Genomic DNA, 141577 nt, shown 5'->3' with positions numbered 1-141577 from the left:
GTAATGTATAGCTCTACTTACGGCTGTACATTGGCCTACCCGATCAAACGATTATAACAAACGGATAACACAAACATATCTGAACTTGATAGAAATAACAAAGCCTGTAATATTTTTGATATGCCAGAATGGTAAAAAGTAGGAGGGTGGTATTCAAGACACGACCGCATGACGTTGACTACCGTATTCTTAAAAAAAAAAATATTCCATTGAAGCAAATAGTAGAGGGAATTGCAACGCTTCTTTTACAAAACTTCTGTAACAAAATTTCGAGGCTCCAAAAGGTACCAGTTTCCGATTATTCTCGTCCAGAATTCCAGCCATTTTAGTATTTTGCAGTAGCCATTTATTACTAACAGCCACCAGCATAACGGGTGAAACCGGCACGAGATGACCGGTACTATTTTTTTAAGAATACGGTAGTCAACGTCATGCGGTCGTGTCTTGAATACCACCCTCCTACTTTTTTTGCTTTCTGGATGTTAATATTTCAATAAATTTTGACCCTGTTGATTCAATAATTTATAATGCTCTAACACATTTCGAAAGTTTTGTGTGTTACTTACTCTACCTTACTTTATTGGCCGACGTTACCGGTCTAAAGCAGAACGAATTAGGAATGTCTAGCTACTTCTGTCAGACGTTCTCCAGTCACCTCGTACAACAGCAGATTGTGCATCTTCTTCCACCGCACACATCCACCGCGAGGCCTACCACGGAGTCGACGGCATATAAAAGTTGCAACTTCTAGCATGTTTGTTTATTTTGTACAACTCATAATTCATGCGTCTGCGCCACATGTCATCTTCCAATTCATCGCCAAGTATCGATAGTAGAACTTTACGCTAAAATACTCCGAGTACTCATCGATCAGCTTCTTTCAGTGTTCATGCTTCATGTCCGTAGAGGGCAACCGGCAGGATCAGCGTCCTATACAGTGCTAGTTTAGTGCGATGATTTCGATCCTTCCAGCGTCGTACGATTCAACTTGATTAGTTTCGCCGGCGAACCGTGTTCCAGCATAGTCTGCCACAGATCGTTCATATTCCACCTCGAAATCCACGTACAAGTTGTGAGTCTGCAAGTTATACTGCCAGAACTCATCGGGGATCTGTCGCCCATGTCGAAAACCAGCCTGGTTTTCGCCGACGAAGGATTCCGTAACGGTCTCAACCTGGGGAACAGGATACGGGAAAGCACTTTGTATGCGGAAGTGAGCCACGTAATACCTCGATAGTTGCATTAATCCAGTCGATAACCCTTCTAGTTTAGGGCATTTGAGACCTTCCAATCGACTGATGGATCGCGCTTTTGGAAGTTTGGTTGGGATATCATCCTTCCCAGGGGCCTTGTCGGTTTTCAGCTCACGCTGAAAAGTTTTCTTCTACACTGCTGAGCACCAGCTCCTCGTGCGTGCGCTTTTTCCAACGGTAGATTCTATTTTCGGCAGCTCTTGCCTTCCTGTATCTCTCTCTGTTCTGACGTGTAGCACAGTGAGTATGCGGCTCGTGGCACACTTTTTCTCGTCCGTCGCTCTCTAGCACAAACCAGCGTTTACGCTGTCTTCCACGTGTCGTACCTACCACCTCTCTCACAGTCGTTTCAATGACTCTACAGCACAGCCCATTTATGTTTTCCACTCGTTCCTCCTGCTGTTCTGCAATCCGCTGATCCAGCTCTCTGCCGTATTCTTTTGCCACGCCATCAGCTTTCCACCGCTGTATTTTGAAACGCATTGTCCTCTCTGTGCGAGATTTCAGCACGTTCGACAACCGTGCGCGGATCTTAAAAAGGACGAGATGTTGGTCAGAGTCAATGTTTGGTCCCCGAAAACACCTAACATCCCATCCCCCGTTCCGCCACCACTGTAGTACATGTGGTATTTGAAAGAGGTGTGTGCAATAGGGTGTACTGCACGAAATTCCTTTTCTCCGCAATTTGGCCACTGAACATCCTGAATCGCTGAACAGCAGTTCATGATTCAACCGCCCGCTCCGGGTCAGACGCTGTTTTACGCCGCCCCTCACATGGAGACACAGTAGCGTACGACCCCTCTTCCCAGTCAGAATACGACCTAAGTTTTCACCGGGGGTTGGTTACCCGATCTCCGCTAAGGTTACTCGTATCCCGGTCGGTACCACGTGGAGGTTGAGATAGGAGTTGATGGACAAAGGTGAGTGACCACACTAGGGTCTCAAGTTATACGCGACTAACCGTTCTGTGTGTTAATACCCTGAAAGTTTGTTTATGGATCAAAAACTGACCGCATAGACGGAGATTTCTGGTTGGTAATTATTATTAAATCCGATTAATAATTGAATATTTCTGTACGGGCGAAATGCTGGTTCTCCGGATGGTGGTTAAAGTTGGATGCAGGACCGATCGTGATATCACAGAGTCAAAAATTCGACACTATCTTGTTCCACTGAACAACGTGGTCACTTCCTGCTCTAATCTTTATTGATCGCGATAGAGAATTAGATGTATGGTGTTGTGTCTATAACGTACTTTATTCGAGTGAGGATGAAATATTCTTTCGATCTAGCTTACAGCAAAGAGAGCGAATAAAAAAAATGAGTTTCTCTTTGTGTGGTGTGGAGTTGTGTAGAGTTACATTCGATGTTCCCTTTTAGGGTGATAGTCCTAATATAGCGTTAACATTCCGCCCACCATTGAAATTTAATTTAAATTTACAATTATAATAATGTTTGAATCAGTAGTATAGGAATAATTGTCGGTTTCTGCCTGAGTTGAGGTATGCGTTCTCGGTTTTCTTCGCCGGTTGTATCGGATTGCGGTACAGGTCCTCTCAGGGCCCACTGATCGAAATGTCCTTCTGCATCGATGTTCCTCGACCAACGGTTGTGGGTTGACAGGTTGGATCTCGTTACCAAGCCGGTTGGTCAATCCCCAAGGTATCTGTCAAAAACGCGGTGACTTTAGATGGAGAAACCATAGTCTGGAATAAATTGATGGAAACTAGCTACTTAACTTGTGAGAGGACCATAAGGCCCTCTCCCATCCAACATTGCCTTGTTAGTTATCTGGAACCTCGAACTACTGGAACGTCGCTGGGGGGTTGTCCGGTATAGGCAAAACACATACTCGAGTGATTGCTCGTTGATAGATGCCGTCCTTGGTCTGAACTTTGATGACTCTAATGTGGCCGTCCCGTCCAGGAAAAACTTCTAGCACTCGACCGAATCTCCACTTCATGGGTGGCATATTGTCTTCTCGCAGTAACACCATCGTTCCAATTCGGATATTATCTCGTTCATGGGTCCACCGCGTTCTTTGTTGAAGACCAGAGAGATATTCGGTGGACCAACGTTTCCACAGGCGACGCAGATATTCTTGAATGGTTTACCACTGTGACAATCGATTAGCTGGTATTTCCTCATATGATGGTTCCGGGATGGCTGTTAGAGGGCGGTGTACCAAAAAGTGGCCAGGTGTCAAAACGTCCATATCATCGGGATGATTACTCATAGGCGTCAACGGTCTGGAGTTTAAACAAGCTTCCACTTGACTCAGAAGCGTCAGCATTTGCTCGGTTGTTACGAGTGCAGTCTTGAGGGTTCGGTAGAGATGGGTTTTGAGAGACTTTACAGCAGCCTCCCACAGTCCTCCGAAATGAGGTGATCTTGGTGGTATGAACTGGAACTGAATGCCCTGATTCGAGCACTGGTTAGCTAAATGCACTCAAATTTGTTGTGAACGGAACAGTTGGGCAAATTCGTTCAAAATGCGATGAGTACCGACAAAGTTGGTGGCGTTGTCGCTGAAAATGGATTTTGGAATCCCACGCCTTGCCGTAAATCGTTTCAGTGATGCGAGAAACGAATCAGCCGAAAGATCGCTAACGAGCTCTAAATGTACGACCTTCGTTGACATGCAGACGAATACTGCTACATAGCATTTTTGTGGGGCAGCCTTTCGATGAGGTGGCTTCACATGGAAGGGGCCACAGAAATCCACACCTGCATTTAGGAATGGAAGTGTAGGAGACACACGAGCTGGCGGAAGATCTGCCATAAGTTGGTTCGATACGGTGGGTTTGCATCGAAAGCAAGTGATGCATTGATGCACTACATTTCGAGCAAGATTGCGAAGTCGAATTGGCCAAAATCTTTGACGCAGTGCTGACATTAAGAGCTGCGGCCCAGCATGTAACAAATTGATGTGATAATGTCTCGCAATGAGAAGTGTTAAAGGATGCTTACTGTCTAAAATCATCGGTTGTTTCTGATCATACGAAACTAAGGCGCTGCGCAAGCGACCGCGCACACGTAGAATATCATTCACGAGGATTGGTGATAGTGCCTTTATCTTAGACGTAGATTTTACTTGGCCATTTGTTTGAATTGACCGTATTTCTTCCGGAAAGGATTCCTGCTGTGATAATCGAACAAGGTTCCGTAAAGATGCTTCGAGTTCGCTTGTGGATAAGGGTCCAGTTATTCTTATGTTTCTGTTCCCCTTTTTCGAATTGTAAGAGAATCTTCGTATGTAGGCAACTATGCGTATGAGTTCAGTAAAGGACGATTTAATACCGAAAATATTACTGGTGTCAACAACAGGTAACGAAGTAACGACCTTTTCCTCCAAGTGGTCTGCTTCGAAGAGATCATCGGTAGTTCTGAGTAGAGAAGGCCAAAACCTGCAGGATTGGCTTAACCAAGCAGGCCCATGCCACCAGGGATTGTATTCGACGAGTTGAGAGGCTGGCATTCCGCGTGAAATCGCATCTGCTGGGTTTTCGGTTCCCGCTACGTGTCCCCATGTGCCAGCTGCCGTGATATGCTGGATTTCTGCAACCTGGTTTGCTACAAATTTCTTCCATCGACTTGGTGTTGCCGCCAGCCAATGGACGACAATCATTGAATCTGTCCAAAAATACGATCGACCGGACACTTGTAATGCTTCTTGTACCCTTTCGTATAAGTGGCTTGATAAAAGAGCTGCTGCTAATTCCAGTCTTGGTAAGGAGATTTGTCGTTTCTTCCCAGAGTTTAAGGGAGCTACCTTTGATTTAGCGGTCAGGAGGTGAACGGTAATCGTTCCGGTGGCAGTTACTGTACGTAAGAAGAGACACGCACCGTATGCGCGTTCCGATGCGTCACAGAACCCATGTAGTTCTAAGTTTGTTTCACTGATACAAGGAGCTGCCCATCGTGGTACGGAAAAGGTACGTAGAATCTCTAGGTCCTCGCAGAACTCTTTCCAGGACCTTTGTAAGGGTTCATCCAATGGAACATCCCACGCAAGTTTCAAAGCCCATAATCGTTGCATAAAAAGTTTCGATATCAACACAGTTGGGCCCAACAACCCTAACGGGTCGAACAATCTGGCAGCATCCGACAGTACTGAGCGCTTTGTGATTGCGCTCCTTTCCGGCCACTCTGGTACCTTAAAACGAAAGACATCTTCGAACGGTTGCCACAAAAGACCAAGGGTTTTTACTGGAGATGACGAAGAATCAATTTCTAATACGTCGCGGTTTTCTCGGAGCTCAGCAGGAATATTTTTAATTATGTTTGGGTTATTGGAAGCCCATTTGTGCAAGTTGAATCCTGCCGATTGCAGAAGTGAAATAAGTTGACTGCAAAGCTCCGTTCCTTCTTCCTCTGTATCGGTACCGCCAAGTAGATCGTCTATATAGAAATTCTTCAACAAAGCTTTAGCAGCCCTTGAGTGGGTCGATTTCCCTTCTGTTGCTAACTGTTGCAGACAACGCGTTGCCAGAAATGGCGCTGACGCGGTGCCGTATGTAACGGTTAAAAGTTCGTAACACTGAATTGGGTCGGTAGGAGAATCACGCCAGAGGATACGTTGCAGGTGACGGTCTGAAGGATGTACTAACACCTGCCGGTACATTTTTTCTAAATCGGCTACGACGGCATACCGATGGCGACGAAAGCGAAGAATGATGCTGTATAGATCGTCTTGTTCGTTGTGACCAACCATTAGAGCATCATTTAGTGATAATCCTGTGTCAGTAGCGCAAGATGCGTCGAAAACCACTCGAAGTTTCGTGGTTGCACTGTCTGGCCTTTCAATACAGTGGTGGGGCATGTAGTATGGATTGGTTTGGAGAAGACTATCCTTGGTTGGATCTACAGGCGACATATGTCCAAGCAGTTCATACTCCCTGATAAATGATGCATATGCCTTTTTCAGTAATGGTTTTGCTTGCAAACGACGTTCCAAAGACAAGTATCGGCGAAGTGCTGTTGCATACGAGTCACCGAGCTGAGCGAGAATTGTTTCCTTTTTCGGGAGTGAAACAACAAAACGTCCAGACGAATCACGAAAAGTTGTGTTAGAGAAATGCGCTTCACATAAACGTTCCTCTATCGAAAGAGCATTTTCAGAATGGCAAGATTCGAGCTCCCAAAAGCGAGTAAGTTGGTGTTCGAGTTCGGCGTTGCTGCAAACCATTGTCAACGCGGTTTGCTGATCCGGAGTGGTGTCACATTTTCCCGACACAATCCAGCCAAAAACGGTCTCTTTCAGAATCGGCATACTCACTCCTAGTGTCACAAAACCGCCTAGCAATAAATGGTAATACACCTCAGCTCCAATGATTGCATCAATTCGATGTGGCTCATAAAAGTGCGGATCGGCTAAGCACAGAGATGATGGTATTTTCCAGGTCGAGACTGGAACACGGTTCGATGGGATGATTGGTTTAAATTCAGGAAGGATGTGGAATCGTAAATCAGTACAGTAATCAGAGCAGCGAGATAACACCTTAACCATTGCAGACTGTTTGGATTTGGCAGGAGTTGAACTAACACCTTGAAACGAAAGTGGATCGTCCTGTCTACGAAGCATCAATTTTTGAGCGAGTTGTTCACTTATCAAATTTCGTTCTGAACAGCAATCTAAGAGAATTCGAGCCAAAAGAGTGTTTCCCTTGTAGTCTGCCAATTTAACAACTGCCGTCGAAAGAAATACAGAGCTGCGGCTTAGGGATAATTTGGGTTGCATAGGCTTCAACAACATTTGCGACGTAGCGAAAGTTTGCGATTGTGGTGGAGACTCGATATAGTTTGTAGCGTCATTGGCACGATTCGGGGGTGTAACGGTTGTCTGCGTCTGGTTTGACTCATGCCTTTGAGCTTGAGAATTATTCGACGGTCGAATGTGTAGCATGGTGTGATGCTTGTTACCACACACGCGACATGCTGAGCTAGAACACGCCCGTACCATGTGGGAAGAGGAGAGGCAATTTATGCAAAGACCCATTCGCTTAACTGTTTCAAGCCTTTGGGTGGGATTCAATTTTTGAAAGGAATCGCATTTAAAGGGAGAATGGGACGGTTTTTGGCAGAAAGGGCATGGCTTATTTGTTACTGCAGTTGTTGTAAGAGTTGATTCAATTCTCGGTCTCGACGGAGGTTTCACCGTTTCATGACGATGATCGCGATTGCGCTGTTTCGATTCGGAAAGTGGTTGAAGGGTAGCGAGATGTTCACGTAAAAATTTTAACAACTCTTCATACCTCGGCACCTCACGGCTCTTGTGTGTGCGTTCCCAATGTCGCTGAGTGTCTGAGTCAAGTCGTCTGTATAACAAATGAGCGAGAAGATGAGACCATTCTTCAGGTTGCAAACCAAGCTTTTTCAACTGAAGTAAATTGCGTTCAAAAGAGTCGATGAGGTGAACTAAGGCGTCGAAAGACTCTTTTCTCATCGGTTCCGCTTCCAGAAAACCGTCAATCAATGTGCGGGCGATTATCTTTTTGTTTTCAAACCGCTCCTGCAGCATCGACCAAGCCACTTCGTAATTCGCGGCGGTTACCTCTATCGATTCTACTAACGTCCTGGCATCCTTAGTAAGCACGGTTAACAGATAATTAAACTTGTCGAAAGCGGTTAGCAACGGTTCCTTATCGATCATGCTCTGGAAAGCATCACGAAAACTAAGCCAATCCTTTACACTGCCATCAAAAGAAGGGATTTTGAAAACTGGGAGGTGGATTCGAGATGCTAACGGTTGGCAGGGCAAGGATACGGGAGAGGGAGCAGCTATAGCAGTCGGTTTGGCTAGGTGTGACAGCAGAAAGTCTTTTAAGTCGAAATACCTATTCTCAAAACTCAAACGGTTGGATTTATTCGCAGCATCGACGTCCAGTTTCACTTGCTTCTCTTTTGGATCGGATGCATCACTCTTTAAATCCAAGTCTTGCTCTTGCCGCGATTCTATTTTAGCTCGCTTGGTTCGAAACTCGCTAAATAAACCTTCCAACCGATCCAGACGCGAACTGATTTTCGCTTGATCTCGGTTTTTGTCGAAGCCGCTAACAAATTGTTCGAGGTTAGACAACGAATCTTCAAGCCCTCGTTCGATTTTGGTCATTTCTCGTAAAGATGTCATTACAATATTTTTATACTCCCCTACAATTCGCAAATTTATAATTTGATAGCGAAAAACACCTTACATCTAAGTGAAACTAGCATGCAGCAATTTATTTCGTGCACCTTCTATTGAGCTATTGTACTCACGCTACCAGCCTATTGTTCTCAACCCAAGCCACGCCGATGTGTGTCCCAGCGAATTGGAGGATGAATAATCGAAAACTTCACAAATAACTCCACTCTGCGGACCTGATATCGTGGTTGTAGATTGAGCACGTTGGTAGAATGTCGAGATGAGCAGTAATCGTCGAAACTGATTGAATGTCGAAATATCACCGGGTCGCATGTGCTCATACGACGGTACCCTTGTTGGCGCTAATTTACCACAATCCGGTTTCTCGAAGGACCATTAATGTACGGGCGAAATGCTTGTTCTCCGGATGGTGGTTAAAGTTGGATGCAGGACCGATCGTGATATCACAGAGTCAAAAATTCGACACTATCTTGTTCCACTGAACAACGTGGTCACTTCCTGCTCTAATCTTTATTGATCGCGATAGAGAATTAGATGTATGGTGTTGTGTCTATAACGTACTTTATTCGAGTGAGGATGAAATATTTTTTCGATCTAGCTTACAGTAAAGAGAGCGAATAAAAAAAATGAGTTTCTCTTTGTGTGGTGTGGAGTTGTGTAGAGTTACATTCGATGTTCCCTTTTAGGGTGATATTCCTAATATAGCGTTAACAATTTCAATGATAGTGTCGTGATGAATTTTCATAGTTATTCTATTTTTTAAGTAATTTGACCTTCATACTGTTATACTGTTCATTATAAGCAATTCCCTACTACTGGTTTTCTGATAACGAGAATAAAATTCAATACTACATTAAACAAAAAAAATGTATTGGGGTATCGGCTCTATTTTCGTCAGGTATTACCTGTTATCGTCCGGGGGTAAATGATGTCCTAGAGCGTTAGTTTCTTGCATGATGGTTCTTCATAATGCAGAGTATCTCTCTGCAAAATATTAGTTCTCTATGACTTCATTAACCCCCGAATGATAATAGGTAAAACCTGACGATAATAGAGCCAATACCCTAGATAAATTTTAACGCCACAGAAGTTTACAAGCTTCTAATTACAAACGTTCTGTCTATCTGGATTTTTTTTTCCATCAAATTAGAATAAAAAAATTCTGAATAAAACCCGAATTAGTTACGAAAAGTTTTGTGAATTTATGGGTTTGAACACCTCATACGGGTGAACTATTTTTTTTTCCGTGTTGGGTATTTTCGTCACTGCGACCAATTTTTTGATATTTTGTGACATATTCCCCCTTTTTAATTTTGCTTAGTCAGGATAACGTATCACTATTGGAAGTGGTCGTTATAGTCTGGCCAATAGCATTAGTCCAGTCCGGTATTATACTTCGTATGAAGCGCACAACCGTACTGGGATTTGTTCTCCAGATTTCAGAGGGTTCCAGAAGACCTCTCTCGAAGAACTTATATCTTTTGATAAAAATTGCCGGACATCGGCATAACAGATGTTCCGAGTCTTCTTTTTCCATGCCACATACTCGACATGTATCATCTTGAAGTTTTTTCATAACCTTCAAATGATAACGGCTCGGACAATGCCCTGTTATTAAACCAGTATACGTGCTTAGATCTTTTTTTGAAAGATCCAGTATTTTACGAGTCATAGAAACGTTCGGAGTGATGAACCGTTTCGACTGCCTACCGATGAAGGTGTTTGTCCAGTTGGATTCCACTTTCAGAGTTTCCCATGCTTTTAGTTCCATTCTAAGGGAACAAGCGGATAGACCACAGAAGGGTTCTGGTCCTATGAACTGATGAGACGATCCAAGTCTTGCCAATTCATCGGCCCTTTCGTTCCCATCTATTCCACAGTGACCAGGAACCCAGTATAAGTCTACTTGATTATTACAACCCAGTGTTTGGAGTGATTGAACACACTCCCAAACTAGTTTTGATGTGCATGTCGCAGACTTCAAAGCCTTCAACGCTGCTTGACTGTCGGACATCATGCAAATGTTTGAGTGTCTGTATTTCCTGCGTAGGCATATTTCAGAACATTCTAGTATTGCTTGGACTTCAGCTTGGAAGACAGTTGGCCATTGGCCCATTGGAACTGGCAGGTCTATTCCTGGGCCAGTTACTCCTGCTCCCACTCGATTGTTCATTTTTGAACCATCTGTGTAGAAAATGATTGATCCTGGGCGGAGATCAGGACCACCGCGTTCCCAAACATCACGCTCAGGTTCAAACATTCGAAATCGTCTTTCAAAATTGTATCTTTTCTCCATCCGGTCTTCATTGTTTATCACTAGGGGATTGATACGAATAGTTTTTAGAATACCTAGATGACCCGTTAAATCACCCTCAAAGAGTCTTAATGATCTTTTGATCCGTAAGGCACTCTTTTCGGCTTCTAATTGTATGAATTGATGCAGTGGAAACATAAACAGTAGAGCTTCCAATGCCTTGGTGGGTGTGCTTCTCATTGCACCCGTTATTGAGAGAGTGGCTAGCCGTTGAAGTTTTTCCAACTTATCTTGAGCACCTTTCTCCCTTGTTTTTGTCATAGGTAATTCTGGGTCTCACTATAGCCGAATATATCCAATGGATCATTTTCGGTTTGAGTCCCCATTGTTTACCAAAAGTTTTATTACATATCCATAGAGTATTTGTAGCTTTTTTTATTGCCTGCTCTAGATGTGTATTCCAGTTAAGTTTTTTGTCAAGAGTTACTCCAAGGTATTTGACGTTATCTGAGAGTTTAAGAAGCTCACCTTTTAGCATAATATCATTAAGCCTAGTCTTTTTTCTACGTGTAAATGGGACGATAGTGGTTTTTGAAGGATTTACATTTAAGCCTTCCCTATTACGGGTAAACTAGCTCAAACTCTTACCCTCTAGGCCTCTACGAGTAATGGTCATGAATAAAATTACCTCAAACTATGACATATATTGAAATGCTGTCATGCTCTTACAGTTATAAGAAAATTTCAGATATTTATATATTGAAACTCTGATATATTTGAAAAAAGTCGACTCTATCCTATAGCTTAAAATTCTGTTTTTAGGCGTCTTGATTAATTCGAAATTATTTGTTATTACCGCCCTGGCGAATTTATTCATACATATTTGGATTGTTAACTCCTTGTTAATTCTGCTTTCTAACTTGGATGCACTGCGATCTACTTCAAATATCATTCAAATATTCTATCTCGTTTCTTTTTTCCATCACCGTTTCAAATCGGTCTTAAAAATCACCTATTGGACAAAATAACTATATTTGAGCGAGTGCACTTGTTTTATTACCATTTTCTCTCATATATTCATGGAGAACAAAATGGAGATTATTTTGATGGTTATTATGTGAAAATGCTTGACCTGCCGTTAATTTTTCGGAAATTACTCTAGAACAAAAATCACAGGAGGGTTGTGTGCAAATCCACGACCGCGAGATTGAAGTAGAATACTTTTACACAGCTCTACTTACGGCTGCACATTAACCTACGGCCGGGCGAAACGGTTCACGCCGCTTTTCGCGTTTAGCCTGGCCTAATGTGCACGGCCAACACAATAGAAAGGTGTTTTCACATTGAAAATTAGACACGGCTCTACTGGAGTAAGTGTTGGCAAATGCATCTACCGCTAATACCGCCGCTATCGTACGAAAGCGCTTCGTTTCATGTGGGGAATAATATCAACAACGAAAAATGACGCGCGTCTAAGCACCCCCGAACTGTTTCGCCATGCCGCTTCCATTTACTTCCTTATAACATTCGCCTCATGGAAGTACCGGCTGCACCTACCGCCGAGGCTGTTACCATACTGCTACTGGTACCCAAAACTATTAACTCTTCAAATTAAGTGTTTTATTTGTCCTCAAAAGAACAATTGTATATAATTGGATATAATGCAATCGCTGCTCTGTAATATTACCGACAGTAATATTCTTCTGAACAAAATGATCCAACTTTTCCACTAGAGGAAGTGCCGGCTGATGTACGGCAAAAATCTCGCCCGATCGCTCGCGTTGGCGTTCGTTCTCAGGCAGAGGCCTGAGACGTGATGACCAACCACAGGGCAAGTGATTTGTTTAATTTGAAGGCAGCCATAGGCGCAACCCGCTGATATATTCTGTTACCGCTGAGTGCTGATATCTGCTGCTGCTGCTGTCAACGTTGCGGACGGTCCATCCAGCTCACCTTCCGACTAATGCATGTAGCTAGTTTGATGATGATGATGATGATGAATTGTCTTTTATTTTTGAAATTGTTTACAGAGGTATAATTTATGACAGGATAATTGGTCAGCCCTAAAGGCTCGTCATCTTTGTTCGTAGTAGTGCATTTAGATTAGTTTTTTAAATTATCTTGAAGATTAATTTTACATCTTTGCCCTAATGGCATGGTATGTTTATGAATTTAAATAAAATTGAATAACCTACCTAACTAATACTAACCTACAACTAAATTGGCAAGGATCGAATTGCCTCGTGAATTGACCTCTGGCAAGCATCCCTGAATCTAGACAGAATTGCCTGTTTGCGCACCAAAAGTGTATCTAGACCGTCTAGTTGGTGGATCTCAGAATTACGCGTTCTTGGAGGACTGTTAAGGATCATCCTTAGGATCTTATTTTGGATAACCTGTAATTTATCAAGGTGATACTTGGCACAACTCTCCCAGATTGGCAAACCGTATTCTAATACTGGCAGGATTATCATTTTATGAACAGCAAGCTTGTTCTTCAGGGACAGTTTGGATTTTCTGTTTATCAGTGGATACAGAGATTTAATGAGGATGTTGCCTTTGATTGATGTTTTTTCCACGTGTGATCTGAATATAAGCTTGCTGTCCAGAACAAGACCGAGGTATCCCACCTCTCTCGACCATTCGATGGGTGAATTATTAATTTTAAGCCTGACGTCGTCAGGCGGAACAAGTAGACGTGATTTCGAGTGGGGAAATAAGATGGCCTGTGTTTTAGCCGCATTGATACAAATCTTCCAGTTGTTGAAGTAGACGGATAGAACATCCAGGCCTACTTGAAGTTTTCTAGTCAGCGAACGGATCATTCGCCCTTTGTACATGATGGCAGTGTCGTCCGCGAACATGGACAGAACACCACCATCCGGAAGGGGGGGAACGTCTGACGTAAAGATGTTGAAGAGGTTAGGACCCAAGAGGCTACCCTGGGGGACCCCAGCATCAACATTAAATGTATCAGACTGGGAGTTGTTCAAGCAGACCCTAAATGATCTACCCGACAGGTAATTTTTGATGATTTTCACAAGGAAGATTGGGAAGTTGCACCGATGCAGCTTATAAACAAGACCATCGTGCCAGACGTTGTCAAACGCTTTCTCAACGTCCAACAACGCCATGGCAGTTGTTTTGGAAACAGACTTGTTCCGCTTGATAATGTTCGTTACCCAGGTGAGCTGGTGCACAGTGGAGTGTTGTTCTGGTCAGCAAACTCTAGTATACGTCTCAGAATCAGTTTTTCGAATAATTTCGAAATAGATGAAAGGAGGCTAATGGGCCGGTAGCTTTTAGCGTCAGTGGGATCCTTCCCAGGTTTATGGATGGGGATAACTTTGGCGAGCTTCCAACGGGACGAGAAGTAGCCAAGTTCCAAGCACTTATTGAAGATCTTTGCGAGGTGATGAAAGAAGTCAACGCTCAAATTTTTCAACTCGAGATTGACCACCCCATCGACACCCGCGGCCTTCATATTTTTACATGATTTGATGGCTGCCATTACCTCATCTGCAGAAATTATAGATTCCTCTGGGACAACTAGAGGGGTCACAGCGATTCTGGACATTGTAGCTGCCACATCGGGCTCAAAGGGGCTCACCAGGGAACGACCAAGATTGTGAGAATTTACGAAATGCTGGCCAAGTGCATTAGCTTTTTCAGCTGGTGTTATTAGCTGAACTTCTCGGCTCGTTTTTCAGAAGTTTAGTTAATTTCCAGAAGGGGTTTGCACAATCTGGGAGAGAGCGAATATGACTCTCCAAGCTTTTGTTTCTGAGATCCACCAACCGGGCCTTAATGATTTTATTAAGACGATTGCAGTAAGACTTTAAGTGAGGCAGGCCAGTACGTTGATAATGGCGCCTAGTTGTGTTACGAAGTCTTATATGAGATTTAGTTATGCTGTCTAGATTCAGAATGTTACTCACCAGGTCAGAAGCAGGGATGTGTTGGTCACGGGCCAAGGATAGAGCCTCGTCGATGAACTGCAAGCACTGATCGATGTCGTCCGTCGATTCAAGCTCGATGTTGTAGCGGATGTTGGCGTCGATGAACTGCTGGAACCGTGGCCAGTCAGCACGATGGTAGTTGGGACGACGATCACAAAACCGATTGGCGGAGTAGCCCACTTCGGCCACCACTGGAAAGTGGTCGGAGCTCAGTTCCTGATAGACGATCGGATTCGAAAGGTTCGCCATGTTGGTGATAAAAAAATCGATGGTCGAGTGAACACCAGAGCGGCTCAACCGGGTGGGGGAGTCTGGGCTCAGGATGATGTACGAAGACGCTTGTAGGTCATTGTGGACGACTTTGCCATTTGGATTGCTTCGAGTGTTGCCCCAGGCTTGATGTTTGGCATTGAGGTCACCAGCCAAGATGAAGTTTTGCCGATGTCTGGTAAGCTTGACGAGATCTTGTTTCAGATTAGAGGATGAATCGTTCCTTGAGCTGACTTGCGACGGACAGTAGGCGGCTATGATAATAATAGGGCCGACAGGGGTAGAAACCTCGACCCCAACCGCTTCGATGACTTTTAAGTTGAAACTGGGTAGCAGCTTACAGCAGATGTTCTTCCTCAACGCGATGGCTACGCCTCCACCCGCTGAGTGGGTACGATCGAGCTGAACAACTCGAAAGTCGGGGAGGTAGATGTTGACACCAGGTTTCAGATGTGTCTCGGTGATGATTGCTACGTCGATATTCCGCTCGTTGAGGAAATCAGCGAATTCGATGGCTTTGCTCTTTAACGAGCAAGCGTTCCAGTTAGCGATGTTGATGCATTCACGGGCCATATTTGGTGAGAATGGAAACTGCTGCTTGCAGCTGTTTAGCTCTGGTTTTACAGGTGCGAAGGGCAAAGAATGCTTCGGCCTTGTTTTCTTCGGCGTCTGTGCGGGCAAACTTTATTCCAGTGGCAGGAGTTGAAAGCCCTGGGAGCCCCGGGGGAGGCGAGGAACGGCTCGATGCTGCGACATCGGCAAACGAGGTTGTAAGCCGATTATTCAGTGGGAGAGGTGGAAGCACTGGGATTGCACGTCGCGATGCGATGACTGGAAAATTTTGTTCGTTATTCACTGGCACTGGGACTTTTCTCCGACCGGGTTGGTTGTTTGTTGAGGCTCTTTTGCGGATCTCAATGAATTCCACCCGCTTCGGGCAGGTACGACTGGTGGCCTTATGATCAGCTCCACAATTTCCGCAGACAGGATCGGCAGTTTCCATCAATTGGCAGGCGTCGGGTACGTGCGTTTGTCCGCATTTGATGCAGCGGGAGGCCATATGGCAGTTTTTAGTCCCATGTCCAAGCAACAGGCAATTGGAACATTGGGTCACATCTCGATGAACTAGTTTGTAGCACTCCCAGGCTACAATGATGTGGAAAAGGGCACGAATGGACTGCAAATCCGCCAAACATGTTGAATTTTTCTCCAGGCTGATAGGGTACAATTGGTCACGGTACTTCCGACTCTTGTTGTGGCGTGACCTCTTATGGATCTGTATTGGCTTGAGTCCATTTGCCTTCAGTTCCTCTAATCGAGTGTCAATTTCCATGTCTGGAAGACCACGGAGAACAACCTTGAGCGGTTTTTCTGCTTCAATGTCATGGGAGAAATATTCCACCTTACGCTGCTGCAGTATTACTTGTACCGCCTTGTAAAGATTCAATGCAGGAACCATCAGTTTGTAGCCGTCAGTGCACATACGGATAGTGCATTTCAGTCCTTTCTCGATGTAAAAAACAATTGCTTCATGAAGACCTTCTGGAAATCCTTTCACATAGAAGGGTGGAATTTTCTCTTTTTTCACTATTTCGGGGTCCGTGGAGTTTTCCAAGACAGCAAATCTGTTGTTGGCCAAAAGCTTCCTAGCCGCTGAATCGGGGGCATTTCCAGGTCGAGGCCGTTTACCCGTACTAGAACTGGTTTTCGATTTACCCATGTCAGGGTTCACCGTAGCGTCGGTTTCCAACGCGAAAATAAAAACTTACGAACGAACGTACAAAGCGAACGGAGCGAAAATAAACAACTGTACTGCTCAACACGCTAGCAGAGAATGTGATTTTGATGAATGTAGCTAGTTTTCCCAGAAACACTCTTTTATAGCCGAAGGGTGCTATGTAATAGGCCACGCCCTGTCCGTTCAGTTGTTCCATTCCAATGTTCTTCAGACAAATTATTCCACAATTCGCATTTGATTTTTGTATCCAGCGAATAAACACCGATGGTGCTCTCACACACGCAACGGTTTCAACCCGTATCTTATTGCGGTTTGTAAAATCAAGCGATTTCGTTTGCTCGCTGTTGCGTGTTGCATCATGTGACAAATTGGCAGCTGGGAGACGACGAAATTCTGTTTACGCTGATTGATTGATTCGTCTTCATATTAGCTCTGCATAGTCGAACTAACTGCTTTTGTGAATGCGTAGTAACAGGGCAGTTTATTATTCAACGTCGGTTATGCTGATCGCAGCCTTTGCGCTGCCCCTACAGTGGGGGGTTTACTAAATAAAGTAAAAATTAGACAACTACTAAAGAATTTGATTGCATCCCGCACAGAATGTCTGCTTGTGTTGATGTCAGGAAATTTTAAACCTTCAATTATTTTTTTATTTGCCTTGAAAAAAAGCATTTTGCGGTTCAAAATCGGTTGCTAATTACAACCTTTGAGTTGCCCTAACATTTACATTATTTTACATTCAGTAAATTCGACGGGTGCGACAGATTTAAATTGCTAGGATGCAACACAGAATGCTTGCTTGCGTTGACAAAAATTATTAACTTTCAATGACTTGTTTATTTGCCTTGAAAAAGGCATTTTGATTTCCAAAATTGGATTTCCTGATGGCAATCTTCATGCAGCCCTAACACGAGGGGAATAATGGCTGTCTGGCGACACACGCTGAGAAAAACCGCGCTGCTCCTGAGACGTGGTGGCCAACCACAGGGCTAGTGCTGCTGCTAAGGAAGGACGACTGCTGTTGTCGCTGTCTAGAACTATTATGAGCGGCTCCGGCTGAAACAGGCTCTTATATAGGCCAAATAGCATGTTTTCAATTGCAAGGTATATGATTCTGTCGACCGTGCTTGGGAAGCAAGCATATAACGACCAATCAGAGGTCGAATTTTTCGTTTTGACAAGGCTTGACTATTTTCAATAGTACAATAGTTTGAATAATAAAATTACAATTATCTTATTTTGGGAAGAATCTTAGAAGATTTTCCAATCTATTGCTGCAAGAACGAAGGAAATCCATCGAATACTAACCGATTTATTAGCATTTGAAATTGGACATATTTTTCTCTTTTTTCGGTTTTAGATTTTCATTTCACATCCCTATGTAGCCGAACTTCCTGAGAGAAGTATTCTACTTCAAAAAAAATTTAACCTTAAAAAGCTTATAATAAACAAACTAGCGATATACGTTATGGTTATTCTTGAAACTTTAGTTATAGTTTTTTCTGGCCAAACGTATTCATGCAATATTGAGACCCATCGTACCACTTTTACCTTACCGTTAGCCAACAAAGTAGAAGTAAGTAAGTACCATTTTTAGGATAAAAATAAAAATCACCGAGAAAAAATCCCGTTTATTTAAATTACAAAAAAAAAAAGATTGAGCATCAATTTAATCGTTTTAGCTCCTGATTAAAATATGCACCAATAAGTATCCTTCATACTTTCAATAAACTATGTTCAAGACGTTTCACAAGAAGCAAAACTAGTCAGACAGCAGAACTTAACCGTAATGAGAAGCAAATGGCATCGCAGCGCAGAAGCCACATTCAAATCCATCGTTCTTAACAGTGATAAGCGAGTGAGACTCACACCGCATCTGTGCATTTAACTGTGCTGTTCTATTATTCATTTTTTTTTCTCGTTTCAGATAAAATTGTTATCACCAAAGTCTACCCGTTGACGTCGCGCATATGTGGCCATTTTCTTTACTGGCTACAGCGGTTCAAAGTATGTGGTGCGATTTTTATCAGAAAAGAATTTCCTGTAACGGAGGAGATCTTAACGTTCATTTTTTTTTTTTTGTTTCATTTGTGGTCAGTGCAGGGCAAAAATTACCATAACTAATCAGTTCCCCAGTGACCACGGCAGCAGAAGGCCGTCGAACCAAAAAACCCGTAACCATTTGGAAGGAAATTTAATATAAGACGATCTGCAGTGGTTCGATTTCTGTCAGTATCCTATTGATCATCGTTCGGAAGCAGTGCCTCGTAACGTTTCTAATAATACCGGAATCGGAACTCGGCGAACACATGGCGTACTGGAACCCACAATTCGGCCATTCATTGGGTCACCTAGCTAATGTTTGAAATTGCTAGCTGCCTAGTGAAGGGCAATATTGTGGCGATAATTCATCGAAAGGATTTTCCCCTAGTTGCGTTCGTTCTAAGTGAAGTTGTTGTATTATGTGTTTCTGATTCCATAATTTTAATTATTTTTTTTGTGTCTCAGAATTGTACAAAAAACCGCTGAAACAGTAGGTTACTCTTTAAGATTGCATCGGTGCTTTTTTTGCTATTTTGAGTGATTCATGAGTAAAAACAGTTTTAGTGGCTTGTTTAACACGTACTAAAGCTAGCATACTGAACAGTAAAATCAGCGATCCCATTTTGTGAAGACCGTTGTGATTAATTCTTTAATAAAAATGAGCATTAAATTCGAGCAATATAGAAAAAGTTTTTTGCTAAGTTGAACAGAAAGCCTCATGTAAGAACTCGTAACTCAAAAGTTAAGATTCAAGGGTCAAAATTACAATTTAGTTCAATCACTAATTATGGAAACCGAGTAGAATACGCTGCACCCGTTTTCGAAATAGTTTGCTAGTCTCATGAATTACCGTAGCGTCGAAGTCTGAATACTTGTAGAGATGCGAGTCGACACTTTTAATGATGAAACCTTATCAAACTTATTTATAAAGGGCGTGGCATCTGATATATTAGAGAGCATTTTAAGCGAAAATTGTTCATTTTGGAAACAAAATAACTCTGTTTCACTGTTTTCATCAAGTGTTTTATGTTTAGCATGATTGAAAGGATTAAACAACAACAAAAAAACCACTTTATTGTTATAATATTTGTTGTTAAAGCAACACACAGGTTCAACGTTAGTGCAGTTTCAAAAAAAAACTATAAAAAATGATTCGCGAAAAAGTTCAGAAATAATTTTTTTATTTGTGTTTTAATATTACTTTCCTTAAATATAATATACACCAGAAAACCCCATTTTCATGCCGCTTCGTAATAGAGAGAATTATAATACATTTCAGCTGCCGTAGCTGCTGTCATTCGGCTACACTTGAGCTGTTAAAACGCTCTGTTTCTGTTGAAGTCGATTCAACTGGATTTTTTATAGTTTTGTAAAATGTTAGCCAGTATTCTTCCATTATCGGATAGATAAAAAAAAAATTAGTCAGTATAGTTCGACAACTGTTAAAACGTATAGCTTAGGGGTAACATTTGTGTAAAAAACACAGCATCTTGCAGCTGCTAACAAGAAACATGAGTCATTAATTGTACTGTTGAAAGTTCAAAATCATTTAACATGTTAGATTAGAAAAAAATAAGACAAAGATTTAATTTTCTTTCTGTTCTTCTATAGCCATTTTTTTACCGACTAGCATCCTTTGCACTCCGACCTGATCCCTCTCGTTGTTAACTGTGGTTTAAGCTCCGAAGTTTTTGTGTTATGTCGGTTTAATGATGCATAGTTAGAAGTTACTTACAAATTTTGCTTCGTTTGATGAAATTTTATGTCATATTTGGCATTGGATTTTGCTATTTTCTTCTGGCTAATTTGTACAACAGAAATAAATTAAAGAAATATCACACACCAGAATCAGCAATTTAATTAAGCAATTAAAAGAGCCTTCGAGTGGGTTCAAAAACGGAACTTATAGGGAGATTGGGTTCTGAAAAAATGTTTATTAAAATTCAAATGAAACCATCATTCATTGCTTTGATGAATCTACCTCATTCTGTTCAAAGAAATATTCAGCTGATAATGAAATTTTTCGCGGTAGATTTTGATATTTGAAAAAATCATCATCATGGTTCTCAACAGTTCACAAACCGTTAACCATAAAGAATACCATTTTCACTAGTGGTAGTACCGCGCTACTGTTGGCAGAATAATGGGATAGTTAAAAATAGTAAAATAATTATACTGTCTTCTCTACTGTAGAATATATATCTGTAATGAAACATTTCTTCCAGCTAAAATATTATGCACACTTTGGAGAGTTGAGCGCATAACTTTTTAAAATTTTCAAACATACGAATTATGCAGCTTTCTAGAATTCACTAACTTCTGGAAAATTTCGTAGGAATTTACTATGGCTGTTCTACTCAAGCCGTGTTCAGTATGAAAAATGAAAAAAATGTGCAAAACCATAACAAAAAATTATAATTGTGACAAACAAAAATCATCATTTTTCGTATTTCTGAATTATCGGATATAATTGATTAATGACAGTTGTTTCGGTCTTCAACTCCTTCAAAACGGTAGATTATTTCATAAACAGACTTTTATGAGGAATATGTAGACGAATTTAGGGAATCCGATTTATTCGATCCTCCGTCCATCATTAATATTGAAAGTTGTTAAAATGAAGAAGGATAGTTAATAGGATTTGACGTGGATGCAGTGTGCAACCTGAAATTATAGTGAGATTTGAAAAATTTGAAAACAAATCACTTCAAGTAATACTTATAAGACAGACGCTTCATTAGTATTTATTACAAAAAAAAAAAACAACAGTTTCCTATTTCCCGCAACATCCGTCTTCTCCGATTGTAAAAGCTTTCAAATCCGGTTTCCTTTTAATTTACTCCAGATCCCGTTATCCTTTCGACATGGTTGACGTTTTGCCTGCACATGTGTGCATGCCCTGCTCGGCAGCCGCACGAATGAACCACATTGGTATGAATGAACATCAACACTTGGCGTGAGTGTGTGTGCGTGCCAGAAGGCAGCATTGATTTGTCAAGAAAACGCTGCGAACGGAACCCAACCATTGATACTTTGTGAGGCGAGCAAGGTGATTATAGCACCGAATTCTCATTAATAGGGCCGACTGCGTGACGTCACGAAATTTTTACAGGGAAAAACTCATACTTTTCCAGACCAAATTCACAGCGGTTTACTAATTTTCCTACAAAGAAGCGGTCTTGATTTAAGTTCCACTTTTACGTTGTTCACTAGATCAAGCAAAACTATCGAAATGGATGTAGAATCTTAACCTTGTGACGTCACAGAACTGCAGCACCACTCGCCCACCCGTAGGCCGAAAACTTCCAACACTTCTACATGTGTGTATCCGTCTCCTATTCGTCTTCTCACCTTCCGTACGGATGAACCTTGCAAAAATCGATACTAGCGTCGGCCATCGCAAAGAGTGCTCGGGAGGTGAAAATTTCAGTCTTTACGGCAAAACGTCGAATTTACTGTGAAATTGTGCAAGAAACGGTAAGTACTAGTGATAATCGGCGAATTGTTGTCACCGTGCCCCACTGGCGACTGGTTTCTATTTTTGTAAACTTCACGCAGGTGCGTAACGCGAAAATTTAACTGGGCTTGCTCAGGAATAATGTTGTGTTTTGCAGGAAAAGGGCAAACTCGGAACATTTTTCTGATAATGCGCTCAATCGCTCACGACGGCCGCGCGCTCCGACTCCGTAATGACTCCGTCGGGTCTTAGTTTGTAAACAATCGCGAGTGTTTGGAGATTACTGTCGGTTCCGTCCCGGTGTGGTCCGGTTTTTTTTTTTCGTTCGAATTTTCCTCATAGTGCGCCCCAGCGATGGCCTCAAATGGGCAGCGTGAAAATTTTCCTACCCCATCCGTGCAATGGTGGAAAACTAAGCGGCGGCCCCCCGTTTGGGCTTGCGGCTAGCATATTGTTTCATGGAAAGGTACAATCGCGGGTTTGACAACATGTCCGGCCACCGAAACGAAGCCCCCCGGGGTTTTCGAAGTGAGATTTTCTTCCTAAGTTTATTTGTGAATGGCCAAGATGGAAGGTTTTTTTTACATCGTATTTTTTTCTCAATCAAGGCACTCTCTGCTGTCAACCATATGTGCATGTGTGTTAGTGTACCTAATTTTCAATCAAAAATTTCGTGAATACGACGGAAATATTGTATTTATTTGTTGAAATTTGTACGCTTTTCATAGTTTTGGATCTTTTAATAGTTTTCCATAATCATGAAAAGTCAACGATCCGTAAAATTGAAGCAAGCTTGTAGGGTCGCGTGTAGTTTACCTCCCACTACCACTAGAAGGCAGGAGACTTCTTGCGATAGAAGTAGTGCACGGATGAACGTGTGTGGTATTTAAACGTGTATGGTATAGGGAACAGCAGAATGGTAGCACAAAAGAGACAGGTTAAAATTTAAAGAGCCTGGCACTTGGCAGCTCGCTCTTTCGTATCGTAGCAGTCGAGCAAAACATAAAAAGCATAAACCAAATGTGCCATGCTGCCATGCTCTGCAGACTGGCGTGTGTTCGCTTTTGATAACAAAGGGGGAAAGCCGTCGCTCGGCCTGGTGGTAAGCACCAGAACTAGCGAAGGCAAGTGTTCCCCTAATATTTTCCTACGCGTAAATCCTGTTTGTGTTCCTGCGTTAGCAGGGGTAAAATAAGTTGCGCATATTAATTGTGTCACGCAGCTAGGCTTACACATCGTACACCCTTCATTTCGCACAGGACCGTCTCTGAAGAGCGCACGCAGTCACGATGGCCAGCATAAGCATCATGAACTCGGTGGAGGAAATGGATCTGATCGAGGACGATAACATCACTGGCGCGTCGGATGACGACGATGACGGGGATCCGAGTAGTCCGGGCAGTGCATACGACGATGGAACCAACCTGCTTAACGTGGCCATGGAAAATGAAGTCACCGCACAGCTGGTAGCCGCCGGTGTGGTCGGAGTGGCAGCCGCTGCCGCCATTACATCATCCAAGAAAAAGAAACGTCCGCATTCGTTTGAGACAAATCCGTCGATCCGAAAACGGCAGCAAAATCGATTGTTACGAAAATTGAGGGTGAGTAGGATATAATTGAAAAGGGTTTCGAAAAATTAACGTCATTCTACCGAACAGCAAACCATCTTCGAGTACGCCACCCGCGTCGGACAGCAGGCGGTCGTTCTGGTAGCCACTCCCGGCAAGCCAAACAACATTTTCAAAGTATTCGGAGCCAAACCTCTCGAGGATGTACTGAAAAATCTGCGCTCCAATGTAATGGACAAACTGGACGAAGCACTGGCAGCACAGGCTCCGCCGCGCGTCCAAGACGATCCGTCTCTGTTCGAACTTCCCCCACTAATTATAGACGGTATCCCGACGCCAGTTGAAAAAATGACCCAGGCACAGCTGCGAGCATTTATCCCGCTGATGTTGAAGTATTCCACCGGGCGGGGCAAACCCGGCTGGGGACGAGACTCGACACGTCCGGCCTGGTGGCCGAAAGAATTACCCTGGGCCAATGTACGCATGGATGCAAGAACGGAGGAGGAAAAACAGAAGGTAATGTGATCCTCTAGAAAAACCATTTCCTTACATTACCAACAAAAATTACAGATAAGTTGGACCCATGCGTTGCGGAAAATCGTAATCAATTGTTACAAATACCACGGACGGGAAGATTTGCTGCCCGCATTCAGCGAGGAGGACGAGAAGGCCAACGCTATTGCAACTGCTAACTCAAACGTAAGTATTTTCGATTGTCCACCGTTGTACTCATCTTCCCTTCATGTTTCGTCCCAACACTAACCCATTCCGCGGTAATGGTATTCTAACTAAACTGGGAACTTATTTTACAAATTAAACCATGCACTACGGTACAGGTTGAGCAAATAAAGATTCAAAACACAAATGTTATCACAACGACCACAACCAGTGGCAACTCGCTGGCCAGCAGCAGCAGCAGCAACAGCAACGGCCAACAGCAGCAGCAGCAGATCATCATTCAGCATCAGCCGAACGGCACTATCACCACCACCACGAGCAATGCACCCCAGACGCAGACCCATCAGATCATCAAGGAGGTCTCCGACGGGACGATTCAGATTCAAACGCAATCGTCCCCGACGCAGACCCTGAATGCGCAGGTTTGCCTCGACTCGATGGCGCTAAGCGATGTGGATGTTCGTACTAATCCTTTTTGCTACAGACTATTGATGTTGTGCCCTTTTGCGTTCCGTCGGTTTACTTGCTATTTTATATAGTTGAGTGTTGAGTTTTTTTTTTGGCTTTTCAGTTGTTTTTTTTTTCTGTCGAGTTTATCGACATTTAAGAAGTTTCAGTTCAACGTTTGAGGTGTTTACCATTTGTTTTTGGCATGATTTGAGAAAGTTTTAATTAGCTGTTCGAATGTACGGCGATTAAATGGTGTTGTTTTCTGCTTTTACAGTACACGCATACAGTGCTGCAAACTATTCAGAACGCCGATGGTACGATGTCCATCATCCAGGTCGATCCCAACAATCCAATCATCACACTTCCAGATGGAACAACCGCACAAGTACAAGGAATCGCAACGGTGAGTATTTACGTTCTTAAGCCGTCTAAAATGTTGGTAGATTTTTTGAACACAGCTTAGTTTTTGTTCAACAGTTTATGCTTTTCGACTAACACAAGCTTACTAAAATTGTTTATGAAAGCTCGAATTAAATGTTTCTTTCTCTTATTTTCACAGCTACAAGCCCAGGGTGACAATGGTGTACACACAATACAGACTATATCGGACGGACAGGGTGAAAGTATGTCCGTAGACCTGACGGAAGCTACCCTCGGCCAGGATGGACAGTTAATCATTACCGGGGAGGATGGTCAAGGTAAGCCCGAGAAACCTATCTTCACCAATGAGTACCTCCGGAAGCTGATACAACGCTCGTTACAGAATATTCCTACTCTGGCTTCCCGGTGAATGTGAGCGGCATGATCACCCTGCCGGTATCGGCCCAGATGTACCAAACCATGGTAGCCAACATCCAGCAGCTGCCGAACGGGGACGGAACGGTGTGCATAACTCCGATGCAGGTACATAGTCAAAGCACGAAGCCCGAGAATTTTAGTAATGCTAGGCCGACCGCACCGACACAGAACGTGACACTTTCTGCCAACAACAGTAATCAGCTGGGCAGCAACAGCCACCAGCTCCCGAACAGTAGCATTAATGTAAACAGTCTCAAGAGGCCCCGTAGTGTACAAAATAGTGCCAGTTTAGTCAATCCTAGAAACGCTACAGATGAGCAAATTTTGAACCAACTGCTAGCATCAAGCCAAAGCAAGAAACTTAGTGTGATAGCGAATAATAATAATAATAATAATAATAGTAATAACTCCACCAACAATAACACTATAAAAATAAATCTCTCCAAAGACGTGACCGACGGCCAACAGCGGCCTATAGTGCCCCAGATCGTCATTCAGTTGAACAGTAACATGCTCAATGCCAAAGATCTTCTGAGCGAAAACCTCCCAGCCGCAATCGAGAAACAGGTCCAGCTTGTCAAGCAGGAACTGGAAACGCAAGCGGCGGTCGACAGTATAACACCTGAAACATCGCCGACGGCGTCTCCTCCGCCTCTTTCCTGTCGGAATCCTTCCGAAGGCAAAATCTAAAACCCATTTCCCGCTCGCGTAACAGCTGATTGCTATGACTGACTGACGACGCAGACTTATGGCGCAACTGCTCCCAAAACTAACCCTGACAGGCCCCTTTTGACACAAACACACACACACTTGACAAAAACCAGTGGAGTATTGTTGAGTTTTTGTAGGTTTATACGTTGGTTATGCCATACTTTAAAGATTTCGTTTTCAAAGTTTTTTTTTGTTAATTTCATTTTTATGTTTTTTTCTACATCTAAGTTCCGAGTGTAAGAAGTTAGGGGGATATGATTCGCAACAACGACGCGACAACAGCGGAAAAGTTTGCCAAAAAGTCTACAAATTTGCCAAACATTAGAAAAAAAGATCTGCATGAATCTAGTCAGTGTAGTTTCTCTGCTTGCCGTAAAAATTGTATAGTTTCGTGTACTGCTTAAAGTACCCAAGAAAAACCAAAACCATTTTAATTTTTCGATCAGATTTATAAATCGGAAAAAGAAAATATTTTTCCAATGCCCAAAAAAAAATTTTTAGCGAGCAGAAATAATACCAAAGCTTTGGAAGCTTCTCTGTTCGGAGGATAAATTTCCACACTCGGTGCAATGTGCCAGTATTACAGCTAGTGTAATAAAAAAAGGGCTAGCATCGAACACAGAGGCCAGAAAAAAGTTCTACTTTGAAATGACTTAACTATCTTGAGACGTGGAAAAAACGCGCGTGAATGCAATTTAACGTAGTCAAACTATTAGTCAATCTCTACACCAGCTTATTTACGATAAGTTTTATTATGCGTACGGTATTTCTCTAGTTAGACCAAGGTTTAGCTCTTACCCTTACTTTACGATTATCATCACACTTGAGTTTTTTGTGCCATTTCTCTTAGTTATATTATGTGTTCGTATATGGATGTGTGTGCGTGGTTTGCATTATTTATTTTTGTCTATCTCTTATTTCGAGTGTTTATTAGTCGTTTAATTTGTAAGTTGTCAGTCCGTTTATCAACAATATTATTTATGAAAGAATAAACTACGGATCCTTTTTTTAATGCGTTGTTTTTTTTTACTTGGATTAGTTTTAGTTTGGTAAGTTTCTTAAAATAAATTATTTGTTTCACAGCACATTGACCAGAGAATATGAACTAGCAACTTTTAAGCAGATTGTAAGCAGATTGTAAGCCCGGAAGCTAATCGATCTTTTCTTATTTTCTTTGCAGATGTGTGATCTTGTGAGTAGAATTGTGGTAGCAATTGCGTACTTAGCTCACTTAGCTTGAAGTTTGATATTGTTTCTAGCTTGTGTAATAACTGATTTTTTTAAAACATTTTCCTGTTTCCTCACACCAGGTCGAGAACGGTGAAACCATGGAAACAATAACGGTCGGCCCTGGGATGCACCAGATGATGATCCAGGGAGCGGCTGGATCGGAACCACAAGTGCTGCAGGTACTTAGCTTGAAAGATGCGTCGGTTCTGACCAAAGCGATGGCGGCCATCGGAGATGTGAAAACAGACGAAGCAACCATTATTGAGCACTAAAACCATAGCAGTAGGCGCAAGTCGGCTTACGGCGGCTCTTTCTTACCGAAGTGTTTGGAAACTTTTTTTCGATCGATTTTACCGATAGTCCAAACCGTTTCCCGCGCAAGTATCGCGCATCAACTTACCGGCCAGGAAGAGCACAAACCCACTGCATTCATATCTAGTCATAAATGGGTAAATGTTTTGAGATTTGACTATCGCGGAATACTGAGTACAACTCTCCACGGGCTCACTATTAGTCCCAATTCATCTATTTTCTAGTCCAATGTCATGTACTAATCATTTCGTCTAAGTCATTGCGATAAGTTAATAAGAGGAAACTGTTCTTCGCTGTACATAAATGGTTTTCCCCCCTGTGTGCAATTTTCCCCTACAACAATCACTAACCATGCAATCCATTTAAGCTTACATTATTACAAGATGTTTGTGAACTTGTAACGAAGAAGAAACTTAGAAAACTTTACAAGCCCTTCGCTGTAATTCCTGAATTATCTGCTAGTCTTAGTCTTAATTGAACCCTTCTGAGTTTAGTTCCGTTTTTTTGTTCCCTTTTCTAAGTGTGTCAGTTTACCAGCTTGAATACCATCATTCCCGTAATAAGAATGTTAGGAACTCCTCTAGTCAAACCTTTGTGTGCGCTTTGGGTTTCGAGCAAACAACCGAACTTCCGATTCCAGTGTTAACACCATAAAACCGTACGTAGCCTAATTCCTCGGACACACTAACAAAAACAAACGAACAGCACCGCAAAAAATCCCACCCATCCCCTTCTATCCCTGTCCCGGTGAAAACCAGGTAAAATGCTCTCTTTTGTAGTAGAAATATTAAAGCTTGGTAAAAAACATTATGAACACTAGAGGAAAAGACTGATCCATCCTGTGAGGGATTAGACGAGAGATGATGTCAACACTCCAATAAGAAGCATCTGTGATTAATGGATTGTACTTTTAACTGTGTCTCACCTAATTATTTATTTATTTTTTCTGCATTCGTTGGTTTTATTTATATGTTTAGTAATTTATTTCGGACAGCATACTACACCAGATTAGAATTTATTTATCAATTTATTTATTCTAAACCCTATTTATTAAATTCAATCGAACGCTAGCCAAACGCGTGCAAATGACGATTAGATCTATTCTAGTCCCAATCGACGAACTTCGCGGTTCACAGGCCGAACCCGGATTCGTTGCGATACGGTTGCAATACACGACGAGAGTGGTACGAGAGCTGATTTGCCCACCAACAACCAACAACAGTGTCTGTACCAGTACTTGTATAGATATTTCACACACACATACACGCCCATGAAAATATTTGTAACGAAAACAAACCAAAAAAAAAGTAAGGAAAATTTCAGAAAGAACTATTTTTGTCTCTGCAATCAATGTGAATAATTCAAAATCTATATTAGCTGTAAATGTAAAACTAAAAACTGGAAGTCACGGAGAAATACAAATATAACGAGTACGCATTTATGTTTCTTTTTTTATGTGAGAAATGTTCTCGAGTGTTGATCGAATTCAGGTAGGGTGGGCGTATCACAAATCTTTTGAGAGCGGATTATTTAGAAAACTTGTATCTTTTGGCGTTAAAAATTTCTCTTTGATCCGATATTTGGATTTAAGACTGAACTGTATGATGGCTGAAATGTTGTTCGAATGTATCAGAGGACGCGTCGTAGTGGAACTTACAATCGGAAGCTGAGGTTGAAGGTATTAAGAGCAATAAGGCCAATCCTCGAAATATACCACTCATGCAAGATTTTGAAAAAGTACGAAGGATGTACGAAAGCTTGAAATTCTGCAAGGTAACTAACAGAGGAGATGTCCCCAGCAAATTTGAGCTAATTAAATTTGACAAAACCAAGCTTCTCGTTAGCAACACGACAATGAATTCATGAATGTACCTATAGAGAAAAGAGCCTGCAGAAAAGTCTATCTCCATTTACTAGGGCTCACGAAGGTGCGGTGAAATTTTGTCTAGATTTGGTAAGCTAACTCTACAGTAGGCCATCCCTTATTTTAGAAAAATGGGCGCAATCATGAATTCAACCTCTCAAAATGTTCGTCTCGACAAGCTGAAGAAAATGATATCTTGTTGAGGTCCCTACGATTACGCTAAGTGGTTCCCCAACGGACCTAAAGATATGATAGTATGAGCGACCCTCACGCGGTGGCGAGCACGCTACTATAAGCGCTATACAGATACCAGGAAGCAAGTAGATCGGTTATCACATGTGTCGGTTTACCGAAAAAAAAACTGTTTTTGAATAAAAACCAATATAGTCATTTTGTTTTATGATCCAACAAAGTTCTGCAGGGTTGTCTTTTGCTTTTCCATACAAAAGTATCAATCTTTATTTTTTCCAGAAAATATGATAACAATTAAGTCGATTCCCGATGATAACTCAAAAGTGACCAAAATCAGTATGGGATAGTTATGCGGGTAGCGGCAGTGCATCAACTTAATAGCTCTTTCAGCATGATCGTTTACTACTGTGAGACTATTGACAATTTCTACTCCCCTTTGATACGCAAAATTGGAATCCCAGTTCTTTGCCGGTAGTTCGAAGAAATTCGTTTCAATTCCTAATACTTTGAAAAATTTCATAGTATTGGTCGTAACCAATTCTTGCAGCGGTGCATTCAATTCAGTGAGGCTTCGTTTTTTAGCTGGATTATCATCACCTTGTCTAATGGTAATAGAAAAAAAACCTTGACAACACTCTCTCGCACCTCAAACGATAGACCTGTATCAAATACAGCCAAGCCAAGTAGTTCCTCGCTCAAATACCACAAATGGCCCAGGAATTTTCGCTGAGCAGCAGCAGATGCTTCCGGATGGAAAGATTCAAATTTTTTCAGATCAGCCACGAACTTGAGGTCACTGCGTGGTGCAGAAGCAGCCCCATTTTTCCTTCCTGTGTTGAATATTCATGTTGAGATTAGTTATCACATTGTTGTTATGTTATTTGAATGGCATAGAATTACCTGTATTCACACTGGTGGTATCAAAGGACATTGCTTTGATACGATCAGAAATGTTCCAGTTTTTTGACAGTTCAACGACAGATTCGGCATTGGCTTTGCTTGTGCCTTTTTCAAGAAAAGGAACGCCAAGTAGCTAGGTAGTGTTTCTGCCCGTCTCAAGTACAGCTTGTCGGTCAACTAGACCTCGTCCTGTCAACGAATTTACCACTTCACCATCCCAGTGAACCGTTAGATTATCGTCTGGATCGAAATAGTTAATCAAATGTTGAGCTAAGTCGGATCGGTGTTTGTCACGCTCACGATGAATAGTCGATTCCAAATTATTTGCTCGCTGCTGCCAAAATTACTGTGGCAGAATCCGCACTGACCTTTGCAGCATCAAGAGCTTGTAGCAATTCAGTTGTCATAACGTTTCGTGTTCCTCTGATTCTCTGTGAGATGCGCTGCGATGGTTGATATTCCTCGTCTTTATCTGTATCCTCAAAATCTTCACCGGGTAAGCCGAATTTTACGGCGTTGACTATATATGTGCAAAAAAAAACTATTGGTTTTAAATATTTTATGAAACTAAAACGAATATTACCGATTTTCGACTGAAATTCACTCTTTTTCCGGCGATCCTCCAATAGCTTTTGCTTCTCTTTCTTACGCCGGTCTGCTTTCAGTTTTTTCTGGATTCTGCCAGACAGAACTCCATCGATACCTGCGAAGGTGCTTACTCGGGTTCCTTTTTAGTCCTTGAAAAATTGTATTTCTTCCAAAAGAGCTTTCATCACTATCGGATCCCTTTCCTTCGCCATACTTTTAGACACATCGAAAAGGTTATCAAGCTTATTACAGAAGAGAGCTTTCTTTTTCATTTGCGCTTTGCTATTTTTCCGTGATAAATGTTTACAAATTGCAGATAGTTCAGCATGGAGTAATTCGACTTTCGTAATGCAATGTATTTCCTGGATTATGGGTATTTTTGTTTTCCGCTAGTAGCACAACACTTGTTCAACGATATTCCTTGCACTAGTTCTAATAGAAAGCTTTGCTGATCGAAGCAGATAATAAAACGCAGCCAATACTTGGCGTATCGTTGGGAGGCGTGCTCCAGTTATGAATTCACATTCTGGTCCCACAAATTTAACAATACTTACACTTCTTAGCTTATGCGCCATTTCCACTATTTGCAGTTGTTAGAATTGAAGTAAGACTAAGCGTTGTTACTTGTATTAGTGAACGCGTTGTCGAATCTTCGAAAATATTTTGATTAATTTACACATACAATGAAACCATTCATACTTATGAATGAACTCAGGGACCATTCAAATATTACGTAAAGCTTGAATTGGCAATTATTAGCCTCTTCCTCAGTATTCCTCTTCGTAAAAAAATTTAATATGAGTTATCTAAAAAACTTCCATGGTAAACCTCCCCCTCTCCCCTTAAATCGTTACCTACACTCAAAGTATTATTCACGTTTTTGTTACGTGAAATTTCCTGTACTTATTCATTTTCTGTCAGTTTTCATGATTTATGTGACAAACTTAACATCTACGTGAAAATCACATGCATACTATGTTTTATCACGTAGTATCTACGTGAACTTGGCAACGTCAAACAGAATGAACTCTCCGTGCGAAAATATACAAGAATTAAAATGGCGAAGCTGTTGTGTAATTCGGTCTCTGAACATAAAATTGATTTCATCGATGGCTTGCCAATGAGTGAGATTTAGAAAAACCATAATTCGACATGGAATCTTTAGCTTACAGATTTTGTACGGATTCAGTTCAAAGATCCAGGAGTTACCTGAACATAAATAGTAGCAGCTAACAGTAATTATCGACGGTGAACGTCTTAATATTTGTCAGTTTTTATGTCGTTCAATCCATTTGCGAATTGGAAATTTTGCATGCCCGTGCGATTTATCTAGCAACATATTTCAAAAAATTCTGAAATCTAATTTCTCTCTTAAGAATTTGGGAAACCACAATCGAAATTAATACGTTTTATAAAACGTAGAAACTATCCGTTAATCAAATGCTTTTCACTTTACCGGAAGTTAAATTCTACGTGAAAATCACATGAAACGCATATGTCTACTGAATAATATTCACAGGATAAATCATCTCACCAGATCATGATGAACTCAAATGAAAATCACGTAAAATCTACGTGAAAATGACAGTGGAAAATATTCACATAACTTTTCCGGTAATCATAACGTGAAAAATATTTTGAGTGTAATATGTGAATGAACTCTTATATATAAAAATAGCACTATCTGTGTTACATACAACATCGATTGACAGATTGGCACTTAGCGGCTTGTTGGTAATTTTAGCTGGTACACTATAGTAGCTCGCTTACCACCACGTGGGGGTCGCTCATACTACCATATCTTTAGGTCCGTTGGGGAACCACTTAGCGTTATCGTAGGGACCTAAACAAGATATCATTTTCTTCAGCTTGTCAAGACGAACATTTTGAGAGGTTGAATTCATGATTTCGCCCGTTTTTCTAAAATAAGGGATGGTCTACTCTACAGTCGGGAGATGCTTTATTTGTTCCTTAACTATGGGGTCGAAAACATTGAAATGTCCTCGATCCTCCCAATTATTGCCCCAACTTCACCGAAACAACATTTGGCAATTGTCATTCCATTTTCATTTTTTGGAACATGGTGGAGCAGTTAGAGACTATAGAGCGTATAGTCCGCATTGCCATTGGAATGGGTTAGGTAAAGTTTGGGAAGACGATTGCGAATTCGAATGCGAAAGAATAAAAGTTTTAAAGTTCTACATACTTGTTTGTGGTGATACTTATTTCCTTCCTGTTGTCCAGATGTACATGAGACCCGCTACATGTCTGTCCTGATGTCGATGTTCGATTTTTGGAAGAAACTCCTCATTAAAACTAGTTATGATGAACGATAAAACTGTTACTTCTCACCGATATCATATTCATGTTATCGTGTTAGAAATCAAAAAAAAAAGACGAAAAGAAAAAAAAACTGTTAGTATACATTTGCACACATACACATTCATATAGACATACATATACACACACATACACAAAAATAAAAGTTTCAAAATTTCGATAACTAGTTATGAGTATTCATATCGAGTAGAAATATCCAGTCGTAAAAATATCCATCTCCATTGACGAATGATGGAAAATACACAGTTTACGGCTGGGTATTTGTATACTTAGAGCAGTAGTTGTTCAGTGCGTCTTGAACTGTCCTACAGATCAGACGTTTTTTCGGTTGCTTGTGGACTGGTCTTTGACTGCCTATAGCTTCAAAGTTTGTGTTTTGTCAGTGTGTCTTTTAAAGACTACCTGAAAGTTATTTCCCATCAGTCTTTCTCAAGACTACCTACTTTTGAATTTAACATTTATTTTAACTTTTTTCGTATCACCTGAAATGGCAGGACGAAAAAAGAAACCTCGCATCGCTGCGGGGAGGAAAAGAGAGGCATCTCTTTCTGACACATCGAGTGTCTGTAGTGACAATCCTTTTGATATTTTGCCTGAGCAAGAAGCTGGTGAAATGGAAGTTACCAATAATGAAACTATACAAAATATAAAATCTTTAAAAAAGGAGAAAGTTACACCTATTGTGGTAACTATTTCTTCTGAATTTAATATATTCAAAAAGGAACTTTCAACGTTTGTTTCTGACGTTAAAGTTACCTATCAAATTGGCCGTAGAGGTGAATGCCGCTTATTAGCCGACTCAGTAAAGGGTCGTGATCGTCTTGTTCAGTATTTAACTGACAAGATGTACAAATTTTTTACATATGACACCAAGAACGCCAAGCCGTTCAAGGTTGTCTTGAAAGGTCTCACCAACGATCAAACCGTTGATGAGATCAAACTTACTTTAACAGAATTACTTGGCATAGCCCCTACCCAAGTAATTCTAATGAAACAAAAATCACGAGGCGAAAACAGTCAGAGAACTGGAATTTCCCTTGTTAATTATTTAATTCATTTTAACCGCAATGAGGTTAACAACTTAAAATTTTTTGAAAAAGCACATGCTTTGTATAATGTGCGTGTAAAGTGGGAAACTTATAGGAAGTATGGCGGAGGTGAAAAGCATATCACCCAATGCCGTACTTGCCAACGTTATGGCCATGGTTCCAACTTCTGTAACATGGACCAAAAATGTCTTAATTGTGGAGACTCTTCTCACAAAAAGGACACATGTCCTGTGAAAGAGAGTAAACATTTTCGCTGTGCGAATTGTAACGGCAACCATATGTCAAATTTTTATCAATGCCCAGTCCGTTTAGCAATTGTTAAGGCAAGGCAAGGTTAACAAAATTCAATTTCTCAATTAAAACCAACTTCAAAACAAAATTCTCCAAGCGTACCAGTGACGCATAGTTTACCTACTCCTTTGCATACCCGTTTAACTTATGCACAGGTTACAGGTAGTTCGAACATTATACCGCCTAGTGCTGGTAGTTCGAAAATGACCGTTAATATGGGTAAGCAAAACACGCTAGAAAATAATTGTACACCTATTACTCCAGCTAATATTGCTGCCGAAAATATTTTTTCGAATGTCAACTGCCTGGGGCCTACTACGGCAGGTAAACTTTCTTTTTTGCAACAGGCAATGTTCGATCTTATGAACGCCATGTTGCAGGCAAAATCAATGTTTGAAGCCATTCAAATAGGCACAAATTTTACTATTAAAATTGTTTCTAATTTAAAATTTAGCAATGATTTTAAATAAAACAATTAAAATATTAAATTGGAATGCTCGCTCATTGAAGGCCAATGAGAATGAGCTTTTTAATTTTTTAACAGTAAATAATGTGCATATTGCAATTATTACTGAAACATTTTTGAAACCTAACATAAAATTAAAATATGATCCCAATTACGTGGTTCATAGATATGATAGGATTCAGGGTTCCGGCGGTGGAGTTGCAATTGTTATTCATCGCCGAATCAAACATCGTGCTCTTCCCCATCTTGAGACGAAAGTTATTGAAACTTTGGGGATTGAAGTTCAAACTGAACTTGGGATTTTATTTATTGCCGCAGCATATTTACCATTTCAATGCACACGCGAGCTCAAAAATTATTTTAAAGGTGATTTACAAAAACTCACCAGAAATCGTTCGAAATTTTTCATAATCGGCGATTTTAACGCTAAACATCGTTCATGGAATAATTCTCAAAGTAATTCCAATGGCAAAATTTTATTCAATGATTGTTCTTCAGGATACTATTCTATTTTGTCTCCGAATAGTCCTACATGCTTTTCTTCTGTAAGAAACCCTTCAACAATTGATTTGGTGCTTACAGATCAAAGTCATGTATGTAGTGATTTGATCACACATGCTGACTTTGATTCTGACCATCTTCCAATAACTTTTTCTTTATCACATGAATCAGTTTTAAACCCTATGAGCTCTGTTTTTAATTATAACAAAGCTAATTGGGAAAGATACAAAAATTATATTGAGAGAAATTTCAATAATGAGCTTGATTTGCAAAACGAAGTGAATATTGATTCCGCTTTGGAAGCATTAAAATGTGCAATTGTTGATGCCAGGAATTATTCTGTTCCAAAGGCTCAAGTGAAATTTGATTCACCAATAATTGACGAAAATCTTCAACTTCTAATTCGTTTGAAAAATGTCCGCAGACGTCAATATCAACGTTCTCGTGACCCTGTTTTTAAAACTATTTATAAAGATTTACAGAAAGAGATTAAACATAGATTTACTCTTCTGAGAAATCAAAATTTTGAGACTAAAGTTGAAAAATTGAAACCATATTCAAAACCATTTTGGAAGCTGTCGAAGATTCTTAAGAAACCTTCAAAGCCTATTCCAGTTTTAAAAGATGGTGAACGTTTTCTTGTATCCAATGAACAAAAGGCTCAAAGACTTGCTCAGCAGTTTGAGAGTGTTCATAACTCAAATTTGAATTTTGTGAGTCCAATTGAAAATGAAGTCACACGTCAATTTGATTTAATTTCTTCCCAGAATTTTTTACCTGCAGAAATAATTGAAACTAACTTGAATGAGATTAAATCAATTATTAAAAATTTCAAAAATATGAAAGCACCTGGTGACGATGGAATCTTTAATATACTAATCAAACATCTCCCTGAGAGCACAATGGATTTTTTAGTGAAAATTTTCAATTGCTGCTTCAAAATTGCATATTTTCCCAAATTATGGAAAAATGCAAAAATTACTCCCATTTTAAAACCGGATAAGAACCCAGCTGAAGTTTCAAGTTATCGACCAATCAGTTTGCTTTCTTCAATAAGTAAACTGTTTGAGAGAGTTATTCTTAACAGAGTGATGTCACACATCAACGAAAATTCAATTTTTGCAAATGAACAGTTTGGATTTCGCCATGGGCATTCCACAACTCATCAATTGCTCAGAGTTACTAATATGATACGAGCTAACAAATCTGAAGGTTATTCCACTGGAGCTGCTCTTTTAGACATAGAAAAAGCATTCGACAGTGTTTGGCATAAAGGTTTGATTGCGAAATTGCAAACTTTTAATTTTCCAATTTTCCTTATCAAAATTTTAAAAAATTATCTTACTGATCGAACTCTGCAGGTTGTCTATCAGAATTCAAAATCTGATAGATTTCCTGTCAGAGCAGGTGTACCTCAAGGTTCAGTCTTGGGTCCAGTCCTGTACAACATATTCACTTCAGATCTTCCTGATTTGCCTCCAGGATGCACAAAGTCATTGTTCTGCGATGACACAAGCATTTCCGTAAAAGGAAAAAGTCTTCGTGTCATATGCAGTCGATTGCAGAAAAGTTTAGATATTTTTTCTTCCTACTTGCAAAAGTGGAAAATCTCTCCCAATGCTTCTAAAACTCAAATGATAATTTTTCCGCATAAGCCTAGGGCTTCTTTCCTCAAGCCAAACAATAATCACGTTGTCAAGATGAATGGGGTTATTTTAAGTTGGTCCGACAAGGCTAAGTACTTGGGACTAATTTATGATAAAAAACTTATTTTCAAAGAGCACATTGAGAGTATACAAGCCAAGTGCATCAAATATACGAGATGTTTATATCCTCTCATTAACAGGAATTCTAAACTTTGTTTGAAGAACAAACTTTTGATTTACAAACAAATTTTTAGACCAGCAATGCTTTATGCTGTACCGATCTGGTCAAGTTGCTGTTCAACAAGGAAGAAAACGCTCCAAAGGATTCAGAATAAAATTCTGAAAATGATTTTGAAGCGTCCTCCTTGGTTTGGTACACTCGAATTACATAGACTTACTGGTGTTGAACCATTAGAAGCTATGTCAAATAAAATTATTTATAATTTTCGACAAAAATCGTTGCAATCCTCAATTGCTACGATAAGCTCCCTTTATAGCCAATAAGTTAGCAATTAAGTTAGTTGTAAGTTTACTTCCCCTTTTCTGACAAGTAGGTTTAAATCCCTACGAATGATAAGTCCTAATTGCGAAAGCAAACAAATCCTAACAATTAAAATTACAAATTTCTAACAGTGTTGAGAAGTCACCATTTGTGATTGGACACACATACTCATTATTTACTAATATTTATCATAAATACTTAAGCTACTAACTAGAAAAAAAAAAAAAAAAAAAAAAAAAAAAAAGAGCAGTAGTTGTTGAAGCCATGGATGTGAGATCGTATCGGACTGTTGTGCGGTGACGACACTGGCCGAGTCAGTGAATATAGCGAGTGGTCGTTCAGCCGGGGTTCGGCTGAAAACATCGTGTAGGCACTGGCCCTAGAGACTGAGACTGGTTTTCAAATCGGGTCCTGAAACGCCTATACCAACTTTCCCTCGCACTTATGAGCCGTCCGAATACTGGATGATGCTTTTGAAGCTCGTCCTGAGGAGCTTAGTGACTGCCTGGCAACGGTACGAGCCGGGTTAGAACCTGCTCTGAATTGGTTTTTGATTGAGGTCTATTCTAAATTAGTGCTGGGACTATCCAGATTAAAATATCCGGTTATCCGACCTCGGATATCGGACAAATATCCAAAATCCGGATCAATCGGATTGTACCTTCTTTCGAAGCGTGGACTGTATTTTAATTTGATTCGATTAAAAACGCGTCTGGTTATTACGAATTTTTAACAAAGAATGAATTTATTTTCAAGGTATGAGTGTATGTGTGTTTTAATACAAAGTTGCCAAATAATATTTGAAACAGGGTTGCCAATAAATTGAATAAAAGAATTTCCTCTCAACATCCTCCCGCCGTTGGCACTCTGTTTCAATCCTTCTCGCCATCTAGGGGGAGTAGACATATCTCCGTTATCGCTCGCTTATACTCGCCCTTATCCGTTTTCAAAGTTACAACACCGGGTTACTCCGTCCTTCCCAGGGTGTAGTGCTGTGACTCTTCCAAGCGGCCACTGAAAGGGTGGAGCGTTTTATCGACTACTAAAACAAGAGCTCCTTCCGAAATTGTAATGGCTTTCGTCCACTTCGACCGGTTTTGCAACTCCGGTAAGTATTCCGATAACCACCTTTTCCAAAAGTGTTGGAACATTGTTTGAACAAGTTGCCACCGTGACGATGTAGATTGCTTCAAATGCAAATATTAAGGTTCGGGCACCGCTTGCATTTCTCGCCCAATAAAAAAATGGGCAGGAGTAATCGCCGTTAAATCATTCGGGTCGTTGGAACACGGCGCCAAAGGCCGCGAGTTTAAAACAGCTTCAATTTGAGTTAACGTAGTGTACAGTTCTTCGTAAGACAACAAACAGCCTCCCACTTTTCTAGTTAAGTGGTGTTTCACCTGCTTTACTCCTGCCTCCCAAATCCCACCGAAGTGGGGACTTCGTGGTGGTATGAATGACCAATTTATTCCGTGACTTTGGCAATACTCGCTAATTTTCTTAGCTTGCTGTTGGTTTTCGAATAGGCGCGCCAAATCTTCCATCTGATTCTGCGCACCAACAGAATTGGTTGCGTTATCCGAAAACATTTTACACGGCAATCCCCGACGGCTCGTGAATCGTCGGAGAGCAGCTAAAAACGCCTCTGTGGTCAAATCAGACACGAGTTCAACATGAATTTTCCCGCGTTGACATACAAACAAATAAACTTACATAAGCTTTCGTTACCAACGGTTTTCGTCCTGTCGAGAACCATTTGACCGAAAATGGTCCGGCATAATCCACGCCGGAATAGGAAAAGGTAGGTGCCGGCTGGACGCGATATGACGGTAGGTCGCCCATTAGCTGAGATGCTTTCATGGGATTAGCTCGAAAACAGGTTAAGCAACTTCCGATAACCTTTCGTATGTGAGCGGGGACCTAGTGTGGTTGGTAACGTCTCCGTCAACCACGCTCGACGCCTGGGTTCGAATCCCACCGCCGACATAGGTGTCGATGGTTGTGAGGTGGCGTGATCCACTCACAACCAACCCAACTGGTCTAGATTCAATCCTAGCCGACACCGGGAGATTTTCTGAGGCGAAAAATCTCTGGGATCACGCCTTCCATCGCATGAGGAAGTAAAGCCGTTGGCGCCGGTCCGTTAATAAACGGGTCGTGAGTTAGGGTCCTGGGTGTGGAGTCGCCTCCCTGGGCGTCGGTGATTGGCCACAACAGTGGCGGAACTAGACCGACGGAAAATAAAAAAAAAAAAACTTTCGTATGGTAGACTTTACATGCAAAGGCCAAAAACGCTGACGAACAATGGCGAGTAAACTCTTCTGTCCAATATGTAGGTTTGATCGATGGAGCGCTCTCACCAGAGCTTCTGTGAACGGGTGCTTCACCGGTAGCAACATCTGATGTTTGCTGTCATATGAAATTGGAGCGTTTTTGATCCTCCCTCCAATTCGCAAAAGTCCATCCTGAGGATCAATAAACGGTTTCAGGCCACTGAGACGGTGCCTTTGTTCGCCACTCTGCTTCATTACATTCAACTCATCTCCATCTGAACGTATCTCACTGTTAAAAGTAGCGCGGAATTTAATTCAAACGAGGTCAGATCTCCCTTGACAAGCGTTTGTCTTCTGGATATCATGTACTTCGCGAACCGAAACACATAAGCCATGATTCGAATCATCTTATTATAATCACTCACGTGATCGAAAATGTTTAGTCGCTTTATAGTAGTTAAAGCGAGCACAACACCTCCTTTCAGTTCTGGTAAATATTCATCTGCTATTAGAGCTACAGGCACTCCTTTAAACGTAAGTGTTGTTCACATAGGTGGCCCAAACCACCACAATTGATTTCGTAAAAGTCGACGAGGGGTTTTACCACGTGAAATAATATCGGCTGGATTTTCACTTGTCGGGATGTAGCGCCACGCATAAGAACCAGTAATACACTGTATTTCGCGAACTCTATTTGAGACATACAACTGCAGCATTTCATGCGGTTTCCCAATCCGACCAAAGATTGACAGACTCAAATTCATTTTCCATCGCAGCAACCGTTTTTTCAACCAGTCTTGACAGCAACACAGCAGCAAGTAATTCTGCACGCGGAGTAGTGATTGGTTTGCATTTACCGGTTTTCTTCGGAAGAATTCGTGACTTATGTCGAATTCGTTTTTACGGCAGGACTATCCCGTCCCGGACTACGCTTTGCAACTAAAAAAAAAAAAACACTTTCCGAGCAGTTGCAATGGTGTGCGTAATACCAGAGGTAACTGTCACTTTTGTATTGGTCATTATCGCCATTGTCTTTCATCGTATTTGTGCTACTGTACGAAAAATTTGCCAATTTAATGAAAAATTACCAAATAACAAAATAAAATAAATGAAATTCAACCTGATGTTTGACACGCGAAGAACGATAATCAAAGCAAACCGATTTTGACACATTTTTTTTTTATTTTGACACATACGTGTGAATGTGTTGGTGTCTTCAAAACTGCACTCTGTTTCTTGCGCGGACTGTCCGGGACAGAAAAAGGGTAGTCCGGGATAGTCCGGAAAATGTAAAAAAAACAGTGATAGGACAAAGTGTAGTCAGCGGGGTAGCTACACCGCAAAAACGAAAACGACATTACTGCAAATTAAATGCAAAGTGACGGCTCCGGATTTGTGAACAATTCGAGAATAAATGCACGCCCCATACGCGACGTCCGAGGCATCGGAGAATCCGTGTAGTTGTATTACAATAATGTTGCCCGAAGAAATCCATCGTGGCACTCGTAGCTCATTCAAACAAATCAATTCATCGCGAAAGCATTGCTATTTATGAACAATGTTCTGTGGAACTAAATCGTCCCATTCCAGTGGTAACACACTCACTTCTCGAATAATTAATTTCGCTGCCGTGATAATCGGTCCGACCAAGCCTAACAAATCGTAAATTTTTGCAACTTCACTAACGATCTTTCTTTTAGTTTTAGCTTCCGATGCTTCGGCTGTAACCGCAAATGAAAACCAATCATCAAACGGATTCCAGGCGACTCCTAACGTTTTGATAATGTTGGAGTACTTATGTTAAAGTTAATGCCACGCCGTTCCTCTTCAACTTGCTGTAGTATTTCCGAGTTGTTTGCACACCACTTGTGTGCGCCGAAGCAGGCTTGTTATGCTATGGGCCCCCGCAATTATGTCGTCCATGTACGTGCTCTTTTGAATTACCTTCGACTCCTGAGGGAACTCGTGTTTATACGTAATGCCATAGTCGCTTGAAATGGAGATTAAGCTAAACCATACGTTACAGTCAAAAGTTCGTAAACCATCAGCGGCTCCTTCCGATCATAGCGCCATACAATCCGCTGATAGGCACTATCTGGGGGAAGAACTCCAACCTGTCTAAACATTTTTGGAATTTCCACCGTGAACACGTACGGAAAGCCTCTCAATTTGAGTAGAATTGAAGTTAAATCATTCTGCACGGTTGGTCCAGGTATTAAAACATCATTAATTGCCACTCCTGTAGATGTCGCGGCCGATCCGTCGAAAACGATTCGTAGCTTTGTTGTCGTACTCGAAGGTCTAACCACATAGTGGTGTGGTATATAATAACCTGTATCCAGTTCGTTTTCGTCAATCACAATCGCTCGCATATGTCCGAGCTCAATATATTCTTGAATAAACGCGGAGTACTGTTTTTTAACATCCGGTGCGCTGTCCAAATCGTCGTTCTAAGGAGAAAAATCTTCGTGTGGCCATTTGCCGAGAGCCACCTAATTCACTTTTCCTATCGTTGAAAGGGTGTCGCACAAAATATCTTCCTTCGTGATTACGTTGATGCGTTCGTTGGAAGTGTTCCAAACAATATTCATCAGTTGTTTTGTTCGTGTGATTATTCTCATCGCAAACTTCTAGTTTGTAGAAACTTCGTAAAAGTTCGCTCAATTCTTCGTTGCTCGTTTGACAAAAGGTTCGTGCAATGATCGGTGCGTTCGTGGTAATAACACCGCCAGCGACCCAATCGAATTCAGTATTTGTAAGAACTGGTAAACAAGATCCTAACTGAATCCGATCGCCTTTTATTAACTCCCAGAAAAGCTCAGCACCGATGAACATGTCGATACGTCCGCGCTTGTTAAACTTCGGATCAGCTAATTGAATATCTGGCGGTATTCGCCATTCTGAAATATCAAACGATTTTGACGGCATATCACCTGTGATCCGAGGTGCTACGAGAAATTCTAGTTCGGAAGTAAATTTTCCGACATATGACTCGATGGTAGTTCGAACCATTCGCCGAAGTCTTGTGTTGGCTCCGTTGAGACCGCTGACTACATAATCTACTGGATCTTTCTTTTGAGCGATCAGGTTCGCTAATCGCTCCGTCATAAAATGCATCTGTGATGCCGAGTCTAGAAGTACTCTGCATGGATATGCGGCAGTACTCAGTCCCCGAACCTTCACTACGGCTGTTGATAGCAACATTTGTTCATTTTGTGTGCCCACACTAACACATAAAGAAGTTGCTGTTCCGTTGCGATGTACATCACTTTGACTTTGACTACAATTCTGCATTGCTCTTGCAAAAACGCCATTGTATCCGCATAACTTGGCAGCACACCAGCCTTTTGTCGTGTCTCCCAGCTAACTCTCGTTGTTTTGTCCATCCTCGTAGAAATCATGTTGACGAGCATTTGTTCTCCAAGTCCCTCGACCAGAAGATTCAAATTCTTCAGCGCCTCCACATTCTTATTGCAAACGTCCAATAATTTCCGGAGATTTGCCGAACTCTCTTTGTTTATCTTCGGTAAATTAAACAAAGAATCGAAGTGTTTATCTATTATTCTTCGCTTATCTTCATATCTGTTTGTCAGGAACTCCCAAGCAACATCATAGTCGTTGTTATTTACGATGTCTTGGTCGATTATTCCCGCAGCCGATCCCACGAGAGAGTTTCGCAAATGATAAAGTTTTATCGCTGGTGTTTCATGTGTGTATCGATTCATGATGGTCGTAAACATGGATTTAAACGAAAACCATCGTTCGTATGAACCATCAAATGTCGGTAAAGGCGCATGAAGTGGTTGAAGAAAAGGTAATGCTGTTCCAATTGTCGGAGCATTAGGGCCGCTAAAGGGATAGCCACCTCTCTCTTCGCAGCTTGACTTCTTCAATCATCGTGTTTAAGCGGATCGCCAAATCGGTGTATATAGATTCGAATTCAATATACTTTTCTTCCTGGTCAACTCGTCGCTCTTCGGGGAGGGGCAGGACATAAACTTGATTCTGTAGTTCATTATACTCAACGTAAGCCTGTCCAACTGTTTTAAGATGCAATCGAAGATAATGCACATTACCAATATTAGGATTTGGAACGGCGTCACTGTGTTGTAAGGCTTTTCTTACACGAATTAACTTGCCCTTTACTGCCTCTCTCTGATAAGTCAGAGTTCGTAGCTGTTCTTCCATTTTCAATAATTCCTGTTTCTGTTGTTGTTCCGATTTTTGTTCACTGACTAATTTCGGTTTCGTTTTTGGCGGCGTTGAAAACATTCCTTAATCCCTAACTTTTTCGATACGAGTGACGGCCATTTGCAATTTGTGTAGCGCGTCACTGCATTGCACCAACAGCTTTGGAGAATGCTCGATTTCACCATTCAATACGAATTTTCGTGGAACTTTCGTGGAACTTTCGAAGTACTTCTCACGATATCCGGCTATAGAAGGACCAAAAATGTACCTTCTTTCGAAGCGTGGACTGTATTTTAATTTGATTCGATTAAAAACGCGTCTGGTTATTACGCATTTTTTACAAAGAATGAATTTATTTTCAAGGTATAAGTGTATGTGTGTTTTAATACAAAGTTGCCAAATAATATTTCAAACAGGGTTGCCAATGAATTGAATCAAAGAAATACCTCTCAACACGGATATCCGGATATTATCCGACAGGATATCCGGATATTGTATCCGAACATAGTTTAATGAGAATTATGTAAATAAATACTTACGAGGGGATGGGGGATTGTGGAAAAGCCATTTTTGGCGTTACATTTCATTCGAACGGGTCTAAAAGCTAGAAAAAAAAAATCCGGATATCCGGATAGTATATGCGGATATCCAACTATTCGATTATCCGTATCCGGATATCCGGAAATCCGAATAGTATTCGTTTACACATCCGTGATCCGAGCTTCGGATAACCGATCACGAATATATCCGGTTAAAAGTCCCAGCACTATTCTAAATGTCGGTACGTTCAAGCCTCTGACACAAATGGGCGCTCCTGGCCACCGCCGGTTGGCCTCAGATAGGAGGCAGCACTCCTCGTTTGATCGATTTGGTTCGGTTTTTTGAGGAATGCGATGGTCCGGTGGCAGATGGCTCTTATTAGAAAGTGGTTGAACGGGAGTACGCCCACTGCTAATTCTAGGGTTGAAGGAAGTAAACCAGATTGCTTTCTGGTATACTAGAGATAACCTCTGAATGAGGGCATCTTTTTTCATCCATCGCTCCAACCACCTTGCCTTGGATGCCGCCCGGTGAATCCTAAAATACCCCTTTCAGGAAAAGAAAAAGAGTAACGACGAGAACGGATCTTTGTGTGACTCCTGTTTGTTCCCGGTAGGTGTCTGATCAGTGGATCCCTAAATTACCTTGGAACGTTCGATCTTGCAGAAAACCTTGAATGTAGCTCAAGGTTCGTTCTTTGAGGCCCCTTCCTAAGAGCTGATGTAGTATACCTGGTGTCTATGCTCGGTTGTAGTGGTCCCCGTGGTTCTGTGGTTAGCGATGTCGGTCGGCTAGTTATCCCATACGGTTGTGATGTCGGGTTCGATTCCCGATCAGGTCGAGGATCTTTCCGAGGTGGAAATTTTCTCGACTCAGCACAGCCACGGTGTATCGTTGTACTTATCCTACACATGCGAAATGTACCAAAAACAATATCGATAACGAATTCTCTCAACTAATCTAAACCATGCCTTTGAAAAATCCAGTTCTGCGAGTTCAATGCTGCATTAATGCCTCTGGCTCTTCGTTTCCCGTTTATAGCGTTGACCTTGGACCATAAGTCACTTGCCCTTGTATACTCCTAAATTCCCAGCTCTTTCGTTCTGCTATTTTGAGAGTTTCTTGGCAGGAATTTCGTTGGGCTTGGCAAACCTTAACGGCATACTGGCAGAGGTGAAGAGGCGTGGAAAAGTAGAGAGAAATCCGAGGAGGCCCAGGGACCGACATTTCAGTTGTTTCAGTTGAATTTACGGCTGAATTTCGTACTTAAAGCATCCGTAGCATACCATCTGCGTTGGATAGTAGGGGCGTGTACGAACCCTGATCAATCGGAAATTTATGCTTTATAAAACAACTATATCGTCGATGGTCAGAATGATGGTCGGCGTGGGGACGTAGTCTGCTCCATGTTTGGTATTGACTCTCAGATCTTCTACACCTTGTTCGTTCAATTTTTTTAGCAATTCATCATTAGAGTACTCTGTTGACTCAGCACAGTACAGGACGCATCTAAACTGATTTCTTGTTGGGTGTTCGGTAATTTTAATTCTATTTCCGTCTGGTAATTGCATCGTCCTTTTCAATTTCTCTTACAGTTGATTCGGCTCCGGCCGACATAAATTCCGTTTACTCTGCTGCAAAATCCATGACTTAGATTTCCAGTATTCCCGTAAGGAGTAAAAGAGGAGTCACCTCCCGACGTCATCTTGAACCTCAAAATGGCGTCTGGTGTTAATTTCAGATTTCTGAGATATTTCGGTTCGAGAAATACCCAAGTTAGATGGTTTTGACCAAGTTTTCAGCTTTGATTACTCGAAATCTGCGTTTGAAACATGACTCTACAATTTCAATAGTTTAATAGTTAGCATCAAGAAATTAAGATTTTTCGCATTTTGGTGAATTCATCGTTTGCTGCAAGAATGAAGGAAATCCGTTGAAAATTTACTGAGTCAAAAGCACCTGAAAGTGAACAATTTTCGAGACGCTATTGATATTTTTCAGACTTCAATTTGTATCCCCATTCCAGATTGTTGCCGTAAGACGTAAGTCCACGTAAAAACCTTCATGTATAAAAAGAGACGAACCGGTCCGAAAACTGAAAGTCTCTATAATAAAGGAAAAAAAATCACGCATAAAACTTTTATCAGTCCATATAAGCTCGTCAACACTTGAATCAATTCAAATACATTCACAGAAAACACAGTACATTTACAACATGACTCACCCTCAGATAGAGAACGAAAAATCCTGCAAAACCCGGGATGAGATATTATCCCTAACTGATCAGCACGCTACAAGGCAACCACTTTTACGGATCCTCTAAGTATTATTTCCGTGTGTTGGCGATTTTGATGGAATACACTTGACATGAACCGATCTCGCACTACACACACACACATAGTGTTGTAGGGCCATTTTCATCCAACCTATGTTAATTTTCTAGAATAAGTTACACATATTGATAATCCTAGTCTAGCTCTACTATTTCCACTGGATTATTCATGAATTTCTTTTGTGCCTCACTAATAATCGTACTCCGGCTCATGCCGCTGCTGCTGGGTTCCTGTAAGGAGAACGATAAATTCTGATGAATGTTCTTGCCACCGAAAAAGTAGTTCAGCACTTACGCTGAGTTGACCGTAGCGCTGTTGCTCTTGTTCGCGAAAGTATGCTATTTGGGCCATGTTATAGGCAGGTTGATTAGTAGCCATCATAACCGGCTGCTGCATTTGCGGTTGCATCTGTTGAAGCGTTGGCTGCTGCATCATCATCGTATTATACATTGACATCGGTGCGTAGGACGGTGCCTCAAGCTGATAGTAGAGCTCCAAGAGATTTTGGTACATCTGAAAGGAGAGTGAAAACATGTGTTCATAAACAGTTCTATAGCCAATTTTAAAGCCCAGTCTTTTAATCGTTATACCGATAAATCACCATCTTTCATTTGCCGCACAAGTTGTTGCATCAAGAAAGGGATCATCGCGCTTATGTTTGCATCGTTGAAGGTGGGATTATCCTGCCGGGCTTTCATGTTGAGCAACTTTAACAGAACATCGTTTCGGAAACCAAAGATGTTGCTCGAAGTTACCGGTCCATTCGCTGGAAAAATTAGAATTATTTCAATTGACGGCAGTGCTATAAAATCCAAACCGCAGTACCTCTCATTCCCATTCCCATTCCCATTCCCATACCCATGCCCATTCCGAGCCCGACACCGGTACCATAGTTTATCACCGGTGGTCGATTTTTTTCCTGCTCGAACTCCTCCCAAGCAGCCTTTCGCTCTTCCTCGTTCAACGTTTCCTCTTCCTTATTCTCTAGCAGCGAATCATGTTCATGATACTTATAGATTAGTGGATCAAACTTCTGCAACAGCTCCGCGAAGAGCCGATCCTTAGGCAAATTTGGCGTCGGTCGGGGCTCTTCTGGGGCCACGTTATCATACCGGTAGAGCTCCTGCAGATCGTTCTCCTTGTAATGGCGATCGATCTGCTGCTCGTCAATCACTCGTTTGGAGATCGCTTGTTTCGTAACCTGCCGTTCGTAGATTTTCTCTTCCATCGTACCCTGCGGAAAAAAACAATCGTCATACTCAGCGATAACTAGCTGCCATAAGAAAAAAAATTACCATCGCCAAAAATCGATACACATAGCAGGGCTTATTTTGACCAAAACGGTAAACCCTAAAAATACTTTGAATATCATGGGAGGGATTCCACGAGACGTCGAAAATCACCACACGGTTTGCTGCTACCAAGTTAATACCCAAACCACCCGCCCGGGTTGAAATCAGGAACAGCCTATAGAAGAAAAAAAGGACAAGTATAACCAGCCGGATGGCCATTAAAACACGCGCAAATCCTACCGAGCCCTCGAATTCTTCTCGTCATTAAAAACCTTGCAAGACGCGCTACGATTTTCAATCGTCGTTGAACCATCCAACCGGAAATAATCTAATCCCAGTGACCACGAGCCTCGGTACTTGTCCAGCTCGGCATTCCGGTCGTCATCGTCCTTCTGTGTATTTTCATCCACTAGAGCCAGAAAATGTTCAATCACGTCCAGCGAGTACAACGATTGCGAGAAGACAAGCCTATGGTGTGGAAGCTTATAGTGAAAATTACCAAGAATTACATCTAATAAAAACACCTACAGTTTATCACCAATGTTTTCGCACTCGCGAAGAATTTCAAATAGCACCTGCAGCTTGCCTGAATGCTCCAAATTGTCTAGCTCTTCCTCTGGACACATGGACATCCACCACTCGGTTGGGTTCTCGTTTTTCTGCTCCGTCTCATCGACGATATCGCTCAGTACGGCATCGCCAGGATTATTCCTTGTACGACGCGCCGAGGCGGCGGCCGTCGTTGCAGTCTCATCCCCTTTTTTGTTTTTCTTACTCTTCTTGTGACTAGCACCACTGTTGTCACTGTTGCTTCCGCAGTCCGAACCATCATCAGACGACTCATTCGGTGTGGTATCCGCTTCGCTCTCATCATCCAGAAAATCCTTCATGGAGCCTAGCGATTCTTCGTCCGAGGCCATATCACGCTGAAGTAAAAAGAGACATTTTGGTAAGTACGGGTGATTCGCATGATTATAACCTGAAAATTATAACTAATGTGACTAAACGACAGCATCAGATCAAGGTCAACATTATGTACCCTAGAATTGATACAGTGTTCAGTTCAAGTAAAATAATCTATTCCAATTATAAAAATATTCGTCCTCTTTTTTTTTTATCTCATTTCTTTCTTACTTTCTAATTTATTCCTGAACGATTTTATATTCCTCTCTCTTTTTATTTATTCTATAGAAAACACTCTGCTTTGTCAGTCTTCCTTTCGAAAATGTCAAAAAAGTTTTTTTCTTAATAAAAGAGACAGCTATTTACCTTTTTCTGCTGCATGTACTCGTACCGATCGCTGTTATACCGAAGAACCCTAGGATGCGTCCAGATTCGTTGAAGATTTTGGAAATCAGAGAACAACACCGAAGCCCGTTTGGTTTCATCGCTCTGCCGTCGTGCTTGGGTTTCCATGTAGTACTGAAAGAGAGTACAGTTTCAAATGTATTCATAACTATCCGCTCGAAATCATACCTTATATAGCGTGCACTGAAGAGTCGTCAGCTTGATCGATACCACAAATTCCAACTTCGGTGGCAAAAAGGGTGCCAGCACCGCGTAATCCCTCCGCTGCACGCACCCGTCCAGCAGCTTGTGTAGAACGTGAGCTCGCCTTCGCATCAGCTGAATATCGTACGGTGTCGAATCCGTGTACTGACCGTTGGTGATAGGATTGACGAACCGATTCATGTACTCATTATACGTGCCCAGAAGCTTCGGTTTGACGAACTGCACCATACAATAGTCTGGCGGAGAAGGACCGATTAGAATAATTCACTGTTTTTTCGGTTGCCACTGAAAATACTTACACTCCTTCATGTTGTTCTGAATCGGTGTTCCGGTCAGCACAACGCGCCTTAGCGTTTTGATGCGATTGACGGCTTTGGAGAGAGAAGTTTTTTCGTTCTTCAGCAGATGGCCTTCGTCGCAGATGATCAAATCAGGTCCAGGATCGATTAGCGAAGTTTGCAGCGACTCGCGTACCTTCTTTTTAATTCGACCGGTTGTTTGATTGGAGAGATTTCTAAACATGTCGTAGCCGAGTATCATCACACCTCCCTCGTTGTGCCATTCCATCAACTGATTGGCGCGGATGATGTTGTTTTTATATCTACAAAAATATGAGTTTAAAAAACAAAACACACTTTTCAGCTTTCATACTCATACTTAGAGATTTCAAAAACTTCCACTTCCGTTCCCTTCTTGACGTGTTTCATCCAGATTCGAAACTCGTTCACCCAGTTCAGTACGGTCGACAGTGGGCACACTACCAGTACGCGCTCAACTCCGGTCACCTCCGAGTTTGCAAGCAGCGTGTGAGCTAAAGTTACAACTTGAAGCGTTTTACCGAGACCCATGCAGTGTGCCAAAATGCAACCGGAGCCTTTGCTGTTCCGGGTTCTCTCCAAGCTCTCATAGCATGCGTCAAACATAAACTTCACCCCATTGGCCTGGTGAGGTTTGAGTTTTTTCACCAGATATTTATCCACTTCCAGCAGGGGTTCCTTGGTTTCTTCATCAAAGTCCAGCACTAACTGAGTGAGCTCTTTGATTTCTTCTGGCTTTTCGTCGTATACCTGGTTGTAAAGCTTTTGCCGCTCGGCGATTCGCTGCTTGCGTTCGCGTTCCTCCAGTTCAGCCTCTTTAGTCGTTTGCTCAAGGGCAGACTTCTTCAGTACCTTACGAATGTTCTTACGACCCTTGGTGGGGGATTCGTCATCATCGCTGTCAGAGTTCTTCTTGATGCGTTTACGCCGTTTCCTTAGAATGAGAATCAAACAGACATTAAAAGTTTAACAGTAAAACCTCAAAGCAAGCACTCACTTATCATTGCCCTCGTCATCTGACGATGAAGACGAATTTCGTTTAATGCGTGACCGTTTCTTTTTCGGTTGAGGGATTTCCTTTTCGAAGTCTGACCCACTAGATTTATCACTTTTCTCGTCATCGTCGCCGTCGTCATCGTCATCATCGGACGAGTTCTTCGAGACCTTTGTTTTGCGGTTAGCAAGTCGTCGCTGTCTGACAGACGCCGCTGATTTAGTCTTGGTACTAGCTTGGAAGTCATCATCGCTCTCATCGTCATCATCGCTTCCGCTAAGCTGTTGTTTCGAACGGGTTGGTCGCTTGGACATAGTCTTCTGTTGGGGATAGAATAAAAAGGACAAACGAAAGCACACGGTGGTGCGCTCCTTGTGTTAGGAACAATATTTCTATCTGGCTCATCTAGCCAGGAATTTATCGCCAATCAATTCCTGGTTAGATGAGAAATAACGCAAACAAACAAATATTTTTACATTTTTGGGAATGTCTGATTTCAAAATGATACTAGCGATCGGTTCGTCCGAGTCGCTTCCACTTGACACTGAACCCTTTTTACTGTCACTATTCTTACTGGTACTTTTCAACTTCGACTTGCTTGCTTCTGCTCCTCGCATATGACCTCGTTTACGGCACAAATAACCGTAGAAATTCGAGTTAGACTTGAACTCGGAAATGTCCCGATTCTTTGTGTCCAAAATTTCACTCAACATGTGTTGCTCCTTGATCGACGTCAGATCGAATGGAAGCTTGCAAACACGGACACAAACCTGCTTGCACTGTTTCGGAACCTTGCTCGATCGATCCCGTTTATGTTCACGTTTGGAGCTTCTTTCCTGCTTAGCGACCGGTTCTTCATCATCGTCGCTTGACACTCTGACACTCTTGGTCTTAGTCTGTTCTTTATTTTTAGATACAGAGCCTTTTTTCTGTTTAGCGACCGGTTCTTCATCATCGTCGTCGCTCGATAATTTGACACTCTTGGTCTTAGCTTGTTTATTTTCAGGTTCGGAATTTGATTTCTGTTTAGCATCCGGTTCTGCATCATCGTCGCTTATCACTTTGACACTCTTGGCTTTAGCTTGTTTGGGTTTCCGCTTAATTGCGATAATTTCATCCTCACTGTCATCACTAAGAATCTGCTGAACCGACGAATCTTGGTTATTCGATCGTTTGGGCTGTGGTTCTTCCCCCTCATCACTGTCGCTGATTTCAATTATACTTGCATCCTTCGAACGTTTAAGGGTTTTATCGGTTTGTTTTGATTTTGACCCATCCTTCGCAGGTGGCTCGCTATTCAGTAAACTGGGTCGCATAAGCTTTTCGATCGACACAAGTCGAAGCAATTTCGGGCCGTCAGGCTTCGAGCCTGACTCTTTCTCTTCTGTGGTTGCGTGATCATCGTCGCCATTGGTTGTTTTGTCTTCGTCTGTTTCTGGTTTTACCGATCCATTGAGGGCGGGTTGATACTTCTCCGGGGTTTTGTCCTCTGCACTGATCCGATTTTCATCGTTGTCAGACTGATCTGCAGTGGTTTTGGCAGGGGATGATTTATCCTCAACCTCAGAGGACGAGGATGAAGACTGTGATGGCCGAACCGTTTTTTTGGTTCGCATTGCGCTATGCGGATTGTTTTTAAAACATTACGAAATCTGGTTAAAAAAAATCTACAACTGTACGATATGCTGAATCTGAAATGTGAATAGAAAAACGTTTACTGAAAATGTGATGAAAACAATGGAAGATTTATAATCAGAAGTGTAAAATTAGCTGGAGTTTTCTCGGAAATTACAAATAGTTTTATCCGATTTCCTCGGATATGATTTGCTTAAAAATTTATAACTCGTTTGTTGGGCAAATCGGACATTGTACAACAAATAAAAAACGCGATTTATCGTGAGCAACGTGTTAGTTCGATGTAGTTTATTTGCACATGTAATGAAGAATGACAAAATGTGTTAAAGGATTGCATCAGCCAATTTTTGGAACAAACAGTGTTGGTTTTCTGCGAGGTAGACCGGATTGAGCCACGCATTACGAGGGGCGCATGAATGATGACGGCATATGGTGTATTTTCTAACACTCCTCCTCACCAAGTGCCGTCGTTACCCTTCGTTGATGACAGTCCTAGGAGTTCAGACAGCTTTTTAAGTTTCGTGGTTCCAAGCGGCTTGGTTAGAAGGTCAGCCGCCATCTGATCGGTGGGACAATACTCAAGCCGCATTACTCCCTTGTCGACCAACTCTCGAACATACCTTTCCTTCGTCTCTATGTGCTTAGAGCGACGACTAATTCGATCCGATAGTACAAACTGAATGCATCCTTGATTGTCCTCCAAGATGCGTGTCGGACCGTCAAATGTTTCGCCCATGTCACAGAACAATCTTCTTAACCATACCGTCTCTTGGCTGGCCTCTCCGAGCGCGACGTACTCGGACTCCATAGAGCTGAGCGTGACACTGTGCTGGATCCTGCTGCCCCAGGAGATTGCTCCTACTGAATAGAGGAAAGCGTAGCCTGTTGTGGACCGACGAGTGCTACCATCGCCAGCCCAATCAGCATCTGAGAATCCGTAAAGTCCCTGGTTGTTCGTGTATTGCAGCTTAGCCCCTTTTGTTGATTATAGTTAACGAAGCACTCTCTTCGCAGCAACCTAATCGTTTTCGGTTGGAGCGCACACCTTCCGACCAAGGATGGATGCACTCACGGCGATATCGGGACGAGCGCTAACACTGACGTAAAGCAGGGCACCAACTAGACTACGATAAGCCGTGTTATCCGGGAACGGAGAGCTGGTATCAATCGATGAAGTGTACCCAGTATCCATCGGACAGTTGGTAGTCTTGGCGTTCTGTTGTCCGAATCTTGCAGTGATTTTGTCGATGTAGCTCTCCAGACATATGCTGTATTTCCCGTTCTGTCGCTGAATTTCCAAACCTAAGAAGAAGCTTGGCTCTCCTAAATCGGTAATGTCGAACTTCGCACTCAATGCTTTGGTCACTCGGTCGATCTCCGAAGAATCTTGGCAGGCGACCAATATGTCGTCGACATAGACGACAGATAGACTCTCAGTCCACTAACGATCTTGGTGTACAAACACTGATCCGCTTTACTCTGTGTAAATTCTAAGCTCAGCAAAACGCTATGTAGACGCTGGTTCCAGCACCTGGCTGATTGTTTGAGGCCATAGATGCTGCGGCGAAGCCTACACACTAGCCGTTCTTTACCCTTCTCGATGAAACCAGGCGGTTGTTTCATGTACAGTTCTTCTGCCAAATTTACGTAAAGATATGCGGTCTTGACGTCCAGCTGTCGAAGCATTAAATTACGTTGGGATGCTACTGCTAGCAAAGCTCGTAGGGTGGTTTGCTGAATTACAGGTGCGAATGTTTCCTCAAAATCCTGCCCATACTTCTGTGTGTAGCCCTGGGCTACTAGACGAGCTTTATATTTAACGATCCCATTGGCCGCACTCCTTTCGATTTTATAGATCCACCTACAGCCGACTGCCTTGCGACCGAGTGGAAGTTCGGTGAGCTCTCACGTGCCATTCCGATCGTGGGAATCCAACTCCTCCTTCATCGCAGCTCTCCATTGCTCTTTGTCCGGGCCAGATAATGCCGCTTCCAAGCTTTGCGGCTCATCGTCTGCAGCCTGAACATAGAATGTCTCATTAATAAGACGACGAGGGGGAATCCCCTTGTTGATGCGAGATGATCGACGAAAAATTTCATCCGGTTTGAATCCTTCGAAATCGGACTCGGTCTCGGCAGAACTGTGGAACTTATTGCTATCATCGGAGTCATCTTCTGGATCCCCAGCTTCTTCCGGTTCCTCGATTTCCGGTTCGTTCCCATCATTCTCGTCGAAAGCAGGCAACTTCAAAATAGCGTTACTTTTTGCAGGAGGAATAAAGCTTGTACCAGGATGAAGTTCCTCGTGAGTGCCACTAGCCAGCTCAAGGAACTTGGCGTCCCTGTTAATGGTGACACGGTTCTTCGTGGGGTCTAAAAAACGATAGACCTTTCTTCCGTCGGCATACCCGACGAACACCATCTTTTTAGCTTTCGGATCCAATTTCCGCCTTTTATCGTTCGGTACGTGAACATACGCCTCGGTGCCGAACACACGCAGGAAAGAAAAATTGGGTTTCTTCCTCCACCAACGTTCGTACGGCGTAGCTTCTATCGCAGCAGTCGGCAGCAAGTTTTGCAGGAAATTGGCAGTTGACACTGCCTCGCCCCAGTATTGTTTGCCCAGACCAGCTTCCGTCATCATCTCAGCATCATCTCTTGCAAACTGCGATTCTTCCGCTCAGCTGTCCCGTTTTGTTGCAGACTATACGGGGCTGTCTGTTCCAGTCGAATTCCATTCGTCGTCAGAAATCATTCCAAGTCATTGCTGGAATACTCTCCGCCTCCATCTGAGCGGATCACTTTTGGCAATTTTCCAAACTGGTTCTGCATCATCTTCGAATACTCGACGATTTTGTCGGCAGCCTCAGACTTGTTGGTTAGCAGATATAAAACGCAATACCGGCTGTAATCGTCAACCATCGTCACCAAATAACGGTTTCCGCTGGGAGTTGCTACCTCGAAAGGTCCACATAAATCGGTATGAACGAGATCTCCAATAGCGCCGGATGTTGACACAGATTTGTTTGGAAACGGTGCGCGACTAATTTTACCTTCATAGCACACTCCACAATCGGATTTTACATCACATTCCTGCAAGTTCAGACCGGTTCCCAAATTCTCTCGGACGATTTTCTCCACAGCTTGCTTATCTCGATGGCCAAGACGACGATGCCACAAATGAATGCAATTCGGATTGTGGCCTGAAGTCGCCGTGAACGCCTTCTGCACAAAAAATTTCAGCCGGTACAAGTTTCCGCTTCTTTCAGCCTGGAGCAAAACCTTTCCATTTTTCTGGATTTCACAGTTAGTTCTATTGAACAAGACAGAACATCCCTCGTCGGTTAGTTGGCTTACCGACAGAAGATTTCCGGCCAACGCTGGAATATGATACACCTGCTTGACGGTCACAGGCACCTCCTTACCATTTCCATTCAGCGATCGAAATCTGCTCGAGCCAACACCTACCGCTGCGATATGTTTGCCATCAGCAAGGCCAATCGTCGAATCTATTTCCGTCACATTTTCAAGAAGCGATGCGCCACTGGTCATATGCGATGTCTAGACACCACACAACGTCGTCGGAACGACCAGCCAGCAGACCAGCAGCCAGACACACCTCCTCAGATTCGTTTTCTCTAACCACTATGTTAGCTTTGTGATGGTTATCACGATCCTTCTTCTTGTCGTATTCCAGCTTTCGACAGTCCCGGCGGAAATGTCCTTCTTTACCACAATAGTGGCACACTTTTTCCTTCTTCTTTTTCTTCTTTTGACTCACTTCCGTTTTCAGTACTTTTTCTTCACTTCCTCTAACGCTGCCACCGGACTTCTAGCACCGCTTTCGCCATTCGTCAAGCAACTTGCCCTTCACAAACTCCAGTGTTAACTCAACCTCGGGGCGTTATATGCATGATATTTGCCAAATGATCGGCCATATTCCCATTCTCCAGGAAAGTGCATCCGGAAAAGCTTCCGCAAAACTTGAATTTTAGTGGCAAGCGATGACCGTGCGTGATAGTTTTTCAGTGAAGTCCACATCTGGCGAGCCGTGGTGCAGTGTAGTACGTGGCACGTCTGGCCATCTTCGTTTGAGAGGCCGATCAGAGCCCGAGCTTTCCCGTCTTTGTAGGTCCAGGACGAATTCGGCGCTTCCGGCTTCTCTTCATCGACGACATTCCTGACTCCTTCTCTAAACAGCACTAGCTCCTTACGAAACTTCCAGAGCTCGTAGTTAAAATCATTTAATTTTTCTACGCTCAAGCTCGCGTTCGTTGCCATGGTGCTAGGTTTAGTTTTGGCCAAGCAAAAAAAAAATGTCCACTTCACAGTTCGAAATGTTTTTGTCCAAAAAATAACACTCAATCCGATTTCCGAACGGATTTCTTCATAATCCGCGGTCTATGCGCACTCGCGACGCTGGACCCAAAACCTGTTGGGCAAATCGGACATCGTTAACTGTGCATCTTTGAATTTGTCGTAATGTTAAAGTAATTATTTCGTACTATCAAATATATTAAATACCAATATAGTTCACTTACGTGAAATTATGAAGACAAATTGAAAATGACAGAAGCGTTAGTCACCTTTTCGACCGCTAGGTGCGCCACTTCTGATTTTGTTCTACACGACATGCGAAATAGAGTAACTTTTGACACTAATATTACCCTAATGGGTACACTGAAAAAAATTCACATTTTATTGTGAAGTGGACTCGGCCGAATATTTTATAATAATAAAGTTCGCCTATGCATAAGGCAATCCATGGGTGGTGTTCCACGGTTTGTACGTTTGTCGACCTCCGACAATATTTTGAGTTGTAAAATGGCGACTTCCGGTGACTGGGAAACTGCCGAAAATGACCAAATACCACCTAATATGGGTGTTTTTTTAACCAGAATGACGCTCAGAGGCCAGAAATTGTCTCGAAATGCCAGTTCGAAATCCAAGAAGGCGACTTCCGGTTTTTGAAAAATCAGACAAAATTTTGAATTGTAAGATGGCGACTTCCGGTGATTGAAAAAAAGAGGAAAATGACCAAATACCACCAATATGGATGTTTCTTTAACTAGAATAACGCTCAGAGGCCAGAAATTGTCTCTGAATACCATTTTAAAATCCAAGATGGCGACTTCCGGTTTCCGAGAAACAGCGAGATATGACCAAATACCATCCAATATGGGTATTTCCGAAATCGTGGTGATGCACTGAAACCACAAATCGACCTCAGACAACATTTTGAGTAGTTAAATGGCGACTTTTGGTGACTGGAAAACTGCCGAAAATGACCCAAAAACAACCAAATATGGGTGTTTCTTTAACCAGAATGATGCTCAGAGGCCAGAAATTGTCTCCAAATGCCATTTTGAAATCCAATATGGCGACTTCCGGTTCCTAAACAACAGTGGCAAAAGACCAAATAACACTCATTATGGGTATTTCCGGGATTGTTCTGATGCACTGAGACTACAAATCGACCCCAGATAACATTATGAATTATAAAATGACGACTTCCGGTGAATGGAAAACTGCCGAAAATAACCAAATAACACCCAATATGGGTATTTCTTCAACCGGCCGATTTCCATCCAATATGAGATGTTTCGATACCAGAATGATACACAGGAGCTAGAATCGACCACAGACAACATTTTGAATTCTAAGATGGTGACTTCCGGTTTCTGTAGAACAGCCGAAAATGACTAAATAACACCTATTATAGGTGTTTCTTAAACCAGAATGACGCTCAGGGGCCAGAAATTGTCTCCAAAAAAAAAAATAGCCTAAAGGGACCAAATACCACCCAATATGAGTGTTTCTTTAACCAGAATGATGCATGGAGCTAAAAATTGACCTCAGACACCATTTTGAATTGTAAGATGGCAACTTCTGAGAAACAGCCGAATACTACTGCATATGAATATTTCCGTAATCGAAATAATGTATAGAAGCCAAGCATTGACCCTGGACACCATATTGAATTCGAAGATGACCACTTTCAGTTTCTGGAAAACAACGAAAATAACTGAATACCAAAAGTCGAGGATGTTGTCATACCGATAAAACCAATAATTTCAAACGATAAAAACAAATCGCAAGAAATCAATGAATTTGGAATGTTGAAAATTATTGAATTAAACACAAAAATAGGCGGGACGAAGTTTGCCGGGTCAGCTAGTAAATACATAAATATGCTGGTTAAAGCAAATCTGCAAGTGATGAATACGAAGATTAGAACTCGAGAGCAAAAAATTCGGAGGAATAAAAAAAAACAAAAAATACTTTCAAAACGAAGAAAACTAAACATTAAATAATAGTTTTTGCATAACAGTTGTTATCAATAATTATGTTTGTTTTGTTGAATATCTTTTATATTTAATATAATGAAGCTTTTAAACCAATTACAACATGATATGTATTCATACTTAAATTGTTAAATTGATAGAACATTCAATGTTATCTAAGCAAAAAGTTGCACAACAACCATATACGACTATTGACAACCATTGTGCGGTTTCTCCTTTTATCTTTTTCACGAGGTAATTGAAATATTCATTTAATTGTACACTTCGTGGCCTGATTATTGAGCTTGAGCTTGACGGCCGCACATTTCGAAGTTACTTCCCGTGATGGATCTGAGCTAGTGAAGTTACACAGGGAACCACGTATATAGCAACTTGGGATTAGTTTACCATTTACACGTCGTGGCCTGATTATTTGAATATTTCTACTTCGTGCCTCGATAAGCTACATCTATTATATTATCAATATTTAACTCCCGGAATGGCGTTAGTTTTACATACAAACAATATACGCACGAAATCTGCAACATATTTTTTTCTGTGAAAGTATGAAATTGAGTCAACTAAATCTAAAATTGAGTAAATTCAGTTTCGTGTGTGACAATGTCACACGCTCACAGAAATTCAACAACAATGCACAGTGGTACAGTAAGGCAATGTAGGCGGACACGAGTTTTTCGATGCGATTTTGTGGTTTTAGAGTAAAATTTTTTTCTAAGAACTTGTTTCTTAGATTTAGTCTATTTTTTATGTGCAAATGAAAATTAGGGTGGTCCTGAAATCGACTAAATGAAAAAACTAACTTTTCATTTGCATGAATAAATGTATACATTCATCGGCACAGTTGTAGATCAACTAATTTTAAGCAACTTTCGGTATTTCTTCACAATATTTATGCAATATTTGTTCTATCAAATGATACCAAATAATATTATTTATGTTTGCCCTAAACGGAGACATCAATATATCAAAAGGGCCTATTTTTAAAATAGAAATAGTGAAAACTCTTCATCTGTATAATATATCGACAATGTTTTTTCGTCAAAATTGGCGTATTTTTGATTAAAGTTACCGAAAAAAACTTCGTTTTTAAATTTGAATTGAAAAAATAGAGCGAAAAGACTGTTTTTGGAAACCAAATTTCATATCTACAAAAAAGTTTTTTTACAAAGTTACTTATAATTAGTTGGTCTACAAGTTTGCCAAAGAATGTTTTATTTCGTTGATTTTAGGACCACCCTAATTTTCATTCGCACATGAATAGAGCACTATGTATAAGAAACAACTTTTTACAAAAACTATGGCTTTAAACCGCAAACCAAAATCGCAACGAAAAGCCTATGTCCGCCTAAATTGCCTTACTGTACCACTGTGCAATGAGTTTAGTTACCTTTTTCACCACAAGAGGGGGTGTTCCCTGTCTGTCTTCACGGGAATATATGGGAAATTCGAGAGTGAACTATATTGTTATTTTAAGATATTTGGTACTATGTACTTGAATTTGAAAAACAAATCTCATGTGCTTGAACACATCATTCATCTCTCTAACGATTTTCCAAGCATTTATAAACAACTTTACAAACTTATTTCCTTTTTTTTTTGTCTTATGACATTTTAAGTTTCAGTAAAGTGAGATAAGTATGTAATTCTACGAGGATGCGAGAAATGATCAAGAACAGAACAGACTTAGACTTAGGAAAAAAAATTCCTCATCCAGACACTCTGGATGATTCCTCGTAAAAGTAAATACATTGCCCACTTTACTTAAACTCAAAATTATAAACAAACCAATATGAGTTCCAAAATTTTATACTGTCACGAAAGAAGATTTTAAAACCGCAGAAGAATGGTACGTCACACGGTGATGGTATCGTTCGAATAGTTCGTACACCGGCGCAACGTTACATGGATCCTAATTGATTCACTCATCCATCAAAGGGGGTGGGTTAAGGGTAAACTGAGAAAGCTATTCCCGAGGCTAGAGATAAAACCTACGCAATGGCAAGTGAAACGCTTGCTACCCATGAACCAATTAGGTGATGGAACAAAGATCCAAATTACCAAACATGCAAACTTCAACACCGTTCGCTGCGGGATTAGTTGCCAGGAAATCGATCAGGTGAAGGATGAAGTTATCGCATCAACAACAAAACAACAAAAAGTCGAAAGTATTTGCCGAATCACGAGACGAATCGGCTCTGGGAACGAAAAGGACCCCACTGCAACAATCATCCTCACAATCGAAGGGACACGGATTCCGGATGCAAAACTCGCACTTACTACCCGGCCCTAATGTTGTGTTTCAGTTGCTACACTTTCGGACATACAAAACTGCGATGTCTGCAACCAACTCCCTGATGGCACCTGGCTAAAACCCAGCACACCTCTGTGGAAAACTTTCCTTGTGCTGCACCCACTTTCTACCCCAGATGCCTAACAAACCTCTACTCAATCTCAAGAAATCAAGAAGACGCCATTCAGCGGATTCGGGTGGATAAGGGAATCTTGTACCCCGCAGCAGGAAGGGTTTTCGAAACGGTCACTGGAGGCCAGTCCTTTGCCGGTGTGACCAAAGCCAGTAAAGAAAAGGCGATTGAAACTCTATAACTGAGGCTGAAACTCGTTGATAAGGACAGGAAAATTGACACTCTCTAACAGACTTCCCGTGCACGCGCTTTTTTTTTTCAAGCGACGAGAGAAATCTTTCTCTCGCTCGTAGAATTTCCATGTATGTGCGACGAGACGAGACACGTCACATGCAATTTGCAGGTTGCTCTTTCGCTTCTCTTTCGGTTCGGATCAGTGATGCCACATTTTCATCTGTATTTTGGAGCTCCAAAAATTGTATCACCTTGGTAAAATTTGAAAAAATCTGTAAAATAAAATCTGCATATGTATTGGACATATCCCTCTCGAAAAAAAATGCAATATAGCTTGTTTAACATTTTTTCCGCGAATTCATTCATGCATACGTTTATGCGTAGCATATGAATATAATAACGTTCTACCGCATTTGAGTTAATTTATATTTTTCAACTATATAAAGAAGTTTAATTTACGACCCCATGAAACCAAAAAAATCTGTATAAATCTGTATTATTTTCAGAAAATCTGTAATCTCTATATGCAGATATCTGTATGAAAAATACGCAGAAAATCTGTATAAATGTGGCATCACTGGTTCGGATTGCGATGCGCAAGGCAATGTTTCATTGCACTACGAACTTAGCGAGACGCCCGTACTGTACATACTTGATACAGCTCGTGCGCTACAGCTCGTGAGACTTTCTCGTGTACACAGACTTCCTGTACACGCGCTTTTTACTGAAACGACGAGAGGTTTCTTTTCTTTTTTTTCTTCGGTAAGAGACTGCGGCGCACCACACGATGTCTTATCGCTTTACGAACTGAGCGAGACGCCCGTACTGTACCTTAGTGAAACTGTATATTAGAGAAATGACAAAGCACTCACCGTTGAGGAAACTGTCAACATCAAAACGGGCGAGCTGTATAATTTTGCTTTGCCGTTATCCGTTTTGATGTTGACAGTTGCCTTAACGGTGAGTGTCTCTGCGTCTCTCTGGTGTATAGGCTGCCTACCGTACCTACATACGATATATGCCGTCAGACCCTTCTGAAGGTGTATTAATCGGAAGAATTCACAAAACTATATTACTACGATCAGATTATCACGAACCTTCAGAACCTGATTTGCAATATCTATACACTGCCTGTGACCGCATAATTGTAACATTTGCAAAATTGGTTGTTCGAGCAAACGACGCTTTTATATTTTGGCTTTAACTGCATTGTTCTTAATATATGTAGTAAATGGATGGTCAAACTAAACTCAATATTGTTACGTAAGCACTGCTTTATGCTATGTATACATTATACATCCGTTTTGAAGTTAAATTTGATCATATTTTTGCAACGATACTTTTATGCCGTTACTTTCAAGATGGATTTGGAATATATTCGCATATCAGTCACACTGCCTTCTTTGATTGAAAATCTGCGTTTTTTGCATCGCAAATCCCACGTATTGTGATTTGTGCTGCAACCGAACTGTCAAGATGTCTCTTGCTCTCCTGTTAATAAAAACGGCTTATGAAAGTGATGAAAATTCCGAAGAATATTCAGATATCGACCAGAATAACTTCCGAGTTCCAGTGGATGCTGATGTGGATTCTGATGGCAGCTTTTTTGAGTCTCCCGCTAATCCTGTTACCAGAAAACGCAAGCGATCAAAAAAAAGAGCAACAACGTTTATTGAAGGCGAAGAAACGACGAATAATCAATGGTGTTAAGTTTGAGAGATGTGGATGCCGCATAGGCTGCTCAGAAGAGTTTACAAAAGATGAACGGATGCAGGAAAACCTGAAGTATTGGAATGACACCTCTGGGCAAGCAGCATTCGTACGCGAAAGAGTGTATCGTGTGGCAGTCAAACGGCGTCAAAGGAACCGCCATACCAATGGAAGGTTCAAAATGTTCCGGTATGAATTCAACATTATGATGAACAATGGCGAGTTCAAAAATGTTTGTCGAAAGTTTTTTTTTGAACAGAATCGGATTCAAGGACACGTGCGGGTATGTTTCTCCGCAGAATGTGATTTTTCTGTTCTTAATCCGTTTTCTTTGTATACCTATATAGAAACGTTCTATATCGCTGCCTTTTCAACGAGGTAGATGGAATGCCCAGAGAATTCAAACGAGGCAAATACGTCCGTAGCACCTCGAAATACGACGCCGTTAGGAGCCATATCATGAGCTACAACCCTACTGTGTCCCATTATCGAAGGGATCATGCGCCAAACCGTCTATACTTGCCCTCAGACTTGTCTGAGAAAAACATGTATAACGAATACCAAAGATCCCACGTGGTGAAGCTCCAAGTCAGCTACTCGTTTTACTGCAGGGTACTAAAGCGGCTCAACATATCCTTGGTCAAATTGGGCCATGAACAGTGCGAGAAGTGCATCAGTGGAAAACAACATAAAAAGGATTTCAACCACAATGCTGATCCTTTTCCAGATGAAGTTGCTTGCAAAATATGTGAAGATATGGATGCACATGTTGAACTTGCAAAACATTCAAGAGCTGCATACCGCAAAGATGGTGACGAGGTACAAGCTGGGTGCGTTGTGCTAGCGGTAGATCTGCATAAGGTATTCGTTTTATAAAAAATAAGAAAATGACTGCATCCTTAATAAGTTATTTATAAATAGGTTGTCCAGATTCCACGCCTTGAAGGACTTAAAACCGTTGTTTTTTCTCAAAGACTGCTAGTTTTTAACGAAACCTTCGCTCCTGTGGGAAACTATTCCAAAATATATCCTGTGCTTGCCTGCATTTGGGATGAGCCGACTGCAGGTAGATCATCAAATGATATTTTAAGTTGCTTTGGACGGATTGAACATCGGTTCAATGATAAACCCAAGATCATCATGTGGCTGGACAACTGCTCGGCTCGAAATAAAAATTGGAATCTTTTTTTGTACTTGATACTATTGATAAATGCAGAAAATATTCAAGTACAGGAAATTGTTTTGAAATATTTTGAGTCAGGGCACACCTTTATGGCTGCTGATAGTTTCCATGCTGCTGTGGAAGCACGCATGAGACATGGTAAACCCGTTACAACCATGGATGATTTCGAAACCGCTGTTAAAAACGCGAAGAAACGAGTGGAGGTCATCAAAATGGAGCCTGGAGATTTTCTGTCCTTATCGATGATTGTATCACAATATACATTGAATAGTTGCAAACCTCGTCCATTTATCGACAATATTCGGAAAGTTATACTAAGAAAAGGGTCGTTTTTATTCCAATATAGCGATAAAGTTGGAGACGGTGAAATTAAGAGCTGTTCCTTACTTTCAAAAAAGCAACATCGTATTGTTGAAGATGAAATGTTCAGATTGGAAAACACTGTCAAACGACAAGTCATGGCCCGAGGAGTAGAGTCCGAGAGAAAAACTAGTCTGCTATAGATTTTGTTACCTGTTCTTAGTGCTGAAGATAGGGAGTATTGGAAAAATATTCCTGAGATAAGAAAATAATGTCTTATTTATAGCTTGCTTTCGTTGTTCACTTAAATAAATAAAACAAACAAAATCCAGAAATTGTTTCATTATTAAAAGCAAAAGAAACGGAACAATTATAAGTTGTTAGTATTTTTTGTTTCAGCGACACATAGGTTCATATTGAGCATTAGAGTAGTGTGACAATTATGCGGTTATTTATGCTGTGTGACAAAACAACTTGGTATTTTTTACGAGTTTTTTCGAACAAACATAAGCATATTATTGCAGATGTAAAAAGTACATACCATTTTAAGCACTTCCCCATTAAAAACTCTAAAACCATGAAATGTCGAATGTTACAGTTATGCGATCACAGGCAGTACACTAAGGTCGCTTTTTACGCGGTTTTTTTACGTGGATTCCGGAATTTACGCGGTATTTTTTTTTTCTTGCGGATTTCGGTTCCTCTTCACTCGGATTGAAGAATTTACGCGGGTTTTTTTTACGCGGATTCCGGAATTTACGCGGTTTTTACGCGGCATGTATCCCCCGCATAAAAAGCGACTTTAGTGTACTCAATTCGAAAATTCTATCCAACATCAACATGTACTAGAAAATGTAAACAATTTCAATGGTTTTACTATTTTTAACTCCCGAAAAACTTATGTTGTAATTTCAAACCACATTTTTTTCCTTAGAACTACACTGCCTGTGATCGCATAATTGTAACATTCGACATTTTATGGATTTCGTGCTTTTTATTGGGAAATGCTTAGAATAGTATGTACTTTTTACATCTGGAAAAATATGCTTATGTTTGTGTGAAAAAAGTCGTAAAAAATACCAAGTTGTTTTGTCACATAGCGTAAATAACAGCATAATTGTCACACTACTTAACTTTTTCAACTTTTTTGTCGAAAAAGTTTCCATCCAAATCCACATCTGCATCCTTTGGAACTCGGAAGTTATTCTGGTCCGGTAACCAACCACCGGTGATCCGTTTCTGATGTTCAGCTCATGCTTGTTGAATACATGAAAAACTTCTTTTTCCATGTGATATATTCCAAAAGTAGCTTGAAAGTGACGGCATAAATGTATCATTGCAAAAATTTCAACCAATTTGACTTCAAAAGTAATATTCAATGTATACATAGTGTAAAGTAGTGCTTTCTTCATGATACTAAGTTTAATTAAAGTGTCTATTTGCGAGAATATATTAGTAACAATGCATTTAAGGTCAAAATATAAAAGTGCGAATTGCTCGAACAACCAATTTTGCAAATGTTACAAATATGCGATTATGGGCAGTACAAAACAGAGTTCTATCATAAGATAGTCAATGACATCTAAACCGACGAAAGGAACACTTCTGTTAACCAACGTAACACTCTGCATCCGGTGCATTTTCGTACCGTTAGCATAATAAGTATAGTAACAAAACGTTCTTAATTCATGTTAACAAAAGTCGGATGTCCGACGCGTTTAAGGCCTACCAGAAGGGAGGTATACCCGACGACTATATACGGTATTCGGAGCTTAATACCAAGCTTAAAAGCCTGGCTAAAGCAAAGAAACGCGGATATTGGCGTCGGTTCGTGAACGAGACGTCGAGGGAGACATCGATGAGCACTCTTTGGAACACAGCCCGAAGAATGCGGAATCGCGTAACGGTCAACGAAAGCGAGGAGTCTTCAAGTCGGTGAATATTTGACTTTGCCAGGAAAGTATGTCCGGACTCTGTTCCTGAGCAAAACATTGTTCGCGATGCGTCTCCGGGCCACGACGCGATAGAATCACCTTTTACGATGGCAGAATTTTCAGTTGCCCTCCTGTCCTGTAACAATAACGCGCCTGGGTTAGATAGAATCAAATTTAACTTGTTGAAGAATCTACCCGGCAATGCCAAGAGGCGCTTGTTGAACTTGTTCAATAAGTTCCTGGAGCAAAACATTGTACCGCAGGATTGGAGACAAGTGAAGGTGATCGCCATCCAAAAACCAGGGAAACCAGCTTCTGATCACAACTCTTATAGGCCGATTGCAATGCTATCCTGTATCCGGAAATTGATGGAAAAAATGATACTCCGTCGTTTAGACCACTGGGTCGAATCAAATGGTCTACTATCAGATACTCAATTTGGCTTCCGCCGTGCCAAAGGGACGAATGATTGTCTTGCGTTGCTTTCAACAGATATTCAGCTGGCGTATGCTCGCAAAGAACAAATGGCGTCTGCGTTCTTGGATATTAAGGGGGCTTTTGATTCCTTTTCTATTGACATTCTTTCGGGTAAACTTCACCTACAAGGATTTTCTCCAATTTTGACAATTTTTTTGCACAATTTGTTGTCCGAAAAGCACATGCATTTTACGCACGGCGATTTGGCAACTTTTTGCATTAGCTACATGGGTCTTCCCCAGGGCTCATGTTTAAGCCCCCTTCTTTACAACTTTTATGTAAATGACATCGACGAATGTCTGGCAAATTCATGCACGATAAGACAACTTGCAGACGACAGTGTAATCTCTGTTACAGGAGCCAAAGCTGCCGATTTGCAAGGACCATTGCAAGATACCTTGGACAATTTGTCTGCTTGGGCTTTACAGCTAGGTATCGAATTCTCTCCGGAGAAGACTGAGATAGTAGTTTTTTCTAGGAAGCATGAACCTGCTCAGCTCCAAACACAATTAATGGGTAAAACGATTTCTCAGGTTTTGGTACACAAATATCTTGGTGTCTGGTTCGACTCTAAAGGCACCTGGGGTTGTCACGTGAGGTATCTGATGAAAAAATGTCAACAAAGAGTGAATTTTCTTCGTACAATAACCGGACAATGGTGGGGAGCCCACCCAGGAGACCTTATAAGGCTTTACCAAACAACGATACTGTCTGTTATTGAGTACGGGTGTTTCTGCTTCCGCTCCGCAGCAAACACACATTTGATCAAACTGGAGCGAATACAATATCGTTGTTTGCGTATCGCCTTGGGTTGCATGCAATCGACCCATACGATGAGTTTGGAGATCTTAGCTGGAGTACTACCATTGAAAAACCGCTTCTGGAGCCTGTCTTCTCGTATTCTAATCAAATGTGAGGTCTTGAACCGTCCCGTGATTGAAAATTTTGAAAGGTTCATCGAACTTAATTCTCAAACCCGTTTTATGACATTGTATTTCAATCACATGTCCCAAAATATTAACCCTTCTTCGAATATTCCAAATCGTGTCGACTTATCAAATACTTCTGATTCTACTGTGTTTTTCGATACATCCATGATAGAAGAAACTCGTGGAATCCCGGATCATTTACGCGTGCAGCAGATCCCTAAAATTTTTTCCAATAAATATCGGAACATCAACTGCAACAATATGTTCTACACTGACGGATCACTTCTTGATGGGTCCACTGGCTTCGGTATCTTCAATAACAATTTAACCGTCTCCCATAAGCTCGATAATCCTGCTTCTGTTTACGTCGCAGAATTAGCTGCAATTCAGTACACCCTAGGGATTATCGAAAAAATGCCCACGGACCATTATTTCATCTTTACGGACAGTCTCAGTTCTATTGAGGCTCTCCGATCGATGAAAGATGTTAAGCACTCTCCGTATTTCCTGGGGAAAATACGGGAACATCTGAGTGCTTTATCCGAAAAATCTACTCAGATTACCTTAGCGTGGGTCCCTTCTCACTGCTCGATACCGGGTAATGAGAAAGCGGACTCTTTGGCTAAGGTGGGCGCAACAAATGGTGATATTTATGAAAGACCAATTGCCTTTAATGAATTTATTGCATTTGTACGTCAGAATACGATCATCAGTTGGCAAAATTCTTGGACCAAGGGGGAACTGGGAAGGTGGTTACATTCCATAATCCCCAAGGTGTCGACGAACCCGTGGTTCAAGGGGTTGGATGTAGGTCGGGATTTCATTTGCGTGATGTCCCGGCTTATGTCCAATCACTATAGATTTGACGCGCATCTCCGTCGTGTTGGGCTCGGGGAGAGTGGTATCTGTGCCTGTGGTGAAGGTTATCACGACATAGAGCACGTTGTTTGGTCATGCCCTGTACACCGTGACGCCAGGTCTAGATTAATAGCTTCCCTGCAGGCCGAAGGTAGGCAGCCGGCTGTTCCTGTTCGTGATGTCTTGGCGAGCCGTGACCTATCCTACATGTCCCTTATATACGTTTTCCTGAAATCCATCCACGCCCCAGTTTAGTCCTATCCCCTTCCGCCTACATCCAACCAAACGACAAGAACACGTTAAGACCCCGGATCCGGAAACAGCAACTAGACCCGCACGATACTCTCAAGCCCCGAGGGAGACAACCCAATATGCCAGTCCGTAATATCTTGGCCCAGCAGCGGAACATATTCAATATGCTGCTTACCTATGGCGATGGAAAACCATCAAACAGCAAATCAGTGCTTTTCATGCAAAACATTCTAGCTTAAGTTAGATTTAGTTTCAGCTCGTAGTCGGCAGCGAGGATAAAAAATTTGCTTTTAGTTATTAAGATACTTTAGAAAGTAAGCTACCAGATATAATTGGCGCCGTTAAACATTGAATTGTATTTGTGCCGTGTCAAATAAACTATAGATGAAGAAAAAAAAAAGTCGGATGAATTAATCATAGAATTTTGAATTGATAAATAAATGAACTAGGTTATATCATTGATAATACTAACGGTGTTTTGATGCATGCTGCTATAACACCGTAAATAAAAAAAAAAACATAAAATCCCCTGCCTGTATCCTTCTGCGTAAAATCAATTTCCTTCTCGCACCATTAGCGCAAAGCAACATGCGAGGCAAGCTCGCGAGACGAGCTCACGAGAATTTGCACGCAAGCTGTATCAAGTACGCGACGCCCATGCACCGCACTCGTTAAGTTGAGAGACGAGATATCTTCGTGTACGTCGCAATAAAAATTCCCATGCGACGAGACATGGCTCGTACGAATGGTAAGTTTTCTCGCTCGCACGCTGCACACAGCAAGAAGCGACTGAATGAGAAACGAGACTTGTAGCGCAAAGCACACTGTCTCTTCTTTGTGCGAGCGAGATTTCAGGAAGTCTGAGTCTCTAATGATTCCAATTTAAAAGTTTTAGTTGAATTCAGGCCACGACCATGACATGACATTGATATTGTAGCACGAACCCTTGAGAAGGTGACGGAGACGTAAATCAGACTAAAGGCTGAGACCGATCGAATTGGACTGGCCATAAACGCATCGAAAACTAAGTACATGAGAGGAAGAGGTTCCAGAGAAGACAGTATAAACCTCCCGCCTCCAACTAATATTAGCGGTGATGAAATCGAGGTGGTAGACGAATTCGTGTACCTGGGCTCACTGGTGACTGGTGATTCGTCGACGCCTTATGACAGGAAATCGTGCCTACTTTAGACTCCGGAGGACGCTCCGCTCGAATAAAATCCGCCGCCGCACGAAGTTAACCATCTACAAAACACTGATCAGACCGGTAGTCCACTACGGCCACGAAACCTGGACCATGCTCGTGGAGGACCAACGCGCCCTTGGGGTTTTCGAACGGAAGGTGCTGCGTACTATCTATGGTGGAGTGCAGATGGAAGATGGATCATGGCGGAGGCGGATGAACCACGAGTTACATAATTAGCATAAGCTGCTGGAAGAACCACTCATCGTACAAATGGCGAAGATCGGGAGACTACGGTGGGTTGGGCATGTCGTTAGGATGTCGGACGACAACCCGGTGAAAAAGGTTCTTGATAACGACCCGACTGGAACAAGGCGACGGGGCACGCAGCGAGTAAGGTGGCTCAATCAAGTGGAAGACGACCTACGGGGCCTCCGCAAACGGTATGCTGGCTGGTAAGGTAAGTAAAGTTGAATTCAGGCTGGCTATCGCCGAGATCCGCGAAGAACTGCAACGTAAAGACGAGCGAATCAAAAGCCTGGAAAATACTCTTACAGGACATGAAAATAGCAGAATGGTAATTAAAAAAAATGGAACAATCTCTGCCCTGGTCTCTCGGGAACAGCAATTAAAAAAAAAAGGTTTCTGAAGACTACGAGATCGTTACCCTTCGTGATAACCAAACCCAGAACTCCCTATCGACAGAAGACGAACTACTGTCAGGTAACACAACAAACCCAATACAAGATCTTATTCCCAATGTAACCAATACTTCTCAACAAAAATTTAAGTATTTGAAGAATATCGAAGCTAAGAAAAAAACCGCTTCACAGAAGAATATGAAGTAAAAAAAGAAACTGATTCACCTATCATCTTTTTCGGCTTCCGAAGAAACTCCAAGCCGGGTGACGAACCAATGAATCCTTGGTGTTCTTTAGACACAAAAGTAGCAGTGAAGCCAGAAGAAAAGCCCTTCGAGCCGCTAAACGACGACCTATTGGCCACCCAGATAAAGATGAGGGCATTGAGCTATTTCGTGTTAGGCGAAACGAATGCCGCCAGATCATTAGTTCACAAAAACAAACAGTTGGATCGAGTACTTAGAAAGCATTAACGCTAGTTAATCGGAATTTGATATATGGAGCAAAATAAGTCGCTGTAAAGGATATTCCGTCGGCCCTGACGATATTGGGTACCCAATGTTCAAATATCGTCGATACTAAACTAACGTTCCTAAAGCTTCTAAACAGTCACTAGACAAGTAATACCCTGCTTGCAGCCTGTAACCACAGCCTAGTAGTCCCTATCCCTAAAACAAGTTCAGACAACCTCTACTCCAAGCCACTAACGTCCTATCTCGTTGACGTACTGTCAACTGTCGCCTGACTCAACACCTTGAGGACATCACGATCAACACGCTTTTCGTCCAGGTCACAGGACGAGTACGTACTTCACAAAACTTCAAGTAGTGTTACAAGGCGCAATGGTAAAAATATACACATGGACATCGTATCTTATTGGTAAATGGCTGGGCAATGCGTACCAGCAGTACAATCCGTACTAGTTGGCTTAAAATAGTGGTCCGGAGAATAATGCCCAGAAACTCCAGACCTCCACGTGGTACCGACTGGGATACGAGTCGCCAAGAGGATCTTCTCTTGGTGAACCGGTGGAAACATGCTCGTATGCTGACAGAGAAATAAGAGTTGTATTCCTTGGAGAGCAGCTTGCCTGTTTCCCATGTTAGGGGCGGCTCAAACAGCGACTGATCCAGAGTGGACGGCTGCGCTATGAAATGCGGTGTCTCACCAGCTACACCCAAAACTAGAGAACGTGAATTCCGGGCGGTTGATCCGACCGCGGGCACTTCTTCCAAGTACCACATCTACACTACACTGGCGGTGACAGAGCGGAAGGGAGATCGGTATCGTGCTACTAGGAAGGTTAATGGCCGTCTTTGCGTATTGAGGATCAAGGGCAGATTCTTTAATTACAACCTTATCAACGTGCACGCTCCGGCACACGATGAAACCGACGATGTAAAGGAGGAGTTATACTAGCTCCTTGAAAAAACGTATGAAGAGTGCCCACGACACGACATAATCGGAGATATGAACGCACAAGTCGGACAACAGGAGTCCTTTCGTCCCATTATTCTCAAGCAGAGCCTTCATTATACCACCAACGACAACGGCTTGAAGTGAATGAACTTCGCCGTGGCCAGGGGACTGGTCATCTGTAGTACCTATTTTGCACGTCTAAACATTCTGAAGCACACTTGGAGACACCCTTATGGAGAGGCCTGCTCCCAGATCGACCACATGGTGACCGACGGCCGACACTTTTCAGACGTCATAGATGTGCGGTCCTTTCGAAGGCCGAACATCGACTCGGCGTATTTGAATCGAGATCTTCAAGGAAGATACGTCTGGACATCAAGAGTGGGTTTGCCACAGAAGGCAGAATCACAAAAGGCAGAAGCACGAAAGCCAGAATCATGAAAGGCAGAACTCTATGACCGTACACACAAGGCAGAATGTTTCAAAGGCAGAATTTTGAAGGGCACGAAAGACAGAATCACTGGTAGTAAAACCTGACTCACGATAGCCAATTGCGTGATGAAAGATTGGTGCGAATCCTGGTCTCGGTATCAAAGCTGCTACTCTACATTTATTATTTAACGTTATTTGGTAACCAGACATAATAACTGGTCGCAAGCAATGACCAGTTTTGATGGGATGTGCAAATCGAATTGGCTCAGGTCCTCAAGACTCTCACGGCATCGCGGAGAGTAATGTTTCGATGTTAGGTATAACTTACACTGGTCTAGTTGGTTATAATTAACATAAAACAATTCATGCGGCGAAGACGCATAATCAAGGGTAAGGGACCGAAGCCGCACAAAGCCGCCGTGGTTTCCGCGGTCCGAGCCGGCCACCGACCCGCCGTCGGAAGTGGCGGTCTCTCGCATACAAACGACTGATCTACTGGTTTTCTAGGATTATTCAAACAGACAGCATACACTTGGACAAAAGAGTCGGCCAAAGGCCGCGAGTGTGTTGTTAGAAAAATTACCCATTTTTTTATTCTGCCATTCGTGCTCTCTGTGATTCTGCCATTCGTTATTCTGCCTTATGAAATATTCTGCTTTTCGTGATTCTGCCTTCTGATTTTCTGCTTTTCGTAGGAGACCCTCCAGAGTGGATCTATGAACCAGCTGAAGTGGACCTGAACGAGGCATGACAACAGGAACCACGGGTAGTGGGTGATTCGATGCTGACGTAATAGAAGAACCGGGCCTATGCCAAAACTTTTTTTTTCCGTGTTGGGTATTTTATCACTGCGACCAATTTTTTGATCTTTTGTGACATGTTGACAAAACGTTAGTAGCAGCTAATCGTGTGATTCGATAGATGCAGGAAAAATACCGGGGGGCAAGAGCTGCCGAAAAGAGACTTCACCACCGTAAAAAACGTGAACGCTACGATAGCTTTCTAGAGGAGGCGGCAAATTACTTCACCAGGCACGAAAGGAGAAGCTTCTATAGAACTGTTGAGGAGGCCTTTAAGGGTCTCAGAAGGGAAGCTGCGAAAATGGGACTCACCAAAAACACTGCCAAAACGAAGTACATGGTGGCTGGCCGAGAGGGTAGTAGTTCTACGGGTGGTGGTGCTGCGGTGGAGATAGATTCTTCCGAAGTGGTCGACGGATTTGTTTATCTTGGTCCTCACGTGACATTTGACAACGAGGAGAGCCGCGAGGTGAAGAAACGGATGGCATACCCAGCTAGGTCCCGTAACCTACAGATACGAAATGTGCGCTCTACAGGACTCTGATTCTCCCGTTGGCACTCCACGGACATTAATCGTGGACGTGGAAGTAGACCGCTCCACAAGCGCTTGGGGACTTCGAGCGTATAATCCTGCGATCAATACCCGGTGGCGAACTAGAAAATGAGGCGCAGGTGCATACATCACGAGCTGTACGAAGTATACAAACACGATGATATTGTCAAGCTGATGAAACACAGCAGGTTACAGTGGGCCGGCCACATACCTCGGATGGCGGATGAGCGACCAGCAAAGATAATATTTAGCAGAGAACCGGATAGAGGCCGACGACTACGAGGCTGACCTCGCAAGCGCTGGATGTGTGATGTCGACAAGGATGCCTGAGCAACGAGTGTGAGTGCATAGGATCTCATCGATCTGTCGCCATAAAAGTAGTGCCCTTTCAACGGTCACTTAAGAGCGAAATTGACACAAATAAAAGATTGATTATAAGATAATTTTTTGTGGGTTTTTGAGCCAACACAGAGGCAAAAAGAATTTTAGAGAACCGCATAAGGCTGTGCGAGATTTCGAATGATTTCGTATAATTTCGCAAAACTCGAAATTTCCCGAAATTTCGCGAAATTTCGGTTTCGCGAAATTGCCGAAAAATTTCGTTGAATTTCGCTAAATTCCACCTAAAATTTCGCGAAATTAATCTTCCAATTTCGACGATTACGAAATTTCGCGAAGTTTCGGACCAAATTTCCGATGTAGATTATTACATTATTTTGGTTTGTGCTCATTGCGACTATAAATTAAATTGAATATATCTCAACAGTTATCTGGTATACTAAGTCAGACATAGAAGAATAAACTCTCAGCCGGTAATTTTTGTTTCTAAAGACAAAACCGTAACATCATGCGGGAGGTATTTTTTATTCACGCAGAGCATAAAATTCATGTCATCACTGAAGTCAAATTCGAGGAATATGAAGCCGTCCAAATGCGCTACAAGGTATCTAGTAATTTGTTTGTAGGAATAAATTTTACGCATCTTTTACGTACATCAAAATGTGGTTATATTTGCAGCGCACAAGATTAAAGAGGTCACTTTTTGACTTTTGTTTAGGAGGGCATAGCAATTTCTGTCAAAACTAAAACTCTGAAGCTCTATCTTACAGGCCAAATGTTCTATGCTACTCGACTTGTAAAAATTTTTAAGCGCTTTTTCGGATTTCTCTGTGTTAGAGGACTCCTCTTCGCACACCGTAGTGTATTTAAATGTGTTTTTTCAAATAGTTCATTGCTATCACTAGGCTGACCAGATATCATGTCTTATAGTGTGCAGACAGAGTGATCGATGTGTCAAGCAGAAAAAGTTGTAATTGCCTGAGTTTTTAGTATTGTTTCAAAACACTCTGACTTCAAAGTCAGCATAGGTTTCAAAATTGCCAGGTACCTTATCAAAAATGGTTTAAACGTGTAACCAAAAAAGTATACTTTATTAATGAATGAATAAAAAGTACATGGTTCGCTCTCGTTGAACACATAACTGAGAAATGTTACTCTCGTTTTAGGGGGCACAAAATTTTACAATGACAAAAACAAGTTCAGATTATAGCATAAAAGTGATTCTGACTTTGCACTTGACGAATATACAAGGTAGAAGAAAAGAAAGGATAGAAAGAACGAGAAATGAGAGAACGAGGATGATTACGAACAACTTAGTTGAGTAAAGAGAAAATTATTTGTTTGTTGCATTACAACATTCCATTCTAACTGTTGATTGGTTGAAAGAAAAATAATTTTCGGTTTGTTTCAAAGGGGCCGTTCCCAAACGACGTAGCCATATATAGGGAGACGGAGGGAGGGGGGGGGGGGGGGTTATCAAAAGACCACGAAATATCACGCGGGGGGTGTGGGGGTTAACGAATAGACCACGTAGTCTTTTTTCTGACATATAATTTATTATTGCCACTCAGTCAAAACGAACAACAATAAACAATATCGCACGCTAGCCTGGGGGCTAATGCGGTCTCGATCAACTAGATTAGTTGAGAGAATTCGTTATCGATATTGTTTTCGGCACATTTTGCATGTTGTAGGATAAGTACAACGATACACCGTGCCCCAGTGCTGAGTCGAATATATTTCTAGCTCGAAAAGTTCCTCGACCTGATCGGGAATCGAACCCGATATCACAACCGTGTGGGAGAGCTAGCCGACCGTCATCACTAACCACAGAACCACGGGGACCACATAAGACGAAGCTTTCGCAATTTTTTAATTAATAAATTTTTTCGACACGACTTAATAATTGATAAGTGTCACGGAAAGTTTGAGAGTTGTCAGCAATTAGCTGTAATCAAATTTTTGAAACATATTTCAAATTTATCCGAACGAAGAAATTTTTTTTTTTATTTAAACAGGCTTTGTCTTATATGGCATTTGCTTCTTTAGAATAATAGTTCTATTTTGCAATGCGTCGGGATTTATGACATTTTTCCTGAAACTCAACGATCGGTAAAAAAAAAATAAAAACGTTGGTCCTCAAAAAAATATATAAGACCTGGATGTTCGTGAACTGAAGGAAAGAAGAAAGATGTTTATATATTGTTCGACATTCCAAAACTTTGTAATTTATTTAAAAAAACTAAATTAAGATCAAACTGCTTAAACAAATTTCATTTATTTTGATACTCAACAACAAATTAAAAATCATTTTGAATATACTCAACAGAATAGCGTATTTTAAATTACTTTCAGGTAAGGAAATTGTTATATTTGTTAAAGACAATGAAATATTAATAAAAATTAAACAACCATTATCTATTTGTTATTTTGGTTTTGATAAAATGATATTACTGAAAATTCTATTTACTATTTGCGCAATAACTAATAATCCGTTTTCTTAAACCTTCATTTTTTTTTATAAATTTTTCATACTTTATTGTACATGGGTCATTCCATGTCAAGTGATCAGGCAAATGCAACGACCCTCTCCGATTCGCTTCAAAATGAATAAAATGACTTGTTTTAGGTCAAAACTGAAAAATCCAGAGTTTTGGGTTAATCGGACAACCCCCCTCCAATTGCGAGGCCCTCCGATTTTGTATTTTTTGATAAAAAATCATTTTCCATGTTTTGGAAAAACATCATATCTCAGAGGCCGTAAGAGCTACAGACAATATTAGATACCGATTTAAGAGGTTTTTAAATTTACAATCGAATGGCATCATCAGATTTTGCAAACAGTGTTGCCAATATTGATATTTTCACGTTTAAAAACTAAAACTTCGTTTATCTCAAAACAACCCCATTTTTTTTAAATCTGATGTCACCAATGTGTTTAGCGGAAAATTTTACATAATAATCACCTATCCACAAAATGCAATATGCACCGTTGTGGAGATATTCAACTTTTAAGATAACGAGTTCGTTAAATTCACACAACAAATGTAACCAAATGTTGAAACGCACTCGAAACAAAAGCACTATTTCACATCTTAAGTGTGGGTTTCTCATGGCCTTTTTGATGATTTATTCCTGTGTTTTCATAACGTGGTTGCCGTCAAAACATACGCAAGTTGATTTGAGCTTTCGCGACAGTGAAAAAAATGGTGTGTTCAATAGGTTGGAGTTTAAAAAGTAAGTGTACAGCTGAAAATCACAATCGATCGCACTTAACATCACGGAAATGGATTTTGTTCAAAGTTTGGTGTTCAACGTTTGCAAACTATATGCGGAAGGCACGAAAAACAGTTTGGCCAATATTTTGCAGCTAGACAGAAACAATGCTGCAATCCGCTGAATTGCCATGGCGGTGCTCGTAAGAAAAATTTAATAATCATTTCGTCATGTTTTCATGACAGGTTTCATGAAAACAATCAGGAAATAGTAGAAGGTCGAAAGACATGCATCCAATATGATGCAGCACTGAGAGCGGAGGTTGTAAGGATTAATTCGCAAGATAGAATGATGGATCAGGAAACAGGTGTAGCAATCGATGAAAATAGTATACCTCAGCACAAGTATTGTTACAAGCATTATAGTTAACAGTCATTATTTCCTTGTTATAGATACTGGTGTGTTGGACCATTTAGCTGAAGAATTGGAAACTCCGCATGAGCGGAGTAAAAGGATTTTTCACATTATATTCTTTACAACATGAAAATGTTGGAAATGAAGTGATTAGCTCACTTCTGCGATGTCATTATTGTTTTGTTTTATTTGAAATTGTTTTGAACCTATTTTAATCGTTTACTTGTATAGTAAAGACACAGCTGGTTTGCCTTAACATGGTTTTGCAATCTCTTGGTCAATCACCCGTTAGTGAGTCGAAGGTCAAACGATCGAATAAATACAGTAGAGAAAAACTGCTAAAGGCATCAAAACCTTAGAAAAAATCTTTTGAGGCTGTTTCTAGTCAGCAAAATGAAGGTCTAGAAAGTGCTGGAGAGGAAATGGTTCGGCAACTCAAAGAAAAATTTCAAATTTCTGATAAAACGAGCAATAAAATCCACCAGTTGTCAGTGCTGCCAGGTTAGATTCAATTAAATCTGTTCCAGGGATCCGAGGAATGCATTCGGCGACACCTTAAGCTGACGTTACCATTTTAATGAAGACATTGTCAAGCTCTGACCGGGTACCTATTTCAATGTAACGCCAAAAGTTAAACAAAAGTCGTCACGTGCTACAAAAATCAAACGTTATTAATTATAAAATCAAACGTTAAATAATTATAATTAATGAAACGCACGTTGTACTTTAATGGCTGTTAATTCAGGTACCATCAAGTAGAATATGAGAAACCACTTTTTGAGATTTGAAGCGGTGATTTAGTTTGGGATACGTTTTAATAAGGCTTGTTGCATTTGTAGGCGTATTGTTGAAATTTAACGAACTCGTTATCTTAAAAGTTGAATATCTCCGCAACGGCGCATATTGCATTTTGTGGATAGGTGATTCTTATGTAAAATTTTCCGCTGAACACATTGGTGACATCAGATTTAAAAGAAAATAGGAGGTGTTTTGAGATAAACGAAGTTTTAGTTTTTAAACGTAAAAATATCAATATTGGCAACACTGTTTGCAAAATCTGATGATGCCATTCGATTGTAAATTTAATAACCTTGAAAAAGAGCAACTAATATTGTCTGTAGCTCTTACGGCCTTTGAGATATGATGTTTTTCCAAAACATGGAAAATGACTTTTTATCAAAAAATACTAAATTGGAGGGCCCCGCAATTGGTGGGGGGGGGGGGGGGTGTCCGATTAACCCAATACTCTGGATTTTTCAGTTTCGACCTGCCTGATCACTTGACATGGAATGACCCACATATATTTGCAGAATAAGATCACAAAACAAAAGACCACGAAAGAACACGGGAGAGTAGGAGGGTATAAAAGGGATCAAAATATGACCACGTAGTTTAGGAAAGGTCCCAAATGAATTTTTTTTTTGGTGTCGCCGAAACTCACAGGGCATATTTTTTTAGGACAAAATTATTTTCTACAACCTTACCAGAGACACTAGTTACGCCAGTCAAACAAACCGATTTAGCTGAAAAAATAATTTAATCTCCAATTGGGCACTCTGTGGGTAATTAAAATATTTTTATAATCGAAACAGTTGGTTTGATTGGCATAGTGCCTTTGGCAAAGTTGTAGCTAAAAATATTGTCCCTCCAAAAATAAACATGTTGTAAATTTTTTTTTTTTTTTTAATTTAACTTTTTTTTATTGAAGACATCGCTTCGGTATTTTTTTTGTAATTTTTATACAAAAAACATAAGATTTTTGAAAATAAGCTTTTTTATATTAATTTTAATGTTTCTTTTACATTAAAAAAATGAAATTTTTGATTTTTTTTTATCGGAAAGATAAAATTACTATCTAAAACTTTTCTAGAGACGTCACACTGATCAAAAAACTTTTGGCTCTGAAAATATTTATAATCACAATAATCCTCCCAAAATAGCATTTTAAATAGCTTCTCAGCCTATAGAAACGTTTATGCAAAGTTTAAGCCAAATCTAAAATGACAAAAAATATTGAAACTTGGACATTTTTTGTGGAACTGCTCAGTTAAAAGGTAATTTTAAGTTATATTAAAAAATGTGCAAACATATTGAAAACTTCAAAGTTTACAGAATAGTTAACTTAAATTTTGTTTTCCTCGAATTGATAAAGATGTCACTTAGTCTAGTCTGACTAATGTAACTCTACATTGAGTTCATTACTGCTACCTACATGTCAGAGCACATACTTGGAATTAAAGAAAGATTATTTGTATCAAATAAATGGAAACAAAAAAGCGCTTATTTATCCAAGAGAAAATGCAGTGCATAAGAAATTGCTGCCCCGGTGGTATTCTTGAAATTGAAATAAATAATAATTGAAATTTTGAAGTATGAATAATATTCTATTTGATCCCAGGTCATGACCACAACAGAATGGTCTTACTGTTGGGCGAGTAGAAATCATTTATTTTATCCACAAAAAATACACCTTTGCTGCGATTGAGAGATTTCTTATCCACTTCGATTCAAATCACCGTTCTCTTCCAGTCGTTCTCACCCTGCTACATCCAACATTGCATCTTGCACTTTTTGTATCTAATTTTCTGCATGACGCAGAATCCGCTGCCTGCATCAAAACTATTCGGCTTTGCAAGTACAGGTTTTAAAAAATAATAAAACATGATATATATTTGTTTTTCAATTTTAAAACACCAAGATTATGGAAACCCCAGCCCCTGATTACTAGTAATTTTTCTTTAACGTAACAAAAATGCAATTAAATTGAGAAAATTTATAGAAACTGCTTCATCTTATGATACAACAAGAAAATCCGTAATGGCCCTCCACTGTCTCACTGTGTACTTACTTGCGAAGAAAACGTCCCGGTTGATTCAAGAGCTGTTTCTGTGACACGATTCCACTGTTGGGGAACTCTTACAAATTTTCCATAAAGAAAACGCACAGGACAACGGACCAATATGGGTCCTCGCTTCCGAACCAACGACAAAAATCACCACACACAAAAGCTCTTTTTCTCCAGCCGCTGCTCGGAAGCACTGTGGTGGAGTTGTACCTAATTCCTACCGGGTTTCGACGGCACTTTCACGGCTATTCCTCCGCTGCAGGCTACACGAAATGGCGGAAATTCCGCTGGGTGTTTTTTCTGCCCTCGAGGGCTCCTCTATAGTAGCTAGCGATATTAATTTCAATTTCGATCGCGGGGAAGCAGAAAGAAGCAAGTCTGGCGAAAGTTTTTCTAAATACAAATTGACAGCTTGAAAAAAGCGGCGTTCGGATCGTTCGGATGCGAGCAGAGCTGCCAGAGTAAGGGCAAAATGAAAGTAAGTACACTTTTCATTTGCCGATTCAAAAACTTCTAAAAGTAACTTGAAACGTGCTTTGTGCAATCGCATTTCTAATGCAGAGAAATAACATTGCATTTTTTCTGTTAAAACCAATGAAGAAACTTCTATTATAAAGCCTAAATTTTAAGAATATTTAGTTTTTAAAATGAAAACCTTATTATGAACGGGCACCACACGGCAACCATCAAGAAAAGGTACGTTTTCGTTTTCCCGAACATTTTCTATTCGCAGCGGTTTCTACTGCGCGATGCCTCTGTAACATATTACTGTATCGTATACACTGAGAGATTTTCAGTGATTTTGTGAAACCACGGCAAATCTCGATATGTTAAAATTGAGTCTTATTTATAATCAAGATACGTAGTACTTTACGCGACATACTCGTAATTACAATAGCGAATGCTCAAATAACTAAAGATTTTCAATCGTTTTTTTGGAAATCGAAAATAGTAAAATGTTCTGTAAATCAAAAATTCAGGCATTCAGAACCTAAGTAAAATTTAACAAACTCATAATCATTTAACTTTTTCGTAGTTTGCAGATTTTTATTTGCATTTGGTATTCTGCATTCAATTTTAGTTAGCTAATTTAAAACTAAAAGCGACCCGAACATAGCAATTACAGACTATGTTCTTGGTTAGGAGGGAATGATCATTATATATAGTATATCCAATAATGTTTGAAACGGTAAATTGAAACATATATAATATATAAGTATCAATTAAATTTATTGTGTTCAACAAGTTCTTCAAGTTAGGATAGTTTAATATCCCATCAAACAAGCTTCACTCTATTTTAATCTGTTGGGTCGGTGGCATCGGCAGCTTCCTTTTTTTCTTCAAATTTATTTTTCTCTGCAAACATAAAACATAGTTGTTAGCAAATAGTCATACATACACGTTTATTAGTTTTACTTACCATATTTCGAAACGTCGGCACCCAATAATCTTAACATGTGAACCGTATCATGTTGGTCAACGTACGCCCGGAGGCTCTTCGCTCCACGCCAGCCGACTACATTAAGTTCCAAGTCGTCCGCTTTGTACTGTAGCACACAGCTGCCCGGCTCCAAACTTTCGGCATCCTTCTGGATCGTGTCGCTCAAACCGACTAATTCCGGAGGTTTTGTTGGATCGCTATTAGACAACAACTTCACCAAATCTTCCCTTCCTATGGATAAACGCCGACTCGTACCGACAAATCCGATCACGCTTGGAAGTCCTTCCTGAGCCATGCGGAAATCGCACAGTCGATTTCGATTGTCACAACGCGCGAAAGCTTTCACTCCCAAGTTGATGAACTTAATCCGTTCCTCGTTGTTACTGACCACATTACGCAGAATGTCCGCACTAAAATAGATGTTCTTCTTCTTGCCTTCTCGGCAGCGTGTCAACAAATTAATCGGATTGAAATCTAGAACAAAATGTAACTTAAACCTTATCTGAAATTTAAAAAAAAAACGAAATATCTTACCGTCAGACAACTGATAGAACTTTTTAATCGACTCGTAAATCTCTTCAGTTCCATCGAAAAATACAAACGGATCCTCCTTGAAACCCCTGTAGTGCTTTTGCTGTTTCTTCGATTCGTTCTCATTTTTAACTTCACCAGCAGCTTCTACAAAAGCTCCTTCGGCAGTGTTGGTTTCAGCAGCTGCTGATAACTGTTCTTCCGATTCCCACGGAAGTTTCTTCTTCTTCTCGATCAATGCAATAAAGAAGCCACCTGTATTCTGTTGATGCGGTAACACTCGTATACAGCGAGTTAGATTGTACTTAGCTGCCTCTTCCGGTGCAGGAGGAAACAGACAGGCACGAATTGAAGAACGATAGATTTCTGGTACGTCTTCGAAAGATTTGTAGAACCGCATATCCTTGGTGGCTGGTTCCCAGTAGGTCATTCCAGGACTGTGCTTCAACGTTGGGAGAAGATGACTTGCCTCAAGGATTTCCAGTGAATCACCAGCTTGTGCCAGAAGACTGTGCAAAACAGCCTCGTTTTCTACCGGATTCAAGGAACAGGTCGAGTAAACCAGTTTCCCACCTACCTCAAGCAGTTCAGCACCACGCTTTACAATGCGGTACTGAACCCCGTGTAGGTTGTGCGCATTACCCAAATGCCATTTATTCCAAATGTCCACATTTTTGCGCAAAGTTCCATCACCTGAACAAGGAACATCGCACAGTATCCGATCATACCGAAGATTTTCCAGTTCGCCGGCTTCGTTTTTTAGCTTTAGCTCCGGAAACTTGGAACTGTCTGCATTGGACACTAGACAGCAAGCTGAGCTTAATCGTTTGGCCTGATGAACCAACATATAGCAGCGATTGTTGTCTATATCGTTTGCTAAAACAAAACCTTTAGGAAGACTATCCCCACCAGCATGTAGAGCTTCGATTAGTTGGGCTGTTTTAGAACCCGGTGCAGCACACATATCCAGCACCTTGTGGTGAGGCTCGACTCCCAACAGTAGGGGTGGTATCATCGATACTGCTTCCTGTCTACTGATGTTCCCAGAACTAGTCTCCGCTATCAAAAAATTGTGCAATTTGTACAAAGGTTCCGACCGCCGTATGTCCTTGCGGGAAAGCTCCAACTGCCACGCAAAATCATTCGGGTACCAAGAAAGACATAACGGCTCTTGTACTTCTTCCCCATTCTCTCTAAATTCAGCTACTGCTCGATAGTACTCGGCGAAAAATTGATCCTTTATAATCTTTAACAGAGCGCGAGCATGGCTCTTCGAACCAGTTATCCGGAAAGTGGTTGGTAAACTTGACCGCAGTTTCTCCATAAACTGATCCCATTCCTCTGCCGGGCAAATATTCTGGTGTTTATAGTACACCTCAAAGCTTTCATTCTCCCGTTTAATGTCTTCGTAAGGTTTATCTCTCCTCGTTGGTTCCGACTGATCCTAGAATGTAAACAACGGTTTATAACCTCCAATATCCGCATTCGAATTCACAAATGTTACCCTGTCTTTAAGCTCACGCTTCCTTTTGGCAAATGGATTAAGGATACTAGTAAAGTTTCTCTTTCTACCCATTTTTAACAACAGTTTCAATCGAAAATACCTCAAAAATGTGAGTTTTATGAGTGTTTGATTAACGTTTAATGAAAAATGAATGAATGAAGCTTATATCCAAATCCAACCAAAACTATTCAGCCAGCTGTCAAATTCCATGTGCCGGTTGCAAGTTTGCCACCTGGGTTGCATACTTGAGAGATGACATAACCCGTGTTTTTGTTTGTTGCTCTAACGCGAGTTGCACATTTAGAATTATTCGTGAAATAAATTATCCAATCAGTCGGCTGGAATGGTTTTTACGACGGTGGTTAATTTCGTGCGTGCCCGTGGACCGGATGAGTTTTGGAGAAAACGGAAAATCTTCAAACTGGCTGCGGTAAGTAGAGGAATTTACAACGTGTAGATTGTGTATTTGAGAGCAAACCAAACTCCAGGTACACAGTGGGTAAAAAGTTGTATGTTAACTGGCCACATTATTTGTTTTCGGCAGCATTACATAGGACGCCCCCGAAATTGTTACTCGATCACTATTCGAAGTGTGCATCGTGCACTAGCGTATGCAACGAAAGGTCGAGCGCTGAAAAAACAAGACATGCGTGAACTCTGGACACAGCGTATCAACGCCGGTTGCGAACAGCATGGCATGCAGTACCGAACCTTTCAAGACGGTTTATACCGAAACGATGTCCTATTGAATCGGTAAAATATTCGTTGGCTTGAAAATAGAAATTATCTAATGGGTTTCTCATTTGCAGAAAAGTGCTGGCTGATCTCGCCATTTGGGAACCGAGAACCTTTGAAGCGCTCGCGATAATTAGTCAAAACGTTCCCGATAGTGACGAAGGTAGTTTCAATAAACGCTTCGACATAATTCTGCCGATTAGCTAATTTGGTTGCATAATTTCAGATGGCTCGTCGAATAAATGATCTACTCGTAATAAAACTGGTGCGATTGATCATCATGCCCTTGTTTATAGATTAGTGACACATGAAAAGATGAAGAATAAATCGAATATGAATTTGTTTTATTTCGTATTTAGGACCAGCTAGTACACCTCAAACTCGTGTTTTCAAAATACGTTTTACCTTCCATTAAACGTTCGTTACCAAACTGCTTTAGTTATGTTCAATCGAATCAAACGAAAGTATTGGAAAATTGCAAATTCATACGAAACAAAATGGTCTTGCATTCATTCGGTCGGATACGGCCACAAACGAAATAATTGTGAATGACTTGAACAATTCTGCCGATTATGACGCGCAGATGCACCAATACGAACATGGTTGAAAAGTTCGGTTGATAGGCTCCCGAAAATTGTCTGTTTGTTTCAATTTAATGTAGATTCGGCGAAATTGTGATTGCTAAAAATTGTTTTTTTAATGAACGGTACAAAAAAAGATGGTTGGCAAATGGCTGGACACGTGTAACTTGAGACCCTAATGTGGCCATTCACCTCTGTCCAGCAACTCCTATCCCAACCTCCACGTGGTGCCGACCGGAATACGAGTAACCTTAGCGGAGATCGGGTAACCAACCCCGGTGGAAACTATGGTCGTATGCTGACTGGGAAGGGGGTCGTACGCGGCTGTATCCCCATAGGGGCGGCGTACAACAGCGTCTGACCCGGAGCGGGCGGCTGAATCATGGAATGCTGTATCCCGCCAGCTACACCTAAGATGGCAGCCCCATCAGCAGGATGTAGGTATCGCGACCCTGGTAAGGTAGCATACCGAAACATTTCACCAACCACGAACAACGATTTTAGAAATACGGAACGGATCAATCGGCAAAGACCTAGGCTACGAACACGGAAAAAGATTAAGGTAAACGATTGGAAATTGGGTACTTGGAACGTCCGATCTCTCAATGAACCGGCGCGGGCTGGCTTGCTTGCTCGAGAACTACAGCGTCAGGGAGTCGAAATCGCAGCGATTCAGGAGTTTCGGTGGCCAAATTCCGGAGAAAGGGAATTCCGTGCAGTAGACCCTATTGCACGCACTTCTTTCAAGTACCACATCTACTACAGTGGCGGCAAAGCAGCGGAACGGGGCGTCGGTTTCGTAGTGCTGGGAAATCAGAAAACAAGAGTCATCCGGTGGAGGCCCGTAGATGACCGTATATGCGTGTTGAGGATTAAGGGCAAATTCTTCAACTACAGTTTAATCAACACCTACGCACCGACAAACGACAAATCCGATGAAGTCAAAGATGAGTTCTATGACAAGCTTGAGCGAATCTATGACGAGTGCCCAAAACACGACGTAAAAGTCGTCATCGGAGACGCAAACGCACAGGTTGGGAGGGAGGAATTCTTCCGTCCGGTCATTGGAAGGCATAGCCTCCACTCGTCAACCAATGAAAACGGCCTGAGGCTGATAAACTTTGCCGCGGCCAGAGGAATGGCCATATGTAGCTCCTATTTTCCACGTTTGAATATTCGGAAACACACCTGGAGGCATCCAAATGGAGAAGCCTGGTCCCAGATCGATCACGTACTGATTGACGGTCGGCACTTTTCGGATGTTACTGATGTTAGGTCTTTTCGGGGACCAAACATTGACTCTGACCATTATCTCGTCGTTTGTAAGATCCGCGAACGGTTGTCGAACGTGCTGAAATCTCGCACAGAGAGGACGATGCGTTTCAACATTCAGCGGTTAAAAGCTGATGGCGTGGCAGCAGGATACGCCAGAGAGCTGGATCAACGGATCGCAGAACAGCAGGAGGAAGGAGTGGAAGACATAAATGGGCTGTGGAGCAGTATTCACAGCGCCATCGAAACGACTGCGAGAGAGGTGGTAGGTACGACGCGTGGAAGGCAGCCTAACGGCTGGTTCGATGCCGAGTGCCAGAGAGCGACAGATGAGAAGAACCGTGCCAGGAGCCGCATGCTCACTGCGGCTACGCGTCAGAACAGAGAGAGGTACAGGGTGGCAAGAGCTGCTGAAAATAGAACCCACCGTCGGAAGAAGCGCGAGTACGAGGAGCAGATGCTCGCCAGCGCAGAGGACAGCTATGCTCAAAACGACGTGCGGAGATTCTATAGAACTGTCAACAGAGTCAGAAGCAGGAATTTCCCGGTGCCGGTCATGTGTAATGACAAGGACGGCAACCTGCTTACTGGTAAACCGACGGTTGCAGCCAGGTGGAAGGAGCATTTTCAGGCGCTATTGAACGGTGAGGTACCGGATGAGCAGAGCAGGAACAGGATGACGATTATGAGTGACGAACAAGCTGTGGAGCCACCAACACAGGAGGAGGTGAAAAAGGCGATTAATGAGCTGAAAAACGGCAAGGCCGCTGGTAAGGACGGTATCCCGGCCGAACTTCTAAAAGCGGGAAGCGAGCGGCTGTACTATGCGGTCCACCAGATAATACTAAGAATCTGGGCGGACGAACAAATGCCGAACGACTGGTTGGAAGGCCTCATATGCCCTATCTATAAGAAGGGCCATCGATTGGATTGTGGCAACTATCGAGGGATAACGTTGCTCAACTCCGCATATAAAGTGCTCTCCCGTATCCTGTTCTTCAGATTGAGACCGCTAGCGGAATCTTTTGTTGGCGAATACCAGGCTGGTTTTCGACAAGGGCGTTCCACGACGGATCAAATTTTCACCCTGCGACAGATCCTCGATAAGTTCCGGGAGTACAACTTATCGACTCACCATCTTTTTGTGGACTTCAGGGCGGCATACGACTCAGTGAAAAGAAACGAGCTGTGGCAGATCATGCTGGAACACGGTTTCCCTGCGAAACTAATAAAGCTGAGTCGTATGACACTGGAGGGATCAAAATCGTGCGTGCGGATAGCTGGCGAGACATCAGCCGCGTTCGTAACGTTGGATGGACTGAAGCAGGGGGATGCGCTCTCCAACCTACTGTTTAACATCGCTCTTGAGGGTGCAGTACGAAGAGCAAACGTCGAAAGAAACGGTACGATCATCACAAAATCTCACATGCTTCTTGGCTTTGCGGACGACGTCGATATCATCGGTATCAACCGTAAGGCCGTGGAGGATGCCTTCGTACCTTTTAAGAGAGAAGCAGCGAGATTGGGACTTGTCATTAACTCTGCCAAAACGAAGTACATGGTAGCTGGCAGAGAGCGTGGGAGTCCCCGTGGTGTTGGTGCTGAGGTGGAGATAGATGGGGAACGATTTGAAGTGGTTGACGAATTCGTTTATCTTGGTACGCTTGTGACATGTGACAACGATATGAGCCGTGAAGTGAAACAACGAGTTGCAGCTGCGAACAGGGCTTTCTACGGACTGCGTAACCAGCTAAGGTCCCGTAGTTTGCAAACTCGCACAAAACTAGCGCTGTATATGACGCTGATACTCCCGGTGGCCCTTTACGGACATGAAGCATGGACGCTGAAGGAAGCTGATCGACGAGTGCTCGGATGTTTTGAGCGTAAAATTCTGCGATCGATACTTGGCGGTAAACTGGAAGACGGAGTGTGGCGCAGACGCATGAATCACGAGTTGTACCAGGTATACAAACATGCTGATATAGTGAAGGTAATACAGCGGGGCAGGCTGCAGTGGGCTGGACATGTAGCCAGGATGCCTGACGAGAGAGCCGCCAAAACTATCTTCAGTAGAGAACCAGGAAGAGGCCGTCGACTCCGTGGTAGGCCTCGCACGCGGTGGATGTGCGCGGTGGAAGAAGATGCACGATCTGCTGGTGTACGGGGAGACTGGAGAACGGCTGCTCAAGACAGAAGAAGATGGACATCTCTAATTCGTTCGGCCCTGGACCGGTGAACGGTCCGTTAGCCAAAAAAGTAAGTAAGTAAGTACAAAAAAAGATGTTTGCCACACCAAAAAGCTATACCTTTCCACTGTCTTGGCGTAACTCTGTCAGTTGGTTCTGTATCAAATCTACCACTTGGGATTTGACGTTCTGATCGTAGCGGAGTTCATTGATGCCCATCTGCGTCTGCATCTGCAGGATCAGGATCTGGCAGCATATAATTATAAACAAACCCGATTTCAGTAATTTCACCAAGGTTTTGTACAAATACCGTGTTTCTCGTATTGTTTCTAACTTTAGTGTTGGTTGTACTCGCCAGGAAATGTCCTCGCAAAATTTGCTCATGCCAAACAACTGTCGATGCTGTTTGTCCTCTGAATATGAAATGGTCTACGTGTTTAACCAGCTAGACGAGTTTGAAAGTAAGATTTCCGATGTTATAGCAAACTGCGGCGGAATCACGGTTAATATCTACTAGATGAATAGATGAATAGTCGGCTTACAGCTTTTTCTTAAAAAGATTACAGATTCGGACTACTACTCTAAGCATATCTGCTCAAAGTGCTTGAACGATTTGTCAACATCGGAGCGCTTTCGGTTGCGCTGTCTTAAAACGGAAGAATATTTGTTGAGCATTAAGATGAACGCAAAGGAACAGCTGCCAGACGGAGCGGTTGCCGTACGGCAACTAGAGGATATATTAAGTGGACAAATTAAAATAGAAGACACCAACATCTCGCCGGATGTTGTAATTGAAAACAGTTTAGCACTCGTTGATATACCAAACCGTAAGTTCAGATGCAGAATGATATATAATCATACATGAAGTAGCTAATGTAAAATATTTTAAGGACCGATAAATTCGAATTCCGGGCATTCACCAACAAACTCTTCAGAACCGTATCAGTTAACAAATCAGTACGTACAGCGTTCAGTAGAGTCTCGTAGTAACCACACTCCCACAAACGGATTCATGCCAGCATCTGGGTCAGAGAGTGGAGTCCCATTGAGCGAAGTAAGTTTAAATGTTGGTTTTTATTAAATGTTTGACTAACCGTTTGGAACTTTGTACTAGCATTCCGTGGAACGAGAACATCTGAAAAGGGTTATCAGTGACCAGCTAGACTTGGTGAAAAAGGAAATCACCAACTCAGTTCTGAGTATCATGGATGCGTTATTGGCTAAGACCGTGGCAGCATTAAAATCCAACTACCAATTGCCTAAACCAAATCCTGTGTATCCAGTATATCAACCGAAAGTGACATCAAAAGACGAGTTGCATCTGTTCGATATGCCTGGTGTGAGTGGCAGCAATTTCAATTTCACACCGGTCAAATCCGCAAAGGAGTTAGAAATTTTGGAACAAAATTTAAACGATCCATTCTTCGCCCGTAAAATGGTGAATAACGCAGTAAGGGGGAGTGTGAGGTCCAACCGGCATCTAATCTGTTTTTTATTTCTTCAGTTCGATCAGATGCGCGAGAAGATTGGCTACAAAGGAGATAACTATTGCGGCCAGAACACGTGTTACACTCTGATCGACAATTTCTTCGATCGGAAGTTTTTGGTGCAATGTTCCTGGAGCGGCGGTAGTCGCAGCGACATCGAAAAATGCGCCATCAAGGATTGCAAGAATACTTTAATGATGTTCTACAAGATTGTTCGCAGTACGAACAAGAAGTTCACTCTCATGCTGCTGGAAGACTTTTTCAAATCGGTTGTCAGGAACGCTAAGCGACGCAGTGAAGCTAAGGGTTTGCGTGCCTCGACCATACATCGTAGGATGAAGAAAAAATCAAACCCAGCTGATCGACGATCAAGATCCGGTAGCGTTGAATAGTTTCGTTTATTTTCGTTTTTAGTTTGTTGATGGCTAACATTTTGGTACGTTGTAGAAGCATCCCAAAGCACGGCAACTAGGACAACTGACGACCTCCAAGAGGAACAGGATCAAACAATGGATAATTCGACCACCAGCGAGGTGGAAAATGAGAGTTACAAGGCTGATGATGAAAATGCTGCAGAAACTAGCAGCAAGCGTTTGAAACTATGCATCTCAAGCTCTCCCACGGATAAGATAACCGAAAACTAGAAATAATTTGTTTTGATAATAACGAAAATAAAAGTGTTTCACTTTCATTAGAACATTATTTAGCCTTTTCTGGCAGTTGTGCTGGAACTACCGCATATGTCACATATTGAAGATCGTTTAGCATTGTGCAGTTCCAAATGTATAGTCAGACGGTGGACCTGAAATCGTTGCTATATTAGACACTTTCCGCAAATATTTCCTATTTCACTCCCTTAAGAAAAGTCATATTTTTCAAAATAACAATTGCAAAAATGAATTTTATTCTAAATTATGAGTCAGCATATGTTTGACCAGACTGGCTGAAATAAAATATTTTTTACCGCAAATTTCACACTCGTACGGTTGCTCCCCGGTGTGCTGGTTCATATGCCTTCTTAGATGAGCTTTGCCGATATACCGTTTTCCGCAGATTTCACACTCAAAAGGTTTATCCCCAGTGTGTATCCGCTCATGTCGCTTTAGGTTACCGACCCAGTTGAATCCCATGCCACAAATTTCGCACTTGTACTGTTGTTCACCGGTATGGGTTCCTCGATGACTAACAAGATAACAAGATCGCGTGAAGCCTTTTCCACAAATTTCACATTTATGGGGATATTCTCCATTATGAGAACAATGATGATATGCCAAATGGCTTGAAGTTGTGAAATCTTTTCCACACACTTTACATTTGAATTGTTTGGAACCGTGTGTACCCATATTAGCGGACGAATTTTTAATAAATTCGCCACATTGTTCACGAGTTGAAGATTCACTTGAATGCAGTTTTTTATTGTTTAAATGTCTTTTCATGTGGTTCCTCAAATAGGACAGTTTGAAGTAAACTTTGCCGCAGATCTCACAATTATCGGGTGTCTCTTTCCGGGTGTGAATAAGCGCGTGCTTTCTATGAGTCGTGCTATCTACAAACTGCTTTCCGCAGATGTCACACTGAAATTTTCTTTCCCCAGTATGAATTCGCCTATGACGGGTTAAATCACTTTTCTTTTTGAATCTCTTTCCGCAGAAATCGCATCCGAATGGTTTTTCACCCGTATGAGTTTTTCGGTGCTTGTTTAACTGAGAACTAAGCACGAAAGCCTTTTCACATATTTCACACCTATGCAGTTTTCGTTTTTGGTGCGAAAGGTTGTGATCAGCAAAAGTCTGATTTTCTTTGAAGCGTTTATCACAGGTTTTACGTGTAAACTGTGGGGAGCCAGTATGTAAATGCATATGCTTTGATAAATTACGTTCGGAAATAAATTTTTTATCACAAACCGGGCATTGCAGTTTGTCTTCTTCGTCACTGGTGCATGTACTTTGAGAAGAATTTTCGTCGCTAAAATGAGATCAATTTGCTAAACAATCTTGTCACTCGATTGGAACTAGTAAGCTCACCTGTTGTCGTCCATAGTATGAGCCATCTAAAATGTTGAAATGTTTAATTCTTGATGATGTTTGCAGTAGATTGTCAGTGAACAACTAACTTAATATTTGCGATGATATTTATATGGCTAACCTTCTTCTTCTTCTTCTCTCTCTGTTGCGTGACAGCCCTTTGGCTGTTCCACCTTCCACACGTCATATCTGGCACAGCATGAACTCGCTATATCGCCAACAATTATTTCAATTCAGTGCGACATTTTACGGGTTGATTCAACTTTTATATATTTTTATCTATTTCTTTGAGGAATTTTATCATATTTTTCATTGCATCAGCGTTTTTTGTTTCGAAAACTTCCTGGAAGTTGCTTATTTTGTCTAATTCATATTTATGTCTCAAGGTTGCATATTTTGTACATGTCAGTATAATGTGTTTCGCATCTTCTATTTGATCGCATGCGTCGCACATGCAATCATTTTCGAGATTCATTCTGTATAATCCATATTTAGAAAAATCATGACCTGAGAAAATTCTATTGAGTGTGCGAGTTTCTTCATTGTTAAGTTGCATGTTTTTGTGCCATGGATCTTTTCTGAGAGAGTTTTGCAGAGTAAAAAAATTTCTGCCTTTTCCCAATTCTGCTGTGTAATTAACATACCATTTTTGAGTTTGATCATCGGCCAAATCTTTGAAAAACGATATTGCGTCATGAAGCATTATTTTATTGTCTATCATGTGCTCCTTATTTAGCGCTGCTTTCGCCAACGTATCTGCTACATCATTTCCGTTGATGTCCACATGACCGGGTATCCACTGTAAAGTTGTTTTCATTTCCCATGCAGTTTGTAATATACTGTCAACTATTTCATCTCGGACTCTCAATTGTTTAGCATTTTCAATCAATGTTAATCCTGATTTTGAATCTGACATAATTACCGCTCCTGATATCGAATTGTTTTTAATAAACTGTAGTGCTATGTGAATTGCTTCTAATTCTGCTGTCATTATACAAACCGTGTTTTTTAGCTTTAACGATAGTTTTGTCTTACTTCTAGCATGGTATACTCCCACTCCGCATAGATCTGTTTGGAAGCATCTGTATAAATTATCTGTCTACCTGCGTATTTTCCGTGGATCAGTGAGTTGTTTCAGTATTTTTTTCGACGATTGTTTTTTGTTCCATACTTCGTTTTGTAAATCCAATTCTATTTCCACTTCGTTGCAGTTTGTTTTCGCTGTGATTTCTCTAGACATGCTGCGAAATACGTGTTGATGTTCTCGAGTAATTTGTTCTACGAAGGAGTATCGCCCCGGGTCATCGATCGGTCTATCCATATGCTTTTCTAATTGGTTCCAAACTACGGAGTTCCGATAGTTGATTTGCACCAGATATTTTCCTACCACGTAGATTCGTCGAAATTGCATTGGTTGTTGTGCAGCGATTGCTTGCAGTGTGTTGATTGGTGTGCTTTTGGTGCAGCCCGTAATCCTGCGCAAACATTGATTAATAATAACGTTCAGGAAATTCAAATTGCTTTTGCTCGTTGAACTATATATAGTTGCCCCGTATTCTAAAAAGTTTCGTATCAAGCCATTGTGTATTGTGTTTAATATTTCGGGATGTCCTCCGTATCTTGTTCCGCTTATAACTTTGATCATATCAAGTCTTTGTGTTGCTTTATGTTTTAGTTCTCGTACATGACTGCCAAATCTAAAGTATTTATCAATTAGTATACCCAGGTATCTATGATGATTAACTGTTTCTATTTGTTCTCCTCTGATGTTGACTTGAAACTGCTTATCATTTGCTTGAAAGATAATAGATTTTGTTTTGCTGGGGTTGATGTCTAGATTTAGCTCTCTGGTTTTGTTTTCAAATTTGTCCATGAATGCTTGCGCTCGTTGTTCTACTTGTTCTAGGTTTTTGCCTTCTATAATCACACCGAAGTCATCGGCATACTGCACCAGTGTGACACCGTCTACTTTTATTTCGTGTAAACACTTCGTATACATGTTGAAGAGCGTTGGAGACAATACGTCTCCCTGTGGCAAACCGTTGCTGACTGTTCTCTCTATTATTTCTTGTCCTACCGCAAATTGTATTTTCCTTCTTCTGAGAAAAGCCGAAATATAACAAATGTATTCTTGGGGTGTGTGCTGCTTATAAAGTATTTCTTCTAATTTTTTAACTTGTACTGCATTGAAGGCGTTTGTTAAATCTACAAAGATCGCTGCTACGACTTTTTTTTCTCTTTTCGCTTGACAAATTTTATTTGAGACATAGTTTAGGCAATCTGTAGTCGACCGTTTCTTGCGAAATCCAAAAGACAAAACCGGCATCAACATTGCTTTGTCTAAGAAGTCTTGGTATTCGGTGAGTATTGCTGCATTCAACGTTTTACTCAAACAATTGATCATAGAAAGTGGTCTGACTCCCTCTACTGATTCTGGGCATTTCCCAGGTTTTGGAATTGCTATCACCTTAATCGTTTTCATACTCTCTGGGAAAGATCCAGTTTTCCAGATGAAATTCAGTTCTCGGATGACAATACTGTATAGTTTTTCCGGAAATAGTTTCAATATCTCGTAAGATATGCCGTCTGATCCAGCAGCAGATGCTTTCTTTTTTGTATCGAAGAAAGCGACCCATTTTTCTTTTGTCATAATGTCCCTTCGAGTTGTGTATCCTGAAGTTATGATTTCGTCTATTTCTTCTATAGGGAAGTATTTGTCCATAAAGTTTAGCGCCAAAGTTTTATCCTCATGTACCAGTATGTTTTCCTTTTTGCATTTATTACGGCCCGTTAGTCGTCGTATATCATTCCAGATTACCTTAGATGGTGTTTCTGGGTCTATTGATCTGGCAAAATCCTTGAATTTGTTTTGTGTTGCGACTTTCTTCTGCCTTATAAACTGTGCTTCTGCTTTTTTAAAGTCCAGTAATTCCGTCAATCCGCTGCTTTGGTTGAATCGTGCTCTCGCTTCATTTTTTTGTTCCATGCTTCTTCTACTGTCTCATTCCACCAAAACTTCGGTTCAAACCTGTTTTTCTGTCTTGCTTTTTTTGTAATTTTTTTAACTTCGTCTTGTATGTCACTAATACATTGTATCGAGTTAATGTCGATTTTTGGAATATTTTCTTCTATCTTCTTTTTATTTGTAAAGTATTTTGGTTGCATTTTTTTGTTGATAGAAATTTTCGTAACTATAGCTAAATGTCGGCTGCCTATACCATAGTTTAGCACCTGCATCTTAGCGTCTTGATATATATCAGCTGTGGTCATGACTAGATCAATCGATGTTGCTTGCTTGTGTACTTCAGTTGGAACGAATGTAACTTGTCCCTCATTTAAAATTAATAAATTAGAGTCGTTGATTAACTCCATTATAATTGCCCCTTTCCTGTCCGTTTTTCGTTTATCCCATACAAAGTGGTGGGCATTGAAGTCACCTCCCATTATCACTTTCCGATGTTGTTGAATTCTGTCGAATATGAGCTTTAGGTTGGTTTTTAGTTCTGTGTTATTTATGCTTGGTGAAATGTATATTGATACAACCAGTAAGTTAGGGTTGATTATTTCTCTTGCTACACATTGTATAAGATCAAATTTTGGTAGTTTGAATTCTTTGGATTTGTATTCTTTTTTCATAATTATTGCTACTCCTCCGTATCCGTCGTCTCTGGAGTCTAGGAATGTAAAATAGTTCGATATATTGTATTTTTTAGCTTGCCTTTCTTTGCTCCATGTTTCAGATAGTAGTGCTATGTCATATTGGTCGAGAATCATTTATCTGGAAAGCTCATCTTTATTCTTCTCCATGCTTTGTATATTGCATTGGAAAATTTTAAGTTCTGGACTCATTATATATCCATCGTGTTTTCAAAGCAAGTCGTTGATTGACTTGTTTCCTTTGTTTCTATGTTCTGTGCGTTCTCTAGTCTTTTCTGTGAGCTTCCAAATTTTACTGGCGTGTTGAAGTTGAGTTGTAGATGGATATCTTCCTGTCTCTGTTTTTCGATCTGTTGTGCCCAGCGATCGAACTCCGTTGTTCGGTATTTGTTGAAAAGTGCTACACGTTGCTGCTCCTTTCCATGTTCCGTTTTTTTCTTTTTATCGTTGTAGATAGTTATGGTATCAGCTATATTAGTCTCCACCATAGCACGTTTCGTCTTTTTCGTCCTGTATTGATTCGAATCTTTAGTCTTAAAGTTACCTGCTGTCATTTGTGAGTAAGTATCAGTCAATGCCGGGAATTCTGTAACGTTATCGAGTATCTCATATCGATTTTGGGTTAAAATAGGGTTCGTTTCCTTTGCTTCCAAATAGGTCAGGTTCGTTTTTGCCATAATGGTTTTAATGTTCCGTTGCCGTGCCCATTCGGGACAATCATTCACTTCCGTTGTGCTGTGTTTTCCTTCCGTTTTGCAGTATAGACAAGTCTTTTTATAAATACAGTCGCCTCGTTCCATACCTTCGTGTTGTTTAGTGCATATTCCACATCGTTGTTTGGATCTACAGGAGTTGGTTTTGTGTCCATATCGCAAGCAGTTGTGACACAGAAGTGGTTTATTTATGAATGGTGAGACCTTGTTTATGCAGCAATATAGTTTGACTTCACTTGGAAGCTTGTTTGATCGGAAAGTGATGCTGACTCGGTTACTGAGGGTTCTGGTGTTGTCAACATATCGACTTAGTCTGTAGATGTTCATGATCGGTACGTCGGAGGTTATGTTTTCTTGGATTTCTTGTGTTGTTATGTCCTGTGGAACACCCGTGATGACTCCGGTGATTGAGAAAAAGCTTCGAGGGATATATATCTTGTAGTTATTGATTTTCATCGTATCATCATCTTGTAGTTGATTCGCGACAGTGTGGTTAACAAAAATCAATAGCTTGTTACGTCCTAATGGCCGCATGTTAGTCACGTTTTCTCTGTATTCAATGTTTTTAGATAACAGTTTTCCCAGCGATAATTTATTGATTTGTCTTTCGGTATTTCCTTGGTTTCTTATCTCTGCTATTAGTCGAAAAGGTGCTATATCGGTATGGCGATATTCATATTTCATGAATTGTCTTTCTTTTCCCGTTTTTTCGGGAATAGGTGGCGGTTCGTTCATAATGGAGGTTAGGTCTTTCGACCTCAAAATTTTTAATTCACTTTTTATAGTAAAATAGTATTTTACTATCTAAAAATGTCTTTCAGATTTAAAACAGAATTTACTTATGCAAATTTCACTGTATTTAAACTATTTGATTCATTTAGATCTATTCAACTTAAAAGTGCAACTGTACTATTCAATGGCGTCTTGCAGAATGTATGGCTAACCTCAACGATTTACTTATTATTTTCTAAACTAGCTTTTTGTGTGATAATCAACAAAAGCAACAGAACAAAAATTATTTCACCGTTTCATTTTCCGGATTCTATCTGTCAAACAGCGTGTAACCATGGCAAACATATTTGACAGAAAGACGTCTGTTGTTTTGGTTTTTGTCGTATTTTGATCGAAGTAAAATTTAGTAGAAAGAACGTTTCAATTCTTTTTTAACAAAACTCGAGAAATCACGGAAAACTTTTATGACGAATGCGTTGTGTAGTGAAATTTTGTGGCAGAAACCTGTATTAGGCCAAAAGTGTGAAGTTTAAATGACACACAGGTAATCTATCAAACGTCATGGACCAGAGTTGATTTGCGATAACGCACACATATCTGAAACTTGGCCACATTAAATCCTTCCTGGGGGTTTTCAACAATTGCGCTACAAAAGTATTTACTACCGAAATTCGGAGTCAGTGGCCTCAACTTGAAGAGCGCTACGTTCGATTTATCGTCGTCATAATTGTCCTGCCAGATCAACAATTGAGCTTTTAGTGAAAAAATTTGAATCCACAGGCACAGTTCAAAATGTTCCTATACCAGTGAGACAAACAAGTGCCCCGTAGTGTCGAGAATATTGCTGCCGTTAGCGCATCAGTTGAGGAAGACCCAAATCAGTCTCTTATTCGCCGTTCCGAAGCGTTGGGCATCTCTGTGACGTCGTTGTGGCGCATTTTGCGAAAAGATCGAACGTGGAATTGCAGCAGTATCGGCCGATTTATGCTTGAAAAACGTCGAAAATTAGGTTCAGCGTCTGGACTTCTGCAAAGTGTGCCCGCGGTGGCCATGCAAAAGAAATCGAACTCCATGCATAAAGGCATCAAATATACTTTCACATGAATAAAGAATTTGATTTATTTAGAAAAAAAACTTCTGTAGCGCACTTATTAAAAACCCTTTACTGATAAATCTGGAACGGTGAAACAGTTCTTGTTTATGTTTCGATGTTTACATAGAAAACAAGTTTAAAAAATCATTCGTTGAACTTTTTAGATAAATTGCTGATCTAAACCAAATAAATCTCATTGGCAACATTCGTTCAGTTACCCACCGGCAATCTACTGCAGAGTGCATCGAGTATTCAGTAATTCACTTAATTCTATGTTGTAGCTGGGGCTTAGACGATTCAAACTATGGAAGATATCAGGTAAATTATCCAGTTCCATTCGAGTGACATGTTTCCATAACAAATTGCCTTCATTTCAGCGGCGAAAATTCCGCTCAAGATATACACACCGGTGACAAGAAAGACAAGCTGAAATGTTCGATTTGTGATAAAAAGTTCTTTTCCGAGCGTAATTTATCAAAGCATACGAACTTGCATACTGGTTCTGCACCGTACATATGTGAAACCTGTGGCAAACGCTTCAAGGAAAAGCAGACTTTTGATAATCACAAACTTTCGCACAATGGAGATAAAATGCACAGGTGTGAAATATGTGAAGCGGCTTTCGTGCTTGCTTCTCAACTAACCAAGCACCGAAAGATCCATACGGGAAAGCAATATTTTTCGTGCGATTCTTGCGAAAAAACATTCAGAAAGAAAAAGTATCTAACTCGTCATATGCAAATCCATGCTAGGAAAAAAATTTTCCACTGTGACATCTGTGGAGAGCAGTTCTCAAGTGGCTCGTTTGTTAAAAAACATATGCTTATGCACACCGGAAAAGGACAACAAAATTGTGAAATCTGCGCTAAAGATTTCGCCACATCAGGATATTTGAATCAACACATGAAAATGGAGCATTCAAATAAACATGCAAAGATCGAAAAAAAATGCTCAATCTGTGGAAAGTTCGTTGTAAAATTATCCGCCCATATGGGCATACACACAGGCTTTAAACCATTCAAATGTGAAGTGTGTGGAAAAGATTTCACAAAAACCACCCATTTGAAAGATCATCACCGTTCTCATAATGGCGAATATCGCTATACATGTGAAATTTGTGGGAAAGGCTTTACGCGATCTTGTTATCTTGTTAGTCATCGAGGAATCCATACTGGTACACAACAATACAAGTGCGAAATTTGCGGCATTGGATTTAACTGGGTCGGTAATCTGAAGCGCCACGAGCGGACACACACTGGGGAGAAACCTTTTGAGTGTGAAATCTGCGGAAAACGATATATCGGCAAAGCCCATCTAAAAAGGCACATGAACCAGCACACCGGAGAGCAACCGTACGAGTGTGAAATTTGCGGTGAAAAATATTTTATTTCAGACAGCCTGGGCAAACATATGCTGACTCATAATTTAGAATAGAATATATTTTTGCAATTATTGTTTTGGATAAATAATTTTTTTTCAATTATGGGATTGAAATGGAGAGTATTAACCACGAGTCGAGTAGCACAAACTTTCAGTTCATCCAAGTTTACATCTACATACTTCTTCAGTACGAAATTTCGCTTGACTCGACAGTGACTGGAATCGAGTCGAGTTACTTGAGTCGTTTTATGAAGAAAGTTAAAAGTGTCTCGAAATTGTTATTGCAATAATAATATAGGCAGTTAAAATACTGTCTTCCCTTAATGAATATACAAATGTGCGGCAGCCGAGGCAGCGCTATGCATTTAAGCAATGAAATCTAGTACAAACCAGATGGAGCCACCTGTCATTTTGGTTATATTTCGCCCACTTGACATCCGACCAGCGATGTCAGATTGGAAGCCATGTCTTCAAATGGAAGACATTTACCCTGCGATGAAGACATCCTTGTTTGTGAAGACAAATGGAAGGCATTCGAAAATATGTGAAGATATAAGAAAATATGTGAATATGACCGCATTTTGCACAGGTGGTGACCTTTTTTTTGCTCGACAGTTTTCGATTTGCCGGTGATTTATCCATCTCTCCCATCTCGAGTTGGAAGACACTTTTTATTGGAACGTGAAGACATTTGGAAAAATGACCTGGCATCCCTGCATCCGACCAATTGTCAATTAGGGTTGTCGATATTGAAAATAAAATATCGATATTCGTTTTATCGATATTAAAGGGAACATCGATATTGAAATCTATATTGCCTGCCATTTATCCATCTCTCCCATCTCGAGTTGGAAGACACTTTTTATTGGAACGTGAAGACATTTGGAAAAATGACCTGGCATCCCTGCATCCGACCAATTGTCAATTAGGGTTGTCGATATTGAAAATAAAATATCGATATTCGTTTTATCGATATTAAAGGGAACATCGATATTGAAATCTATATTGCCTGCCCATATCTATATTTTATCGATATTTTCCTCATGTATTTTGTTTGGCCTTCAGTTAGCCCTGAAACAAGCTGAACGCCAACGTGAGGGATCGGGCGAGATTTTTGCCGAAGTTATTAAACAGCCGTGAGTAGAATTTTTCATTAACCTACGGCGAGAATCTCACCCGATCGGTCGCATTGGCATTCAGCATGTTTCATGCCTTAAGCAGGTATTAGACGAAGCAAATATTTGTATTTTTCAATACAGATTTTATTTAGTGCAAATAAAAATCGTACCAAAAATAGCAAATATTTGCGTCGTCTAATAGCTGCTTTAGTATTGCAAATTCCGGCGCAGTGTTTGCTATTTCATCTCGTCCGTTAGGTCAGCGGGCCGATTGCTGATCGCTTTACGCAAGGTGCATTTTCCAATCAGATTAAACCGACGTTTCGTGAGCCGCGTCTCCAAATCGTCACTGTAGCAAACGCATTATTTAGAACTTGACAATATAGTCATTCAGCAACTCATTTAATATTGTTCTTATAAAAGGAATTAGAATAGATTTAATAATCGCAATAGGTTCCCTTCATAGAGGAGATTGCTACATAGATAATCCCCGACCGACCCTTCGTGCGGGTGCTAGATTAGAAGCAGGTATAGAATATCTAGATCCGTGCGAGTGCACTGATCGTAAGCGGTCTATTTTCTCAGTCTGTTAGGTTTAGCCAGCGTCAATGACTATGTGAATTATGGCCGGACAATGCTCAAAGAAAAGGGCGATAAGTCCTATTATCAGCCGGCGCGTCTGCGTACGCATTATCATCTTAAGTAGGGAAATAGGGAATGCAAATCCGGTGCTTTGTAAAACATTGTAACTACCTGAATGAATGTTGTCGTAGGCGCGTGTAAAGAAAGCCGATAACGTTCGAAACCTTTTTCCCGTTCAGGTACCGGATTAGGGGAAGGCAAATTTGACCTGACTAGGCGAATGGAAATTCTGTCGCGTTCTTATTTGTTCCCTTACGAAGATTCGGAGAATCTTCTCTCTCATTTTCTTTTCCATACGTAGGCATAGTTCGTAAGATTACAATTTGTAAATTTTTGTATATAAACCCGATTTGCTACCAAATAAAATCATACCACTAGCAAATACGAACTCGCACAGATCTTTCTTAATCCGAACGCTAGATTTCAGAGGTTGTCCCTTGTGTGTTTAAGCCTTTCGAATGCGAAAAGGACCTTTGCACGCCGGTTAAGATAACCCGAGGAATCTAACCCTTTTAAAGAAAGACGTTCATTATTCTTAACTCCTGAAGTCGACAGTCACTGATCCATTGACTAATCACCAGCCAGTTAATGAAGCATCCTACGTGAACATTCATGTTATCGCTTATGTAACACCGATTCTTTACTGAAATTCATCGATTCTGCCATCCCAATGCAACACCAAGGCATCGCATTTGATCGGTGTAATGTGGTGGTTATTGCCCCGAGAAGTTCCACACGCAATTTTCTGGGAATTCGCTCTTTACATGCTGTCAATAAAAATGGAAATATGGCAACCATATTTCTGTCGAACTGCTTACATTTTCCATCTACCACTTAATGATTCTAATACCAACAATTCTGGTACCAACTTTTCAGTTGGTTTGCCCTAAAATAGCTGAAATAGAGTAAACGCTATTGACCTATTTTCGAATAAATATATTTATCAATAGAGAAACCAAGCCTTAACCAGGGTGACCACCCAACCGGGAAAACCGGGAGAACCGGGAAAAAACCTGGAATTGTTTGGAACCGGGAAAAAAACCGGGAATTTCACTGAATATTACAAGCCGGGGTGAGATTGTCAGCTATCTCATGGCGATCACTAAAATTTCTTGAATAAGTTTTCTCGAAAACGACCATGAAAGACTGGTCTTCTGACCCGGAAGAGATGGCTGACAGATCACGGGCTGGATGACACAATCTCACCCCGGCTGCCAGTATATTCAACTCACTTCTCACAGTGCTTATATCAGTTTAGTTTTGCCTTTCTCCTAGAAAGGTATAGCAATCACTGGAAAAACCAAAGGTATAAAAGTGGTCCCAATGGCCGAATGTCATATACCACTCGACCCCTTTCGACGAACTGAGCATTTTCTGTATGTATGTGTGTATGTGTGTGTGTATGTGCAACTTTTTTTTCTCACTCACTTTTCTCAGAGATGGCTGGACCGATTTTCATTAAATTAATTGCAAATGAAAGGTCTAGTTGCGCCATAGGTTGCTATTGAATGTCATTGTAATCGGATTTTTAGTTTAGAGGTTATGTATCAAAATGTAAAAATCACGAAACATCAATATCTCAGAAGCCACACAACCGAATTCAATAAAACTGGTTTCAAATGATCGGGCTGTCTCCAGAACCCTTAACTATCAAATTTCGTTATGATTGAACATATGGTTCAAAAGTTATGAAAAGAAAAGTTATCCTGAGGTTGTTTGAACTCACTCATTTTTCTCAGAGATGGATGAACCGATTTTCACAAAATTGGTGTCAAATGAAAGGTCTAGTTGCCCCATAGATCGCTATTGAATTTCATTTCAATCGGATTGTAACTTCGTCCGTTGTTCATAAAAATGTTAAATCACATAAAGAAAGTAAACATATTGACTTTCTCCTAACGATCACTAGCTAATTAAAAGGTAGAAAAGTTATCCAAATGGCTGAATGTCATATACTACTCGACTTAGTTCGGTGAATCGAGCATTTTCTGCATGTATGCATGTATAGGTGTATATGTTTGTGTGTGGGTGTGTACGTGTGGATGTGCACCTTTTTTTTCGCACTCACTTTTCTCAGAGATGGTCTGGCCGATTCTTTCTATCTTGGTGTCAAATGAAGGGTCTATTTGCCGCTTAGGTTGCTATTGAATTTGTTTGTAATCGAACTTTTAGTTTTGACGCTGCGTCAGAATGTGAAAATCGCTATTATATCTCAGAAGCTATGAACATAGTTGAATTCAAATTAATGGGCTTTTAAACCCTTAAACAATGAATTTCATAATGTTTATACATGTGGTTTGAAAGTTATAGAAAGTAATGTAACCCGCAGACTGTTTAAAACTATAGCTACTATCAAAATATTGGCCTCAACATCATTTAAATTTGATATTGTACTATTTCAATGTTTGCGGCCTTGCTCAGGATTGAAGTTAAAATAAAAAGTCATTTCTATCATTTCACTTTTTGCCTTTCTCCTATTGCCTATCTCCTAGAAAGGTATAGCAATCACTGCAAAAACTAAAGGTATAAAAATGCTCAAAAGAGCCGAATGTCGTATATCACTCGGCTCAGTTTCTCAGAGATAGCTGAACTGATTTCAATAAAATTAATGAAAGGTCTAGTTGCCCTATAAGACCCTATTGAATTTTATTGTAATCTGATTTCTAGTTTAGAGGTTATGTATCAAAATGTGAAAATCACGAAACATCAATATCTCAGAAACTACACAACCGATTTCAAGAAAATTGGTTCCAAATTAACGGGCTACCTAAAAAATCCTTAACTTTTGAATTTGATGAAGATTGAACAGGTGGTTCAGAAGTTATGGAAAGAAACATGTTCTGTAGACTATTAAATCTCACTCATGTTTCTCAGAGATGGCTGGACCGATTTTCATAAAATCAGTGGCATATGGAACGTCTTATTGCCTCATAATACCCTATTGAATTTTTTGCAAACGGATTATTATTTTGCCTGTTATGTTTAAAAATGTGAAATCCAGCTATGAAAAGAAACATATTCCGAAGACTACTTGGACTCACTCACTTTCCTCAGAGATGGTTGAACCGATTTCCACAAAATTAATGTCAAATGAAAGGTTTAGTTGCCTCATAACACCCTATTGAATTTTATTTCATTATCTTAGAAACTACACAACCGATTTGAACAATATTGATATCAGATGGACGGGCTAGCTAAGGGTTAACTGATGAATTATGATTGAACACGTGGTTTCAAAGTTTGGCTGTCCTATACGTTCCCTTTTCATTTGATTGTAATCAAACTTAAGCAACCGTTATGTATTAAATTGTTAAAACAACGAAAGTCTATTATCTCACGACTTATTTGAACATAACTAGTGTCATACAAACGAGTCATCTCTCAAACTTACAAATAACAAACTTCATAACAATTTGATATGCTGTTTAACAGTTTTGGAAAGAAAAGAAATTCAAAGACTATTCAACACTATACCTGCTTTGATCAATAAATATGGCCTCAACATGATTTAAATATGGTATCGTACTATTTGAACGTTCCCGGTATCGCTCGTGATGAAATTGTTCGAAATTAAGAGTCATTTCTTTTATTTCGCTATTTCTCAAGCACTAACATTACGTCAAATTTCATATTTTATACTTCAATTACAACGTCAATATTTTAGAACCCAAAGAGTAAACATACCTTTATTGGATTTAAGCATTCAAGTAAATCTATTTTACAAATAATAAGTTTGAATGAGAAAGGCTGAGTCTGACCGCTAGGTGGATTAATTTAGGTTTTTATTCATCTTTCTCTTGGAAGCTAACTTGACCACGGTAAGCTCCCCGGAAGCAGCTGCCAAACGGCTCGAATTTTGCCTAGAGCAAATGGTTCACAAAGATAATCTCGCGGGAACTGTAGTTGACAGATTTCGCCAAGAATACTCACAACTGTTGAGTATGCATTCGACGGAGACATTGCTGACTTCCTACCGCCGTAGTGAAAAACGCCTTGATACTTTCTGTAGAGATCTGATAGCTGGTTTAGGCAAGAAACGTCCTAACTTGACCGTGTTTATTAAGGAGATTTTGATCCAGCGGTTGGTGTACGATGCAGTGCAGGATGCCGGTGGTGAAGACGAAATTGGTATCGCCAAGTCCTTAATCTATTACACTCGCGTTTCACATAGCCGATATGTTGAATTGTTGAAGACAAAGAAGAAGGAAAATTCAGATCAAGATGAAGAAGCCAGAAAGAAGAATGCCACGGCCCGTGCTCTTGAAGCTAATGTGTTTAAGTGTAATTCTTTTATATACATATATTGAATCTTAGGTGGTTGAGGTAAAAACGGTTCCTACAAACTTAATTTGGCCTAGGAGTCCCCGGTAATGAGTATTATATGCGTTGTTTATAAGTTTTAAAAATTCTACGCCCTTGCGAGCGGCCTTCCGGCAGTTACCCGGAACATTCGCCATGGCGGGCGAAAACATGCGTGCAGGCATGTTTTCAAGCTTTTTCTGTGTTTTTTATTAATTCCTCCTCCGTTTTCGCGACAAAATTGTTGGAATAGATCTTGCACTTCAAGTTTGCCCAGAAATTGTCGATGGGACGCAGCTGGGGGACGTTGGGCGGATTCGCCGACTTCGGTACCACATCGATATTTAGCCGCTCCATCTCCTCCAACGATCGCTTCGAGTAGTGGGCCAAATCTGGCCAGAACACCGTGTCTTCGCCCTTATGGTATTTCTTGATAAACGACGAAACTTCTGGCAGGCACTTCGTACTATAAATTTCCTCGTTCACGGCCAGCCCGGAGCAAAAGAAGAGCTACGTTGACATCCCTTTCTCGCTGATTGTCAACCACAGCCGCACGTTCTTGGGGAACTTGGTCTGTGAAATATACTTCACCTCGGTGCTCACTTTCTTCTACTAATCGTTGTCATCTAGGGTTAGATAGGTCTCGTCGCCAATAACCACTGCCACATCGCGATTTGCCGGGGAAATCGACATGACCATCTTAAACCGCTGTCGCTGCGTCATTGCCTGCAGCTCCGAGACTAGCACCAGTGGACGGGACTGCCGCTTCCTGACATATATGCCCATGTTTTCCGAAAACTTTTTCACTGTTTCACCGCATGCACCAACCTCCCGGCCAAGTGCACGCAGCGATTTAGCCACTTTTCCCTCGATCTTCCTCTTCAGCATCCTTTGAAGCTTCTTGTCGTTCAGGGTCGTTGGCCGCCCGGAACTGGGCTTTCTTTCGATGCTTTGATCGTTGTCCAATTGTTTCAAGATATTGTAGAGGCCGGAACGGGCATACCCGGCGTCTACAAAGTGCCGCATGATGTCCGTTTTTGACGGGGCGGGGTACCATTTTTTTTTACCGCAAACGTTATCCTTTTGGAAAAGATAACGTCCGTCACATTTTTCGAATTTCTGCAACAATATCTCTGGATTTTTATAAGCCTGAACACGCTTAAAAAGTGACTATATTAGAATGTAATTCGATAATGGGATGTAAATCGACAGTCACACTTTTTAAATCCTTAACTGTATGAAAAATGCAAAGTTCTGAAGTACAAATAACCGGGAAAATTATTTGAACAAACCGGGAAAAAAACCGGGAATTTAATTTCGAGTTTTGAGTGGCCACTCTGCTTAACGTTTGTTTTCAGTATAATGTGCACTTTCAATGAATATCTTATATTGTGTGTAAGCATTTTAAATTTAATTTTTGATCCATGATGCCATGATGAATTTATGATCGGTAGGCAAAATTTTGCCGGCAGCACTCCCCTGATGACAACCAAGAATATCGGACAGCAATATAGAGTCGCAATACCAAAATATCGATAATATCAAAGGCGCCAATATCGGTCAAAAATATCGATATTGTGGCGAGCGAATATCGATAATATCAAATATCGATAAAATATCAACAACCCTATTGTCAATTCTATGTTTTGTGCGTAACGACGAAAGTGAAGGAGAACCAAGAGAGCCGAGAACAGTAAATTTTGTCACATATCAGTAACATTTACTTGCAAAATCATCAAGGAACTGACAAATTGCTTACGATAAGGTAAAGGAGCGCAGTGTATTATTAAATACTCATTTATACTGTGTATTCAGTTTTCTGATCATGAAAATATCGCGGAATGTAGAATGCACCTTAACGTTGTTTATTTTTCCAGGTATGTACGGATAATGAACACAATGGAACCCGAAATACGGCCTCTTGTACAGGTCTACCCTTTCAACATTAAACACGAGTCAAGTTTTGACATAGACGATTCCGTTTCGGTCACATCCGACCAAAAACTGTTGCTTAATTCAGTCGAACCTATACATTGCCGTGGGGAAAGGTTGGTATTGTTTGGTCGAATGAGTTTGTCTTTTATTTACAAGGCATTCTATTTTAGCATTGAACCTCCACAGTTGCTAGCTGTTGAAGACAACCCAGATGGTGAGAAGTGTGCTCCATTCGTCCCCAAACGAAAGTTCAAATGCTCTGTTTGTGATAAAGAATTTACCCAACGCCATAGTCTTGTTTATCACGAAAGCGTTCACAGTGACGAACGGCACCAGTGCGATGTTTGTGGTAAAGTCTTCCTCCGGCTGAAGAGTTTGGAAACGCACAGCTTCATGCACACACAGGCCAACACCCACATATGCACCTCTTGTGGAAAAGGCTTTGCTAACAATGCTCGTCTGGTTCAGCATATGATGAGACATAATGGTAAGCGGAAACACAAGTGTGAACAGTGTCCAATGGCTTTCATCACCAACGTGGAACTAAAATTGCACACACGCATTCACACTGGCGAAGAGCCATTCAAGTGTGCTGTATGCGGCAAAGGATTCAAATCGTCCAGCTATCGGACCCAGCATATGCGAAATCACACAGGAGAAAAACCGTATGAGTGTTCTGTGTGTGATAAACGTTTCTACGCCAGTAGCGCACTGACGATTCACATGCGTAATCATACAGGGGATAGGCGCTACAAGTGTGAAATTTGTGGTAAAGCTTTCCTAGAGCCAAGTCACCTGACTGAGCATGTTCGCATGCATACTGGTGAGCGTCCTTTTAACTGTGATATATGTGGTAAAACCTTCGCCTATGCAAGCGGCCACAGACGTCACATGCTTCGGCATGCCGGAAAGCGCTCCTTCAAATGCGACGAGTGTGGCAAAGAGTTCAGTTCCACCAGCTATCTGGCTATTCATGTGAAGCTGCACAATGACGAACGATCTTTTATATGTGACATATGCGGTAAAGGATTCACCGGAACCGCTCATCTGACCCAGCATAAACGAGTTCATATTTTGGAACGGGCGCATAAATGTGACTTCTGCGACAAGGCATTTGTCAGTCCTACTGACCTGGGAAAGCACGTACGCACGCACACGGGTGAGCCGGCGTTACGACCCTACCAATGCGAAGTCTGTTTCAAATCGTACGCTTCGAGCTGGTTGGTGTCACAGCATATGCGTAGCCATACTGGCGAAAGACCGTTCAAGTGCGATATGTGTGGTAAAGAATTTCTTCGCAATTATCACCTCAAACAGCACCGGCGCGTCCACACCGACGATCGGCCCTTCGAGTGTGACATTTGCAAGAAAGGATTTTTCGACAACACCGAACTCAAGTTCCACAGGCGGTCGCACACGGGTGAAAAACCACACCGCTGCGAGCTGTGCGACAGAGCCTTCACCCGTCCGAGTGAACTGAACGTGCACAAGCGTGTTCACGCTAACGGGCCGTTACATAAGTGCGGAGCCTGCGGGAAGGAATTCGTACAGATAAAAGCTTACAACAGACATCAGAAGATACACAAAGTTGACGCCATAAAGGATGCAGAGCGAGACGAGATAACACTTGACGAGTCGCAGGATCCCTAGCGACGGTTGCTAAGTTGGTAGAGTAAGGAATTGATTGACAAAGAGACATAAGCGATAAAAGTTGATTTGTTTAGGTTATGTTTCACTTCAATAAAACTGTTGAAATTAACTTTTTGCTGTTTTACACTGAATACATACATGTCGAAAGAATTAATCCTCGGTTTACTAGACGATGTGTCGTGACTTTTTGCCGATGATGAAATAGTTGACAAAAAGTCGTTAATAACTAGGTAGCTTTTCTCTTTGATTTTAAACTTCAAAAAGAGGACGAGTTCGAGCAATTGGAATCGACCCGGGAAACAGAAGAAGTTTTCGAGTTATTTTTGTCAGCTGGTCATTTAGCAGGGTGGCATGTTGTGAACCAATAGTTTTTCAAGACGTTTATTGTTTTGAAAAAGAGTTGAAATTTTTTTCTGTATGCTCTGTATGCTCAGCAGAATATAGCCGTTCTAAAGATTCTAATATAATATTAATTTTCTCTTTGTGAACAGTATTGATGTTCAATAAATTATGCAGGCCAGGTGATGATTAAACATAGCTTTCATCGTGCGAAAGATGGAAGATAACACTGGGTCAAATGCAATTATACCATCAATTTATTAATACACAATCGCAATAAATTTAGAATTGCACGGATATGTTTTTAAGTTGCATACATCTACTTGTAAATAATGATTAGTGAACAAAATATAACCGGTATAAAAAATTCTCATGCTACTACAAGCTACACTAACTACAATACAATACAGTTTACATTGTATCTCTACATTCTAACAAAAAAATGCTTACCCTAATCCTCGTCGTCACAGACCAGCTCGACGGTGAGTCCGCAATTTCCTTGCGTTTTGGCCTTCAAAAATATCAGCTCCTGTTGCTGAGTAGCAATAGCTAGATAGTGCTTTCGGCACAGATACCGCGATGGCTGCGGTACGGCAACTCCGGTCATCTGAACAACCGGTACTGTCAACCGGAAGCTGCCGGAATGTACGAAGCCCTCCATTTCGCGGTAGTTATAAATCTGTACAGTCTGACGTGATTCCAGAAAGGCCAATATGGTTTCATCTCGCAGCTCCAGTGCGGTCAGGTGGGACGGGCGATGGCACGGAAGAATCTGATAGAGCTGCCCGAGTTGGATGTTGGTATATATCTGAAACCAAACTGAAGGTCATGTTTGTTGTCCAAGAGAGGGTAAGCTGAACTTACTTTTATGGCATCATGGTTACCTCGAACAATGGTATCCACCATGGTGGAGACTGCCACTAGATGTTGCTTGTTATTGACTTTTCCAACTCGAAAGCCGATTATGTCACCGTTAAGTTTCGTGGGAAAATTGTGATTTATAATAGTAAAGATGCCACCCAGTGGCATTTCTTTGGAAACAGTAGCTTCCACTAGCGTGGAGGCTTCTACAAGGGAATCTTTTAGCGACAGGTTAGCGGGGTTCAATTTGTCAATGGTAACGATTGTACCGTTGATTTGTTTGACCTGCGGTTGCGCTGTTCGCACGCCCGGTCTAATGTTATCAGTGAACGTTACCGCTTGGACGGCTGGTGTGCGAAAATGATCGTATGTGTAGTTCCTGTGCAGACGATCATACATAGCTTGGGTAGCGAACAGACCCATTTCCACGGTTTCATTACTGTTTCGCTTAGTTCGAACCACCTCTTCGGTATTGTTGACATTTGTTAGTAACACCAACAGATGACCATCGCTCAAAGCTAATCCTAATCCTATATTACTTGGAACGAATCTGTATCCAACCTGACTCGTTGGAAGTTCCCACTGTTCGATAAAGCTTCCATCGATTCTGAATTCGATGACAGCATTTTCATTCAGCGCAAAAAAACTATCGTGCTTTTCTGCCATTGAACTGAGTGCCGAGAAAGGTTCGTTGGTGTGCCACATGAGTTGGAGTTGTATGCCGGTAAACAGCCATACATTTACTCCTGAAACATTGCATTGGCAGTATCCTCCAGAAGATCTAGTCAAAAGAAAGACTGCTCGATCGTTATCGATTACAGTTTCCCACTGCTCAACAACTCCGGTGTGTGCCACTAGCAGGGGGGCGAACACCTTTTCAATGGCGTCCCATTGGTACAAATGTGTTTCACAATCGCTATTTACTGCTAAGAAATGGTACCCGAGATGATCGAAAAAGTGGAACGACTTTATTTGTTGCGGTAAACTGATCACTTGACGTTGGGTGAAATACTTGAAGGAGTATGATCGGTTTTGTGATTTGCCTACCAAATCTTGCGTTGACTTGCACAGGGTGCGAAACTGCGACCGATACTCATGCAGTCGTTCATTGTTAGCCTGTTCTGTAACTTCGATTTGCTGAACTAATTCTCGTATGTTTACCCCGTTGATCATTCCGTTGCCATCAACGCGGCCGCCTTCGACACGGAAGTCCTCGGTGCTTACCTTGCCTTCGATCACTTGATGATCGCGACCGGCAGTCCAAAGGCTGTCCTGATACCACCGATCGAAATCCACCCCGGAAATCATGTCTCGCGTTTCGAGATTATCAACGATCAGATGATGAAAATGAACGGGAGATTCGATTACCATATTTGGGCCTATCAGGATAGGATCGAAAGGATTGCCGTTGATGGTCGACGGCAGAGTCAGCGATTTGAGCACTCGGATCGAGTTGAAGATGGTTGGAATTCGGATGTGCTGAGTTCCGTATGTCTGCGAAATAATTAAATGATTAGAAGCTAAAGGACGTATAATAAGCCACGAAATGATTACCATAACGGTGTTTGCTCTTTCATGGGGAAAGTAGTACCCGTTGACTGTTCCGTCAACATCCAGCGGTTGAGTGATCGTCATTTCGTCGATGTAGAGGGTAGTATTCAATACCTGATCAGTGTGCAGTGTGATAATTTGGTCCATGGGCAACTCGTTGATGGTCTGTACATCGAGGTGCTCAGTTTGGAATGTTCCTGGAGCAAAAATTACTTTCCCTGCGAGAGGAAAAAATCACTTATCTCCCGTAGTAAATAGCAAACTACCCAAGAAATTTACCAAATATTTCTAAATCCTCATTGATCATCACCGACGTTTCAGGCAATCGATCTGGATTCAATCCGTCTATGCTTGGTGCAAGCATATCGCCTTCCACTATAAGCGTTTCGATGTCCACCGGCGCATCAAACACAACCCCAGCTGACAGCTCCACTGGAGCCTCTTCGTTAATACGTACAATATCATGCTGCAGTTGAGAGATGTCCACCCCATTGTAGGTATGTATTGTGAGTCCATGCTCGAAAGTAACCTCATCGCTAAACACAATAGGACCGGTAAAGTTATAATCCTGATCTTTTCGAATCAACGAAGCCAGGTGAAGGTCCAGATTCGGAATATCATTAAATCCTTCTTTAATATGTAGCGAGTCAATGGTGGTAACATTCAAAATCAAGTCCCCCTTAATCACGTGAACGTCGCGAGACGCGTCATACTGATAACGATCTACCAACTTCTGAATCGGTTCACCATTAAAACTATCCTCAATCAGCAAATGGTCAACAAACAACCGACCGTGAATTGTTAAATCTCCCGGTATGTGGACGGTTTGATTCTTCAGTATCAACTCATCAATACCGATGTCATTTATTCGATCCGTATCGAAATTACCATTGACGTGAAATCCATTTCGAAATATTATAGGTTCGTAAAACTCCACAACCTCATCGGATTTTAGTGCTAAATCTTTAACAAATTCGTCAAACTCGACACCGTTGATCAATCCGTCAACCGTTAGATTGCCACGGATATACAATGGATCCAAGAAGTGAACGGTCCCTCGTATGTAGTTTGGTCGATTCAACCAAATCACTTTCTGCAGCAGCTCATCAAAATCGATATCGTTTAGCATTTTCACCTGCAGATCCCCACCCACGTAGAGATTTTCGACCTGAAGTTTGCCCATTAACAATTGATTTTTCACATCGGCTATCTGATCCTCTATGGTTCTAAGCTGACTGAGGTCATTCCCGTTAGCAAACAAAACTTCGGCCGTCTTCTTAACAATTAACTTATCAACGTACACCGGGGCATCGATTTCCTGCGATCGCGTCAAACTGAATCGCAAACTGTCGAAAGTTGGCAAATGAACATCGCTGATCGTCTTGCTTGGGCCATCAATCGAAGATGAGATGAGATGCAGACTATCAACGCTCAAACTATTCACGGTAACATCTCCAGCCACAATTAGCTCCTCTTGATCTATTTTCAAATATCCGCTCTTAGTGCTCAACTGCTTCTCGATTCGCAACTCGTTCACCTCAATATCGGGACCAGTATCTCCGGGGGGAATCTCGAATATCAGGGTAGCTTCAGTGTATTGATCACCGTACAGCTTTATCGAGTTCATATCTAGCTCGGTGACATTCAACCCATCGATAAGACCACCCAGCGTTAATCGATCTATAGAAACGTTACCCTTAATCTCCTTAACATCCAGGGTTTGCTCCGTACTGCGTGTAAGGAATTCTTCTAGTTTAATGTCATTTACCAGCCCGGACTCGATGGTAACACGATCATGGAACTCTACCGATTTGAAACGCTTTTGACCGAGAATTTCCACCGTCCGTTCTGTATCGTAGACAACATCCCCAAGCAATGCATCAACATTGGCTCCATTCAACGTGTCACGGATTATCACCGGACCGTCAACGTGTAACTCTCCAAAATGACATGCCGCTTTGATAATTTTTGCCTGCAGCAATGTCGGATTATTGAGCAGTTGATCGATTTCTTCTCCATGAATAGCTCCGTGTACTTCCAACTTCTCGGTAACGTGTAGTTCCTCAAATGTTACGTTTCCTGGTATGTGTTGATCGTCGTGCAGAGTGATGATATCCTTCAGATCAATTCCATTCACTGTTTCAGCAACGTCCAAAGTATTGGCAACTAAAAAAGAACAAGAAAGAAAATAGTTGAAATGTAGCAGTCGTAGCAGAACTCGGCTGGACATCACTCACAGGCTGTACTCATAAATCGCTTATGCCCGGTAATGACCGATGTCTTGGGTCCATTTGACAATAAAAAGTCATCAGGGAAAGCTAATCCATTCAAATGACTAACGGTTATGTTAGGATGCTCCAGAATTAGGTCACCTTCGACCCGCAGCTCGGTTATTCGTTTCGGACGGTTTTTCAGCACAATTCGTTCGACGAAATCATCCCACGGGACACCGTTAAAGTTACGAATGTTCAAGCTACCATTCAGTATCAATTTTTCCACCTTCAACACATCATTCGGTGTAAAGCTTTCCTCTCGAAGTTGTCCCACATCTAGCTTTCCTCCGTTTATTGAATCATGGACTATAACATCATCCGACACTTCTAGACTTTCGAACTTCAGTTCATTCCAGCTTCGACCATTGCCACCAAAGTGCACCACGGACTCACTCAAATCAATCCCGTTTACTGTGCCACCGTTGGGCAAAACAACGTCACCCACCACAACCGTATCTTCGAAGATTATCTTACTATTCAACTCAATCTTGTTTCCAGTATTGAAAACCAATTCACTTGCCGGGTGTCCATTAAAGTTTTTAAAATTCAAATGCCGCACATCAAGATACTGCACGCGTAATTCCTTGATTGGTTGCTCACTTGCCCGCGTAGCACGAGTCGTAGGCGATTCTTTCTCCAGTCGCTGAACGTACAGGTCATCGGTTACCAACGATCCATGAACTTCCACGTGTCCTTTCACCCGCAACGGTTGCTCCAGTTCCAACGTGAAACTATCGTTGTGTTTCCTTACCGCATAAGCAAGCTCCTGTTCCAAGCGTAACAGATGTGCTTCCTCGTACTCCATTTCTTGTATCAAAGCTGGAATGTCAACTAATGAATCTTCATAGGTCCAAGGTACATCTCCGATGTAGATCGTATCGTTCGGCCAACGTACATCCGGATCCATATACACTACATCTGCGTGGAGACTTTGCATCGTGTAATTTTCCAACAGCATCTGTGACTGGACAGTCGTTCCAGCCTGCGAAATCAATTCAAGTGCCTGTCTAATCACAATATCCTGGTACTGAAGAATTTTAGTGAAAGCATCAACCGTGTCGTGAATTTCCTTAACCTTTTGATTAATTGGATGTTCCGACGAGAGTAATCCTATTTGTATGTTGAACAAGCTGGAATGTGCCCGATGGCGAGGCACGATCATCAACATTTGCTTCTCCCGTTGGACAATTGCCGAACCGACGATGCCTTTCGGTCTGTGCAAATCGAGCAAACAGGAAACCTCATTACTTATCAACTCTTCCTCTACGTAACAGGGAATGTTGCTTCGGATGTCGAACGATTCCCCATTCCAAACCAAAACATCCAAACGTTGTATTTCGTGCGTGGAAAAAGCTATTCTATGTTGCACCAGTAATATTAGATCGTCGCGGTAAGTCATGGTTGGTATCTCTAGGTATGACTCTACCGTTTCCAACGCTTCGGTTGGGATGTTTTGCGAAGTAAAGTTTCCGTTTGCGTAGCGCAGTATTTGTGGTGATTTACCGCCGATGGCAATGTACGCATAGCGCCCCACTTGGAAAGCACCAACGGAATTGATTTTCTCTGAAGTAAAATTAGCTAAAAGAGTAAACTTTCCGCGATACTCCTTTCCCGCTTCCAGTGTGTAAATCAAGGCTGTATCATTCTGAGGGAAGGCCACTAAAAACTCGCTGCCCACGTTCACAACACCCACGGTAGGACACGGAAAGTTCAAAACCAGCTTCTGCATCAACCAAAATTGTTGACGTTCAAAGTTAAACTCATACAACGTCGCCGAGATTGAACGTTCCTTGTTGGGATGCGTCCCCACCAGAAGGATCATATCGATATCTTTGTAGTGAAAACGCTTGATCAGAGTTGTCATTTTGTGCAACGGCCATCGCCATTCTTCTTTGAGGGCAAAATTACTTTTCTCCCTCATCGTGTACCATACCAGCGACATTTCGGTTGCCACAATCAAACCACTTACAGCAGCATCCGCCGCACTGTCCCACACGGTGATAATTTCGAATGCGGAAGGTACCGTTTCCATCGGAATTTCTTGCTGCAGCGAGAACACACCCATCTTTTCATGCAAGATTATTATACTGCTGTTACTTATTCCAACGATTAGGTGCTGATCTTTGTTTTTGTGCTCCATTGTTTTCCACGAGAATACACCATTTCCGAAGGTAAAATTCGCATCCTCTCGAATCGATTTTATTAACAGCGTATCTCGGGTGTAGTTGGTTATCACCAGTGGTTCGGACACCGAGGCCAAAGTTTGAATGAAGCTAGGCGCGATAATCTCTTTGTCGATCGCTTCGTGGAATGCATTCAAAAATTCACTATCACGTATGTGCTGTATTGATTCGTCGTCCTGACCTTTATCCTGAAGTATTTGATCACGTATTCGTTGCACCACATCTTCCTTCTGGTCCTTGGAAGAAGGCAGCGGATCGGCAGTTGTGATTGCTTCCGGTTTCGCAGTTGTAGCAGACGACGCAATTTCCAGGGCTAAACTTTTCGCCGAACTTGCACTGTCGCTGGCGATTTTTTTTACTGTTGTCTTATTTTTCGCTATAGTTCCAGCGGGTTGAATGACTGGTCCCGGTTCTCCGGAGGAATTTTTCGGAAACTCGATCGAAGGCTAAAAGTAAACACGTGGTTTGTTAACTGTTCGATGATACGATTAAGGTGATAATATACCTTGAATACTGAAATTACAAACAGTTCCAGTACTAAAATGTGTATTCTTTTCATTGTGAGATCATACCTTGTGATAAAAACTAGAAAGTCGAAACTAACAATAGTATTTTGTGTTGTAAAAAATGAAAAACAGAAAGAGTTTGTTCTGATGATAACGATGATAAACACTGAATTCGAACCAGAGATGCCAGATGTTTTTGAAAAATGTCTGCAACTGCTTGAAAAACCAGAAAAATCTTCTCGAAACCTGGAAAAAATTTGCTCGTGATTCGAAAAAATTTCGCTCGCGTAGGCAAAAGTCTGCAAAAACACATTTTGAGAAAGTCTGCGCAAATGTGAAAATCTGAATTAATAAAAATCTGCACATCTGGCATCCCTGATTCAAACAACGCTTTTCAGAGATGCCAAAATGTATTTTAAGAAAATCCAAATGCTTGAAAACTGAGCAATTGTCCCATATTGAACGTACTCGCATTACAGTCCCACTGCATAGTGGTACAAACTGAGAACATATAATCTTGCACCAGATTAGGAACCATTTAAATATTACATAACGCAGAATTTGGCAGTTTTCAATACCCACCCACCCCCACGTAACGCAATTTTTCATGTTTTACACACGCAAAGTAACGCTTCGCTGAATACCCCCCACCCCTGAGCGCGTTATATATTATATGAATGATCCCTTAGTGTATATCGGATAATTTTAAACATATCCAGCTTTTTACGCACCATAATGGCGGGTGCTATAATGCGCGTTCGTAATTTGTGAACCTCTCTGCTTACGTCAGATTCGTGTTTTCTGCAGTTTTGGCCACGCTCATCAAAATGAATTCAAAAATGTTTAGAAACCAATTCATTTCCCTAAAAAGTGGAACAACACAAAAAATGAGTAACTTTGCTGTTATTCAAAATTGTGTAGCTCCAGCAAGAGCAAAAACTGTGTAATTGTTATTCAGTCTAATGTTAAAATTTAACTCACTTTTTGTGTTAAAAGTTTCCATATATTGAATCCAAAAGAATTCAGTTTCAGAATTGAAACATACACAGTTCGAGAATTCAAAACAACACAGTACTAGAATCAAAAACTACGCAATCTTAGAATTTAAAACTATTCACTTTTTGAGTTCAAAATATATTTTTTTAATTTAAATTACTCATTTTCTTCACTCAAGAGTACTCACTTTTTAGAATTCAAAATTGAATATTTTCAGAATTAAAACCTGCGCCGTGTCAGAATTTTGAACTATTAAAAAGAAAACTACTTCTGATTTTTGCTGATTTCTTGAGTTCCAATGATGTTTTATTGAACCTGAAAGTCACCCGTAACTGAATTTCTTTACGTTCAGTTTTAAATCAATAATCCAACCAATTTAAACATCGTTACGAATGCGATAACAGCGTGAAGAGAATAGTAACACCGGTTACAATAAGATGGAGTCACAACGTTTTGTCTCATGTACAAACACTTGGTATTTTACCTTCCGAGTAGTATTTTTATTATAAAAGTTTTATTAAATGAAAATTTGAAAAAAAATTAAAAATAAGAAAAGAAAAATCGGTTTTAATAATAACGAGTTACGGCAACGTGCTCTGGATATTTCAATGAACGTTTGGACCAATCTGTTCACTGATGTGCGTTGGCTATGCGAAATAGTTTTGTATACCGTACAAGCCAGAAAATCGTGAAACATTTCTAAATTTGTTGGTTTCGTAGCATTTGAAAAAAATGTCCAGAGCCTGAACGGAATTTTGAGATTCCGCTATTACTTTCCTATCGGAAATAATGGCGTATTTCCCCTTTTTCATTTGGCTTGCAGCACACACCATATGAAGAGAGCAATTTGTTTCTGGGGACAACGTGTATGTCTCCAAACATGTCTGCAAAAAAACGAAAATAATCAAGATAGACATGCATGAGAATAATGAGAAGCACTTACCCCAATCCATCGTACTAAATCTGATGCCACATGCTCCTCATTAATTGTTGATATCCCAGCCTGTAGCAAACGCATTATTTAGAACTTGACAATATAGTCATTCAGCAACTCATTTATTATCGTTCTTATAAAAGGAATTAGAATAGATTTAATAATCGCAAATAGGTTCCCGTCGTAGAGGAGATTGCTACATAAATAATCCCCGACCGACCCTTCGTGCGGGTGCTAGATTAGAAGCAGGTATAGAATTTCTAGATCCGTGCGAGGCCACTAATCGTAAGCGGTCTATTTTCTGTTCTGTTTTCTTAGTCTGTTAGGTTTAGCCAGCGTCAATGACTATGCGAATTATGGACGAGTAATGCTCAAAGAAAAGGGCGATAAGTCCTATTATCAGCCGGCGCGTCTGCGTACGCATTATCATCTTATGTAGGGAAATAGGGAATGCAAATCCGGCGCTTTGTAAAACATTGTAACTATCTGAATGAATGTTGTCGTAGGCGCGTGTAAAGAAAGCCGATAACGTTCGAAACCTTTTTCCCGTTCAGGTACCGGATTAGGGGAAGGCAAATTTGACCTGACTAGGCGAATGGAAATTCTGTCGCGTTCTTATTTGTTCCCTTACGAAGATTCGGAGAATCTTCTCTCTCATTTTCTCTTCCATACGTAGGCATAGTTCATAAGATTCGAATTTGTAAATTTTGTATATAAACCCGATTTGCTACCAAATAAATTAATACCACTAGCAAATACGAACTCGCACAGATCTTTCTAAATCCGAACGCTAGATTTCAGAGGTTGTCCCTTGTGTGTTTAAGCCTTTCGAATGCGAAAAGGACCTTTGCACACCGGTTAAGATAACCCGAGGAATCTAACCCTTTTAATAGAAAGACGTTCACTATTCTTAACTCCTGAAGTCGACATTTGGCGTCACTCCAGAGAGGAGCTAGTTGGTATCGGTCCTTTCTTTCAACCTTGCGACGATTCTTTCTACGGCGATCAACCTTGGAAGTCATCAGGACGATCAACCCTACGAAGCCACAGAAAAAATCATCAGAAAGCCGCTACCGCCCTCATTACTCAACGATGAGTTATTTTGTTAACAATCCTAACGGTAGTTGCCGCTTGTGCAAGGAGAAAGATTCTAAGGAAAACATGGTCGCATGTGATGAGTGCGATCGCAGATTTCATTTAAACTGTGGACACCTTAGAAGGCTACCATTACCTGAGGAACGATGGATTTGTGTTAAATGCACAAACATCGAAATGGGTCTTGCAATAATGCAATGTTTAAAGACCAGCGATACGATATCGCAAAGATTTAAAGACCATGGAGAAACTATGGCAAGAAAGATGTATTCAGTTTATCAAACGAAGACTGAATCATCACAGATTCGCTTTAGTGAAGAAGCAAATCATGTTCCAGGAGAGAACAGGCTAGCAGATCCAGAATGTTTGGATCAACTCACCCGGTACGAGGATGAGTTGGAATATAAAAACCTGCTCAATGACATCCGTAAGACTTCGAATCTAACGGGTTGCTCCAATGCACTAGACAAATTTGTGTCTAGTATAAAGGCCATGAATGAAATTCGCCTATTAAATAATCCTCAGCTGATGGAGGATATTATTGGAAAGTTTTCTTTCGGCATACAAATCTGTTGGACTAAGGAAAAGTCTCAAGTCAAAGACTTAGATGAATTGAACGACTGGCTGAAACCACATGTTGAAGCGCATGCAATGAGGCGGAGATCAAGACAACCGCCAGGAATTCCTATGTGCGCCAGAAAAAGCGCACAAGATGAACAGTCACTCAAAGACAAGGATACAACATCTGTTGTAATTTTCGGGAATCGCCAAAGAGTTGATCACCACGAATCTAATCCAAAGCCTTTAAAAGGAAATGAAGAAACATTCAAAGCAGTTAAAAGAATAAACATTTCTGAAGAATCAATAGAACCGCGAAAGGTTCTTGTTAATTCCCCAAAGATTGTGGAAAAGAAACCTGCACGAGCTAATGCCACTAAAGTATGTCCAGTAAAACAAGGCTATCAAGATTGCCAAAAATCAGAGATAAGCTCTCAAAAAGGGAAGCTCAAAAGTAAAAAGAAAGACCCTAAAATTCATCAAGTAAATGAACATAAGGGCATAAAACTCTCATCGAATAATAATAAATTGTTGAGATGTCCTTCGGTTTTAAAACGAAGACCTGGTAACATTATTAAACCGAGAGTATCACCTGCAGATGCCATCAATTCCAAAAACGGAAGATATGCTCCAGGATCACCATGGAAAATTAGGCGCAACAAACCGATAGTAAGCTACAACTACGCTGAAAACAACTTAGACACTATAAAGCAGTGTGTGGCCAGAAATGATGCTTTGAATAACTACGTTACTCGGAAGCAACGATCAGTGGAATTGATAAAAGATCATTTGATATTGAATTTTCGTCGAAATTTTACAATTGTCATGAAGGACAATGTATTCTTTGATGCAGCAATGAAATTTTGGAGCTGCAATGGTTTTAAATGTCCTGAGGAATTTTCCTACGCAGAGAATGCAATTGTTAAACATCATAATGCGGATATAAAACTCGAGAATCATCTTTTGAGCGCGGCTGTCAAGAGCCTCTATGAAAATGGGTTCAATAGTAAAAGCAAATTCCTATCGAATAATATTGAAATGCTAGGATGTATCTCAAGCCCAAAATATTCGTCGGAAATTGCAGAATCACCTAACGACAAGGTGAAACAATTTGGAAAGTTTCCAGACATGCTTTGGAACACGATACGACGAATTGGCCAAAAGGATGAACATATTGGAATATTCAGCTGCAATAGAATATCAACAAGGAAAAAAATGATGCTAGAATCCACTAAATTTAAAACATGTTCAACGCAGGATGAAGATGTTAGCAAGAACGTCATATCGCTAATAAATGTTAAAGTTGATGGAATTCAGGAAGACATCGAAGAAAGGCGCTGGATACAATGCAATGCAAGTTCAGTCGATGAAACTACGAAGAAGGTTATTGAAAAACTTACATGGCATAATAAATCGAGGATTCTCAAACTTGTTAAAACTCGTTGGAAAAAGGTTCAAGAGTTAACTTTTTTGAATCGAAGACGTATAAATTTGAAATCTTCGGCAAAAGAACGAAGTGAATGGAATAAATTGGTGGAACCGTTAAAGGTCAACGGTTGCTAATTTGAATGCTAAAGGAATACTTATGCAACCTTCCGTAAAGGTTGCAAATTTGGATGTTTTGAAGGAAAATAAAGAACAAACCCTAATACATCAAAAATTCATCAAGCTGTCAACAAACTTTGCAAGTGTTTCGTTTTTAAATTGGAGAAACGATGAGACATCAATAAAAGTTAAAATCTTCAACATAGAAGTTATAGAAAAAATTATTGAGCGAAAAAAATGATTCTATCGCCGTAGTACATTAAGAAGAATTGAAAGCGACAACAAAAAGCTTCTCATCTGCGGAGAATTTGAAGTAAAATTGTCAGAAGTAACCGAAGTCTGCCTGTGAATTAAAGGCAGTGAAATTATAAGAAGATATCCACAAATATAAAAAGTGCTAGTGATTACACGTTGAAAGGTTGAACTGTATGAAGTTAAGCCAATACCTTCGATGATTATAAAACTAAAGTATTCTATAGATAAACTCGACCCATCGGAATTGCAACAACACGCTTTGAAGACAGTAAACGCTATTGAGGCCGAAATACGATTGAACGTTATTAGAACAGTATTTTGGTCAGCCTCTTAAACAGTTCTTCCGTGGGTAAAAATCTAAGAAGAAGAAGAAAGATATATTCGTAAGCTCAATCAACAGGAATTGCTACGAAACTTCCAACTTTAAATTATCTTCCGCACTTCATCGTTTTCAACAAAACAAGTTGCCACCGAAGCCAAGATAAGTTTTCGACGCAGCTGCAAAAGTAAATGGAGTATTTTTTGAACTCAATGTTGCTGCCCGGTCCAGATCAACTGACTTCATTATTTGGGACTCTTCTATGAATTCGAGAAGGAAAAATACCTGTATGTGGAGATGTTCCATCAAGTGAAAATACGCCGTGAAGACAAATGCGCAACGTTTCTTATGGCGCGACTGCAACAGTAGTAAAAAACCGGATATTTACGTCATGCAAGTCATGACTTTTGGCTCGACTTGTTCACCGTACTGCGCGCAAGCTGTAAAAAACCATAACGCAGAGAGATACTTGGAACAGTTTCCTGAAGCCATAAATGCAATAATAAAACAACATTACGTTGACGATTACGTTGATAGTTTTTGGGATCCAAAAAAGGCAAAGGAGCTTGTACAAAAGGTAACCGAAATTCATCAGTAAGGAGGCTTCCATATTAGAAACTTCTCTTCGAATAATACTGAATTGCTGAGAAGTATACCTGTAACAAGACGGTTATGCGCTGATATAAAACCGTTCCAAGATAAGAAATCTCAAATTGAGAAGGTATTAGGTGTGTATTGGAACACCAGTAGAGACATGCTAAGTTACCGATTTAATCATAATGATAAAGGAGCAGGAATCTTCAATATTGACGAAATACCTACGAAGAAACAAGTATTATCCTTGCTTATGAGTATTTACGATCCACTGGGTCTAATTTCTCATTTAGTTTGCATGGTAAGATACTAATGCAGGAACTACACACATATTCCAAACAATGGGATATACTTGTTCCGGATGAGCTGTATGATCAATGGCTGAACTTCTTACGTAAACTCAAACGAGCGGAAGGCTTATCGATCCCGAGATGCATTCTAACAGAGCACGCTCCGATAGAGTTACATGTTTTCGTTGACACCTCTGAAAAGGCACTTGCAGCTTGTGTATATGCTAGAACTGAAACAAGCTTTGGAATCAATACGCAGTTAATAACAGCTAAAACAAGAGTTGTGTCAATTGAACCACTATCTATTCCACGTCTGGAACTCCATGAGGCAGTCATGGGGACAAGGCTATTAGACGTCGTTCAAAAAGAGATACGTCTGGACATAAAAACTGCAACATTATGGACAGATTCGAAGACAGTGCTAGCATGGGTAACAAATACGAAAAGAAAATATCCATCATACATTAACATCCGAGTCGGCGAAATATTGGATACCACTGCCAAAGATCAATGGCGTTGGGTATAGTCTGAAAACAATACGGCAGATGAGGCTACTATAGAAGGAAAAATACCTGTATGTGGAGATGTTCCATCAAGTGAAAATACGCCGTGAAGACAAATGCGCAACGTTTCTTATGGCGCGACTGCAACAGTAGTAAAAAACCGGATATTTACGTCATGCAAGTCATGACTTTTGGCTCGACTTGTTCACCGTACTGCGCGCAAGCTGTAAAAAACCATAACGCAGAGAGATACTTGGAACAGTTTCCTGAAGCCATAAATGCAATAATAAAACAACATTACGTTGACGATTACGTTGATAGTTTTTGGGATCCAAAAAAGGCAAAGGAGCTTGTACAAAAGGTAACCGAAATTCATCAGTAAGGAGGCTTCCATATTAGAAACTTCTCTTCGAATAATACTGAATTGCTGAGAAGTATACCTGTAACAAGACGGTTATGCGCTGATATAAAACCGTTCCAAGATAAGAAATCTCAAATTGAGAAGGTATTAGGTGTGTATTGGAACACCAGTAGAGACATGCTAAGTTACCGATTTAATCATAATGATAAAGGAGCAGGAATCTTCAATATTGACGAAATACCTACGAAGAAACAAGTATTATCCTTGCTTATGAGTATTTACGATCCACTGGGTCTAATTTCTCATTTAGTTTGCATGGTAAGATACTAATGCAGGAACTACACACATATTCCAAACAATGGGATATACTTGTTCCGGATGAGCTGTATGATCAATGGCTGAACTTCTTACGTAAACTCAAACGAGCGGAAGGCTTATCGATCCCGAGATGCATTCTAACAGAGCACGCTCCGATAGAGTTACATGTTTTCGTTGACACCTCTGAAAAGGCACTTGCAGCTTGTGTATATGCTAGAACTGAAACAAGCTTTGGAATCAATACGCAGTTAATAACAGCTAAAACAAGAGTTGTGTCAATTGAACCACTATCTATTCCACGTCTGGAACTCCATGAGGCAGTCATGGGGACAAGGCTATTAGACGTCGTTCAAAAAGAGATACGTCTGGACATAAAAACTGCAACATTATGGACAGATTCGAAGACAGTGCTAGCATGGGTAACAAATACGAAAAGAAAATATCCATCATACATTAACATCCGAGTCGGCGAAATATTGGATACCACTGCCAAAGATCAATGGCGTTGGGTATAGTCTGAAAACAATACGGCAGATGAGGCTACTATAGAAGGAAAAATACCTGTATGTGGAGATGTTCCATCAAGTGAAAATACGCCGTGAAGACAAATGCGCAACGTTTCTTATGGCGCGACTGCAACAGTAGTAAAAAACCGGATATTTACGTCATGCAAGTCATGACTTTTGGCTCGACTTGTTCACCGTACTGCGCGCAAGCTGTAAAAAACCATAACGCAGAGAGATACTTGGAACAGTTTCCTGAAGCCATAAATGCAATAATAAAACAACATTACGTTGACGATTACGTTGATAGTTTTTGGGATCCAAAAAAGGCAAAGGAGCTTGTACAAAAGGTAACCGAAATTCATCAGTAAGGAGGCTTCCATATTAGAAACTTCTCTTCGAATAATACTGAATTGCTGAGAAGTATACCTGTAACAAGACGGTTATGCGCTGATATAAAACCGTTCCAAGATAAGAAATCTCAAATTGAGAAGGTATTAGGTGTGTATTGGAACACCAGTAGAGACATGCTAAGTTACCGATTTAATCATAATGATAAAGGAGCAGGAATCTTCAATATTGACGAAATACCTACGAAGAAACAAGTATTATCCTTGCTTATGAGTATTTACGATCCACTGGGTCTAATTTCTCATTTAGTTTGCATGGTAAGATACTAATGCAGGAACTACACACATATTCCAAACAATGGGATATACTTGTTCCGGATGAGCTGTATGATCAATGGCTGAACTTCTTACGTAAACTCAAACGAGCGGAAGGCTTATCGATCCCGAGATGCATTCTAACAGAGCACGCTCCGATAGAGTTACATGTTTTCGTTGACACCTCTGAAAAGGCACTTGCAGCTTGTGTATATGCTAGAACTGAAACAAGCTTTGGAATCAATACGCAGTTAATAACAGCTAAAACAAGAGTTGTGTCAATTGAACCACTATCTATTCCACGTCTGGAACTCCATGAGGCAGTCATGGGGACAAGGCTATTAGACGTCGTTCAAAAAGAGATACGTCTGGACATAAAAACTGCAACATTATGGACAGATTCGAAGACAGTGCTAGCATGGGTAACAAATACGAAAAGAAAATATCCATCATACATTAACATCCGAGTCGGCGAAATATTGGATACCACTGCCAAAGATCAATGGCGTTGGGTATAGTCTGAAAACAATACGGCAGATGAGGCTACTATAGAAGGAAAAATACCTGTATGTGGAGATGTTCCATCAAGTGAAAATACGCCGTGAAGACAAATGCGCAACGTTTCTTATGGCGCGACTGCAACAGTAGTAAAAAACCGGATATTTACGTCATGCAAGTCATGACTTTTGGCTCGACTTGTTCACCGTACTGCGCGCAAGCTGTAAAAAACCATAACGCAGAGAGATACTTGGAACAGTTTCCTGAAGCCATAAATGCAATAATAAAACAACATTACGTTGACGATTACGTTGATAGTTTTTGGGATCCAAAAAAGGCAAAGGAGCTTGTACAAAAGGTAACCGAAATTCATCAGTAAGGAGGCTTCCATATTAGAAACTTCTCTTCGAATAATACTGAATTGCTGAGAAGTATACCTGTAACAAGACGGTTATGCGCTGATATAAAACCGTTCCAAGATAAGAAATCTCAAATTGAGAAGGTATTAGGTGTGTATTGGAACACCAGTAGAGACATGCTAAGTTACCGATTTAATCATAATGATAAAGGAGCAGGAATCTTCAATATTGACGAAATACCTACGAAGAAACAAGTATTATCCTTGCTTATGAGTATTTACGATCCACTGGGTCTAATTTCTCATTTAGTTTGCATGGTAAGATACTAATGCAGGAACTACACACATATTCCAAACAATGGGATATACTTGTTCCGGATGAGCTGTATGATCAATGGCTGAACTTCTTACGTAAACTCAAACGAGCGGAAGGCTTATCGATCCCGAGATGCATTCTAACAGAGCACGCTCCGATAGAGTTACATGTTTTCGTTGACACCTCTGAAAAGGCACTTGCAGCTTGTGTATATGCTAGAACTGAAACAAGCTTTGGAATCAATACGCAGTTAATAACAGCTAAAACAAGAGTTGTGTCAATTGAACCACTATCTATTCCACGTCTGGAACTCCATGAGGCAGTCATGGGGACAAGGCTATTAGACGTCGTTCAAAAAGAGATACGTCTGGACATAAAAACTGCAACATTATGGACAGATTCGAAGACAGTGCTAGCATGGGTAACAAATACGAAAAGAAAATATCCATCATACATTAACATCCGAGTCGGCGAAATATTGGATACCACTGCCAAAGATCAATGGCGTTGGGTATAGTCTGAAAACAATACGGCAGATGAGGCTACTATAGAAGGAAAAATACCTGTATGTGGAGATGTTCCATCAAGTGAAAATACGCCGTGAAGACAAATGCGCAACGTTTCTTATGGCGCGACTGCAACAGTAGTAAAAAACCGGATATTTACGTCATGCAAGTCATGACTTTTGGCTCGACTTGTTCACCGTACTGCGCGCAAGCTGTAAAAAACCATAACGCAGAGAGATACTTGGAACAGTTTCCTGAAGCCATAAATGCAATAATAAAACAACATTACGTTGACGATTACGTTGATAGTTTTTGGGATCCAAAAAAGGCAAAGGAGCTTGTACAAAAGGTAACCGAAATTCATCAGTAAGGAGGCTTCCATATTAGAAACTTCTCTTCGAATAATACTGAATTGCTGAGAAGTATACCTGTAACAAGACGGTTATGCGCTGATATAAAACCGTTCCAAGATAAGAAATCTCAAATTGAGAAGGTATTAGGTGTGTATTGGAACACCAGTAGAGACATGCTAAGTTACCGATTTAATCATAATGATAAAGGAGCAGGAATCTTCAATATTGACGAAATACCTACGAAGAAACAAGTATTATCCTTGCTTATGAGTATTTACGATCCACTGGGTCTAATTTCTCATTTAGTTTGCATGGTAAGATACTAATGCAGGAACTACACACATATTCCAAACAATGGGATATACTTGTTCCGGATGAGCTGTATGATCAATGGCTGAACTTCTTACGTAAACTCAAACGAGCGGAAGGCTTATCGATCCCGAGATGCATTCTAACAGAGCACGCTCCGATAGAGTTACATGTTTTCGTTGACACCTCTGAAAAGGCACTTGCAGCTTGTGTATATGCTAGAACTGAAACAAGCTTTGGAATCAATACGCAGTTAATAACAGCTAAAACAAGAGTTGTGTCAATTGAACCACTATCTATTCCACGTCTGGAACTCCATGAGGCAGTCATGGGGACAAGGCTATTAGACGTCGTTCAAAAAGAGATACGTCTGGACATAAAAACTGCAACATTATGGACAGATTCGAAGACAGTGCTAGCATGGGTAACAAATACGAAAAGAAAATATCCATCATACATTAACATCCGAGTCGGCGAAATATTGGATACCACTGCCAAAGATCAATGGCGTTGGGTATAGTCTGAAAACAATACGGCAGATGAGGCTACTATAGAATATGTCGGAGAAATTAAATGGTATAATGAGCCAAAACACTTCGAATTACGGTTCGACGGTTGAACGTTACCCGGTAATCAACCTGTTACAGAAATAGAAGAAACCTTATCCAACGGCGAGTGTGACCTCGTAAATAAAAACGATTTCTCCGATTGGCGGAGACTACACTACCAAATTTATCATCAGATTATGGCAGAAGAGAATAAATTGCAAAGCCGCTCATCTGAGGTACGTCGAAATACATTGTACAGGAAGGATCCTTCCCAATTAAGTTGAAAACGTTTTGGGCGAATACGGCGTGAAGCGGTCCACATAGAAATGTCAGAAAAAACTGTCCAGAAGATACAACCATTTGTCTCGATTGTGATGCCTACGATACTGCCACTGAAAATAGTGATAGCAGCAATGTATATCTACGTTATATGCAGTTATATGGCTAATCGTGAATTAAGGAAGCCGCCAGAAGACGCTACACGGCTGCGAACCACACCACAGAAGATACAGTGTAGCTGTAATTAGTAATGTATTTGAACCGTAAATGTAATATGTTTACTTTGAGAAGATGTTTAATTTTGAAATAATGCGTAATAGTTTTTTGATAAATCTTAGTAGATTTATGGGGCCCAGAATGTAGCAAACGCATTATTTAGAACTTGACAATATAGTCATTCAGCAACTCATTTATTATCGTTCTTATAAAAGGAATTAGAATAGATTTAATAATCGCAAATAGGTTCCCGTCGTAGAGGAGATTGCTACATAAATAATCCCCGACCGACCCTTCGTGCGGGTGCTAGATTAGAAGCAGGTATAGAATTTCTAGATCCGTGCGAGGCCACTAATCGTAAGCGGTCTATTTTCTGTTCTGTTTTCTTAGTCTGTTAGGTTTAGCCAGCGTCAATGACTATGCGAATTATGGACGAGTAATGCTCAAAGAAAAGGGCGATAAGTCCTATTATCAGCCGGCGCGTCTGCGTACGCATTATCATCTTATGTAGGGAAATAGGGAATGCAAATCCGGCGCTTTGTAAAACATTGTAACTATCTGAATGAATGTTGTCGTAGGCGCGTGTAAAGAAAGCCGATAACGTTCGAAACCTTTTTCCCGTTCAGGTACCGGATTAGGGGAAGGCAAATTTGACCTGACTAGGCGAATGGAAATTCTGTCGCGTTCTTATTTGTTCCCTTACGAAGATTCGGAGAATCTTCTCTCTCATTTTCTCTTCCATACGTAGGCATAGTTCATAAGATTCGAATTTGTAAATTTTGTATATAAACCCGATTTGCTACCAAATAAATTAATACCACTAGCAAATACGAACTCGCACAGATCTTTCTAAATCCGAACGCTAGATTTCAGAGGTTGTCCCTTGTGTGTTTAAGCCTTTCGAATGCGAAAAGGACCTTTGCACACCGGTTAAGATAACCCGAGGAATCTAACCCTTTTAATAGAAAGACGTTCACTATTCTTAACTCCTGAAGTCGACACAGCCACTGTTCTTTTTTGTCCTCTTATCGGTAATTGTGACATGATCCGAAGACAACCACGTATGTGATCTATTAAAGGAAACGTATTTTAGGTTTGCTTCACGTTGTCACGTTTAAAACTCTAGTTCTAAAAAAATGCAATATAAAATCATATCCTACCGTCTTCTACGGTTGTGAACCTTGTTGGTGCAAGTGCCAAACCCTGGGATAGGACATCCTCTAATTTAAGGCCTTCAGGTCGTTCATAAAACTGCTTAATCTGAAATTTTGATCGTAAAATTTCATTGAGATGGGTGTTCATTGTAAGCATTATATGTGTTGTTAATAACTTAAAAATGATTGTAGAAAATAAAATTAAACAAAAAATAAAAATTTGAAAAGTTTTAAGTTTAGTTACTTTGAAAATTTGGTTCGTTCGAAGATTTTAAAACCCATTAAACTCAGTCAACGTTGAATTTGCAAACTAAGCAAACTAAGTTTATTTCTTATGTATATTTATATTATTTATTTTGATGACGGATTTAGAATTTGTTATTTTAGTCAGTATTCGCAAAATCAGTTGATAAAACTCAGTTCATTCAACTATGAAATAAACAATAATACAATAACGGGAAACATATACACAGTTGAAAGTACAATGCGATTTTTCACAATTGGATTGTTGAGGAATTTATGTTTTGTGATTTTTATATATCAGCAGAAAGAGGATAATTTTTCTAGCAAAACGTGATTTAAAAAAAAAATATAACGTTGTCCTTCGATTTTCAAACATTTTCGGCTGAAAATGTCTTCCTGCGTCATTAAGCAATACAATTTCAAATGGCAGTCACTTGTTTTTAAGGATCAACGTCACAACCCAAAAGCGTTTTTGATATTTTTCGCTACTAATACAGACAAATGTGTTTTCTTCCTCGCCTGTGTATAACTCATTACTATCTTGCCGTTATATGTAAACGATGTAAACATTGTAAATATTGAAAAGCGATAATTTCGCAGCTGCAATAAAAAACGAAATCTGCGAATAAAAGTGATCCTTTTGTCTTGTCTTGAATAATGTTATATAGGTACATCTCAAGCGTTTTTTATTCATAAAAAAAAGAAGAAACCCTTCAACTGCTGCCATTCAGTAAACTACCGAAAAAGATTGAATTCAAGTAAGTAGAGACACTTCTTCCGGAAACGGTGCGAATCTAGTGTTGTGTATGAGAACCGGATGAAATCACTATCAGTGGTGTAGTGATGGTGGGTCTGTCTGTCTGTATGATGTTTGTAGTTGAAACTGCATATGCAAGTTTATACTATGTTTGCAGGCATCAACCGAAAAGCATTTCCCGGTACCGTTTGGACTATTTAAGCAATAAAACGATTTTAAGCAGCTGGCACTCATGGCACTTTCTCATATCGACAAACGATCATCGGATACCACCCATCCATCAAAAACATTGATTTGGGCCTCGATCGACACGCATCACATTTGAGCAATGGACAGAGAGCAGGAATTATTTGCCATGAATATACGGAACACATTTCGCCCGATCGCAATGAGGCGCCGGATATAGGCACGGGCAGGTTGAAACTTTTTGGGTTTATGGACATGGGTTTCAGAAGCATAGTTGTTACAAATGACTCTGTTTAAGTGAAGTGTATACAAATTAAGAAAGAAAATTTAATTAACGATAGAATATTAACGAATAAAAATTTATATTTATTTAATAGAGATTGTTTTTGAAGAGTTAGGAATAATAATGTTATATTATTATTATAGATGAAAGAAGCAACATCTAAGATGAATAATTTAAAAACAAAAAAAAGTAAGAGCAATTTGTGTAATACATTACCAACAATCCGTCGTATGACTGCAAGTGCGGAAATACTTCGAGGATTTCTGTGCCGGATTTCTTCTCTTTTAACAACAATTTGTAAAGTGGAAAACAGAGTTCCATTTCTTTGCAGATTTGGTCAGCTTCAGAAGCTGATGCATCCAGCACTTTGAGAAGCTGTGCTCGCCCTACGAGCTCAGTTGAAACACATTCAATGTGTGATATCTGACCTCGGTTGTACTTATGATGTTCTGCTGGTAGTTGGCGAATTATATTTCGAATTCGGTTACAAATTAATCCGGTGTGCGGTCCTTTTTCTTTGCCCCCATTACGCCAGAAAAAGCAAGACTAAAAATAAGTAACAGTGCGATTCAATAAGATGCATGATATAATATCTTATCAATATATGTACTTTACCTCATCAGGTGCAGCAGCAGTTACTCGAGTGTTCATTAACTGTGGAAACAGTTTCACTATTTCTAAACTAGTTTATGCTGTTGATTCGTAGAACGATACCTAAAATTACAGCATTATGGAATAGAAAGCAGGTTTTCGAATGAAACCCATGGGATTTGACTTACTTTCGATTTTCTTCTATATCTCTTTCCATCTGTTTACAAGCAACTCTTGTAATAAAACTTAAACCATTTTTGTCTGGTACGATACCTTTGTCCAAGATAGGAAACAATATTTTTAGACTGAATTTGGGATCTTGTTCGAACGTTGCGCGATAATTCTGTAATAGTGTGAACATTCTGTTATATATACCATTTCACAAGGAATACAGTTGATTAGCTGATATTTATGTTGCTATGGATAAACAGTGTGCATTGCTTCATGTCAAAACATTGTTCAAAAAGTTGGTCTGCTCTGAACGTCTCGTGAAATAGTCTAAATGGAATTTTCTTGTAGTAACTATTTGTTATTCATTACAAATAATAGAAAAAGTAAATAAGTTAGTAAAGTTATGGTGTGATTTTGTGTTTGTGTTTCTGTGTACTTTCTATTTAATTTATTTATTATAATTAGCTAAGTTATGATTACCAGGTTGTTTTGTACATTATCGTTGCATGCTTTTTCGGTCAGATTGTTTTGAAGATTCGATTTTATAATTTGTAAAATGGTTAGCAAGATCCTTTCTCTAATATTCCCATTTCAATTAGATCGGCATCCGTGAGCAACACTAAATTTTTATCATTTATCTTCTGTGCTGAAAATAAAATTAATTATGAGGAAAAAAATTAACTGTGGAAAAAAGTTGTTGGTAGTGTAAACCTTTTGTAGAGTTTTTGAATTGATAATATGGATTATGGGTATTAATCTACCATTCTAATAATCCACATACTTCAAACTTATATAGCAATATTCCTGGCTATCACCGTATAAGTTCCACAAACTGTACGTTTTTCTGGTGAGTAAACTTTCATAAGGTATACGAATGATTTTGTCGCTAACTTTCAATTTGTAGCTGTTGTATTGGGCGCAATACTCCTCCCATTCAAAACATTGGACCAGACAAACCATTTGATCTTCAGATTTTAATATATGTTTGATTAAACCATATCGTAATTCATCTGATATTTTATATTTAGTAACTAGTCCTGGTCGAAAATGTGTATTATTTATTTTCATGTGAGTTATATGAATTACTGGTGCTGATAAATCTGATAACAAACTTTCATAATTGAGCGAGCTTCTGTCTATGGTGTTCGACGATATCATTTCAACTGAGTCTGTTCTGTAGGAATGTTTTAGTATATTCGAAACTTGTGTCAGGTTTAAACGGTTAGTAATACTATGTGTTTAATTTATGAAGTTATTGCATGTTTTTGCTTGAGACTTGGACTCCTTAAATTTCGCTTCGAACCGTAAACAGCTATGATTCACCACTGGTCCATCTTGACGAATTATGTATGGATAATGGCAAATATGATGAAATTTATTAGTTGGGTGAATGTCTGGCAAACACAATTTGAAAAGCTCATAAAATGTTTTTATTTGGCCTTAAAAAATCTCGTGCATTGCGAGTGTATCGTGTACTAGAACAGCTCTCATGGTAAAGTTTGTATCTCCGCACTTTATCTGAACACCACAGTCAGATCCTAGCTCACTCAAGTCTTTAAATAATGGTTTCATAACCTTACTGAACCCGTATTTCTTCACATTAGCAGATTGAACCGATAGCGTTAAGTAAATGCGGCTAGCGGATGAATTTATAATAGGGTTGAAGTTTTCAATTTTTATACTAAAATTCGTGAGTTTTTTTTCCGACTTCTGAGACCCTAACGGGTTAAGATACTCAACATCATCAAGATGGAGCGAGAGACGAATTGCATCAGGAAACTGTTTCAAAAATGCATGTGTTTTGTAACGCTGGCCATCTTTGAAGCTGCACAGAAAATTTCGATTCTCTGCTTCTTCTGCTATCATCTTTCGAGCTTCCGGATCTTGCATCACAAGTGTTAAAATGTCAATGAGTGGAATGTAATGTGCAACATTTTTAACTATTCGGACCCCTGATTTCTGTTGAGTATTGCAATATTTTACAGGAACAGTTTTTGTTATTTTAGTTTTTCCTAGCACTTCTTGTCTAGGGATGGGTATAGCACATCCTGCGACTCCAGCCAAATATGCTAAGTTATTTTCTGGAGTTGCGACATTAGCAAAAACTCCATTCAATGATGATTTATTAATGAACTTCAACGCGTCGACATCATTGAATGGCACAGATTTAGACTTCAAGAATTCTTTAAACAAATTAAGCAAGTAGCGTTCGTAATCTTGAAGTAAATTAGCGGAAGCGTTCAAAAAAGATTTAATTTTAGTTTCGGGGAGGGAAACATCTTTCCGCAACTCAGTTGCAATTCCACTAATTTTTTCTGCCATCTCTGTCAATGACGGCGCAGTTTCGAAAAACGATGCATTCGTCATACCTAACTCATTATCCACGATCATACCTTCCGGATGGTCGAGTTGGAATGCCTCAACATCATCACGGACGCTCTCTCCAGAAATTGAATTCTGGAGAGGCGGATGCACACTTTCAATGTGCCGTTTCAAGGTTTTAAATAAATGAAAAATCGAACCACACCTCGAGCAACGGAACGGCAGCTCGTTCGCTTTACTCGTGTTCAAATTGTGAACGGACCGGAAGTGACTTTTCAATTCTTGTATGTAACCAGGAATGAGACTCCCACAATTTTCCAGGTGACACGAAAAACCTAAAAATTTTTGCTTCATGGAATAAATAATGGAAACAAGTTTTTATATGTACCTTGCAATTTCTTGAAACTGTCCCCGTCCACTTCCTTAGCGATTTGCTCCATTTTTTATTTAAATCTTTAAAACTTGCGATGAACAAAAAAAAACCGTACAGGTAAACCACTGTTCAAAAAATGGCGCACAAATTCTTTTTTTTATTCTTCTTCGCTTGGTACTCAAAACCGAGTTATATTGATAAATTCAAAATTGAGTTATTCTAGATGTATTCAAAAATGATGTAAAACTTACACAGAATCACAAAATGATGGTATTCATTTTTTGACGTTTCCATACATCGTTTGAAATTGAGTTATAATTAATTCAGTCCAAGTGTTACTTTTGACGAGCGTGCAGGGGGGATCTATCTGTCAAACATCGTGTAACCAACATATTCGGCAACATGGTTTGTTTTGGTTTTTGTTCTTTTTGGTTATGAAATTGATCGATGTGAAATATCATAGAATTGGAACGTTTTTTTTATCAAAACTCGAGAAACCGCGGAAAACTTTTATGAATGTGTTGTGTAGTGATTTTTTCCTCATTATCGTTCATAGTTACAAACGTCACGGACCAACAAACGTCATGGACCAGAGCTGATCTGCGATAACGCACACATATATGAAATTTGACAGCAGTGAATCCCCTCTGAGTTTTGGCAACATTGATGTTGCCAGATTTATTGTTTTTCGTGCGAAATATATGAAGAGTCAAACTGACGTAAGCAGAGTTGTCAAAAGGGTAGGTAACATATTACGAATTTTTCATTATAGCGCCCGCCATTATGGCGCGTAAAAAGCTGGATAGAAGCTGGGAGGGAGAAACGGATACGAAGCTGTGTGAGTGTCAAAATAAACCAGAACGAGCTGTCATTGACTGTCAATTTGAACCAAGGAGAAAAGAAGCATTTTTTTGCGATGAGTATTGTTATAACTGAAAGGCATCGCGTTGCTCGAAAAAATATTCATCGCAAACAGTTTTTGTATTCATTGTCGTTTTACAAAATATTTTGGTTTGTTTTTACGTAAAATAATAAATTTCATAAGCTTTAAGTAGTAACTAGAGATGGTCGGGTACGGGTATTTTTACCCGATACCCGTACCCGACCCGTACCCGACGGGTTCGGGTCGGGTTTCGGGTAACGCCAAAAAATATTTTTCGGGTTCGGGTCGGGTACGGGTAATTTAAAAACCAAGGCTTCGGGTTCGGGTCGGGTACGGGTTTGAAAAATTCTCAACTCGTCGGGTACGGGTCGGGTACGGGTAACTCGATTTCCGTGAATTATGAGAATTTAATTATTAACTTGCCAAGCCTCGGTGTTTTTTTCGGAGGGAGAAACGGATACGAAGCTGTGGGAGTGTCAAATGAACCAGAATGAGCTGTCAATTTGAACCAGTAGAAAAAAAGCATCTTTTTGTAGCAGGTATTGTAATAACTTGAAAGTAATAACTTGAAAGTTTATTTTTACGTGAAATAATAAATTTCATAAACTTTCAGTAATAATCCTGCCAGCGTATTTCGGTTATTAAACTTGAGCTTTCTGGATTCACGGTCAAAGCCGGCTTTCTTTTGAAATTTGAGAAATTGCCTAACCAACTTTTGTTTTATGTAGCGACAGTTTTGTAATTATTACTCGGGTATCAAAAGAAATAAAAAAAATATCTTTTGGTAACAACTTCATCACGGTTGAATGCTGAATAAATCTTTCAAAAAAATTCTATTAAAATTTTTATTAATCTCTCGAAAACAAAATAAAAATTTCAGCAGTTTATATGAATCATACGTATGCGTACAACATAAATAATTGAAATCCCAGATCAATTTTATTATGGGGTAACTAACAGGAAAAATGGAGCCCAAATTCTCCGTACACAGTTACGAATAGATATTTTGCTGCGTGATAAAATGGTCAAATTTTTCTATAACAGACGAGCGGACGTACTCAGTGACAGATGCTACGCTGGATTCTAGGTGAACCAATACCAGAGTGGCCACTCAAAACCCGAAATTAAATTCCCTGTTTTCTCCCGGTTTTTCCCGGTTTGTTCAAATATTTTTCCTGGTTAATTGTACTTTTGAATTCTGTAGTTTTGCATGCAGTTAAGGAATAAAAAAGCGTGACTTTCGATTTACATCTTAAAATGCTCTAAGTCACTTCTTGACGTGTTCAGCCTTATTGAAATCAAGAGATATAGTCGCAAAAAATCGAAAAATGCGACGGTTGTCACCTTTCCGAGAGGAGATGTCTACATTTATCTTATAAACAACGCATATTATACTCATTACCGAGAAATTCTAGGCCAAATTAAGTTTGAAGGAATCGTTTTTACCTCAACCAGATAAAATTCAATATATAAAAGAGTAATATATAAAAGAGTAATATATAAAAGAGTAATATATAAAAGAGTAATATATAAAAGAGTCTTTTCATAACACTTAAAACTCGTTACTTCAGCAGCTCACGCATCTCCTTATCAATATCAATTTCGTGTCCTCCTCCGGCAACCTGTACTGTATCGTACATCAAGCGCTGCGCTACAAGTCTGTCTTTTTCCAAATTCATGACTACGCACTCCTTGTTCACGGAGAAACCTCGCTCCAACGGGGCATTGCCATGCGATAGAATCAGAATCTTCCTAATAAACACAGTAAAGTTAGGAAGTTTCTTGCCTGAAGCAGCGCTCTACAAAAAGTATCAAGGAAGTCAGCAATGCCTTCGTCGAATGCATACTCAATAGTTGTGAGTATTCTTGGCGACATCTATCAGCTACAGTTCCCGCGAGATTATCGTTGTGAACCATTTGCTCTAGGCAAAATTTGAGCCATTTGAATGCTACTTCCGGGGAGCTTACCTTGGTCAAGTTAGCTTCCAAGAGGAGATGAATAAAAACAAAAACTGTTGTATGCACCGTAAGATATGTCAGCCATCTTTTCCGGGTCACAGGACAAGTCTTTTTTGGTTAAGTATTCGAGGAAACTTACTTAAGAAATTTTAGTCTTGTGATCGGTTCTAGCCTAACTCCGGCCATCATCTCGAGAAACCACATCTGATAATCAGTGCATAAAATGTGCGAGGTAACCATGTATTTAAAAAAACAAAAATAAAATAAAAAAATATCCAAAACGGGTCGGGTACGGGTCGGGTATCGGCAATTTCAGGGCATTTTTGTTTCGGGTACGGGTCGGGTACGGGTAGCTGGAAAGTTTTTTTTTCGGGTTCGGGTCGGGTACGGGTATTTTAAACAAACCTGACTTCGGGTTCGGGTCGGGTACGGGTTTGAAAATTCTCGATGAGTCGGGTACGGGTCGGGTACGTAATAACGTAAAACCAATTCCACCCATGGTTTTTTGTTTTCAACGTTAAACTTGTGGTGCCATCAGAGCCGGATTTACGATTGTGGGGGCCCGGGGCCCAGTTTACAGTGGGGGCCCCAGAATAAAACAAACCCGTTTTTTTATCGTACGAGTTAAAAACACTTATTTCTCATTGAAAAGTTACCAAAAATTTGCTAGAATTTTTTCTTACGAGTTTTTTTTTTGCAGAGAACTTATTGATTGAATAATCAACATTCAGCTCCTTCAGAATATTGTACTCTCAACTTAACAATGCTAAGTTTGACAGCCTTTCACTCTTCATAGTCGTACGCAACCTATTTTCAATCAGTTTCATCTTCGATAAAGACCTTTCTCCAGTTGCGTTCGAGATCATTAGGCTCAAATAAATAAATGTATGCAACTGCTCGAAATCCGGAATTTTTTTCTTGATATCTGAAAAATAAAAACCTACCGCAATTCGAAAAAAATGCGATCCGCAAGCAAAAATTTGCACACAATTTGAGAAAGACTGCGCAAATATAAGGCTACGCTGGCAATAATCTACAGAACCTAGGAAAAAAACTAGGGGTAAGCGGGGTAAGACGGCCCCCTAAGCAATCCTGTTTATAGAAAAAAGAGTTGCGGCTGCAATTTCATTTTTTCTTCGCTAAGAGGTTCTTCTATTCAATACCCGCATTTAAAAAATAAGAACTGAAATATTTTGGTTTATTTTCCAGTTTATTTTCAATTTTTAAAAATTCATTGAAAATGTGCAGACCTTTTTCATGCGGGGTAAGCCCGCCCACCAGCGGGGTAAGATCGCCCACCATTTTTTGAGGATAAACAATATTTTTAGGGCCGAAACGGTTGATTTTATCGGTATAGTGTCTCTGACAAAGTTGTGGACGGTATTTTTTTTTCTTTTTAAATAAAATATACACTGTGAAAAATCTGAAAAAAAAAATTCGAAGTTTCAACTTATTTTGTTTTCTGACTATTCAAGTTCAGATCAATGTTTAGGTAACTTTTTTGGTTTTCAAAATAAATAGATTTTTCAGAATTGGGGGTTTTCAAGATATTGAATTCATAATATACCTATCTTTAATCTTAAAACTAAAACTCATTAAACCTGTCTGTATGATTCTTTTGAAGACTTATTATGTATAGAAAAATACTAATAATTATTCTTTCGTTTATTTATATTTTCAATTTTCTATGTTTTTTTTTTTGAAGAACAAAATTATCAACGACTCTATACACCAAACAAACCGTCAAAAAAAAAATTCTTCACAAAAATTTAGCTATTAATATTTCTATTACTCCATGATCCAACAACCATAAAATTTTAGCTTACCTTTTGTAGATTTTACAGGCAAAAACATATTTTTTCAAATAAATTTGAAAAAAAATATATTTTTAATTCTATTTTTATATCTTTTCTTTTAATTTTTTTAGAGTGTGTATTTTTTTTCGGAAAAATCACAGGAGGGTTGT

The 141577-nt window shown here is 40.6% G+C and overlaps 12 protein-coding genes and 3 long non-coding RNA genes across 27 annotated transcripts; 7 read left to right on the top strand and 8 right to left on the bottom strand.

Moving 5' to 3' along the window:
* Window positions 1-2446: 2446 nt before the first annotated feature.
* Window positions 2447-22264, bottom strand: LOC129729607 (uncharacterized). Of its 2 annotated transcripts, XR_008728707.1 has the most exons (3): window positions 22013-22264; window positions 21380-21666; window positions 18040-21325 (listed from the first exon to the last, which is right to left on the bottom strand). XR_008728707.1 is itself a non-coding variant. In XM_055688313.1 (2 exons), exon 2 carries the CDS (start codon window positions 6523-6525, stop codon window positions 3703-3705), a length of 2823 nt encoding a protein of 940 aa, XP_055544288.1. In that variant the 5' UTR covers window positions 6526-6662; window positions 22013-22264; the 3' UTR covers window positions 2447-3702. The 2 variants fall into 2 exon arrangements, 1 of the variants encoding a protein (XP_055544288.1); XM_055688313.1 differs by lacking the exons at window positions 18040-21325; window positions 21380-21666 and adding an exon at window positions 2447-6662.
* LOC129729312 (uncharacterized) lies at window positions 7407-8364 on the bottom strand. The gene is made up of 2 exons (XM_055687820.1): window positions 7508-8364; window positions 7407-7437 (listed from the first exon to the last, which is right to left on the bottom strand). Exons 1-2 carry the CDS (start codon window positions 8362-8364, stop codon window positions 7407-7409), a joined length of 888 nt encoding a protein of 295 aa, XP_055543795.1.
* Window positions 18107-18940, top strand: LOC129729619 (uncharacterized). Its single transcript, XR_008728710.1, has 4 exons — window positions 18107-18198; window positions 18301-18476; window positions 18546-18625; window positions 18717-18940. It is a non-coding gene; the product is annotated as an uncharacterized LOC129729619 (long non-coding RNA).
* On the top strand, window positions 21988-29304 carry LOC129729608 (DNA-binding protein Ewg). Of its 9 annotated transcripts, XM_055688321.1 has the most exons (10): window positions 21988-22138; window positions 23378-23719; window positions 23777-24202; window positions 24257-24385; window positions 24523-24822; window positions 25089-25217; window positions 25374-25512; window positions 25578-25717; window positions 27504-27515; window positions 27634-29304. In XM_055688321.1, exons 2-10 carry the CDS (start codon window positions 23408-23410, stop codon window positions 27823-27825), a joined length of 1779 nt encoding a protein of 592 aa, XP_055544296.1. In that variant the 5' UTR covers window positions 21988-22138; window positions 23378-23407; the 3' UTR covers window positions 27826-29304. The 9 variants fall into 9 exon arrangements, with proteins under 9 accessions (XP_055544296.1, XP_055544298.1, XP_055544294.1 ...); XM_055688323.1 differs by lacking the exon at window positions 27504-27515; XM_055688319.1 differs by lacking the exons at window positions 27504-27515; window positions 27634-29304 and having other exon boundaries at window positions 24523-24786; window positions 25578-27335.
* On the bottom strand, window positions 28737-32020 carry LOC129729618 (uncharacterized). The gene is made up of 3 exons (XR_008728709.1): window positions 31405-32020; window positions 30822-31341; window positions 28737-30751 (listed from the first exon to the last, which is right to left on the bottom strand). It is a non-coding gene; the product is annotated as an uncharacterized LOC129729618 (long non-coding RNA).
* A 15491-nt stretch (window positions 32021-47511) lies between these two features.
* On the bottom strand, window positions 47512-82123 carry LOC129729606 (transcriptional regulator ATRX homolog). Of its 2 annotated transcripts, XM_055688310.1 has the most exons (14): window positions 81681-82123; window positions 52133-53347; window positions 51660-51976; window positions 51003-51596; window positions 50645-50946; window positions 50310-50581; window positions 50103-50255; window positions 49362-49759; window positions 49074-49301; window positions 48837-49008; window positions 48367-48775; window positions 48132-48307; window positions 47836-48054; window positions 47512-47771 (listed from the first exon to the last, which is right to left on the bottom strand). In XM_055688310.1, exons 2-14 carry the CDS (start codon window positions 53270-53272, stop codon window positions 47676-47678), a joined length of 4476 nt encoding a protein of 1491 aa, XP_055544285.1. In that variant the 5' UTR covers window positions 53273-53347; window positions 81681-82123; the 3' UTR covers window positions 47512-47675. The 2 variants fall into 2 exon arrangements, with proteins under 2 accessions (XP_055544285.1, XP_055544286.1); XM_055688311.1 differs by lacking the exon at window positions 52133-53347 and having other exon boundaries at window positions 81899-82121.
* A 765-nt stretch (window positions 82124-82888) lies between these two features.
* On the bottom strand, window positions 82889-85364 carry LOC129729609 (tRNA (cytosine(34)-C(5))-methyltransferase). Its single transcript, XM_055688324.1, has 4 exons — window positions 85154-85364; window positions 83653-85093; window positions 83098-83592; window positions 82889-83033 (listed from the first exon to the last, which is right to left on the bottom strand). Exons 1-4 carry the CDS (start codon window positions 85223-85225, stop codon window positions 82975-82977), a joined length of 2067 nt encoding a protein of 688 aa, XP_055544299.1. The 5' UTR covers window positions 85226-85364; the 3' UTR covers window positions 82889-82974.
* Window positions 85365-85397: 33 nt separating this feature from the next.
* LOC129729616 (39S ribosomal protein L20, mitochondrial) lies at window positions 85398-86268 on the top strand. Its single transcript, XM_055688331.1, has 4 exons — window positions 85398-85583; window positions 85698-85906; window positions 85963-86051; window positions 86115-86268. Exons 1-4 carry the CDS (start codon window positions 85497-85499, stop codon window positions 86132-86134), a joined length of 405 nt encoding a protein of 134 aa, XP_055544306.1. The 5' UTR covers window positions 85398-85496; the 3' UTR covers window positions 86135-86268.
* Window positions 86269-90117: 3849 nt separating this feature from the next.
* On the top strand, window positions 90118-92105 carry LOC129729611 (uncharacterized). Of its 2 annotated transcripts, XM_055688326.1 has the most exons (7): window positions 90118-90222; window positions 90286-90429; window positions 90487-90754; window positions 90818-90981; window positions 91042-91365; window positions 91432-91792; window positions 91862-92105. In XM_055688326.1, exons 1-7 carry the CDS (start codon window positions 90139-90141, stop codon window positions 92056-92058), a joined length of 1542 nt encoding a protein of 513 aa, XP_055544301.1. In that variant the 5' UTR covers window positions 90118-90138; the 3' UTR covers window positions 92059-92105. The 2 variants fall into 2 exon arrangements, with proteins under 2 accessions (XP_055544301.1, XP_055544302.1); XM_055688327.1 differs by having other exon boundaries at window positions 90142-90388.
* A 180-nt stretch (window positions 92106-92285) lies between these two features.
* On the bottom strand, window positions 92286-99068 carry LOC129729612 (zinc finger protein 708-like). The gene is made up of 3 exons (XM_055688328.1): window positions 98753-99068; window positions 93439-93559; window positions 92286-93379 (listed from the first exon to the last, which is right to left on the bottom strand). Exons 2-3 carry the CDS (start codon window positions 93462-93464, stop codon window positions 92317-92319), a joined length of 1089 nt encoding a protein of 362 aa, XP_055544303.1. The 5' UTR covers window positions 93465-93559; window positions 98753-99068; the 3' UTR covers window positions 92286-92316.
* LOC129729613 (zinc finger protein 708-like) lies at window positions 94269-101840 on the top strand. 2 transcript variants are annotated; one of them, XM_055688330.1, is made up of 3 exons: window positions 94269-94562; window positions 99798-99951; window positions 100011-101840. In XM_055688330.1, exons 2-3 carry the CDS (start codon window positions 99938-99940, stop codon window positions 101065-101067), a joined length of 1071 nt encoding a protein of 356 aa, XP_055544305.1. In that variant the 5' UTR covers window positions 94269-94562; window positions 99798-99937; the 3' UTR covers window positions 101068-101840. The 2 variants fall into 2 exon arrangements, with proteins under 2 accessions (XP_055544305.1, XP_055544304.1); XM_055688329.1 differs by lacking the exon at window positions 94269-94562 and adding an exon at window positions 98636-99084.
* Window positions 101841-108685: 6845 nt separating this feature from the next.
* LOC129729610 (zinc finger protein OZF-like) lies at window positions 108686-110766 on the top strand. Its single transcript, XM_055688325.1, has 3 exons — window positions 108686-108837; window positions 108950-109120; window positions 109178-110766. Exons 2-3 carry the CDS (start codon window positions 108963-108965, stop codon window positions 110655-110657), a joined length of 1638 nt encoding a protein of 545 aa, XP_055544300.1. The 5' UTR covers window positions 108686-108837; window positions 108950-108962; the 3' UTR covers window positions 110658-110766.
* A 535-nt stretch (window positions 110767-111301) lies between these two features.
* On the bottom strand, window positions 111302-118527 carry LOC129729603 (uncharacterized). The gene is made up of 6 exons (XM_055688302.1): window positions 118370-118527; window positions 115646-118310; window positions 113688-115574; window positions 113412-113626; window positions 111861-113351; window positions 111302-111804 (listed from the first exon to the last, which is right to left on the bottom strand). Exons 1-6 carry the CDS (start codon window positions 118421-118423, stop codon window positions 111448-111450), a joined length of 6669 nt encoding a protein of 2222 aa, XP_055544277.1. The 5' UTR covers window positions 118424-118527; the 3' UTR covers window positions 111302-111447.
* Window positions 118528-131619: 13092 nt separating this feature from the next.
* Window positions 131620-134737, bottom strand: LOC129729311 (uncharacterized). Its single transcript, XM_055687819.1, has 6 exons — window positions 134555-134737; window positions 134092-134246; window positions 133928-134026; window positions 133529-133858; window positions 131850-131949; window positions 131620-131759 (listed from the first exon to the last, which is right to left on the bottom strand). The coding sequence occupies exons 3-6, from the start codon at window positions 133961-133963 to the stop codon at window positions 131620-131622; spliced, it is 606 nt and encodes a 201-aa protein (XP_055543794.1). The 5' UTR covers window positions 133964-134026; window positions 134092-134246; window positions 134555-134737.
* On the top strand, window positions 132641-133405 carry LOC129729617 (uncharacterized). Its single transcript, XR_008728708.1, has 2 exons — window positions 132641-132844; window positions 133001-133405. It is a non-coding gene; the product is annotated as an uncharacterized LOC129729617 (long non-coding RNA).
* Window positions 134738-141577: the final 6840 nt, after the last annotated feature.

Source organism: Wyeomyia smithii, chromosome 3 (genome assembly GCF_029784165.1).
Source record: "Wyeomyia smithii strain HCP4-BCI-WySm-NY-G18 chromosome 3, ASM2978416v1, whole genome shotgun sequence".
NCBI classification, from domain to species: Eukaryota; Metazoa; Arthropoda; class Insecta; order Diptera; family Culicidae; genus Wyeomyia; species Wyeomyia smithii.
Note: the sequence above shows the minus strand (reverse complement) of the source record. Positions and strands in the feature narration are given on the sequence as shown.

Excerpts from the sequence above, each read along its gene's own strand:
- LOC129729607 (XM_055688313.1), bottom strand. The coding sequence starts at position 6,525 with ATGCCGATTCTGAAAGAGACCGTTTTTGGCTGGATTGTGTCGGGAAAA.
- LOC129729312 (XM_055687820.1), bottom strand. The coding sequence starts at position 8,364 with ATGACCAAAATCGAACGAGGGCTTGAAGATTCGTTGTCTAACCTCGAA. Across the intron at positions 7,438-7,507 it reads AAGAGCCGTGAGGTGCCGAG|CGCAATCGCGATCATCGTCA; the intron begins GTATGAAGAGTT and ends GAATCGAAACAG.
- LOC129729608 (XM_055688314.1), top strand. The coding sequence starts at position 23,408 with ATGGCCAGCATAAGCATCATGAACTCGGTGGAGGAAATGGATCTGATC. Across the intron at positions 24,823-25,088 it reads TGGCGCTAAGCGATGTGGAT|TACACGCATACAGTGCTGCA; the intron begins GTTCGTACTAAT and ends CTGCTTTTACAG. Across the intron at positions 25,513-25,577 it reads TACCGGGGAGGATGGTCAAG|AATATTCCTACTCTGGCTTC; the intron begins GTAAGCCCGAGA and ends CGCTCGTTACAG.
- LOC129729606 (XM_055688310.1), bottom strand. The coding sequence starts at position 53,272 with ATGCGAACCAAAAAAACGGTTCGGCCATCACAGTCTTCATCCTCGTCC. Across the intron at positions 50,582-50,644 it reads TCAGAACAACATGAAGGAGT|ACTATTGTATGGTGCAGTTC; the intron begins GTAAGTATTTTC and ends CTTCTCCGCCAG. Across the intron at positions 48,776-48,836 it reads TGTATCGATTTTTGGCGATG|GGTACGATGGAAGAGAAAAT; the intron begins GTAATTTTTTTT and ends TTTTTTCCGCAG.
- LOC129729609 (XM_055688324.1), bottom strand. The coding sequence starts at position 85,225 with ATGGGTAGAAAGAGAAACTTTACTAGTATCCTTAATCCATTTGCCAAA. Across the intron at positions 85,094-85,153 it reads AGCGTGAGCTTAAAGACAGG|GATCAGTCGGAACCAACGAG; the intron begins GTAACATTTGTG and ends TTTACATTCTAG. Across the intron at positions 83,593-83,652 it reads GTTCTATCAGTTGTCTGACG|ATTTCAATCCGATTAATTTG; the intron begins GTAAGATATTTC and ends ATTTTGTTCTAG.
- LOC129729616 (XM_055688331.1), top strand. The coding sequence starts at position 85,497 with ATGGTTTTTACGACGGTGGTTAATTTCGTGCGTGCCCGTGGACCGGAT. Across the intron at positions 85,584-85,697 it reads AAATCTTCAAACTGGCTGCG|CATTACATAGGACGCCCCCG; the intron begins GTAAGTAGAGGA and ends TGTTTTCGGCAG. Across the intron at positions 86,052-86,114 it reads CGTTCCCGATAGTGACGAAG|ATGGCTCGTCGAATAAATGA; the intron begins GTAGTTTCAATA and ends GCATAATTTCAG.
- LOC129729611 (XM_055688326.1), top strand. The coding sequence starts at position 90,139 with ATGCCCATCTGCGTCTGCATCTGCAGGATCAGGATCTGGCAGCATATA. Across the intron at positions 90,430-90,486 it reads CAAACTGCGGCGGAATCACG|ATTACAGATTCGGACTACTA; the intron begins GTTAATATCTAC and ends TTTCTTAAAAAG. Across the intron at positions 90,755-90,817 it reads ACTCGTTGATATACCAAACC|GACCGATAAATTCGAATTCC; the intron begins GTAAGTTCAGAT and ends AAATATTTTAAG.
- LOC129729612 (XM_055688328.1), bottom strand. The coding sequence starts at position 93,464 with ATGGCTCATACTATGGACGACAACAG. Across the intron at positions 93,380-93,438 it reads CATACTATGGACGACAACAG|CGACGAAAATTCTTCTCAAA; the intron begins GTGAGCTTACTA and ends ATCTCATTTTAG.
- LOC129729610 (XM_055688325.1), top strand. The coding sequence starts at position 108,963 with ATGAACACAATGGAACCCGAAATACGGCCTCTTGTACAGGTCTACCCT. Across the intron at positions 109,121-109,177 it reads ATACATTGCCGTGGGGAAAG|CATTGAACCTCCACAGTTGC; the intron begins GTTGGTATTGTT and ends ATTCTATTTTAG.
- LOC129729603 (XM_055688302.1), bottom strand. The coding sequence starts at position 118,423 with ATGAAAAGAATACACATTTTAGTACTGGAACTGTTTGTAATTTCAGTA. Across the intron at positions 118,311-118,369 it reads TTGTAATTTCAGTATTCAAG|CCTTCGATCGAGTTTCCGAA; the intron begins GTATATTATCAC and ends GTTTACTTTTAG. Across the intron at positions 113,627-113,687 it reads TGAGGATTTAGAAATATTTG|GGAAAGTAATTTTTGCTCCA; the intron begins GTAAATTTCTTG and ends TTCCTCTCGCAG.
- LOC129729311 (XM_055687819.1), bottom strand. The coding sequence starts at position 133,963 with ATGAACACTCGAGTAACTGCTGCTGCACCTGATGAG. Across the intron at positions 133,859-133,927 it reads CTGCTGCTGCACCTGATGAG|TCTTGCTTTTTCTGGCGTAA; the intron begins GTAAAGTACATA and ends ACTTATTTTTAG. Across the intron at positions 131,950-133,528 it reads AGTCATACGACGGATTGTTG|ATTAAGCAGTTTTATGAACG; the intron begins GTAATGTATTAC and ends TCAAAATTTCAG.